The 144,179-nt window shown below is 39.4% G+C and overlaps 3 protein-coding genes across 4 annotated transcripts; 2 read left to right on the top strand and 1 right to left on the bottom strand.

Annotated features, from left to right (window-relative positions):
- The first annotated feature begins 12,271 nt into the window (after positions 1-12,271).
- Positions 12,272-17,594, top strand: cnr1 (cannabinoid receptor 1). Its single transcript, XM_036582369.1, has 2 exons — positions 12,272-12,542; positions 13,737-17,594. Exon 2 carries the CDS (start codon positions 13,787-13,789, stop codon positions 15,200-15,202), a length of 1,416 nt encoding a protein of 471 aa, XP_036438262.1. The 5' UTR covers positions 12,272-12,542; positions 13,737-13,786; the 3' UTR covers positions 15,203-17,594.
- Positions 17,595-25,235: 7,641 nt separating this feature from the next.
- On the top strand, positions 25,236-78,913 carry snx14 (sorting nexin 14). 2 transcript variants are annotated; one of them, XM_036582367.1, is made up of 30 exons: positions 25,236-25,403; positions 26,157-26,300; positions 27,383-27,503; positions 27,590-27,666; positions 27,823-27,901; positions 27,987-28,030; positions 29,095-29,182; positions 29,981-30,065; positions 30,194-30,350; positions 34,446-34,521; positions 36,821-36,865; positions 37,073-37,153; positions 39,786-39,900; positions 41,580-41,735; positions 44,391-44,515; positions 45,559-45,617; positions 46,484-46,507; positions 52,214-52,346; positions 58,142-58,334; positions 59,143-59,226; positions 61,389-61,489; positions 63,325-63,436; positions 64,414-64,454; positions 68,154-68,270; positions 68,847-68,970; positions 72,886-73,050; positions 76,056-76,151; positions 77,725-77,816; positions 77,916-77,978; positions 78,770-78,913. In XM_036582367.1, the coding sequence occupies exons 2-30, from the start codon at positions 26,164-26,166 to the stop codon at positions 78,797-78,799; spliced, it is 2,820 nt and encodes a 939-aa protein (XP_036438260.1). In that variant the 5' UTR covers positions 25,236-25,403; positions 26,157-26,163; the 3' UTR covers positions 78,800-78,913. The 2 variants fall into 2 exon arrangements, with proteins under 2 accessions (XP_036438260.1, XP_036438261.1); XM_036582368.1 differs by lacking the exon at positions 46,484-46,507.
- Positions 78,914-82,064: 3,151 nt separating this feature from the next.
- nt5e (5'-nucleotidase, ecto (CD73)) lies at positions 82,065-125,671 on the bottom strand. The gene is made up of 9 exons (XM_036582366.1): positions 125,340-125,671; positions 110,602-110,824; positions 110,088-110,276; positions 97,852-98,049; positions 94,134-94,288; positions 92,117-92,225; positions 89,194-89,343; positions 87,399-87,599; positions 82,065-85,663 (listed from the first exon to the last, which is right to left on the bottom strand). The coding sequence occupies exons 1-9, from the start codon at positions 125,664-125,666 to the stop codon at positions 85,497-85,499; spliced, it is 1,719 nt and encodes a 572-aa protein (XP_036438259.1). The 5' UTR covers positions 125,667-125,671; the 3' UTR covers positions 82,065-85,496.
- Between the last annotated feature and the right edge of the window lie 18,508 nt (positions 125,672-144,179).

Here is a 144,179-nt window from a genome sequence, read left to right as displayed (position 1 = left end):
CAGCTTTCTTGAAATCAACAATTGTGTACAACTGCTGTACTAAAAATAAAATTGAAATACAATAAAAGCACTTTTAGAAATGTTCTTGCTCACCAACAAAGACGAAAATCCAGTTAGCTTCTGGTTTTATAAGTCATACATTTCCATCAAAATATGTTCCATCAATATTATTGAAGAAAAAACATGCATACATCAACTGAAGGACCCGGAGGTGGGAAAAAGTCACTAAGTTGCAAGTAACAAGCAAGTCTCAAGTCAAGATAGTCGAGTCTCAATTCAAGTCCCGAGTCAGTACAGGCGAGTCAAGTCCCAAGTCAAGAAAGTCGAGTCTCGATTCAAGTCCCGAGTCAGTACAGGCAAGTCCCAATAGTCCTAATCTTTGAATCCTAAACATCGCTTGTTTTCAGCTTATGGAGGTGAACTTGAGCTCTAACGCTTCTCTTGTCTTCTGAAATAAAATAAACCAAGCACAAACACAGTAACAGATGTTTGATGATGTAAACTGTTTATATGGCAGGAAACAAATCCATTCACATGAAAAATAATCAACTGTATAGAGTTCTGTCTGCAGTCAGACGCCTCTTGAGTCTTTCCGAGTCAGAGTCCGAGTCATTGGTGGCAGCAGGCCAGGGCTAGCATGGTCTTTGCAAACACTGCATTTGTGACTGGAGTCTGACTCAAGTCCAAGTCGTATGACTCGAGTCCACACCTGGAAGGACCTCCAAAACATTGCACTTTATTGCTACTGCATTTCAAGCATTTATATTTAAACCTTTCTATCAAAACGTCTTTAAGATTATTCAATAGAATATGTCTGAATGTTTGACTGCTACTGTAATAGTGGCGCTGCGAGAGCGGCTTACTCACCCAATGTGAAAAATTAGCACTCTGGGGCTGAGGCATTCAAGCCAACACGCTGTGTGATGGCTCATCACGCTCTGTTATGATTGTGCTAATCTATAACTATTCAAAACAAAGCTCTGTTCTTTTTACTTCCCTTCAAAAGAGAAATATTCTCACAAATAGCACCATGAAGAAGCCCAGTGTTTTAAGTTTGTTTACATTTGGTCTGTGATTTTTCTTCTTTTTCCAAAGACTGAAGAAAAAAGTCTTTTTGCCTTCAAGGTTTGGTCAGGGTGTTTTATCTGTGGAGAGAAACGCTCTCAGATCTCAGCCCCTAGAATGGTGTATGAAGAGGAGAAATGCGGTTAAGGAATATTAGCAGTGTTCCAGGCCTGAAATCAGACACCTGTGGGGGGGCCTGAGGATTGATAGGCTGCTTAGTGCTTCATTACAGACCGTGCACGGTGGAGGCCGAGCAGAGAACGATGAGGAGGGAGGCCTTCGCTACTAAGCGGCTCAATAGAATTTCATCTCAGTGCCTCGGAACATGATAGCATTTGTCTGAGTCTACTGTCTGGGTTCTACAATAAGGGATCAGCGATAAGAGCCGGACGCGTCTCCCTTTCAGTTAACCCTGGTCAAAAGAGTTCTCCGAGTGCGTGGGAGATTAATCCATAGCCCTGCTGTGGTTTCGCTGTTTGTCCAGACTGTTTCACCTTTTATTAGTTGCCTACCAGGACCTGGAGAGTCTCACACTGGACCGCTGCCGGAGGTTAGCTTCCAACCTGCACTGCCCATGGTGCGGCCCACGCAGTCTGGACATTTGCTGTGAGATTTCAGGAGTTTAACAATGTTTCTATTCAGGAGTTAACACTGAAAGGCCAGTGAGGACACATTGCTGTGGACTAGCATGGCCTGGACTGTATTAACCCTTTTTTCACAGTAGCCAGTTTCTGCCTACAGTAACATTGTTTAAATATACCATCAACGGAAGCGTATGATCCACAAAATGAGAGGTAAACTGGACTTTTGTCGTCATACGTGAACAAACAAGAATTTTTAATTTTTCAAAAATTAGGCTCCTTTAGCTCCACCCAGTGCTTCTAATGCCATTTGCAAGAATCCACCACAACTGAATCAAAACAACCAATCAGAGCCAGGAGAAGTGTCTGACAGGGTGTCAATCACTGCTCGTGCACACGCTGCGGGCAGCCCCTTCCCCACCGTCTCTACCTGCGCATGCTCTCACTCGGTCAAGCTCAAAATTACGTGAATGTGCTAGTATGTTACCCATGTAAATAAGCTTACGGTCCTCTCAGGACGTTTTATCACAAAGTTAGACTATTTAATGCTAAATAAACAGGTAACAAATTGAGGATCAAGGCCCAATCCCATTTCACCCCTTGTCTCTACCACTTAGCCCTACACCTTAGTTTTGCATGTTCACGCCTAGGGGTGGGGGGATTTTTGTTGAGATAGAGGAGTAGGGCGAAGTGTTAGGTCTACATAGATGCATTCAGAGATGCATGAGTGTTATGAGAAACAAAGAAAAACCAGCAAGATGGCTGCGCGAGCGACCAAAGAGACCCACAAATGTGAGAATTTCTCTGTTAAAGTTATGATAACTAGTGTATTATCTTAGTTTAATGTCGGTTTAATGGATTGTGATCATTTTCTTCATAACAAGCATAAAAATCGCTAATAGTATGCTAATGTCTCAGTAGCTAGCTAGCTAACTTTCCCATTCCACCTTAAATAGTCCAGCAGTACTGACGCCTAAAGTGCCAGAATGTAATTGTTGCTCTATTTAAGGTGGAACGGGAAAATTTGAAGGAGAAGCTGGTGAATAGCTGACTTCAGCTTCATATCATTGAAGAATTAGGAGTGGGCAATAATAAATAATTGCCCCCCCCCTTAAAAGGCATATGAATGCCCTGAATTTAACGAAAGCCCAACAGCGAGGTTGCTGAACTTTACCCTCCTCTGCTGTCACTGCAGACTGGCAGGGTCACCTACAGAGCAGCACTAGTAGCCTGTTAATGATGTTCTTTTTTATTTGAGGGTCCCATTTTATAGGGGAAGATTTCAACCACTACCCCTGTAACTCAGCTGTAACTCAGGGCCAAGGTAACACTCGAGAACAAGGGGTCAGAGTAAAAATAAGAAATGGGATTGGGTCCAAGTTTCTAGCTAAACTATAGCTGGAAGTCCACTCTCTTCTCAACCCTGCCTACTGCGGCTTTAAAGTGAGTGTTTTTTAATTGAGGCACTTTTTCAAAACTTCTGTATTATTAAATGGTTAAGATGTAAACAAAATCATGAAATGCTCCATCAGAATAGTTTACAGTGGTGGTGATGGGAGTTTAATGAGTCTAAAAACTCGCTCACAGAAAGCTATTGTATGAAACGGTTCTGAATATGAGACAATGTTTTACTTTAGTTTTGAGGAGGTTTTGGCCTAAAATGTACTTTTTTAAAAATCCATTCATAGCAGAAAAGTACACACAGGGTGTTCTGAGGTAAAATAGTCCCCAGACAAAGTGTATTTTTCTAGATTTACCACTATTTTACAATCATTAACATTACATACACAAACTCAGAAGAAACATGTAATCACTTTGTATAGTAAGTTACTAACATGAAAGCAGAAAAGATGTTGTGGTGAAGTTCTGAAGATTAGCACTTTAAAGGAGCCCAATGTTTCAAGTTAATTTGGATTTTGTGAATGATTTTCTGTTCTCTTTTCAAGAACTGAAGAAAAATCAGTACATCGTTTTAACATAATGCTTCTAGAAGGTCAGAACTAGTACAGTGTACAGTGGACAGACACTGGACAAACCTTATTTGAAAGAATGAGTTGCTGTACAACAGAAACCAGGTTTACCGGAAGCTCCTAAGATGAGACAGACAGAAAATGTTCAAACTGTTCAAAATGTTCAAACTCGAGCATAGTGTGGTTTTGTAATCTGTGAAAATACTGATATCCTAACTAATAGCACCATTAAGGAGCCCAGAGTTTCAAGTTTGTGTGGATTTTATGACTGACTTTTGTCATAAAAAGCAAAGCAACCGAAAAGCGTTCAAACTCAGACGTTTTATATCCAGTGAAAAATAGTAATATTCTCTGATTTTTTGTTCTTTTTTTCCAAAGATTGAAGTAAAGAACAGCATGTCTTTGTAGCTTGTATGGTTTGATCAGGGCCTTTTATCTTCTTCTAGTGAAAGATGGCCTCAGACTTTAGTAGTGTAGTGAATCCTAGACTGTGTATGAAAGGGAAAATTGTGAGTAACTAGAGTTATAGGACTGAAATCAGCCACTGGTTGGTTCCTGAGGACTGATTGCACCCAGAGAAAACCCATGCAGACACGGGGAGAACCCTGGTCGCCCGGCTGGGGAATCAAACCCAGGCCAACAGTATTTCAGTAAAGTTTAATTTTGTAAGTTACCTGTATTTTGTTGAGTTATTTTTACTTCATCAACCCAACAACCCAACTGCAGTATGATTGATTTTACCCAGAATGCACAATTAAAAAACAAGATTTCTGTTTTTGCAAATGAACTCATATAGAAACATTGAGTTTGATGCACTGGTGCATTCGTGGACTCCAGAGGGTTAAATATTATTGTTTTATTGAAAGCTCATGTTGCTGTACAATCATGAACTGTGTTCTATATGGAAGGTATTTCATAAAGCACTATTTCTTTAGTTAGCTAGGTTACTCAAGCCAAAAGTGAGGCCTTCCCCAAGATTAGAGAGGAGTCAATCCTAACTTTAGGCTCAAGTTATCCAGTTTACTGAGAATGCCTGCTTTGTCAAATATCCTTCTGGCTAGTTGGAAGTTCCTGGTTGGAGATTTAGCGAAGCAGCTGAAAAACAACTCCAGGCTGGAGTAGTTATGGAACTTTGAGCTGACGACACTCGGTTCCAGAGCTGTTCCCTTTCCACATGTTCTTCAGTCTGGTTGTGGGGGACGGCGGACGAGGCCAGACGGCTGCTGAGCAGCTCCTTCTCCTGCTCCTAGCCCACGAGTCGTGCTCGGAGCGCTTGGATCCTCCGCAGAACAAGCTGTACCACCAGAGAGGCCCAGATGGCAGGGTGCTGGACGTGCGTCACACTGCGCCATCTGATTGGCAAAGCCAGCGCACAGTCACAGAAAACAATCGCACTTGCGCGCGATCGCATCTCATGGAGCTCGTGTCGGACTCTCTCTCTCCGAGTCCGAATGGCAGGCCTCAGCAGCTGGGTTAAATATCACGCATGGGTGGAGCTCCCTCACCGGAGGATGAGCAGGATGTCGACTGTTATTCCGCGAGACTGAAATAGCCCGGGCGCAGCTCTTTGTTTACTGCGGGCCTGTTGATTAGCGTTGGCTATTTTGCTCCCCTTTTTTGAACAGTGGGCTGTCTATATTAATCAATACTTCCCTGCTGTCACTCCTGAAGGCAGACAAGCGGATTGCGACTTTTGGTGTTATTCTAATCCGACCCGCAGGGCGACAAAAGTCGTATGGTGTGACTCGTTGACATTCATATCTTCGCAGCAGGAAGAGAGAGAGAGAGAGAGAGAGAGAGAGAGAGAGAGAGAGAGAGAGAGAGAGAAATACAGATAGAGAGATAGAAGAGAAAAGAGATAGAGAATGAGAGCGACAGAAAAAAGAGTGAGAAAGGTAGAGACACAGAAAGAAGAGAAAGAAGAGAGAGAGGGAGAAAAAAATAAGGTGAAGTAGAAGAAAACGAAAAGAAAAAGAGTGAGAAGTGAGAAGAAGAGAGAGATAGACAGAGAGAGAGAAGAGACAGACACAGATAGAAAGATAGAAGAAAAAGAGATAATGAGAAAGAAAAAAGAATGAGAAAGACAGAAAAAAGAGTGAGAAAGAAGAGAGAGAGGGAGAAAAAAGTAAGGTGAAGTAGAAGAAAATGAAAAGAAAAAGAGTGAGAAAGAAGAGAGAGAGAGAGAAAGAGAGAGAAGAGAGACACACAGATAGAAAGATAGAAAGAAAACAAGAATGAGAGAGAAAGAAAAAGGAGATTGAGAAAGAAGACAGAGAAAGAAAGAGAATAGAGACAGAGATAAAGATAGAAGAAAAAAGAATGAGAGAGAAACAAAAAGAGTAAGAAAGAAGAGCGAGATAGAGAGACAGAAAGAAGAGAGAGAGGGAGAAGTAAGAAGTAGAAGAAAAGAAAGCAAGAGAAGAAAAGAGAGACAGAGACAAAGAAAAGAGACAGATACAGAGAGAAAAAAGAGAATGATCGAAAAAGAGAAGAGAGTAAGAAAGAAGAGAAAGAGGGGAGAAAAGGAAGAAGAAATAGCAGAGAGGGATGAAGTGCAAATAGAGACAGGTGGAGAGAGAAAAAAGAGAATCAGACAGAAAGAGAAGAGTCATACAGAGACAAAAAGAGTGAGGAAGGAGAGAGGGAGACAGGGAGGGGGAAGAAAAGTAAGAAGAAGAAGAAAAGAGAGAAAATGAGAGAAAGAGAAGAGAGTCATGTACAGACAAAAAGAGAGTGAGTAAGAGTGACAGAGGAGGAAGAAAAGGAAGAAGAAGAGAAATTCAGAGAAGGAGAAGATGAAGAAGAAGAAGACAGTAAGAGATGGGTGGAAAAAAGGATGAAAGAGAAAGAGAAGAGTCATACAGAAACAAAAAGACTGAGAAGGAAGAGAGAAGATAAGAGACAGAAAAAGTGAGGCATAAAGAGAGAGAGAAAAAAGAGAGAAAAAGAAAGGGAGAGACATACAAAGGGGGAGAATTAGATGCAGTGGAAGGGAGAGAGACAGACAGAAATAAAGAGAGAAAGAGGAAGATGTTAGGGAGACACAGTCAGAATGAGAAGAGAGAGCGAGACAGAAAGAAAGAAAGAAGAAGAGAGACATGGAGACAGATAGAGAAAGAGAGAAAATCAAATAGAGATAGTGAGGCAGTGAAAGAGAAAGAGAGACATACAGAGACAAAAAGAAAGCGAAAGAGAAGGAGGGAGAGAGAAAACGAAGAAGAAAAAGAAAGAGAGAAAGACAAAAAGAGTGAGAAGAGGAAGACAGAGAAGGAGCAGAGCGATACAGAACGAGATAAAGAAAGAAAAGAAGGCAAAATAGATGCAGTGATAGAGAGAGAAAGAGTGAAAGATACAGATAACGAAAGACAGGGAGAAAGGGAAGACCAGAGAGAAGGTGAGAGGTACAGAGACAGAAAGAGAAAAAAGAGAAATAGAAGTGGAGAGAGAGAGAGAGAGAGAGACAGTGAGAGAGAGACATCCATGCCTAATGTGGGTAAGCGAGCAGCCGCCTACGGCCTGTTAAAACGTCATTTAGAGCAGCAGAGTGATGAGAAGGAGCTGGAACTGTAGGCTGGAGGCAGCGGCCAGCTCACAACTGAGCCCTCCCTGTCCAGTAACAGGGTCATATTCAAGCTACTGTCCAACTATTGCCTTTGTCCAGATGCCCAGTTTTTTGTTTTGTTTCCTCTTGAAGAAATAAACACAATAGTGGTGACATCAGTCTTACACCAATCGGCCACTTTATTAAGTACACCTCCTTGTTTCTGCACTTATTGTCCATTTTATCAGCTACACTTGCCAAATACGTGCACGTTATAGTGTTTATGGATGTTGGATCATTCTCAGCACTGCAGTGACACTGACATGGTGGTGGTGGTGTGTTAGTCTGTTGTGCTGGTAAGAGTGGATCAGATACAGCAGTGCTGGAGTTTTTAAACACTGTGTCCACTCACTGTCCACTCTATTTGACCCACCTACTTGTAGATGTAAAGTCAGAGACAGTAGCTCATCTGCTGCTGCACAGTTTGTGTTGGTCATCCTCTAGTCCTTCATCAGTGGTCACAGAATGCTGCCCACAGGGTTCTGTTGGCTGGATATTTTTGGTTGGTGGACTATTCTCAGTCCAGCAGTGACACTGAGGTGTTTAAAAACTCCAGCAGCACTGCTGTGTCTGATCCACTCAGACCAGCGCAACACACACTAACACACCACCACCATATCAGTCTTACTGCAGTGCTGAGAATGATCCACCACCTAAATAATACAGCACACAGCTGTCCTCTACATTTTCTTATTAATTGAATAAAAAATAAAATACACTCTTAAAAAAGATGGTTCTTCAAAGGTTCTTAAGTAAAGACAGTGGTTCTATATACAACCATAAACACTTAGAGAACACAAATGGTTCTTTGCATGGTGAAACTGTTCTTCAGATTGATGGAGAATGTGTTGTATATGGAACCTTTTTGAAAATGGTTCTATAAAACACGAAAAAGCGTTCTTGTATTGTTGAACAGAACCCTTTTTGGTGCTATATAGAACCATTTACTACACACTCTCAATCAATCTGAGGAACCATTTCACCGTGCAAAGAACCATTTAAGCATGCAAAGGGTCCTTTGAGTGTTCATGGTTCTACAAGAACCATTGTCTTTACTAAAGAACCTTTGAAGAACCATCTTTTTAATGAGTGTAATACAAAATAAACACTGAGAAACAGTTTTGACACATAGTCGGTTATGATAAAGAGAAAAGAAAATCAATCAAATCAAGAACTTCAAATCTCCCCCAACAAAGCCATATGTGCATGTACGTCTAGCCATGGGGGCTGGAGCAGGTGGGGAGCGAGCAGAGGGCAGGCATATATGTCAGCTACACACCATCAGTCATCTGACCCAACCTGAATAAACTCATATTACTAACAGCAGAGCAAACAGAAAACTATCAACAACAAACCTGCAACAAAACATCAAAACGGCCATTCAAATTGTTAATTTTCCAGACATTTCTGAGGAGATGAGATATGTGATAATCTACTTGCACAAGGAAGGAGAAAGTCAAAAGAAAATAAGTGGAAAAACAGGAGTTTTTAAGTTCAAAACATGTTTAAAAGAAAATAGAAAAGAAAACGGAACTCTTAGCAACCACCTGGAATACCTGATAGACCACCAAAACTGTCCCCCTCAGATAAACAGCACTTAAAGCTTTAACCTTTGAGAGAAAATCAAGCTCCACTTTTGCTTCAGATCTGAAAACATCTACAAGTGTTTCTCCATCCTTCCACTGAGAGAAGACACTCAATGCTAAGAGTCTGAAAGGATGCATAGACGTCAAGAAGACATTACTGTGAAAAAACCTTATAAATCAAACAAAGAAGCTGTTTGCATTCTCAGAACAATGGACTGACCATCCCTGAGTCCAGACCTCAACCTCACTTCAACCTCAAGTGTTTGGGATTATTTGGATCGTGAGAAGCACAAAATGCAACCAACTTCTAAGACTGAACTTTGGAGGTGTGGAAAAATAGCCCTGCAGATTTCTCTGAAAAACTGAAAGCGAGTCTCCTGAAAAGAACAGAAGCTGTAATATATGAAAAATACTCTTCTGCAGCTGCATTTCTTTAGATAAAATCTGCCTTTGTTTACTGCTAGCAGTGATTCTGTGCACTAATCTGAATACTGTCCTGCAGACAGTGTGATAGTATCTGTGAGAAAATAGCCAGAACGGCACTAATCGCCAGCACAATATGGAGCAGAGCATTGGTCGCAATGCTGTTGAATATAAGGGAGCTTCTTTTGTGAGCACTGTGCAGCTGGCTCTTTTGTGCTTCATCTCAGCGTTGGCTTAGGGGGGGTGGAGGTGACGGGGGGGCTTCGGTCCAGATTTTCATTTGTTTAACCCTTTGCTATGGAGTCTGCCTGCTCCTGTTCACTCCATCCCGAGTTCAGTAGTTCTTGTACTGTTAGGAGCAGCTCTTCAGAGAGACGTTATGAACTTGAACTAGTTTCTAATCTCTGTACTTTTATAATAACCAGCACACTTATCTAATAGAAGTGGCTGGAGTGACCTAAGACCTGTGTTTAAGTAAAGGACTTGTTATTTTAATACAGTAGAGACTTAAGTAGAAGTAAAAGTATTTGCGATATTAATTAGAATTTCAATGCACTTTTTTTTTTTTTCCCCAGTTTTTCAATATTGTACTGTCTGCTATTGCTGGTGTATTCCAACCCATTAGTGCTCCAGTATCAACAAACCTTTTGTCATTCCCAGCGTCATATTTCGACACTACAATAAATAGATTCACACATTTAGAAAGCAGCAAAATTGTGGTAGCGATAATGCACACCTGCAGTTCAATTAAACATTGCCTTACCAATGTTTGTTCAGAAACATATTTACAGTTTTTTAATGAGTGTTGAATTCCATTGTGGTGAAAAAAAAAGCTGTACTAAGCTATATCTCCTGTGTAATGTCTACATTTTACATCTTGTTTATGACAGCTAGTTATCAGCTAACTGGCTCACCAGCCCCATTAGCTCTCTACTGCACAATGTTGCCTCAGGGCAACAAACGCATTTTCCTCACATGTATCAGGATGTGATACATATTTATTCACAATGAAAGGATTAACAGTGAAGGGAGGAGTTTGACTCAACAAATGAGAAGCATTTTCTTGGTCACACTGTGTTCTGGTGAGCATTTAAATCCTTTCTAAACTACACAGTTTCTCTCAGAAAATACATTTTTCACAATTTTTCTTCCATCCAAACATATGATTCACACTTTTTAGTGTTAGTTTATTTTTTAAATGTTTAGAATTATAGAAGTATACATTTATATAGAAGTATACATTTTTGTTATTACTAGAAATTGCTTAAATATGTTTGTTGCCTAGAAGCAACGTTGTGAGACAGCAGGATTGATGCAGCAATTAGCAAGTGAAGTCACTCATTTAACCACTCAAAAGAACTGCAAATGTCCTTCATTTTTCATTCAAATGTAGTTTTTATTTCAAATTATTCTTGTGTTTTTATTTTCTTATCTTATGTGTTAAGTATTTAATAAATATAAGTGTTAGTGGACAGATGCCCATTCCAGGCAATTCCGTCATGTAGCAGTCACTAGCATCATCACTTCTATTTTAAAAAAAGAAATTTAATTCTGATAACTTGTTTGATTCTTTGTAAACTATTAATTGTGGCTAATAAGTGACTGGTTTGCAAGAAATCGAAACATTACATGGTTACATTTTTCATTCCAAATAATTAGATTGAATTCTGTCTACCAGATGACATCATTTATTTCCACTGTTGCACAATGTTGCCTCAGGGCAGCGTACTCCACACAGATTACTTCAAAAAATGATTTCAATCATTAGATCCATTTTATGCAAGAAAACTGGTTCATACATTACTCTTACAAAGTGTGCAATACAACATTGAAACAATAATGATGTTAAAGTGCATTCCAGCACTCACTGAGCATTTATCGGATTCACCAGCCTTGTTTCTACACTCACCGTTTTATCAGCTCCATTTACCATTTAAGTGCACTTTGTAGTTCTACAGTTACAGACTGTAGTCCATCTGTTTCTCTGCATACTTTTTTTCACCCTGTTCTTCAATGGTCAGGACACCCACAGGACCACCACAGAGCAGGTACTATTTGGGTGGTGGATCATTCTCAGCACTGCAGTAACACTGACGTGGTGGTGGTGTGTTAGTGTGTGTTGCGCTGGTCTGAGTGGATCAGACACAGCGGTGCTGCTGGAGTTTTTAAACGCTGTGTCCACTCACGGTCCACTCTATTAGACACTCCTACCTTGTCGGTTCACCATGTAGATGTAAAGTCAGAGACGATAGCTCATCTGCTGCTGCACAGTTTGTGTTGGTCATCCTCTAGTCCTTCATCAGTGTTCACAGGACGCTGCCCACAGGACACTGTTGGCTGGATATTTTTGGTTGGTGGACTGTTCTCAGTCCAGCAGTGACACTGAGGTGTTTAAAAACTCCAGCAGCACTGCTGTGTCTGATCCACTCAGACCAGCGCAACACACACTAACACACCACCACCACGTCAGTGTTACTGCAGTGCTGAGAATGATCCACCACCCAAATAGTACCTGCTCTGTGAGGGTCCATGGGGGTCCTTAACCACTGAAGAACAGGGTAAAAGGGGGCTAACAAAGTATGCAGAGAAACAGATGGACTACAGTCTGTAACTGTAGAACTACAAAGTGCACCTATATAGTAAGTGGAGCTGATAATGACAATGAGTGTAGAATCAAGGAGGTTGACTGGTGTGTATAATAGCTTGTTTTTGGGTCTGAAATGAACATTAATTAGTAACTAAACGTTTCTGAATGAAATCTTTCTTAATAAAGAGTAAAATCCCTTCCTCACAAATAAAAGTGAACAGAACGTTAGCACGTCGTTTAGAACGCATCAGTGCGCTCGGTTTTATTTCTATGCACTTGTTTTTTTCCGCTCGTACTCTGAGAAGCCCCGCCTCCTGTCCGTGGGATTGGCTGGGAGTGCCTCGGCGGACCGCTTCTGAGTCTGAAACACTAGCCAATCGTGGCGCAGGAGGGCGGGGCTTTGCGAGAGAGCGAGAGGAAAAAAAGCAGCGCAGCCCATTCCCACACACGGAGCGCGTACCTGAGTGTCATTCCGAGCAAGAAAGCAGAGCCTAGCAGAGTCCCCCATCACTCTGTACAGACCACCCTGCGCTCACACCTAACACAGTGATAAGAAGAAGCCGGAGTAATTAGTACAATGTAAACGCGTTGCTTTGCTTGTGTTCATCGATCCGTTTTTGGCCCCCTTACCCCCCCCCCCAAAAAAAAGACAAAAAGAAAAAATATTACTTTTGCTGGATTCGTGCACGCGCCTGGAGAGCTCTCAACACCTGCGAGAACTATGTGAAGGTAACTGAAAGACTTCAGCCTTTGTGCTTCTCTAAATGTACTGTGTGCGTGTCTTGCGTTTGGTGATGACTGTTGTTTATTTATTTATTTATTTATTTACTGATGCATTCTGCTTCGGCTAAGTGGATATAAACATTTTGTGGAACTTTTAAATGGACATTTGACTTCCATACATTCAGTTTCCGTGATTTGCTTGCTTTATTTATTATTTGTTTGTTTATTTCTTTATTTATTTTTCCATCAGCCGCCTCTGTGTCCAGCGTATTCTTGTTTTTCTTCTGATCCTACTTGTTTTCGTCCTTTTCTTCATCATATTCTTGCATCTTGTTGTTGTTGGTATTATTATTATTAGTAGTATTGTTGTGAATCATTTTCCTGAGGTTATTGATTTGTTTATGCATTTATATTTACATTTGTCTGGATCAAAAAATGAATGCAAACCCTAAAATCTACAGGGAAAAATGTTGTTTTTGATTTTTTTAAGGTCTTGGTTTGCCTGAAACAACATATTCAGACAGGTTGTAAAATTCAGCTCTTTTAGCGAAGGGGTTGGGGAGGTTTGTATGAGATCCATTTGTGTGACATCCGTGGCCCTAATCAACAGTTAATATGATCAAATTAACGACAGGTAATTGTCTAAAGTAATTCACTGTTAACGTGTAAAATGTCACTTAAAGCCACTGAAACCCGCTTGGCCTGATAAACCAACGCTGGTGACTCAAGGCGTATGTCTGCTGTCTCATTACTCAACAAGCTGCATCTCATTTTCCTGGCTAACAGCTGGTTAACAGAGTCCCAAGTGTGTGGACCCCTCCTCTGATGGCCCCCCGCTAAAGAGGTTGCCCTTGATTGTTTCATTTTATGCTTAATTTGACATTTAATCATCTTCAATGTATCAGCGGGCCACATACCAAGCACCATTTCCTTCAAAGTTAATCTTGTCTAGTACTGCAAGAGTACTGGAAAGCGTGGGGTATAAATGTTTCTTGCATGTCTTGGTTCCTAATCATGAAAACAGCATGCATTCAAGGTTCAGTTGGTTCCATTGTTCACTCCGTGATGCGTTTTTCTTTCTTAATTTTTTTTATCAAACCCTCCTGAGGCTTTGTAATTATGCTCACAGTTTGATTAGGAGATCCCATTATACCACCCTAATTCATTGTCTAAAACATTCTCTCCATCTCATCCCAATAGATTTTGTGTGACACACCATCGGCCACAGCGTTCCCCTCTCAGAGGCAGACATGAAGTCTGTTCTGGATGGCGTGGCGGACACCACCTTCAGGACCATCACCTCGGGGCTCCAATACCTTGGGTCTAACGATGCCAGCTACGATGACCCCACTATCGATGCTGACTTTGTTAAGGGCGGATACTCGTTTCAGAAGCCTCCGTCTGCCTTTCGCAGCAACTCTTTCCCAGATAAAGTCGGTCCGAATGAGGAACTCATCCTCAAATCGATTCCGTTCTACCCCACCAATGGCACGGATCTGTTTGGGAACCGGACCCTGGTGGAGGAGGGGGACAACGTGCAGTGCGGTGAGAACTTCATGGACATGGAATGCTTCATGATACTGACCCCGAGCCAGCAGCTGGCCGTGGCGGTCATGTCTCTGACACTAGGCACCTTCACGGTGCTGGAAAACCTGGTGGTGCTATGTGTGATCCTGCAGTCCCGTACCCTGCGCTGCAGACCCTCCTACCACTTCATCGGCAGCCTGGCCGTGGCCGATCTGCTGGGCAGTGTGATCTTTGTCTACAGCTTCTTGGACTTTCACATCTTCCATCGCAAAGACAGTCCCAATATATTTCTCTTTAAGCTTGGAGGCGTCACAGCGTCCTTTACCGCTTCCGTTGGGAGTCTCTTCCTCACGGCCATCGATCGATATATCTCGATTCATCGGCCGCTGGCCTACAGGCGCATTGTGACGCGTACCAAGGCAGTGATTGCCTTCTGCATGATGTGGGCCATCTCCATCATCATCGCAGTGATCCCCCTGCTTGGCTGGAACTGCAGGCGCCTAAACACGGTGTGCTCAGATATCTTTCCACTAATTGACGAGAACTACCTGATGTTCTGGATCGGCGTGACCAGCATCCTTTTGATCTTTATCATCTACGCCTACATGTACATCCTGTGGAAGGCCCACCACCATGCTGTGCGGATGCTCAGTCGAACCTCGCAGAAAAGCCTGGTGGTCTACTCCGCGGACGGCACCAAGGTCCAGACCACCCGGCCCGAGCAAGCCCGAATGGATATCCGCCTCGCCAAGACGCTGGTCCTTATCCTGGTGGTCCTGGTGATCTGTTGGGGTCCTGTGCTGGCCATCATGGTCTATGACCTCTTCTGGAAGATGGATGATGATATCAAGACGGTGTTCGCCTTCTGCAGCATGCTCTGCTTGTTCAACTCCACGGTGAACCCCATCATCTACGCGCTGCGGAGTAAGGACCTGCGCCGGGCCTTCCTGGCCGCCTGCCAGGGCTGCAGGAGCAGCAGCAACACGCAGCAGCTGGACAACAGCTTGGAGTCGGACTGCCAGAACCGCAACCTGCAGATCCATGCCAACCGGGCGGCCGAGAGCTGCGTCAAGACCACTGTGAAAATAGCCAAAGTGACCATGTCCGTCTCCACCGACACCTCTGCCGAAGCCGTCTGACGGACCCAGGCAGCCTGGCTGCCCCGGTCATGGAACAAAAGGGGAAGGAATGATGAAGCCATGTGCTAAGCTTGCCGTGAGAGTGCGTCCAGTCATTTTTCAAATTCAACTGTGACTCAACTGTGTCCAAAAAGGGAATCGGATGTTTGAATGCTATGATGGACGAGAGGGTCCAGACCTGTCAGATGATGGGTACTAAAGTGCCAAAACGGTTCTCTGAAGTGAGGGCATCTTTCTCATCCATGGCATCAGTACTTGTGCTGGGATTCTTACTGTGTTCTTTGTGCCATTCTTATCAGTCATATCAACTGAAAATGTGTGGATGTTGTGAATGCTCTCATGAACGCTTATTCTATTTTTATACTTTGAAATCAGGTTTTTGAACAATTATACCTTCTCTCATGGGGAAAAGGGGCTATTGATCTTTTTAGTATGAAAAGTATGTATGTCGATTTGTAAATACGTGGTATTACACTGTACCATATACTATTCCATGCGGTCGTGCTCAAAGACAAGTGACTGTCTGGATCTTCTGTGCAAATGTTAGTAATGGTAGTGAATAATCAAGCACTGAACAATAGGGAACATTAATGTTATCCTCCAGAAAAACAACATGAAAAGTGTGAGTATTGACTTTGATATTGTTAATAATTGTGTTAAGTCTCAATTTCTGTGGTGTTGTTCTGAGCTCTTCTTCGAAGACTAGAGATATCCTAGCATTTGGCTTTGGGTCTCCTCACTCCTTTCTGACTGTTTTGGAGATTTTGCAAATGTACGGACTGTTCAGTAAGTTCAATAATTGTTTGGTTACTCTGCACAAACAATGCGATGGATGTGCCAGGCCATTGGACACAGGTCAAGCATAGTCCTGGATGAAGATAACGGCAATCTGCTGTTGAAAATACCCCAGAACTAGGCTTGATCTGTGTCTGGTAAACCGGTCACATAGATTACGTTGCACATCGAAAGAAGCACATGGCCTGCAGGACGGAAACGTCCTCTAGTTTTGAAACAGCCGAAGTGTAAATATTGCTATTCAGTAATCACAATCTTAAACTGTGATGTGATGTTCTTCTCCATCTTGTACTGGTGTGGTCAGTTCCTACTGTTACTGTCCTGAATGATTAGCATTTCTTATAATGCTGAAGGTTTGCATTCGGACTAGTCTGACCGGTCCATGAAAAGATAAAACACGCAATGTCTAGTGGGAGCTTGAGCTGCTTCTTTGGGTGAGGAAACTCAAAAGAATATGAAATCGCCTACTGACTAAGAATAAAATGTAATGCAATTGTACAATGTTTTGTGTATTGCGGTACAAATAGTGATGAAACTGATCCAAAACTGTTACGAATACGTTTTTTACCTCTGTTTCAGCAATGGCTAACAGCAAAACTTTGTTCATGTTGTGCTAAAATCAAAAAACTGTGGTGTGCTGGCTACACCTTTCTGAGATAAACGTATTAAAGTCAGTTCAACACTTCGGGCTGGTTTCTTATACCAATATTAAGCCGAGTCCTGGGGAAAAAAAAGGAATTTTCAGCCTAGAACGCACACAGTCATTACAATTTTGTGCAGACGAGGCTTAATACGTCTATGAGACCAGCCTGTTGCAAAACTGCATAAAAGAACTTCTTGAATATGTGTGGAATTGTGTTCGTGGTTCGTAGAATAACATATTGTATGTTTGCTTTTCTTAAGAAATGGACGACTCCCCAAAGCAGGGCTATCTGGGGTCAAATGGAATGGGTGTGGTTCACCTGTAAGGACTGCAGTCCTGTAGTTGCAGGTTAAGCCTAGTTATGGACTCTCCTAACGATGATACATTGAATAGCTTCTTTTTCCAAGCTTAACCCACAAAACAGTCTGCTAAGCTTTGTCTTTTCCTCTCTCTAAACGCTTTTGATTGGGTCGTGTGAACGAGTTGCACTGTGCATATCTACATTGTGGGCTGGTTTTGTAGACACATACGTAAGCCTAGTCTCAGTCAACAGGTGGATTCTCTCTTGAAAAACCTTAGACTAGGACTAGGCTTCTGTGGATGGAAAGCAGCCCTCTATTTTCTGTAAATCTGGATTTCAATGTGTTTAGTTCAGATTCTGAAGGAGTTCGACGCAGGAGATCTTTTTCAATAGTTAGTATTAGCTGAAGTTTGCCGTGATCTTAAACCTCGCTGTTTCCTCTCTGCCAGCAGTTGTAGCTGCTCATTCTGCTGTTGTTGTGCGTGGAGTGAAGACTAAAACACCACAAAACTGTCAAGTGGCTTCTGTCCCAAGGTGGCACATGACTCGATCGTCTGAAAATATTAAAGCTGAAATCAGTGGCGGCTTGTACTTTCTGTATCGCAGTGTAGTCTGTTCTAAGCTTTTGAATAAAGTCACAACTGACTATCAGACTTTACGTGGATTCCTTTATGCTGCATGATTATGTAGTCCAAGGTACAGTGTGATGCATAAATTAGCAAAACCTTCACTTCAAGTTGGTGGAGATGGGAGATACTATAAACGAGGGGTGCCCAATCCGGGTCCAGAAGATCTACCACTGCAGAATTTAGCTCCAAACCCAAATCAAAAATGCCTGATTCAGGAAGTGAAGGCCTTCAGAGGCATTTGAATATTAGTGCCAGGTGTGTTGGATCTGAAATCTCCAGGGTGGTAGATCTCCAGGACCAGGATTGAGCACCCCTGTTATAAACTGTTGATTTGTCCCCATCCTGGGACTGCCTTCCACAGTCTTCTGTTCTCCCCGTGAACCCACCACCACAAAGGGCTTGAAAAAGAACCAGATCTGGGTCTGAACAGTCGAATTGAACTTCCTTTCCTATCCACTCCTAGCTTTCCTTGATTTTGCCTGACCCTTAGCCCACGGCCTCTCTAAATGTTCAAGCAGCACTGACTAGTGTGTGGATCCACATGGTTAACAGATCAGGCAAAATCAAAGAAACACGATTTAAAAGGAAGTTTCATTCGTTTTTGGACACAGTCCCCGCTGTTAGGAGTCAAGTCTGCACGGAAGCACTCCTTCCCAACAAGTCTAGGCTCTTGTCTCCATCTTGTGGCCATTAATTGCATAAACATTAAACACAGGGCAAAGCTTACAATGGAGTGAAACAACTATTTAGACAATTTCTGGTAAATAATATACTTCCAGTACATATTTACTTCATTTACATATATAATGCCTTTTGACTTTGTCCTATAATTTTGAACAAAGCGTATGTTAAAAACTAAATTGATAGTGTTCAGACATTATAATAAAAACATATACATGTAAAGGATACACAACACTGAATCAAGTTCTAGATGTTAATGCTGCATAAAATGGCTTCTGGTGTCATTATAACAAAAAATATATTGCCATTGGTTGGCAACAAGTACTGAAGGAAGTGGAGGTGGAGGAGGAGGTTCCTAAAGTTCTCAGGAACAATATTAATAAACAACATATGTATGGAAAAAGATACAGAGCCACAGCAAAGACCTTAGATATGCCTGTCAGTAAAATTGGCTCAATTAATATGCAAGTGGAAAGTTCATGGAACCATCATTAGTCATCCCTGGACAGGTGTGCCTTAAAAGATTTCATCATGCACTCTCAGATTAATGATAAGGAAGGTAAGAGAAGCCAGCAGTCACTTGAAAAAGAGTTGCAGGATGAACTAAATGCAGCAGAACAACAGGTACACAAAACAAAAAGCAATGAACTGCACCCCAAAACTGCAATCACAATCCTGCACCCAATGCAGAACTCCTCTGCTATAAAAAGGAGCATATAAGTGTTTAGACAAATCAGACCTCTTTTGGAACAACTGACTGAGACAACAAAAATAGAATACTTTGGCAATAATTGAGCTCATGTCAAAAAAGGTTGCATGCAAAATCCCAAGCACACACTCATACACCACAGTGAAGTATGAGGGTGGGAGCATCGTGACATGGGCGCTGCTTCTCTGCAAATGGTAGAAGAGGCATTACATGTCATTAAAGGTAACATGAATGGAGTGATGTACTGGAACATATTTAAGGAGAATTTAATCTCATCGGCCAAGAAAAATAATCAGTGGACGACAAGACAAGTTCAAACATACAGCCAAAATATCTCAAAATCTTGGTTTCCTAAAACAAAAGGTGTTTGTGTGGTCTAGCCAATCTCTTGACTTGAATCCCACTGATAATTTACAGAAAATTTCCATCAGACTATCAGAGGGACCGTCGTAACCTTTCGGAATTGAAGACGGTCTGCCAAGATGAATGGAGCAACATTGAACCACAATGCTGCAAAAAGGTAATTTCTTGTTACTGTAAATGTCTCGAAGGAGTAACAAAGACGTCACAACAGAACAGAAAATACTAAGATAAATAAATACATCGTATTTACACAACAACCATAGTATATGTTTGATGAATGCAGGCACACTTCCAAAGAATTTTCACTTTATATGGGGGTATGGAGTTAAAGCCACCAAGAGGGTGATTGAAATAATATTAGGTATTAATTCTGTGACTCATAAGCCCAACTGAATTACTTTATGCTTCAGAAAAAGCCTTTGAGAACTATCTGTTCAGTTACTGTCAATTTACAGATGACGCTATAGCAGTTAAAATAAAGGGCTTGATAGTAGCTGAGTTGAATTGGTGTTTCCAAGGCGATCCCATGAGATTAAAGCCCAGTCGCAAAAGGTACTCCAAGTCCAGACTTTGGTGATGTCAACAATGTGCACACCCATAGGGCAAGAAACCTCGAAGGCTCTAGGTTGAAATGTGTGTATTTGCGGCAGACTTGTGCAACAGCTTGTATCATACCGGGCATATCAGTCATATTTGTTTTTTTTATTACTTAATTTACAGTCTAAATTCAGATTACAAGCATAATGCAGCATAATGACAAGTTAAATAAACAAACAACTCCACTCATATCTGAAAACCCTCCTCTTGGCCATGCTGGTCAGATAGCTGTAAACAAATCCTTCCACTTTGATTGGTCCTCACCTGCATTATAAGGAATTTTGGGCCACTGCTGAGTCCGCATCCATGTGGTCCTAGCTGAAGGTCACAGTCAAGGAGCATAGAGGGTGCTCCAAAACACCCCTGTGATCACTAAAATGAGGCATGGGACACCCTACAGCAGTGGCCATCAACCATCCTCCTGGGGATCCACCTTCCTGAAGGTTTCAATTCCAGCCCAAATCTATCACACCTCGTTCAGTCAATCAAGGACTTCTGAAGGCAACAATGAGATGCATCAAGTGGGGTCAATTAGAGTTGCAGCTAAAGTCAGGAGGAAGGAAGATGTCCATGAGCAGGTTTGGAGACCACTGCCCTGCGGTCTCGTGGTCCTCATATGCACTTGCAACTGTGGATCGCAGGACCACAAGTGCAACATTTGGTACTGGGCTTGATTGATGGCTCTATGGCCTCAAGAAGAGGGACTCCTTCAGTAACTACGCTACAGCTGAGCATGGTGAAAGAGACATTAAGAAAGGCTGAATGTGTCCTTCCATGCAAAATATTATTCAATTCATACCCAGGCACACAAATTCAACCTCAGCAATGTATAAACCCTTTATTCTGAGTGTGTACAAGCTAACAGACAAATACTATGGTCCTTCTCATGTGGCTAAATCAGACAGTATAACTCTAGTGGACAAAATTTAAACAATTAAAATGAAAATGTTGAGTTCCAAGCGTAAAAAATGTTGGCAAAGACATTTTGCTTATCAGAAGTCAGATGCGAGATCAGGTTTGAGATACGTTCATCATGAAAGCAACTATGCTGAACACAGGGTGAAATGTATCACTTACCTTCAAGATCTTCACAGTTTTGGAAGATGACATACTCTGTGGAAAAGCAAGAACAAGAGGTAATTTATCACTCTTAAGAAACGAAATCTAAGCTAGCAGACTTCTACAGCATAAATTGAGCTTGTGAGCTGCCCCCAAGGAAATTTAGCTGCACTTTTTTCCACATTTCTCTGCTTTCCCTCATCTAGCACACCTTATTCAACCCATTAAAGGGGACCGATTTTTCAGTATTTCTGCATAATTCAACCATTAAGATGTAAACAAAGTCATTCAGAGTGGTTTGTTGTGAAATGGTGCAATGCAGAAAAACTTTCTTACAAAGTTTTCTTACAATAGTGGTGTTAGGAACCTAAGGTCATGATGTCTGCAACACAAATATATTCATTTTATTCACTATTCATAACCACTAGTGAACCTATATGTATATTCTGAATCTATATATGTAATGTTGATGATGGTAAAAGTGGTAAATCTGAAAAAAAAAGCTTTCTTAGAGGACTATTATGGCTTAGAATGGCCTGCATGTACCTTTCTGCCGTGAATGGTTTTAGGCCAAAAGCTTATCACAATTCCATCATAAAACAATGTCTCAGATATTAAGCAGCAACCATCTCAAGCAATAACTTGTGTGAGGTAGATTTAATAGGCATTAAAGGCCTCAGGCGTCTGGTTCCTATCGCCACTGTGAACAATTCTGAGTTGGCAAGTTGCTCTAGAATGGAACATTTCCCATCAAACCACTCTGAATGACTGTTTACATCTCAATTATGAAAACGGTGAATGTGCAGAGCATGCGGATGAAGAACCAACCCCTGTGTTAACTTAAAAAGTGGCCTGATATTGGTATCCAGGAGGTCTATAAGAACAGTAAAGTGCTAAAATGTAGAGAACAACGATAATACAGGAGCAGGACTGGGCACCACAGGGCTTTACGGTACTTTTCCCCTTTTTTCCCCATTACCCCAGTCCTGTCCTGCCGTCCACCTGCACCACATAGTTTTGTTTTTGTACTCTAACAGACCTGTTTCAGCTCCAGACGGACTTAATCATCAGCTAATGATGCAACCTAGCTGCAAAAAACAGGTGGATTATAAACTTGAGCTGAGAAACACTAAACTAAAAGAACAAAGGTAACAGCCGAGCCTCACTAACCACGTGACCACGTGCTACAGCTAAACTAGTTTAAGAACTACAACCAGCTTAAGGCATTAAAATGATGTTTAACAACTCATCCAGCATATCTGTACTTACTTGTAAATACATTTCAGTTACAGAAGGGTCAAATATAACAAACACGTCCACGCTAAATGCTAAGAAACTAGAGACAAACAGGACTGGACACTGAAGATGGCCGGATCGATACAGATCAGTAAGTCAGGTCCTGATGTTTGCTTTTGAGAATCAATACTCACATTAAATGCCAACACTGAGAGTTTCCCTGTAGACAAGCAGCAAAGGAAACTGCTCAGCCTTGTGCTACCCTATATGAACCACAGGAGGGGGTAACACAGGAGGACATACGAGAAGGGTAGACAAACACACACAGGCCCACCCTCCTCGGACACAACTCAATAAACAACAACTACACTAATAACAACTACACTATAATAGCTACTCTAATAACAACAACAACAACAGCCATAACAAAATGTCCTTTTTTAGTCTGTCAGTAAATTCTCTGAGAGCCCCTTTTCAGGGATACACCCCCTAAGCTCTGAACACAGCACAGAGCCTGTGGCAGATGCCACACAGCACCCTCCCAAGGCGACCCACAAAGTCTGAACAAAGTTTCCACTGTCCCGGCCAGCACAAGTGACGCAGGGTGTCCGCCCCCAGCAGCAGGTGTTCCTATTTTTCTTTCGGAGCACAGCAAATCTTCAGTGCACCCTGCTTGGTCCCCCTCTGACCCTGGTGAGCAGCTGAACACCAACTCCGTGGGCATCCTCTCCTTCAGGGTGCTGGAGTGGAAGGACTAAGTGGGGCATGCAACTGCTGAGGCCTTTTCTTTGCCATGCACTTGTCACAGCAATGCACGTACAGCTGCACTTTTGTGAAAAAGCCTGGCCAGCAGATCCTCTGCTGCAGCCACTTCAGCATTTTACCCAAACGAATGTACCCCACACCAGTCACTGCATGCACCACACCCAGCGCCATCTTCCTCGGGCTGCACAGCACCAGCAGCTACCACACACAGTTCTCAGGTACTAACTCTTCGCACAAGGCATAGCATCTCTTTGTGCTCCAGCCAGAATGAAGCACCTTAGCGGTGGGCCCATGTGGTGTCCTGTCTGCCCAATCTGGTGTCTGTATCACCTGGAGCCATTTGTGTGCGGCAGAACTCTTCACAGCTCACAGCTTTAAGTCCGGTGCACCTGGGGGTGACAACAGCAGCAGCGGCGCTGCTCTCAGCCACCTTCTGTTTTCACGCTGTCCACTGGATCAACAGTGCCAGCAGGGGTGCTGCTTCTGTGCGCCGACCATGCCCCTAAGGGCTCTACCAACCAGCACTGCTGCTACATGTTCCACTCCTCCTACATTGGTGGCTTTACCTGCAAAAAGCTGCAGTGTCCTTGACCTTACAGCGCGCCCCGCCCCTGGAGATTCACCAACCGGCTCTGACATGTTCAATTCTTCGCAAGCCAATGGCTTCCCCAACAGGGAACAAAGGTCATATTACCAGAGAGCACCGACTCTCTGCTTTGGCTCCATAGCCACCGCAGCCAGCTTCACTTGTCCCATCTCCAAGCCCAGCATTTCCTTCCTGAGGTCGAGCACGACCCCAGCTGCCATGCCATGCATCCTGTATAGGCATGAGCCAGAACTTGCGCACTCAGTTCAGGCACCCCACCACAACCAGAAGCCGCTTCCTCTGTCTCATGTCAACTCGGCTGCCTGTGATGAACTTGACTTGGGTGGTCGTTGCTTCCCAGTTGGCAGGTGTGCTGCTTTTGGTGCACGGAAGCACACCTGGTCTTAGCAATAACACCAATGAGCCCATGTCAATAAGGCTAGTGAATTTGTTCTCTTCTATGCTGGCCTTGATCCAAAGTCTGCAGCAGCAGCTGATTTCCCCCCTCTTGTGCCCCCTCTTTCTAAACCTCCAGCACACTCGTTGCTCCTCCGTCTCTCACTCAGGGGCCACTTGGCACAACATCTCCTCCTCAAGCCTTTCTGCCACATAGCATTGTGTTGCTTGCTGCAGCCTCACTATGCCTAGGATGAGTTCTGCCCGCTGCCTTCTCTGCCTCAGCGACAGCTGCTTGAAGGCTGGCTGGTGGGAAAAGCTGCATGTGCCATCTCAGTTCCTCTGGCACCAGCGTGTTTAGGAAGAGTTCCAGCACCAACTCTTCCTGTGCAGCTCTCTCAAACCACTCTCCCTTAAGCCTCGGCCTCTCCGGAAGCAGCCGCCTGACTGATCAGCACCTGACCAAAGCATCACTGGAGGGCCGTACTCAATGACACTAGGTAGTCACGCTGTTCCAGCGCCAGATCCACAAGCACCTGTAGAGCTTTCCCCTCCAGTGCCAGACAGCTGCGACGCAGTGATGGCTGCAGTCCAGCTGTGATGTCGGGTGACAACGTGCAGCAGTGTGCAAGTTCAAACTGGGTATGCATGCAAGCGTGGGCCAGGGGTCCTCATCATTGAAGCGTGTATGCATCGCATCTTGCTCCACATACATAAAGCGTTGTGTATACATTCCAAAAAAAAACAGAGAAATCATTTGGTTTTAGTTTTCAGTGTGAGCATGTTCATCAGAATAATCTCTTGGTGTCAGGCTGCTTGATATGGGATCAGAAACTGTTGAAAACTGCTTAAGTACGTCCTTCAGTGCAGCTCAGGAGAATCTCTGGCTTATGCCTCCCCCTGCTGTCTGAAAGCGGCATTGCAGCCACAATATCTCACACGTGCGGATGTACGTTCTGTATTTTTTTCTTTTTTTAAATGTGTATATTGTTAATGATAACTCACCGATAACGTGTACACCATTATTACAAATTCATTTGAATTTTTATAGAGCTTTGAAATGCGCCATGAGAAGGACTATCACTCTTCAAAATAAGAGTCTGTATGAGTGAATATCATTATGAATAGTGATTTTCAGTGCTAAATACGTTCTTACATCGCTAGAAAATTTATTTAAAAATGTAGCATTTTGATCGTTTTATATTTTTGTGGTACCAAAAGGAGAAAGACTCTTATGAGATATTTTAGAATAGTGACTTTTACTTTAAAATTTCGTCTTGCGTTTTTAATCCGCTAGGGAAATAAATAGTTTGACACCTGTCTGAACTGAACTGTTGACATGTTCAGCAGAGTCTCAGCGACGATGTAGAAATGAAGCACTTTGCCGTCGGTTTTTGCTGATTTACTCTAAACTGCTGTTGCAGCCGCGGCTCCTGTTGAGGTAAAGTAACTTCGGCTAAAGACGAATTATGTGGATAAATGAGTAGCAAGCTAAGGCTAACTAATTAGCTAAGTTAGTCTAATTACCAGCTAGACAGGGAGGACATGAACTACAACGAGCTGTTTTTGTAGCCTGTAAGTTATTTGTGCCTTAACCAGTTAGTTACATGTTTATTAACACTCAGAGGGATTATGTGTTTGTAGTTGGGTAGTTGTTAGCTTAGCATGCTAGCTAGTAGTTTGCCAACAAGCTGGAGAGAACGTCAGCTGACTGACATTTCTCCACACGGCTTGTCTGTGTTTGTACAGCACTTCCAAAAACTGAAAATGATTCAACTTTTATAAAACACACATTTCCTATCCTTTAAAATCCTAAAAACGTACGTTTTAGCATTTTTAAGCGTTAGACTGTTGACGAAGCTAAAGTCCGCTTCTTATTCGCCAGTTTCTTGTTCTAATTTTCCCGTTCCACCTTAAATGGCCCAGCAGAGACGTTCCGCCGAGGCGCCGGGATGTCGGTGTTGGACCATTTAAGGTGGAACGGGAAAATTCGAACAAGAAGCTAGCATGCCGACTTTAGCCTCGTAGACTTTTATACATATGTGTTTGTTTGTTGGAAGAAGGATGAAGGTTACACGTTACTAACAAGCCTGAAAAGGCTAACCCAGTGATACAGTAACTGGACTGTACTAGAATTCTTTAGTTCTGTAATCAGTTAATGTTCCTGATGAAAACTTATTTGTTTCTTTGGCAGATCCCAGATGGCAGATGTTAGAACATTATTGGAGTCCCTCAGGAGAGGGTTTAAGATTGACATGCTTAGGGAAGTTGTCCGGCAGTATCCTGTCATATGCTTTTTGCTGATGTCCATGCTGTCTTCGACCATCATTCTCAACAGGTGAGTAGCGTCCTCTAACATCAGACAGACAAAATGAAAGACTGCATTTGAAAAGGCTGCACGCTCAAAAGGCCAAAGGCGTTCCATGTTAGAACAGACGCTCCTTAAGATCTCACTATTTTTCTTCAATGCTTACATGTTTCTGAAATTTTTAATTAAATAAATGATACTTCGCCCAATTTATGTGATCAGGAGCCTTTATCGTTGGACCTAGGGCTGCAACTATTGAATATTTTCGTTTTCAAATATTCTATTGAATATTATCTAAGAGAAATATTATTCTGAAAGAAAAAGGAAACCTAAAAACATCTGTTTTGCTTTAATGATAACATGATTTTTTTTATCTTACCTTTACGTATTTGTATTGTTATTATTACGTTATTATAGGTTTATCATCAATTAATCAAACTTAAAAATACTATTATTTAATGAAAAACATAACTTATAAACAAATATGGTCATAGCAACTAGCATAAAACCTATTCTGAGAGATTCTGCCCAATCTGGCAAAAGCTGATTTAGGGAGGTGTATCCCTGTTAGTGACAGATGAGACCAAACGTACCAAATAGGACCCAGATGTGGCCCTGAGAGAGGAGTGACTCACTGGCTAAACACTATTAGCTTCATGAACATTTTTTTTCATAAACAGAGTTTTTTTTCACTCTGCCTGCTCCTGAGTAAACACGCTCTTTTTGTTGTGTTGGGTTTGGTAGTGTCTTAAGTACTTGGCTGCATTGGGTTATAGATTATTAAGGCTGTAAGTGTAAAGAGACCTCAGTGGTGGTCTCTATGTATTTCTCTGTGTATTTCTCATCTGTGTATTTCTCAGTCTCTGGTGGGGGAATTTGAACCATTCTTGCATGATTTGTTTTCAGATAGCCTAAATATTTGAACTGAATATGTCAGAACACCAGTGAATCATCAGGTTTTGTTTTAGACAATGGCTGGAGCCAAACTCTACAGAGTGAACAGATCTGTTTAGGATATAAGATATTAGGATCAAACTGTATATGGACTGAAAAATGTAAAGCTCAGTTGCTAAGTATTGAAGTGTGCATGTTTCTCTATGTCACTCTTTTAGGTATCTGCATGTTCTGATGATATTTTGGTCCTTCCTGGCTGGAGCAATCACCTTCTACTGTTCGCTTAGTCCAGACCAACTGGTGCCCAGTGTCCTCTTTTCTATAAAGACCAGGAACAAAGTAAGATCATGAATTTATCAGTTCTTCTACACTATGGCGAAATGATGAAGATACTGACTTGTTTTCTTGTTTGTGTGTATGTGCAGCGGCAGGAGCAGCAGGAGCTCTTTCCACAGGGCCACAACTGTGCAGTCTGTGGGAAAAACAAGTGCACTCGACACAGGTAGAGTACTGTATGATTTTCCGACCGCAGGACTAAGGTGACCTTTAGACCTTTGTGACTTTTTGTATTAGGTTTTAAGACTGTTGTTGTGTTTTTGAAGAACCAGAAGATTCTACCAAAAGATATAAGGTGGTTTGCTCTCTCTGTATTTCATAGATCAACTCTTCTTCTGGAAAACTACCAGCCATGGTTAGGTTTGAAAGTGCATTCAAAGGTGGACACATCCATTGGAGAGGTAGAGTGTATTTATAGATGTTTCCTAATTCGATTGAATGACCAATTCTAAAGTTGCTAACAATCCTGTTTTCATTTGTCTTCAGGTGCTGGAGTTAGTGCTGGAGAACTTTGTGTATCCTTGGTACAGGTATGGCTGATACTGCTGAATGCTGAATACCTTGTTTTTGGAACTGTTGTTCAAAAGCTCAGCCAACGTCAAGGGGAATTCCACCGAAGTTTCAAAATTTCTGCATAATTTGACAGACAGACTTGGCAGCAAACTCTGTGCAAAGCCAGAATTGTTCACAGTGGTGGTGACAGGAAGCATTTAATATGTGTAGAAGCTACGTCACAGGCAGATTCAAAAATATTTTTATTTTTATTCAAAAATAGCCAAGGGTAGTTGGTTGTTTTCGGTTTGAAAGAGAAACAGTGACTACCTAAAATTACAGCTAACTGGTACAACACTGGATGCTCGTCGTCTTGAACAAGATATTTTCTACACAGTGGACAAAGTGCTAAAATGTTCATTTGTCGGAGAAATTATATTCCCCTGTTTCTAGAACCAGCTAAAATCAGCTAGTAGTTAGCCTAGTTAGTGATAAAGCCATGCTACATCTGCCTTCTTAATCACGTCCTTAACAAAACATGCTTGGCCACGTGCTCACAGTCACGTTCAGTGGTACAATGTAATGAACATTTCTCTGTAATGAACGTTTCTCTGTAACCTATTCACACCTTTCTGAATGACTTTGTTTACGTCTTAATGATTGAATCTTGACATTTAAAAAAATGCTGAAAATCCATTTTGATACCAGGCAAATAATTAATAGCTAGTTTTATATTCACTAAATTGCATTTATGTTCAATTTGTATTCTTTGTGGACAGATTTGAGCCTGACAATCATGTCAAAAATGTAAAAAAATTTTCTGACTCTGTGCACAACAGTAACTTTCCATCAAATTCAAATCACAAGAAAACATCTCCTCTTCTACATACAAACATAAATGTGGGTTTAAAGTTTAGAATCTATACGTACTTCCGAACGAATATCTCCACTTGTTTCTGTAAATAATTAAACAAAATATAAAAAGAGGCATTTCAGTGTGGGGTGTAGGAAGGTTAAGTGGCTGCAAAGACCTCTGTGAAACTTTGATGGCTTATGTTGTAAAGACCTTGTATTTAGGTTTTTTATCTGTATTTTTGTTCAGGGATATTACAGATGACGAGGCCTGTGTGGATGAAGTGAGGCAGACGTTCCGTTTTTTTGCTTCGGTTCTAGTTCGCCGAGCCCAAAAGGTAAGCAGCAACATATGAGGTCATGGGAAATGTTGGGTTTGATATCATACACCTTGATGCATTGAGTGCAGGGATTGACGTTTGAGCTTTTTTTTCTCGTGACTTGTCCTGTGGACAAGAAAACCCGTGTTTTACTTGTTTGAAGTGTCACAACAGCACTTGCAGATGACCAACACAAACTGTGCAGCAACAGTTGAGCTATTGACTCTGATTTTACATCTACAAGGTGGCCCAACAACTATTAGACACACCTTGTATTAGGCCCTACAAGGTGTGCCTAATAGAGTGGACAATGAGTGGACACAGTGTTTAAAAACTCAGACAGCACTGCTGTGTCTGATCCACTTATACTAGCGCAATGCACACTAACACACCACCACCACGTCAGTGTCACTGCTTGGCTCAGACTGATCCACCACCCAAACAATACCTGCTCTGTGGTGGTCCTGTGGGGGTCCTGACCATTGGATAACAGGGTGAAAGAGGGCTAACAAAGTATGCAGAGAAACAGATGATCTACAGCCTGTAATTCTAGAGCTACAAAGTGCTCCTATATGTAAGAGGAGCTGATAAAATGGACTGTCAGGTGTACTTAATGATTTGGCTGGTAGGTGTGTGTATGTGTATAAATATATATATATATATATATATATATATATATATATATATATATATGGTTAAGTTTAACACAGTTAAAAAAAACAAAGTCTGGGTGTGTTCTAGGTACAAGCAAACAGGTGTTCATGTGGGCTCTGCGATGTGTCTGAGGCTTCTGAACATCATGCTTTCTCATTTTAGGTGGACGTGCCATCAGTCGCCACCGGCAAAATGATGAAGGCAGCCATGAAGCACATAGAGATTGTTGCTAAAGCTCAGCAGAAAGGTTTGCCATTTGTAAATGTAAATCAAAACATATGATTCATTTTGGAAGGTGGTGTTGATATAAGGGGCAGATGGTTTTGGTCTGGCAGCAAGAATGTTACTAATTTATTTTGTGTTGTGTGTGCACAGTGAGAAACCCTGAAGGGCTGCAGCAGGCTGCGCTGGAGGAGTACGGTGCAGATCTACACGTGGCTTTGCGCAGTCGCAGAGATGAGCTCAACTACTTGAGGAAACTGACTGAGATGCTCTTCCCTTACGTCATGCCTCCGAAAGCTACCGACTGCAGGTGCAGAGAACACACACACATACACACACACACATACTAGGGAACAGTTGAATTTTCGAATAGCCACAAAGGTGTGATATAAATGAGCTTCTTTCAAGCCTTGCATTCTTTTATTGAAGAAACATGAAGAAGACAGTGGGTAGTGCAAATGTTTGGGTGCCCTGATTACAGTCCATATTTTGTTGATTGATTACAGTCCAATTTGTTAAGTGAAACATAAGTACACCTAAGTAAAACACACCAGATACTTCCTGTGCAAATGTTATGGCTCATTTTGTATCTTATATTTTTTACCAAGATGTTAAACTCAGCAAAAAATAGAAATAGTGCATTAAAATTTGCATGGTATATTATATAAAAGAGGCATATTATATGGGACGTGTTTGTTCTCTGTAGAGGATGTCTATCTTATTCTCACATAGAAGATCAGCAAACCGCATAATTTGAACAGGAGTGTTCAAACTTTAACAAAAGCCTGTAGATACACACAACACTCCAGTAACTTCAGAAAATCAGATTTTGGCAATAATTTATTCAACACATTTACAAGCACTTCAGTTATCTGTTAATGAGAAAACCCCAGGTCACACAGTAGTCAGATTTCTTTCTGAATACATAACGTGGACCTCTATTTTTACTTTACACTTTACTAATAAACTCAAAGTGCAGCATTTGATGTCAAATTTTAAAATATTTAAACTTCTTGGCAAAGTTTTCTTTTTACATGGAGTCCCTTTATTTTTAAATAATTATTTGAGAATTTTATATGGTTTGAAATTCCACACAATGCAGTTTGTCATTTGTTGACATTTTGTGGTTGTAGCATTAAAATTAGTGTTTACCGTTTACTGTTCCTTAAGCCTTATTCAGTCTCCTCAGTGATAAAACTCTCGCATTCAAACAGCATTAAAATGAAAGCAGTATGAGTGAGATTCTATAGTACACTGTGTTTCATTTTATATAAGAATTTAATGTTACATATGTGAGGAACTGACAGTGATACAACTAGTCATTATTATTAGAGGACATTCTAAAAAAATCCTAAAACGTTTATGATATTGTGCATATATGAATATAAAGTAGTGTTTATATCTGTGGCTGCCATTATAATCGCCACTTTAATGAGCCTGTCTTGCTTTTCTGACCTGGATGACAATAAAATCAGCAAGGAGCCTCAATAAAAGAGGACTCCATGTAAATTTAACTGTTTCCCAATAAGGCTTCAATGTTTTTTAGTGTTTACTCTTCTCTGTTTCTGTTTCTGCACATGCACAGTAGAAGAACTGAATAAATCAGATAAATGACATACATGTGCTGAAAAACCTGATTACAAAGCTGAAATCCAGGTCTCTTTTAGATGTATTTGAACGAGATAACTGCATTAATATGATAGTTTCATGATTACTTGAATGTTTGATTAACTTTAAAAATCAGATAATGGTTATATCATTGATGTGAATGCAAAAAGACAACTAGAACAACCTCTGCAATGGTCAAAAGGCTCCCGCACACCAGACGAGAAGTGCAGTGCGGGCGTATGTAGCAGACAGTACAGGGTGCAACTATACCAGAAAGGAAATGTTGCAAGAAAACACTGATAAACATCAAGCTCAAGCTCATTTTACACTTTACTCCTTCAGCATGGTTTAGTGAATTTGTCACATTTTGTATAAGTCACGTAACTCTTCACAAATGTTATGTCTTTTTAATAATGACTTATAAGATCAAATATCAAATATTGGCTCAAATGTCCACCCCCAACAATCACACCCATACATTCATAAGCACCCTACATCAAAGGCTGCTGAATGTACACAACCATTCAAAGAATTCTATAATAATGGGCTCATTATTAATTGTTATTCAATAATAACTTATAGAGTGCAGGTTGAAATGTTATAAACTGGACACCAAAATGTGAACTGATGGTTTATTTAAAGTATTTTGAGAACAATAAGATACTATGACATGGTAAAAAAATAGCAAAGGTTAAACAATAATAAACTGTAACTGTCTTTTTAAAGTAACTTCTAAGATATAAATTAATATATGTCCTTACTTGATCAGTGGGGTTTGATCAGTGCTTTTAATTCATTCTCAAGTCCATTCTCAGATTTCTTCTGATCATGATCCAAAGATTGGACCACATATAATCTCAACACACTTACTGAATGGATATTCTGATGACCACATTCCTGAAATGTATTCCCCTGAAAACTTTTTGTTGATCTAATTTTTTTTGTCATTGCAAGATAGTGATCTGTGCATTTATGACAGAATGACATTCACTCCTGATCTATTCAGCTATGTCAAAAATCATTTACTCTTAAAATGAAATGTTAAACATGAAAGCATACACACAGTGTTATATACTGTTGTCTTGTTTAAATTGTTGTTGTTAATGTAAATGTTGTAAATAAAAATAATAAGTAAAATAACTTGCATGTTGTCATTATATAGTTAATATGTTAACAAACTTTTAAATGTTTCAATTTGGACAGGCTTTAATTTTGTTTTAAAATAGAATATTTTTAATGCCATGCTTAGATTAATAACAGCACTTTTTAAAAATGTGCTGTTATCCAAAATGTAAATTATACATTCTGTAAAATGTAGATGACAAACAGGTGATTCGCCAGTGGGGCTTCTTACCCCTGCTGGGGGGGCAACTTGTTGTTAAATGATTAAGTGTAATTAAATGATGTTCCAGTTTCTCTTCAGTAGTAAGGCACTCATACAACTATTTATAATTTCAGAAGTTACATTAGGTGGCACTGTGTTTCTTCTAAGATCAGCTGAACTTGCATATGAAGCGTAAATATGAGAAACCTGCACTGAAACAACCACAGATTGTTTGTGACATCGAGTTGGTGGCAGTCTTGCAATGTCAAGTGTTAGCTTTTGCAGCAGACAGCAGCTTCACTTTTTGTAACTGGACATAATTATTAGAAAAGAGGTTTTGCACTTTCCTGATAATCAAGTATTGCATATGAGAAAACCAGAGAAGAGTTAAACTTTTTGTTTTTTATATCATTTTTGTTTGAAAGCATATGCTATGTCTTACAAAGGTCAGTGACCACCTTTCATTTATTTCATTTCCAGGCCAAAAGGCCACAAAGTGCACATTTTCAACATCATAAAAAAGCAGAAAACGTGTAAAAGAAAATCACACAGAGGCCTGAAAAACTTAATATAACGTCATGTTTCAGTTTTTATTTTGTCCACCCTTTATAACCACTTCTGTTCTTTTCTAGTCTCGCTTTCAGTTTTTCAGAGAAATCTGCAGAGATATTTTTTTTCACACATCTCCAAAGATCAGTCTTAGAATTCGGTTGCATTTCCTGGTTCTCACGATCCAAGTAATCACAAACACATTCAGTCATATTGATGTCTGGGGTGGTTAGTCCGTTTTTCGGATAACACTAGTAGCTTTTTTGGTTGGTTTAAAAAATGTCCTTACTTTCTCCAATATCTAAAAGATGAAAGGGCTGTTTATCTGATGGTGACAGTTTTTGGTGGTCTACCAGGTCTTGCGTGGTTCTAAGTGATCTTATTTTCTCTACAATTTTTAAATCATTTTTAGAACTTCAGTTTTGAAAACTCCTCTTTTTTACACTTATTTTCTTTTAAATTCCCCTTCCTTATGCAAGTGGATTAGTTATTCTCCTCAGATTAGTGAATATCTAATCTCCACAATAATAACTCTGGAAAAATGAATGACTTGCACTTAATGGCTGTTTTTATTGGAAATTAAATGGCTTTTGTACAGTGCTGTATACTTTCTACTAAAGTGTATCTCTGTGCTTTTAGTTTTTTAAGTCTTTTAACTGCTGTTTGTGGGTGCCTACTTTTAACACATTTTGAAGCTGCATGTTTTAAACACTTCAACAGTTATTCTCACACCCACAGTTCCTAGCTAACTGAGTGTCTGTTATCAAGTTTCTTACTGTCATCAGCTGTCTAATGAGAACAGTACAAAATAGTGTTGCAATGAAAGTTCAGGCACATGTTTGTTCACAGTTGATTTGTGTTTGAGAAGAGCATCTGTTTTCACGAGTTGACATCTACTGGTGTTCATTTACATGTTTTCATCAGGTCCCTGGCCCTGCTGATTCGAGAGGTCATGACTGGCTCAGTGTTTCTCCCAACCATGGACTTCATGGCTGACCCTGTATGTAAACAACACCTCTGCTAGACTGCAAGTCTCACTTAGTCAGCACACAAAGCCATTGAGAATGACTCAGAGGCAGTCCTTCCACCTGACAGTGGTGATATAACAACAGCTCTGTTTGTAACCTTTTCTGTTTATGCCAATATTGAGGTAAATTACCTGTAAAAAAACTAATAGGAAAGTCAGACTTGTTAGTGTAATCCAAATATACCATACCATGTACAACTGCCTTGCTTTTACGGAAATTGTCCATTTTATCAGGTCTACTTACACAATTACAATTACAGATTGTGGTCCAGAAATGCACAAAAATATACAAAGCAGAGGTGGCATTTCACTGCAGCACGACAATAACGCACAAACAAAACTAAAGCAACCCAGTTTCAACACATTTTCTGCTCTCGCTGATAGAAGGCAAATGCTTATAACTAGCCAACCTAATGTCAGCCCAGTAAAGGTAATGTTAGGCTACGTGTTAGAAAACAGAACATCTCATAGTAAAGAAGAAAGTGTCAGTGATGTTAAGTACAGTCTAATAAAATGTATGCTATATTGAGATAGCTGTTCAGGCTCAAGAATAATGCTGTTCAGTTAAAAATAATACATGGGACAAAGTTATATCTATTTTAGAATGCGCTTTTCATTGGCAAAGTTGCATGTATAACTCTGAAAATCTGTAAAACACACAGTCTAGACTTTGGGCAGAGACTTTTGAAATGGTATAGAAAACAAACAAATGGATCCTCGACCAAATTAAGCCTCTCCTCTCGCTTGGCCCACGTGACCAAACTGCTTTGGGGACATTCTCAGAATCGATTAATTGAAAATGACCACAATGCTTGGTACAGTTGAGGGTAAAAGGATGGATGAAAGTAGTTGGATGATCAGCAAAAAGAGCAATAGATACAATCAGAGCAATCATAAACAAGCCATTCAGAAGCCTAAAGACCTAAACAGAAGACAGGATATTCTGGAGAAACATTGACCATATGATCGCCAGGACTCAGAATCAATTCAGAATCAGAGTCCGATGGCACTTATAATCATAATAATACATAATAATATTAAAAATGTACAATTTAGCTTGGCAAACCTTACATAGATTCTGAAGAACAGTGTATGCTGTGATATTAGATAACTCTAAATGACTTAAGCCAGTCAATAGGGTTATTGTCTTCCGCACAGTAAGATGGTCATCTGCTTTATTTGAAGTAATGATTCAGAGAAAAATCTAATTTGCACAATTTTCCACTTACTCCAGATGTAGTTGATCAGCCAAGACATAGTTGGTGTCCAGATTTTTCTTCTTCAATTTTGTGCTGGACCTCTGAGGCTAATGTTGTTAACAAACAATAAAAGCCAGTAGTCACCCAGTCACCCATTACATACCCAAAAGTCTCTCAACCCACTCAAACCAAAAAGTCTTTGTCATGGTCAGACAGACTTCTTGATGTGGCTTAGGACACAGTATGACTCACTGTGAACTATAAAAACAAATAAAACTTCACCTTTTAGCTGAACAAAGTGGGCAGCCATTTTAGACAACAAGGGTGCTGAATTCCAACTCTCCTTCGCATGCATGCATGTCATGCTGGCATATGGATGCTAGATTGGATTTGGGTTTTCTGTTGTTTCTGTTTTTGAACAAATATTTCCAGTTTAAAATTTATTTATGTGCAGAAATAACTGCAATTATAAATGTAATCTGTAGTCCTTGTGCCTATGTGACGTCATGCACACAAAGGGGAGCCAGAATTCGGCAATAAAATCTAAAATGGCTAACCATGATGTTCAGCTACACAGTGCATTGTGAAGTTTTGAAGTTTTGTAGTTTTATATATATTTTATAGTTGTACTGTACGTTAAATCACACCAACAAGCCTGTGCAACCTTAATGAAGAGCTGCATGCGCTTGAGAAAGAGAAGTTTTGGGCAAGTGTTTTACAAAAAGATTTGGGTGACTATTGACTTCTAGTGTTTTTTAGCAATGTTAGCCTCATGGCTTCAGTTTGTAACCTGAAGAGTAAAATTTGGACTGCAATATGTCTCAGCTGATCGACTAGATCTGGGGTAAGTGGAAACCTGTTGGTATTTGTAATGTGAATAAAAGTAGATTAGATTTTTTCCTCCAGTCATTTAAGGCAAATGGACACTGTATGTGTTTTGCTAGTAAATCTTTTATTTTGTTAGTTTGGTGTATTTTATGTCACACTTTACAGTCACGTGTAGAAATTTTGAAAATCAGGATGATTTTGGATGCAGCTGTCTGATTGATTCTGTTTCCCCACTTCCTTCTCAGGACACTGTCAACCACATGGTGCTCATATTCATCGATGACACTCCTGTAAGTGATTCCACTGGACACTAATACTTGCTGATTTAACTGATTTAAAAACTTGGTTTTAAAGAAAATATGTGGAAGTAAGTAAAAGAAGTAGTTTTCCTGCTTGCATTTACTGCTCTGTCCATTGTAAGGATCAGTCAGTCAGTTGGTACTTAAACAGTGAGTAATCTGAGCTTTTTTTGCTGTCTGTTGTTACTTCTTCATTAGCCTGAGCCAGCGACTGAGCCTCCGTCTGCGTTGGTGCCCTTCCTGCAGAAATATGCTGACTCTCGCAACAAGAAGCCTTCTGTAAGATCAGCTGCAAAGCTGGCAAAAAAAAATTAACAAAAATATATTTATGCACTAATTTTGTCCATAAAGAAATGGCTTGAAAAATCAAATGTACACAAGTTTGGTATTTGAGGTTTGCTTCTTTAGTGTTACATTTAAGGCTAACATGGCTAACAAGTAAGGGAGATGTACACCCCTTCAGAAGACTTATGTTTTTTTCTGACACTGTATAATGTGCTATTATCTATAAAAGTACACAAATGCAAAAAAAACACATTCTGTTTACACTCATGTTAGATGTGGTCAAGATCCGTGTTTGACCACTGCTGAATGCAGTTTGAGCGATCTGTTCATAATTTGCTCACAGTGTGTCTTGAAGGTGTTTACACCTGGCTTTTCATGAGGTCAGTCACCAAAACACGTTAATGCAAGGTATAAACAGGCCCACAGTGTCAGAAACCACATAAGCAAGTCTGTTTGAAATTATTTGTGTAGTTGATGTTGGCAAATATGCTCGTTCACACAAAGGATGCAGAGATTTTCTAACAAACTGACAGTGGCTTGTTTTGTGTAACACAGTAATGCAATTCGAGTTTGCAATTTGAGGTCTCGCACAGTTTCAAAGTCTGATTTCTTGAAAAAATGGGTTTTCTTCCTTTTTTGCACTTTGTTCTTTGTAATTAAATCCAAGTTAAAGTACACAGTCATCAGTACACGGTATAAAAAAGTAGCCATATTTAGCATTTTTCCTCAAACTGGGCCTCTTTCAATGTTAAGGTATAAGTTATTTTTCCCATCTGGAGTATCTCCTACATAATACACCGATCAGGCATAACATTATGACCATCTCCTTGTTTCTACTCTCATTGTCCGTTTTATCAGCTCCACTTACTATATAGGTGCACTTTGTAGTTCTACAGTTACAGACTGTAGTCCATCTGTTTCTCTGCATACTTTGTTAGCCCCCTTTCACCCTGTTCTTCAGTGGTCAGGACCCCCACTGACCCTCACAGAGCACGTTCTATTTGGCTAGTGGATCATTCTCAGCACTGCAGTAACACTGACGTGGCGGTGGTGTGTTAGTGTGTATTGCACTGGTCTGAGTGGATCAGACACAGCAGTGCTGCTGGAGTTTTTAAACACCTCAGTGTCACTGCTGGACTGAGAATAGTCCACCAACCAAAAATATCCAGCCAACAGCGTCCTGTGGTTAGCATCCTGTGACCACTGATGAAGGACTAGAGGATGACCAACACAAACTGTGCAGCAGACTTTACATCTACAAGGTGGACTGACAAGGTAGGAGTGTCTAATAGAGTGGACCATGAGTGGACACAGTGTTTAAAAGCTCCAGCAGCACTGCTGTGTCTGATCCACTCAGACCAGCACAACACACACTAACACACCACCACGTCAGTGTTACTGCAGTGCTGAGAATGATCCACCACCCAAATAGTACCTGCTCTGTGAGGGTCCATGGGGGTCCTGACCACTGAAGAACAGGGTGAAAGGGGGCTAACAAAGTATGCAGAGAAACAGATGGACTACAGTCTGTAACTGTAGAACTACAAAGTGCACCTATATAGTAAGTGGAGCTGATAAAATGGACAATGAGCGTAGAAACAAGGAGGTGCTCCTAATGTTATGCCTGATGAGTGTATAAAGCCACTGACTTTTTTTAGGTGGGTTGGGGGTGGTGGGGTTCAGTCTTGAGGCAGTTTCTTCTTACTGGCTGTGAGAAATATCCTTGCCAAGTATGTGCCCTTAGATACAACACCTAAAATTTTGCCCAGAGACATTACAGTACTCCTTATTGAAACTGTGCACTCCAGCACCTCATTCACAGTGAAATAGACCTCTTTCCCCAAAATGGATCTTATTTGGGCAACTCCACAAAATATGTCCATGATTTGCATCAAAGATTCCACATTGTTGCCAGCACGGTTGTTGTACCGACAAATATTTACTTCTGATTTTAGGAGTAAATAAATAGCACAATTAAGTTTTTCCACCCAAATTCTAACTCCATTTGAATGATAGTTTGGCTCACATCTTAAAATCATTGAGAGATTTTTTAGTATTTGTAACTGAGTGCCTTACATTCTGGTGTAACGAAGAAGTGAAGCTACATTCAGTTCACACGTTATCAACCTCTAAAATGCAAAAACAGCACAGTTATCAGTCAGATTTCAGATATCTGCATGCTTAATACGTTAAAACATCTACAGGCAAATTGTGCAAATTGAGGAGGTGATATCAGCATTTTCAGAAAGTGTGTTTTTCCCCTCCATATAAAATGTTGAAAACTAGTTCTTTGCTGATTTTTCAAAGATCTCCTTTTTTAGTGACTAAAATCACTGTTTTCATATGAACAGGAGGCCAGAGATAAAACAATGTTTCAGAAATATCCAAATATGTCTGGGAACACTAATTGGTCGAACTCAAGCTTTCAGTACTTGTTAGCTACGTTAGCCTTGTAGATCTAGTGCAAAACTGAATAGTCAAACAGGTCTCATCACTGCTGATTGACTATATTCAGCATAGGGGGCAAATTTGCTAATTTGATTGTGTAGCATACTGAAATGAGGTTGCATTGTGAAATGCAGCATGTGTCTTATTGCGTGTGCATGTGCATCTATGTGCGTGTTAGGTGCTGAAGCTGGACCTGAAGGAGATCCGGGATCAGCAGGATTTATTGTTCCGCTTTATGAGTTTCCTGAAACAGGAGGGAGCCGTGCATGTGCTGCAGTTCTGCCTCACTGTGGGTGAGGGTCTCTCTGTCTGTATATGTAGGGGGTTTATTAATGTGTGTGTGTGCATCTTAAACATTAATGCAGTAGTTTGCATGATACTATGTTGTATCTTGGTCAGGAACTTGCCTAACATCCTGTGTGCAGTCCTGTTTATCTCTGTCTGTGCATGATTGAGCATGTTATTGCTTGTATCTGACTCAGGATGAATTTGATGATAAGATGGTGGGAGTGTGTTAATAAGGCAAAAATGTTCTGACCTTGTAATTAAAAAAAAATTAGATTTTTCATTTTTTAAAACTGAAAGAGCTAAAACAAATCTTTGTGGTTACTGAGGTTAATCCTTAAAAATCCTTATTACAGAAAGGTACTTACATATCAAAGATACTATTATGTATACAACGGTATCCAAAAGTTTGAACACCTCTGGTCAAATGGCATGTTTTGTGACCACATCCTTTACAGAGAACAAACTTAAATATGGCATTTTCTGAAAAGGTTAGTTCTCCATTTCTGTTTAGTTACTGAGTTTAACTTTACATATAACACACACACAAATTAAACTGTCATAACTTTTGTACTGGCCAAATTTTAATTTTTCATTTTTCCACCAGTGTGTTAAGTTCATCAAATAAACAGTAATCGTGCATTGCAATGCGTAGAAGTGTGTTCTCTGTAGAGGATGTGTTCACTTATTATGACTTAGAAAATCAACAAAACATGTCTTTTGATTGGAGCACCCAAACCTTTGCATACGACTGTAAGTACTTACAATATGTATATACGTATGTAAGTAGGTATATATGCAGTGCTGTGCAAAAGTTGGAGACCACCCTTTCATTTATTTCCTCTCCAAACAGGACAGCCATTAAGTTTCATTTTTAAAGGGGGAAAAAGCTGAAAATTTAAAGTATATCTGAAACTGACACAAAAACTTCAACAACTAAATCAAATCAAATCTAATCCACTTTTTCTAGTCCACTTTTTGCGTTTATCACAGCTTCTATTCTTTTTAGGAGACTTGCTTTCAGGTTTTCAAAGAAATCTGCAGGGATATTTTTCCACATCCTCCAAAGTTCAGCAAGTTGGTTGCATTTTCTGCTTCTCACGATCCAAGTAATCCCAAACACATTGTTTTGAGAACACCAGTATCTTTTTCTCAGTAATTCTTCATTATTTATTTTTTCATTAATGGCTTCTTTACAGCTACACATCCTTTTAAAGTCATAGTGCTGAGTTGTTTTCTTACAAGGGAAGGATGGACAGAAACACCTGTGAATGTTTTCAGATCTGAAGCCAGAGTGGTGCTCGATTTTCTCCTCTCTCTCAAAGATGAAAGTGCTGTTTATCTGATGGGGACAGTTTTGGTGGTCTACCACGTCTTACATGGTAGTTAGGAGCCCCATTTTCTTGCCATCTTTTAATCATTTTTGAAACTTCAGCTTTGGGAACTCCTGTTTTTTAACTTTGTTTCTTTTGAATTTCTCCTTCCTAATCCTAGTGGATTATCTTAGATCTAATCTACAAAAATAAATAAGTTGTTCTTAATGGCCGCTTTGGAAATTAATTAAATGAAGGGTGTCTCTGACTTCTGGCCATCAGCTATGGAACCTGTCATTAATATTATTATTATTATTATTATTATTATTGTTATTGTTATTGTTATTGTGTTACCCCTGTGTGTGTTTGTGTAGAGGAGTTCAATGATAAAATCCTGTGTCCTGAGCTAAGCGACTCTGAGATGGAGCGACTGCATGGTGAGGTGCAGAACATCTATGAGACATATTGTCTGGAGGAAAGCATTGACAAGATCAGCTTTGATCCCTTTATCATCGAGGAAATCTGCAGTAGTGAGTATTGTTTAATTTCCATGCCACTTTGCTTTGTGCACCTCCAATGATTTGGTTGTAACTGCAAAATCTGTAGACCACATATGGTGTGATCTTCCAGAGTTTGTTTTACCTGGTTGTTGTGAAGCTTGTATTTACTGTCATCAGCCAAGACCTAGGGCTGATTCAGACATACTTCCACTTTGTGACATGAGCAATGTGGAACGTATTGATTTTCATTTCAGTGCTAATGTTAACGGGTCAGCTGTTTCACACAGGCTGTGCGAGCAGAGCGGCAGAACGTCCCATTGAAGTGGGGCATTATTTAGAGAATAGATGGGAGCTGATTTTTTTTTTTTTCCTCATGCTGTGCACAATGCAACAAAACAGATAAGCCACAAAAATCAATGAAAATCAAAGAGAAAACTGAATAAAAAAACTAAATTCTTTAAAATTTTAATTAATTCATGAACATAATCCCTAACTAGGTAGATTTCCCAGTTGGTCTAGCAGGCATGAAAGCATCACCTGGTCAACAATCAGAATACTGTTCTTATTGTTGACCAGGTGATGCTTTCGTGCTAAACAAATGTGTCATGCTCTTTTACAATTTGTTTTTAAGCAGAGTGTCCTCAAAACAAATGAGAGGTGCTTGCACTTGATAACATCTGTGGTCATGAGTTTGCGATAAGAAAAAACCATGCCACATTACCATGGAGGAAACCACCGCTATTTAAAACAAACAACCAAAAAAACACTCACTATCTCAAGTTTGCTTTACTGCAGCAGTGTTCTATGGACATGGCATTATTGTTGGAGAAAACAACACACTGCCTACGAACAGTAAAATCACATTCCAGCTGTGAAGCATTGTGGGATTGCTTTGTGTTGCCTCAGGGCTGATTCAGTATGTCTTGCAATCATTGTGGGTCCAAAGAATGCTAAGCTGTAGATTGGCTTCAACATGTGACTGAAGGCCAGGGCGTCTACCAAAAACTCAAATAAGACTCGGGCTGTTCAAAAAAGGAATCCCACAAAAGGAATGGTCCAAAATACTTCCTGACTGCTGCGCAGGACTGAATAGCAGCTTCAGAAATTGTTCATTGCTAAGTACAATGACACATGCTTTTTACATAGTCACTTTACATAGTGACCTTAAATGTGTAACTCTGTCACACCTAACATATATTGAGAGATGTAGGCAGTGTCCCATTTAACTGTTTAAAATCGGCCCAGAGAGTAGTTGGTGTGCATGCATGTGATTGCTGGTCATAGTAAAATGTGTCAGTATGTGGATTTTCAGCTTTCCAAGTGCTACCATGTTATCTATCACTATATAAAAGAAGTTCCATGCATATTGTTAGATGCGCTTTGATTGTTTCTCAGTGAGCGTGCGCACATTTCAGACCTCAATTCTGATTGCTAAGGCCTAATTATTGATTTGTTTTATCAGAGTGACAATAAAAGGCGAATAAAGTGTGAAGTATGTAGAAATATATCTACATCTATGCCTTTTAGCTTTGGTGGTTCTTTACAAATCGATAGTTACATATTTAAATGCTTACCTTTGTGTTACATTGCCTTTTCTTTCAACAACATTTAATAATCTTCAGCTAACTGTACTGATCTTCGCTGTTGTATTTTGAGGTTCATACTGTGCCACACATTTTCATGGGAAGACAGGTGTGTACTGCAGGCAGGTCAGTCTAGCACTTGCACTTGTGTATTATGCAGGCATGCTGCTGTAATGCAGAAGCTGGAATGAGTATGGATGTCTCAGAAAATAAAAACTGTGAAAAAGCAACAGTTCTGTGTACAAAATTTGTCTAGACTTTTCAGTGGTGATGGTTACTTAACAGATGTAGTTACCAATGCCATGGGTATGAATACACTCCATACCATGGCAGACCCTGGCATTTGAACTTTACTCTGGTAACAATCTGGATGGTCCTTTTCTTCTTTGGCCCAGAAAACATTTCCATAAACAGTCTGAAAGGTTGACTCATCAGACCACAATGCACATTTCAAGCCCAGCGAAGGTGGTGGACGTTGTTGATATATGGCTTGTCAGAGTTTGTCAAAGTTTTGCTGAGATTATGTGATGATATCCATCACAGGAGCATATCGATTTCTAATGCAGTGGTGCCTGAGTGATCTAGGGTCACACATTCAGTTGTAGTTTTCAGTTGTGGAGTTTTCTGGGTTCACTGAAATATGCACTGTAAAGAGTAAAATACCTAAAATTCTTGCCATTGCTTGTTGAGTAACGCTGTTCTTAAACTGATGGCTGCTATGTTTGGCAAAGTGGCGAGCATCAACTCTTATGCTTATGAAGGTCTCGCCTGGATGATCTTTCTGTACCCTATCATGATGAACATTTCACAATGTTCCTAGTCTCAAAATGCTCCTGTCCCAACTTTTTTGGAATGTGTTGAAGGCATGAAATTTAGAACAAGTATACATTTGTAAAAAACAATGAAGTTAAAGTTAGAACGTTTAAGATCTTGTATCATGACATTGTACTTTAAATACAGGTCAAAGTGTTTTTTTGCTTTCTGATATTATTTGCGTTTAACATACTGTCACACCTTTTTGGAACTTGGCAAAGAAGATTTTTATATATGTAGGTTTTTTAAACTTAAGTGTATGTTGAGTCTTTATATTCCTTTCCTTTAGTCGCAGAGGGCCCATACACAGGTGTGGTGAAGCTGCAGAAGATGCGTTGTCTCTTTGAGGCCTATGAACATGTCCTGTCACTGCTGGAGAATGTCTTCACCCCATTGTTTTGCCACAGTGATGAGGTAGTGCACTACATGTATACTCACATCCCAGACTTACTCAAATGTCTATTTTAGGACGTTTTACTCATATAACACTGAGGGGAAACCCCGGTCCTGTTTGCTTCAATAACAGTGACGAGGCCAACCAAGACTGGCTTAACTGTCCTCAGCGCTGTTCGCTTTAATAACAGTGGTGAGGTCATCCACAAGACTCAAGTAACTCTAGAAACACAAGTGCTATAAAACGTACAATAAAGTGAGAGTCAAAGACCACCCTCCGTTTATTTAATTTCTAGTAAAATGGCAGTTTAGTAACAGAAAATCCTCAACTATTAAATGTAAAATCAACTTCCATTATTATGTGTCTGTTCTTTGCTTTTTTTTTATGCCTTCCATTCTTTTCTTCCATTCTGGGCTGGTCAGTCTATTTTTCTGAGAACACCAGAAGCTTCTTTGTATAATTTTGCAAATCATCTTTTTTCCTCAGTGAGGGCTTCTCAGCAGCTACACTTTCTTTCAGACTCATTGTGTTGAGTTGTCTTCTCACAACTAAAGGATGGACAAAAACACCTGTGAAATGTTTTCAGGTTTGAAGCAAGAGCAGAGTTTTTTCTGCTATCTCTCAAAGATGAAAGCTTTGAGAATTTTTATGTAATGCTTAAAGTTTTGGTGGTCTATCAGGTCTAGCATTGTTGTTAGGAGTCTGATTTTCTCAAATTCTTTGTCTTTTATTATTTTTATAGATTATTAATATATGAGGTTCAAAATCTCCTGCTTTTGCAATTATTTTTCTTTGACTTTCCGCTTTCTTATGCAAGTGGATTATCTTATGTCTGATCTCCTCAGAAATTTCTCCTGAAACTGAAAAACTTGGTGGTTTTAACTGTAAAAGAAATAAATGAAGGGTGGTCTCAGACTTTTGCGTAGTATATGTAAACTAGCAGTAAGAATACTTCCTACAATGTTATAATGTTAAATAATTTTATTAATGTTATTAATGCTTTTGAGAACAAACACCTTCTATGCAGCTCCTGTTTTTTACACATCCCACTCTTTCTGTACAGTATTTCAGATACCTGCTGTGTGGGGCTGAATCTCCTGCTAGGAATGCCAAACTAAACCGGTAGGTTTCCACTGCACTGCACTGTGTGTGAGTTTGCGTCCATTCACACTGTAATAACACTGCTTACTCATATTTATACTCACACATTTAGACAGGGAAAGCTACTGCAAATTTCAGTCCCACTCAGTTTAGTCTAATTACTTGGAATATAAGACACATACTTTAACTTTCTTGCTATTAATTAGTTGACCCACCCATACTTGGTGTTATGTCATCACAAATGTGTTCATTCATAGCATCGGTTACAGAATGTGGGTAAAAATCCAATACAGGGGGCTCCAACTGTTTAAACATTGGCTCTATCAACGGAGTTCCTCTCTGTCCCCTATTAGCCACTGCAAGTTCGCTGACGTAACAGACTTGACATAGTGTTTTCCTCCAAGTTGAGCTGTCCAATGATGTTGCATTGGCCACAATTAACTTGCAGAGAAAAGTGGATAAATGTTACCATTAGCGCTAACATTAGCATGGTGGAAAATTTGTCATTGTTGTTTCTGACCTCCTTTGTTTTTATTAGCTACAATAACACAGTCCAGTTTGGCGGCATAGCATTTTAAACTGGAAACTTAAGGTTTTGTAGCAGACCTAAACAAAGTACACCACAATTTCTCATTCAATTTTTTTAGTAACGTTCTGTAAAGCTTGTATAACAGCAATTTCTGTGAAAGAACACGTGTGGATAGGTCAACTGACAGTCAGCCTTTAAAGTCTGGATTAATATCACTGATGTATTGAAAAGCCAACACAGCATGAGGTTCGTTTGTGTGGCTGTTTCCAGTGAACTCCTGGGAGTGAGAGAGAAAAACAAAGAGAGAAAGAATGTTTGTCTGTGTCAGAGAGTAACTCCATTGTGCCTGTTATTCCAGGAATTTGAGTTTGGATGATTTAAGGTAAGTTCATCAGCATGCTTACAGGCCAGCGTGACGTGTGAGCCTTTTCACCCACTGCATGCAAGCCGCACTAGCCTGAATGCAGTTTAAGTGCCTATATGCCACATATGAGCACAGTTAAAGAAAAAAGTCATTTATTTTCATTAACGAACTGGAAAATTTTAGGGGTACCCCCTTACTCCCTCTGCCAAAAGAGGCTCGAGTGAGGATTAATGTAAACCAAATTCAGATGTGGTAGGATGTTTCGTGTGGAGTTTACTAACTTTACCCATTTAACACATGTAGGAATGCATGGTAGTGTATGAGAGTCTGAACTTACAACTTGTTTAGAACTTGTTTGTCCTGTTCTGTGTTGTAATGTGTTGTACAGCTCAGGGTGTAGTTTTTATGCATTTATTTATTCATGTATTTCTTTGGAATTAGCTTTGGTCTCAACTGAAGGAGTGTCCTTTGCTAGCCACCTGCTAGGCATCTAGCCACCTGCTCATTTACAGCTGCAGTCAAGTTTTTGTACATACAGAGCCCCCAAAGCAGTATTTGGACATTTGTGCCACACTTAAAAATGGTTTTAATTGATTGTGTTACGTAGGAGGGTAACAATATGCAAATTTCATGATACAATGCATTTTTGATACAGAATTAGAAAAGAAATATAACATAACTTATGCATTTATTTAACTATACTTGGTAATTCCAAAAATGTCCTCTTTCCAAATAGACACCAGTGCTTGCTGAACAGATAACTGGCATGTATTTAAATACAAAGTAACAAAAACAGTATGTTTACCAGACACATAAAAAGTGAAAAAAGTGGATTATGAGCTTTACAAGTTTATTTAAAATCTGATCTTTTGTTTCCATATAAAGTGTAATTCTTAACTATTGGCTGAAATGAGAGCGAGAGTGGATTTTCTAATGTGGCTCACTCCCTGCAAACTGCGGATTTCATGACTCTCTACTAGTGGTGCAAGTTGGAAGCTATAAACATTTGTGTGGATTTATTTGTTCAGGATTGGCAATTGGTGGCTGCTTGTATCCTGTGTAGAGAAGTAGCTGCGACTTGTGTTTTTCCCTCTCTCTGAAAACAGACTTTTGGGTGATGTTGTCATATAATATGGGTGAGCATATCTGAGGTATCAGCACAGCTGTTTGATGCTCGCACTATGGCACTCTGTCACCATTCAGTCTACCACTCAGTCATTATTGTGCTTGACTGCAAATCCAAAGTTTACCCATACAGCAGATGAATGTGTGGGGGGTAATTTACCACATCATGACGAGTGACTTCAGTGGCTCTCTCCACTCGCCGTTTCAAACAGCTTTGCCAAATAGCCATCCAAGGTAGACAAAGCTGAAGTTAGCTTCATATCTGCCAGCTTCTTGTTGTAATTTTTTTCAGGTGCCAGGATGTAACCACTGCAGCATTTAAGGTGAAATGGAAAATTAGAATAAGGAGCTGGCGAATAGCATACTTAGTCCAAGATAGGAAAAACGTTTTGTTGACCTTTGTGATTATTATTTTCAAGGAATTGTTGTGACTCGATTGTTCGATTCACATTCAGTTTGACCCAGTTCTGGGGCTGGATCCTTCAAAGGCTGCCTAGAACCGCAAAGGCTGAACCGAAAGGAAATGATCTGCCCTATGGCAGATTTTCTGTTCTTTTCAAGTTATTTAAAGATGGAGCCAGAAACTTTTATTTTAGTTGTTTATTTTTTCATTTATTAGAGCATGAGATGCTTTACCGCCGGCTACTGATGATTGTTTTGTTTTTTTTGTTTTTTTTACATTTGTATCATTAGCCATTCGCCTCAGTTTAAACCCGATACTTATATATTTATGTATTTATATATATTTATGCTGCCATGTTCTTGAATCCTCGCTGGCACACAATGAGCCCCGGGATATGTTGGCTGGCGAAGGAAGCACCCGTTGGATCCTTTATTGCCACTGAAAAGAAGGACACATTCCTCGGCTGCATATGAAAGACCCTTCAAAATGGGGCAGTCTAGTTGTGCCGCTGTGACGCAATTGGCCTTCAAATGCAGCCTCCAAAGGACGCAGCCCCTGAGTTGAGACACACAGACTGTCTTGCAGCCCCCATGTTGAACACAATGAATGATAACATGTCCTGTGATAGGAAACAAAGACTGCTTTTCTGCTGTAGGGCTGAACGGTTCTGAACACGGAGGGTAACTGCTCCAGTGGCATTTCCAGACTGACACGGTCCAATACATAAGTCTTACACAACGTTATACTGTTGGTTACACGTGGTCAAGGCCACAGAATCATTCGCTTGGATGACTTAATGATGTAGCCAGAACAATTTTGATTCTGGCTAACAGAAGCTGGGATGACTTAATGATGTCACAGTACAGGTTTGATTCTGGCTAATTAACACTAGTTTAGTTTATAGTGACTCAAATCTGAGGGAATGAAATCGAGCAGCTGGTGTTGGAGGGATAAAAAGCCAAAATTAAATCTGTTAGTTAAGATAATGCTAGCTGTCTTCTTTCTCCTGGTTAGCAGCACTCCTAGCTTAGCTAGTGGGCTTTAGATCCACACAGTGCCACAAACTGCAGTACAGGTTTGATTCTGATACAGCCATAGACAGTAAAAGCTAATGTCTGAGAGTAAAAGTCAAGTGACTGTCACTCATGTTAGAGTGACAGAAATCTAACCTGTTCTGTGATGTTTGAAGCTGTACCCTGCTGGACTAAACTAACACTAGCTTAATAAACAGCCACAAGTGTGCAAAAATAAGACAGTTAGAGGATAAAGACTCCTATCTGAGAGCACAAAGTCATATGGCTGCTGTTGGAGTGACAGTCGAAATTCAGCATGCTCTGTGGTGTGTGTGTAGCTGTTAGTCACTGTCCTATGTAGTTTTTCTTCAGTATTTCCTGGTCCTGATTTAGCAGCACAGCAAATGGAAAAAGAAACCATAACCATTCTCATGAGTCCCCACCAGCGTGGAATGGCATGATACGGCCATCGGAGCCATTTGGCTTTCCAGTGGAAAAGTGGCCAAAATGTCAAATGTCATTTAGTTTGAATTGACCATTCCAAGACTCATTTTTTTCCTTTATTTGGCAAAGGATCATTATCATTTGAGCAGTTTTTTTGCAGGCTTTTTTAGGTTTGCATCCAAAATGTCTTTGTACACTTCTGAGTTCATGAGCCCATCAATAGACACAAGCCCACTGAAAAACAGCCCTAGACTTTGACTTTTTGCCACTGTGTTTTTGTTTGTTTTACATCAGACAGTCAAGATTGCGATATATTTGTTGTGCACCGTCCAATGCGCTCCCATGAAATTAAAGCCAAGTGTTGATTTTACACACTGTTGTTTAATTTGATTGCATAGAAAATTTAAAACTAGGTGAAAATGCATTAAGTAGAATTTGTAGATGCTGTGAAGATCATGGCGTCAGGGCTGGTTTATAGGTAATTGTATTATTATAAAACACTATTTCAATAAAAGTGAAGGTATCAAGACATTACAGTAAGAAATAGATATCTTGCTGGCCAGACTTACATACTGCTGGTACAAAGTCACACTTCCGTTTCCATAGAAGACAGGATCATAGATGAAATGAAAGAAAGTGCAAGAAAAGAACATACAAAATAATGACTGTGATAGTTCCTAATGTTACTCAGGTAATCCTTAAAGGTTTGGACTATGTAGGAAAAATGTGATTGGTGGAATTAAACATCCTATCAGAGGAATGTTTTGTTCTCCAGTTTATTTCAAAGCCGGAGCACCAGTGTTCCCTGACAAAAGGTTTACCCTGTAAAGCAAACCAATCTGGTTGTTCATTTAGAATCTGCAGAACACTTTTGTTCTTTAATTATGGTGCCTTTCTATAGCTAATAAGGTCTCCAGAGCCCAGATGCCTGATTTTTAAATTAGGGTTCATTTAGTGGGCAATTATTCTAAAAAACAGATGTTGGAGATGACCTAGGGTTGACTAGGGTCAGCCTGAAATAAAGTCTGAAGCAGCTGTTCAACAGTCTAAACCAGCATTCACATCAATGAGATATAATAGCCAATAAATCTTACAGTGAAGTGTGAGAGAAACATGTGGTTTTCCTTCTAGTCTGACTTGTCTTTCTCATCATCCACTGCTGCCCATGTGTCCTGGACTTACATTAAACGTCCACACCTCCATGTAGTTCAGACTCCAGTCCTCCAGGATGGGCTGATATTATTATTGGTCGCAGGCCTATATCCATCAACATGAAACCCCCACCCCCATCAGGTTCCCCATCTATCAAATCCATTCTAACCCTGCGGCCCAGAATTCTAAAGTCCCTCTTCACCCCGACAAAGTGAGTCAGGCTGCCTGTGTGTGCAGTGGCTCTTGAAAAGCCTTCCAGCACTGATCTGAGACCAGCTTACCCTCCTGCTTTAGAGTCTTTACCCAAAAATGCAAGCTAACAGTGAATGGAAGCATATGGAGCATGTGGACTTAGTTGGATGCTAGTTTCCATCTGTTATAAGCAGGATTGGCATTGGCATTTTTGGTTGAAGTATTTCTTTGAAGTAGACAAAGCTGAAGCTTTTTGAGAAAGGAAAGCTGTTCTGAGGTCAGTGTGTAGGGCAAGCGTGTTCCTGGAAAGACGTATGCTCAGCATGCTTCTTTTTGGATGCCTTCCTTGCTTTGCATTTTGCGTGTATCTTTGTTTTCTCTGCACATTTGTGTGCAAGTTCTTTTTGTGTGCTGTTGTTCCCATCACTTTATTTAAAGGCTGCCTACCTAAGGACTTTCTGATGCATGCATAAACACTGAATAATGCATTTAAAAAGCAATACTGTATTCATAAACAAGATAGTATGATTTTAAAGCAAATGACATTGTATTGATGTAAGTGTCCTTAAACTAAAGTGTGAGACATTTGTTTTTGTAACATTCTCAACACATGACTTAAAGCTGAGGTCCGAGTCAGGAATAACAGCCAAGTCTCACAAATTTCTCCCTGTTAATACTAGATCTAATGAGAATAATTTTTGTTTTCTCCTCGTTTGATTTCAGAAAATTGCTGTTCATTTTATTTATGATACCATATAAGCATTTAATCAGTTGATAAAGAGAACAGTTTCATGTGCATCAGAAATGTTGAGTTGTATATTGTCAGCATAGCTATATATGTTTATTCCATACTCGCAAAAATAATGTGACGAAGTGGTTACATACATAAGAAAATAAAATAAGCCGAAGTGTAGATCCCTGAGGAACACCCCACTGAATGAGCCTGTTTTGGAAAGATGCTTGAAAAGTCTTATAAATGAAACATCTGTATATAGAATGTCATTTATTTCATAAAACATCTCCTGTCATCTTGTGAATAATGATGTAAGATGTTCTTACATATTCAAATATTACTTCTTAAATACATTCTTCAGTGTTTGTGCATGTATTATGAAGTCCCTATGTAGGTATTCTTCAAATAAAGTCTTACCAAAAATCCTGATCAAACAAAATCTTACAACTGTATTTGAATGCATTTTTATGCATCACAAATATACTTACAACTTACTAGTAATTTATTGTATACATTTAATCTTTTTTCATTTCATATTCTTGTCATTTGAGCTTCTTCTTGATGGTTTGCAGTGTTAATGCTTGTGCAAAGAGTGATAGTTCTCACTCTTTGACTGGTTTAATTCCTGAATTCATTTTTGTAAAATGTGTGTGCATGTGCAGGAACACGTCTAAGCGAGGAGAGTCGTTTGGGATCAGCCGCATCGGCAGTAAGCTGAAGGGTGTGTTTAGAAGCACCACTATGGAAGGAGCCATGCTGCCCGCCTATACAATGGTTGACGGTGAAGAGGATATGGTGAGACTCTCAAACATATATATATAATACAACGTATAATAATTATAATATATTTGAAATGTACTGTAGTACCATGCAAAGATCTTAGACAGCCAGGCCTCGGCTGTCTCTTACTGCCTATAAAAACAGTATATAACATTAGAATGAACATAAATAAACATAAATACTGTAAAATTTAACAAGAATTTCTTGTTTCCAATGAAACTATTAATTGGTTTGTTAGAAGAATACAGATATAAGAATGTGGTTCGTTCTTAACTTCTCGCTACACACCAGCCATCACCTGAATTTTCCATCAGCAGCACAACTGATTTAATTTAAGGAAGGACTGATTAACCAAACTACGCTCTTTAAAATAAAGATGGTTCTTGGTGAGATTACTTAAAGGAACTACTTTTGGTTCCTTAAAGAACATTTCAGTGGATGGTTCTTTGGAGAACCATATTTATAAATGAGATGTAAGTGCAAAGAATATTTTGTAGAAGTTTGTATAATGTGAAAATCATAGGGAAAAACATCTAAATTACAAAGTACCCTTTATGTGAAGGTCACTTTAAGCCTTTTAAAAGGTTCTTCACACTGATGCTTCTGTTTTTCAAACGTGGTTCTTCGGGTTTTTTAAAGAGTTGTATTAGATGGTAATTCTAAGTGTTGAGCTTCCTCAAGGAGAGGTCTCAATGCTGAAACACTTCTTACACATAAAATAGCAATGTATTGTTTAATTCTTTGTTTATATTTATATATATTTATATAAATGTTAGAATGAAAGTATATAGTGTTATATAGTGTTAGAACGAAATATGCTTGCTGCATTTTTGTCAGATGCCCAAGACTTTTGCACAATACTGTAAACGAGCAAAGACTGTGTACAGAAACATCTGCAATGATTTTGGGTTGCTTGCACACTCTGTTCAAATCGGATAATTCACAAATCCGTGAATGTGCTGTGGGACTGTCTGACAGATAAAAAAGCAAATCAACCAGAAAATCAAATAGACGTAGATAAAGACCTGGTCCCATTTCACCACTCTGTTTTGTGCGTTCATGCCTAGAGGTAGGGTGTCCTGATTTTTGTTGAGATACAGGGTAGGGTGAAGTGTTAGGGCTACATGGCCTTCCAAATGGAGGTTTTTCATAGGCATACAGAGTGTTATGAGAAAAAAAGAAAAACTGGCAAGATGGCGGCACAAGAGACCAAAGAAACCCACAAGTATTTTCTCTGTTAAGCCATTGTATTATCTTACTTTTATATCATTTCAATGCATTGTGGTCCTTTTCTTCATAACAAACATAAAAAATCGCTGGTGGTGTGCTGATGTCTCTGTGGCTAGCTAGCTAAGTTTCCCATTCCACCTTAAATGGAAAAGGCACCAGAATGTAACTGCTGCACCATTTAATGTAAAACGAGAAAATTTCAACAAGAAGCTAGCGAATAGCTGACTTCAGCTTCATACAAAAATTAGGGGTAGGTGATAATAAATAATTGCGAACCAACGCCCCCACCCCTTTGAAGGTATATTATGCCCTAAACGTAACTAAAGCCCAGCAGTGAGGTTGCTGAACTTTACCCTCCTCTGCTGTCACTGCAGACTGGCAGGGTCGCCTACAGAGCACCACTAGTAGCTGTTAATGAAGTGATGTTCTATTTTATTTGAGGGTCCCATTTCGTAGGGAAAGATTTCAACCACTACCTCTTGTAACTCAGTTCTAATGGGCAAGGTCACACTCAAAAACAAGGGGTAGGGGTAAAAATAAGAAACAGAATTGGGCCAAAGAGTGGAAAACAGAAGTGGTAGCAATCTCAGGTGACAGCAACATCAAATAGAAGGAATACAAGAACTGTGGAGAGATATGAGGAATTGAAAGAGAGACTACAGAGAAGATGAAAGTCATGAAATTAATAATTGGAGTACCCTAAGAGTGCCTCCAGATTTCAGTTATAGAAACATCCACTTCAGTCCAGAAGCATGCAGTCCCAGAAACTGCTTCACTTCGAAGCTCTGAGCATTAAAATAAGAAAACAAATGAAATGGGGGGATTTTGTCCCAGTCGTTTTTCACAATTTGTTATTGTTCCAGATAGGGTTGCAGTAATATGCCGGTTTTATGGTATACCATGCTATTAATATTGATGGTTATCATACCATGTGCATTTGCTGTTATCGATATTGAAAAAAAAAACAACAACCAAACGAAGAATCTCACCTGCATGTGCGCATCTCCTTTCTTTCCCGATGGCCTGTCGGACTCTGCAACTGGTACCACACACACACAAGCGACAGAGAAAATGGCAGAGAGAACTGAGACTGATCTCACTGAGAACATTTCAGTGGATGGTTCTTTGGAGAAAAAGGAATTAAAATCAGCAGTGTGGGATTACTTTGGATATCACAAAAACAAATGTGGGATTGTCCTCGAGGACTGATAGCCAGCATCTAAAAAAATTGCCTCCAAGGGAGGAAACACATCAAACATGTTCACTCATCTTTGGGAGCACCATCCCTCCTTGCAGATCACAGTGCGTTTCCCTTTAATAATGAAAAAACGTGTGATTGTTTAAACTTCAATCATAAAATGTGCAATCTAAATAATTTCCTACATCCCAGCTCCCGGTTACATCTACATTGTCTGTACATTTATTACCCTCTGCCTTACAGACACACACTGACCGTGATCTGACCACATAAAGAAACACACACACACAAACTTTCCCAGCTTAGAGGGATGGCATAAATGAGTGTGTTTTTGTGTGTGTGTGTGTGTGTGTGTGTGTTTGTCAGTGAGTGTTTGTGAGTGTGTGTGTGTGTGTGTGTGTGTGTGTGTGTGTTACAAACCAATCAGCCATAACATTAAAACAGCCCTCTTCCTCCTAGACAGTTCCCATTTGTTTTACAGATCCTTATCTTTAGGGCCAACTGCCCACCCTAGTATTTGCAGTATTCACTGTAATTTTCTGCCACAGCTCCAGTGGTTGCTGAAGTAGCGATAGTGTAAGTGTGAGCAACTGCATTTACTAAGGTACGTGGTGAAGCTCTCACCAGATAAACAGAGCTTAAAGTTTTCACTTGTGAGAGAGGAGAAAATCAAGCTTCACTCTTGCTTCAGATCTGAAAACATCTACAGGTGTTTCTTTCCGTTCTTCTACTATTCCACTGTGGTTATTGTTGTTAAGTTGGCCTCTTCCTTGTAAATGTTTACAAAAATATCAGATGCATGCATGACCTGACATCAGAGTGTCTAGTGTGTTCATAACCCATACATGGCTGCCTTTCCTGGCAAACTCTTCTCATGTTTACCAGCAGTAAACAGCTATAAGTAAACATTTGTACAGTACTGTGCTATAGTCAAGCGGCATAATGGCGCAGTGGGTAGCACTGTTGCCTGGGTTAAATTTTTCAGGGTCATTTCTGTGTGGAGTTTGCATTAGTTCTCCCAAAAGGAAAGATAAGTGGCTTAGATGGTGTGTGTGTGTGTGTGTGTGTGTGTGTGTGCTATAGTCAGAGACCACCATTCATTTAATTAATTTAAAAGCTGGTACTGAGCAAAGGCAATAGACAAAAAAAAGAAAATTTGCAAATCAAAGAAGCTGCTGCTGTTCTCAGGACAATTAACTGCTCCAGACCTCAGAATTATTCAAAGTGTTTGGGATTTCTTGGATTGTGTGAAGCAGAAAATGCAACCAACTTCTAAGACTGAACTTTGGAGGTGTGGAAAAATATCCTTGCAGATTTCTCTGAAAAACTAAAAGCAAGTCTCCTGAAAAGAATGGAAGCTGTAATAAAAGGGTGGATATATTAAATGAAAAAAACGTGTTACGTTTAGTTGTCAACGCTTGTAGAACTCAACAATGTAATAATTGTACGTGTATAATGTAATAGAGGTCTTAATTAGTGTTGTAATAATATTTTTACTGATAATATAATAGTTAATTACGTTACTGAGAATTTAGTACAGTTTCAAGTTAACTATAATCAATACTTTTATTACATCATTGGGTTTAATTATATTTTAGAATTAAGTTCAAAATTATTATCTTTAACCAGGAAGAGTCTTGCTGAAATTACTTCTGCAGGGGTGTTTTACATTTTGGGGTTTTATACAATATTGGCAAATTATTACATTGTTGGGTTCCACAAGGTTTCGATGTCATTTTTTGTTTTCATTTTGTACGTTTTTTGCTAATGCTGGAAAATGAATAACTTAAATGGCCGTTTTGATATTTGAAATTGATTAAATGAAGGGGGTCTGCCTTAATTTTTTTCTTATAAATGAGTTCCCTGGATTTTTTTAACCACTGAGATCTCTGTAAGTGAGGGAGAAATCTGATTGAGGAACTCCACACCACAGGTCTTTTAAAAAATCACTACAGAGACATCTACAGAACACCACATATGGCCCCCATTTCTTTTGCCTCATTCACTTTGAACTTTGCCTGACACAACCATGGTAATGTTCAAAATAAGTTAACCAAAGAAAATTTAAGATAAAGATTTGTGTGGCGTAAATATAGTTTATTGCTCGAAAAGTCAAGGAAAAGTCACAGGGAAGTCAGTACACCAGGTATTTGCAGTCGTGCCCTACTCTAAGAAGAGCTTACTACGAACTGCCACCATTCCATTTAAGTCTGGGCATCCAAGCTTTATCTGGGGTTAAGATGTGTCCATGGATTTGCAGAAGTGAAAACTCATCATGAGAGCTGTCAGAACATCTTTGGTTGTGATTATCCATTTAGAACAATACTTTTGCAGAAGTAGATTAAAATCGGGCATGAGAGCCTGAAGTCAACAACAGCTCAAGCATGTGATCAAATCTCCCACGGGGGTGGTTCCTGTGGTGATTTTGGAATGTATTTAGGGACTGTTGATGTGATAAGGGTTGGGCTTGACATTGTGTTAATCCGGGCTTTTACGTGCGCAATGTGGGCGAGGTTTTCTGTGAGAATGGAAAGAAAAAGAGAACATTTCCTCATACTTACTTGGTGTTTTCTTGGTGTCTTCTGTTGCAGGTTTAGAAATATTTTACAGAGGACTTTGTCATTGAATGTCTAAGAAGTACAAGTTATTTATTTTTCTGTGTCAGCAGAAAACATATTACACAGAAACTTACACAGGAGCCTTAGCTTAATATTTTGTTCAGTATTTAGTGTGTCGACTCTTTGCCTTTATTACAGCTTCCCATTTTTTTCAGGAGTCTTGCTTTCAGTTTTTTAAAGACATGTGCAGGGGGATTTTTCCACACTCCAAAGTTCAGTCTTAGAAGTTGGTTGCAGTTTCTGTTTCTCACAATCCGAGTAATTTTGAACGCCACCAGTGATGTTGAGGTTTGGACTCTGGGGTGGAATTTCAGACCCATAGCATTAAAGTGTCCTCTTATAGGAGAAGGATGGACAGAAACACGTGCAGAATTGATCAGATCAGAAGCAAAGATGAAAGCTTTAAGTGCTGTTTATCTAATGGTGACGTGATTTGGTGGTCTACCAGGTCTTCCACAGTTCTTAAAAGTTACCGTTTGAGCTCCAGTTTTGGAAACTCCTGTTTGTTTTACTTGTTTTCTCTTTCCTTATGCAAAGAACATATGATTACATCACCAATTAAGAATTGTATTACATTATTGGGCAAGTTATTACATTATCTGGTTTTATTACATTTTTTAAACAAGTGCTAAATTGTATTACATTTCTGGGTGTTACTACATTTCTGGGTATATACATTATAATAGCCGTTTTAACTGTATTTTAATTAAAAGACAGTTGGTCTCTGACCACAGCAGATGTGTTTGTTTCTTTGTGTGGATCAGGTGGAGGAGGCTACTGTGGTAGTGGAGGATGAATCTCCTGTACCGGAGAACATGGTCAGCCCTCCAGGAACGCACAGGAACCTTTCAGCATGGACCATCGCCATTCCCTTTGTGGACTTCTATGAGGATGAAGCCAAAAAAGAACGCATTCCTGTCTTCTGCATTGACGTGGAGCGCCATGACCTCCAGCATGGTGAGGGGGGCTGTCCTTTCAAGCAGTATTTCTGTGAAAATTTTCAAATTATCCCCTAACCTCAAATGTAGTCAATCAGCCAGGACATGTTTGGTGTCTACAGTTTGCTTTTTTAAGAGCTGCGAGGTTAATGTAGCAACAGACAATGGAAGCTTATGCCCTACCAATTAGCAGTGTGCAAACTACATGACACAATTGTCATACTAACAAACCATGTTATCTCAAATATGTGGTTTCTTTACACAATGGACAAAAGTACATCAAATACCCAAGAACTTCAAAAATAGAATTTTCTTTCTCAAAGTCTCTTCAGTCAAGTTACTTTTTACAAAAATGACACCTTTATTCCATTTGAGATCTGCCACATCAGTTCAAGTTCATCAGTTGATGTACTAATCAATTAGTTGATTAAATCAACTACTCATTGAGGTATTGTTGCTTTACCCTTTAAAATTCCAGGTTTATTACATACTAAGGCTTATTATTCAGTAACTACAGAGACTTCAATGCAAACTAGCTGAGCTGTTCTTAGATTCTTATAGAAGTATGTAATAAAACTTTGAGCCCACCGGTGGGCCGTGTCCATTTAAGAGGATCAGGCAGGGTCACTGGTTTTTGTCTGGTTTCTTTTTGTCTGGTTTCTTTCTTTGTCAACAGAGTAGCTGAGTTTTGTCAGGAGTCTAGGAGTTTTCAACTAAAAACAAAACGTTTGTTGGAACATATTTGAAATGATCCAGAATGCTTACTCTCTCTCTCTCTCTCTCTCTCTCTCTCTCTCTCTCTCTCTCTCTCTCTCTCTCGTTTTCAGTTGGTCATGAGATGGAAACATGGTCAATCTTCAGGAGGTACCTTGAGTTCTATGTCCTGGAGTCCAAACTCACAGAATTCCATGGTACAGATGATTTTCTCTCTCTCTTTTTCTATCTGTGTCCTCTTCTCTAGTGACACAGCTTTTTTGGTACTGAATTTTCATCTAAAGTTTTTCATTTCTAACTGCAGTGATTTCCACACATAGATTATACTTTGGTGGTGCGCCCAGGTATATTGAATTGAACTTTTGTAGCATTTATCTACCTATTATTTATTTTTTGTTTATTAGCGAAACAGAAACATAATATCAAGATATTTTTTATTTATTTTATTGCTTATTACATACTGAGGCTTATTGTTCAGTAACTACAAGGACTTCAATGCAAACTAGCTGAACCACATTTTCATGTCACTATCAAAACACAAAGAGTTTTAGTCCATAGGCGGAGTCTTATTTTAGCCATGCTCCTGCATTTTAGAGCAGGAAGCGAGACTGCATCCCTGTGCCCCCATGGCCACATCGTGAGCAGTTAGATCCCACTGTTTTGAAGTAATGTGTTACAAAGTCTGAAGACATTGAAGACAGGAATTGTCACTACTGAAACACATACACCGACCAGCCTCTTCATGAAGTACTCCTCCTTGTTTCTACACTCATTGTCCATTTTATCAGCTCCACTTACTATATATTTGCACTTTGTAGTTCTACAGTTACAGACTGTAGTCCATCTGTTTCTCTGCATATTTGTTAGCTCCCTTTCATCCTGTTCTTCAATGGTCAGGAACCCCACAGGACCACCACAGAGCATGCGTTATTTGGGTGGTGGATCATTCTCAGCACTGAAGTGACATTGACTCAATGGTGGCATGTTAGTGTGTGTTGCTCTGGTCTGAGTGGATCAGACACAGCAGTGCTGTGTCCACACAGTATCCAGTCTATTAGACACTTCAACCTTGTTGGACCTCCTTGTAGATCTAAAGTCAGAAACAGTAGCTCATCTGTTGCTACACAGTTTTTGTTGGTCATCCTGTAGTCCTTCATCAGTGGTCACAGGATGCTGCTGTCTGATCCACTCATACCAGCGCAATACACACTAACATACCACCGCCACCTCAGTGTCACTGCAGTGCTGAGAATGATCCACCACTCAAATAATACCTGCTCTGTGGTGGTCCTGATTATTGAAGAACAGAGTGAAAGGGGACAAACAAAGTATACAGAGAAACAGATGGACTACAGTCTGTAATTGTAGAACTACAAACTGCATCTGTATGATAAGTGGAGCTGATAAAATGGACAATGACTGTAGATACAAGGAAATGTACAATGTAAGTGGCCAGTCAGTATATTTTCTGCAAGTTAAAAAACTATTTTTTTGTGTTTTAACAGAAATATTAGGATTATATGTGTGTACAGCTGTTCAAAGCATTTTTGAGTTATGCCTAAAATTAGCTAAAACTGTTACTACCGAAACTATCACTAGTGAAACATTTGGTAATATTTTGGTAGTGTTATGATTGTTTTCATAGTGTCAAAATGGAATGTTCATTCGTTTGTTTTAATAAAATAAACATAATGAAGATATAGAATCACAAAGAGCTAAAGGATGTTAGTTAATTTACTTAATGGTCTGAAATGTGTTGTTTAAACTCTGACTTCCCAATTCAGTAGAAAAATCTATATAATGGCAGTTTGTTGATGGAAATTAACGCTGCACTCAACCAGCTGAGATTCGATTGTTAGTCTCAAATACTTACACAGAAAAGAAATGGATCACACACTGAAAGCTCAGTGCTATATTTGTAAAAAACAGTGTCATAAAAACACATGTAAATAAAAAAGTTCTGTTACAAATAGTTTTATGTTGTGTTATGTTTTAGGGTCTGTATTCTCCCAGTGTCTTCCCACCACACACCAAAAAGTTTGAACACCCCTAGTAAAATGATGTTTTGTTGATTTTGTAAGTGAAAATAAGTTAACACATCCCCTACAAAATATAAAATTTGATCAGTTTTGCACTGACCACATTTTATGTTTTATTTTTTTTCCAATGTGTTAAATTCAGCCAATAAGTGTGTTTAATAATTGTGTATTTTAATGTGCAGAAATGTGTTTTCTTTAGAAGATGTGTAAAATTATTTTTACTTAGATAAATCAACCAAACCTGTCATTTGACCTGGGGCGCCCAAACTTTTACAGACTGCTGTGGGAAACACTGAAGTGTGCTATTTTCTCTTTGACAGGTTCATTCCAAGATGCACAACTCCCCTCCAAAAGAATCATAGGGCCAAAGAATTATGAGTTCCTAAACTCAAAGCGTGGTGAATTTGAGGAGTACCTACAGGTAGCCCACCCTGTTTTAGTTTGCAAACTTGTTTTGTCTGTCATGGTGACCCCTGAATATAATATTAACATGAAGTTATGTCTCAGTGTCAGTGGATGCATCACAGATGTTTAGATGACTTTGACTGCATTGACTACTTATAAGGTGTGTTTATACTTGTATTTAGGTTGCCTTGGTCCAGACCAAAGCAGAAAGTGATACGTTGTTGCATTGTAGTTCTGTTTTACTTATCATTCACACTGACATATTTAACATCAAACTGAAGATGTAAACAAAAGTAATAGGTCACAACTGACTGGGCAGGTTTTATGACGCACAATAACTGACAATGTCCAGCCACCTTTCTGAATCTTGCTGTTCTCTGTTTTGTCTGGGATCGTAGGTTTGATTTATGCCTTGTTTGCCTCTGTCTTGTGACATTAGTGCAACAAGTCCTGAGACTTACTGCGTTCCTTTGGTTTTGCATGATGCAAAGCAGGGCGAAATCCATTTAACAGCCTCAAGTGGCTTACTGCTTTTACACAACAGAGAAACATTGATGCCTTCCAATACATAATGTCATTTATGTGTGCAGTAAAATGGGTTTGTCGGGCATTTTGTAATGACTTCAAATGTGCCTCAGTCTCATTTAAAAAACTATCAGTCTTTGATTACTGATTTAGAGCACATTTTAAAGATGATTACATGAACATGAACGTATCAAATCAGAAACTCGTCTTTTCTACATAACAGAGACGTTCTGCAGAGAGGAGACAATGGTTCATTCTGTCTCATCTTTGATCTGTTTTGCATTCAAACTGCCTTTAAATGAACCACACCAGAGTTTGTTTTGAAGTGAAATCAAGAGCGACCTGAACGCACCCTTAGATTATAGTTTAGACCAGGGGTCGGCAACACACGGCTCCGCAGCCACACGCGGCTCTTTTACTGCCCTGTTGTGGCTCCACAGCAGAATTGGATTTTTAGGTAAAAATAAAATGGCAGTAAAATAAAGCTCTGCTGATCATTTTAACACAGTTTAACAATAAATGATCTTAAACTCTGGACTTAATAAAGCCTATATCTGCTAATTTACCAAACTTTAACCATGAAGGTTGACGTACAGACTGCTGGTCACCATAACAACACAAACAACTATCTCGCCTAGCTTGTAGCTAACGAAAAGGCAAAGAGAAAGATTTAAGACGAACATCTATAATTTGGAGACGGTTTGACTTATTTGCATTTATATTCACTCTAGCTTGTTTCCTGATACGTTTAATCTGCAACAAGAAACTGCCAAACACTGAAAAGTCACGAAGCTCATTCGGCAGCTTCTTGCTTGAATTTTCTCGTTCCTTCTTCAGCCTCGTAAAAAGACTAAAAAGAAAAAATGTTGAGAAACATTTTACAAGAAACTGTTCTACTTTTGTGGAAGAGTTTCCTGCCAGAGATGCAAGAAAAGCTATAGCTGAGCTGAAGCTTAAAGCAGAGCAAAGAGTCTGCGTTTTTGTTTATAATTTTTAGTCTATACTAGGACATGAGCACATGCTGAGATATATTTACAGCCAAGATGGTAAAATGGACATAAAATGTTGTGGCTCCCAAGGTGGTTTTATTTTTTTGAAAGGACAAAATGGCTCTTCTTAACATTTGGGTTGCAATCCCTGGCTTAGACAAACTGTACTAACGGTAGTGCAGTGTAGATTACATTGCAAAGCCACAAATGCATTGTTTCCTTCTTGTTCCGTTATTCTGATGATGTGTAGCCATATGTTTGGCAGTCTAGGTTAAATGTCCGTCTTGGTGAGGAAAGATTGCACGTGTCATTTTTTTCTTACATGTTTGTTTTGCAGAACCTGCTGCGACATCCTGAGCTGAGCAACAGTCAACTTCTGGCAGACTTCCTCTCTCCGAACAGCATGGAGACACAGTTCCTCGACAAGATGCTGCCTGACGTCAATCTGGGTGCGAGAAACTCCTCCATCACCCACAAACACATGGTGTATGCAAAGGTTTTGGCACCCCTGGCCAATATGTTTTGTTGATTTTTGAAGTGGAAAAAAGAAAAGAAAGAAAACACAAATTCTTTCACACAGCTGTAGACACACTACGGTTCAAGTGTTTGGAAACACTGCATTTACTGACACAAAACTAATTTTGTTGCTGATACATGTATAAACTGATTCTCATATGATATAAATTGACAGTCCAAAAAATGAGTATCTAGATTTTTTGCGATTTTTAGATTTGAGCTCAACAGCTACCCTTTTTATTCTGTTTGAATAGCTGTTTGTAGTAATGTAATTTTGGGAAATTACTATAATTACATAATTACTCTAAATAAATATAAATAAATACAGTATTATTTAATAGCATTTACTGTTTCTTGTCATGTTATAACTTTTCGGCGTTCTCAGAACAGTCGGTTTATGTTTTGGTTTCCAGTGTATGAGTTATTATTTAATTACACTGTGATTCCACACATTTTAACTGTACTGAGGAGCACATTTACATATTATGACAAATGCCAGCCAAAATGCTGCACAACAAAATCAAGTAATTTCGAACAAAAATACAATAAAATAATAATAGGACACACCTACAATAACAGAGTGCTACATCTAGTTCAAACACTAGTGACTCAGTGTGGGTGTGAAAATCCTCTCTGTCTAGTTTTACCACTACCTAAACTCCTTACAACTACCTAACTCCTAACTGAAACTGCAAAGCCTGTAATTACAGCTATAAATGTATGTCTTAATAGCTTAGCTTTTTGTACACATTAAGCCTGTTGAGGTTTTAAACACTGTCAGTTGGGGCTTTGCTCTATAAGTGCTTTTTTATTCTGTGCCCAAAGAACCAGCTCCCTAACCTCATGATGACACATGCTTATGTAGCTTATATGTAAACATTTCTTGTTTCTTGTATGTTTTTGGTTGCAGGAAGGATTTTTAAATCAGTACCAGGGAAACTTATCAAGGAGGTGAGTGTTAAGATGTGTAAATATCTATTATAATTATTGTTGTTGTTGTTATAGTAGATTAACACAAGTACCCCCCCTCATCATTGCCATAATTTAACTTTTAATTTAATCTTCAAAAACAGCGAATAAAATGCCTCTTAATTCTCTGAGTGTAAAGATACAAAAAAATTCTGAATTTGATTAAATACAGCTGGTATTTAATACAGTGGTGTGTTGGTTAGGGCTGCGACAAGCATTTAATAATAATAGATAAGTTGGTAACACTTTATTTGGGTGGTCCACTATAGATATTTTGTAGATGTTCAGTATATCTTTATCTAATATTCAACTAAATATCTATTAAATGCAACTGAACTTGTAGTTGTGTGTGAAAGACTCTGTCCCCAGCACTGAACCTACCCCTAACGCTAACCTCAAGGAAAAACCTACACCTGCTAATAGACCTAACACTAACCTTAATGTTGTTGATAATCAACTGAGTATCACCAGAAAGTTTGTTAGTAACATATGTATCTGTAGATCATCTATAGGGGACCATCCAAATAATGTGTGACCAATAAATTTGATCATTAAAATATTCAAAATGGAGAAGCCATTCCAGTAACAGCCATGGTTTATCACTTTTATGAACTTTGTGATTTGGCACAGCTTGTGAGACTCTTGCAATTCTAGGCAACCTTATCAGTTTTAACTCCAGGTGCAGTCCAAGCAAGTTTCCTACTCCACCGCTGTTAAAGCCAACATGGCTGAATTTGTTGTTTGCTCCGGTATAACGCTGCTTGGAATCTCTTAAAAACCCTCATCACTCCCCGCTCACTGACAAGAGTTCACCAAAAAGTTGTTTGCATTTTTAACACAATGGTTGTGGTCTCCACCAGTGCTCACTGCTGTTCAGAGCCAGATCAGGGTTGCCAGATTGAGCAGGATCCACATTATAATACAGCTTCTTATGAAATATGATGTGAAGTGATGTTTTTTCTTCATTACCTTATAATAGTTCAATTACATTTTTGAAAAAGCACAATAATTTAATAGGATTTATACAATAGCACAAAAAGGCAATGTTTTTCTATACAGTTAATAAAATGAAAAGTTTTGCTTGTAATTATTAAAGAATATTTGAATATTTGAGATAATATTCAATGGAATATTCTAAAATGAACACATTTGATAGTTGCTGTTTTCACAGCACAGCATGCAGGCATGCATATTAGGAGCATAACAATGCACACATTTTCAGGCCTGGTACAATTTTTAATTCCAAGGTCAAATTTCAGTTTGGTTTTCGATATTTTGTATTAGCAGTGGGCAGCATACCGGATCATCCAGTATACCAGTTGAAATTCTTCTTCATGAGTTTTGTCATAACTGTTGCGCTTGTTTCCTCTCTTACTGACTCACTCAGTCAACTACATCGGGCAACACCTTGATGTTGCGTCAAGAGAAATGGCTTGAGAAATTCATGATTAAGCTGAGTTGGCTTCTCATTCACCAGCTTCTTACTCAGATTTCTCGTTCCAACCTAAATGGTACAGCAGTTACTGCTGCTACATTTAAGGTGGTATGGACAATTTGAACATGAAGCCGGCAGATGAAAAGCCAGCTTTAGGCTCTTAGAAATTTGGATGTTAAACAACATTTAGCAGCATTTTTGCAACGTCCAGAGAAGCAGCTGCGTGCTTAGTGTTAGAAAGCAGTATTGACGCACTCTGACAGGCCACTTTATTAAGTACATCTCCTTGTTTCTGCACTCATTGTTCATCAGCTCCAATTACCATATAGGAACACTTTGTAGTTCTACAATTACAGACTGTAGTTCATCTGTTTCTCTGCATACTTTGTTAGCCCCCTTTCACGCTGTTCTTCGGTGATTAGGACCCCCACAGGACACATTTCCTTTTAAACACCACAGTGTCACTGCTGGACTGAGAATAGTCCACCAACCAAAATATCCAACCAACAGCGTCCTGTGACCACTGATGGAGAACTAACTAGAAGAAGGAGAGCTATTGTCTTTGACTTTGATCTGTAAGCTAGACCAACAAGGTAGGAGTGTCTAATAGAGTGGACAGTGAGTGGAGTCTTTCACCGCTGTCTGATCCACTTGCATGCAGAGAAACAAGTGGACAACAGTCTGTAACTGTAGAACTAGTGAACCTATTTCACATTTACTTTAGTTGTTAAAAACAGTTAAATATCCAGACCTTAGATATTTACATGGATTTTGTTATGATCTATTTAAACCCATGGCTTTAATTAAGATAGTAATAAGCTAAATCTATACAAAATACAGTTTTTTGAAAGATTTTTAAAATTTATTTTAAAGTGAAGTTGAAAGATTCAGATTTATCAGGAGTTAAATTATTAAATTAAAAAACTTAATTCAAAAAATGCTGTCCAATATTTTCACATCACCAACAAAGCACAAAGAGTGGACACTAAAGTTCATAGGCAGGGACTTATTTTAGCCACGTGCTTTTAGAGCAGGAAGTGACACTGCATTTCTGTCCCTCTTGGCCACATGGCGAGCAGTGAGATCTCATTGGGCCTTCATCAGCATTTCTTAAGAACAAATTTCTTTTTAAAACCCACACAGTTTTAAAAGCCAAATTTCTTCTTAAAACCCACACAGTTGTCTAGAGGATTTTCACATTCAGTGTTTTCTTATTTGGAGTTAGTTCCTAGGTAAAAACAGAATCTACACACACTCAAGACCACAAAAGTGTGAACAGTTCTGCAGTTTAAGAACACGTCATGAATCGGATGTAGACTTTTTCTTCGGAACTTTCTCAAGAACAAATTTAAGAAAAAACTTAGAGGAAGATATAGGAATGAGGCCCAGTGTTCTGAAGTGTCTCAAAGTCTGACGATCAGTGTGTCACATTAAGAATTGTCATTACTAAAGCACATATTTCTGTTTATATTTTTTATCGTAATGAAAGATTTTATGATGTTGTCTGTTCAAAGCTGTGTTTGCTAGTCATGTGCTGGTTAGGGTTTTTGAGTTAAGTCTCTGTAGTGTCATGTTATGTGTTTTGTTAAGGACAGAAAGCAACATTCAGTCATTTTCATTGTTTTAATGAAATAAACATAATTAAGGTATAGGGTTGCTTAAGTAAAAGGATTTTAGTCTAAAGTCCTCGTCAGTTAAAAGTTCTTTGAACCAATCTGGAAGAATGATCCATTAAAAAGTGAAGAATGCAGAATGATAAGCCACTGTTAACCTACAAAAATGGGTTTACTTAAGCACCTTAAACAGTTTTATATATACACCAGAAACTTTTATCATGCCACGATACACATTTTCGGCCATACTGCCCAGTGCTATTTTGTAAGTTTAAAAAAAACAGAACTTCAATTATATTTTACACAGATTAGTTTGCTCAGATACATAAAAGCTCCCCAAGTGAACTTTCTCGGTTCCTGACATGCTGCCCTCTAGCAAAATAAACCCTTTGAAGAACAGTGGTTCCCACAAATGATGGTAAATGAGACACCCTTGTAAGAAACTAAGGGGCGTAATGATACAGCAATGTACAATTTTACATCACGATACACTGTTTCAAATTTGATTTTCTGATACATGTTGAGATCGTGTATGTATGATTATCTGAAAAGATCAGTGGTGTCTGACTGTAACTGTAACTAAGCAATAAGCTGTTCTCTTGAGTTGTGCGTCTGTGTTTTGTGACCATGAAGAAAGGGCAGAACCTGGAGCCGTTCCTCCAGTCCTTCTTCGGCTCATGTGAGTCTCCTAAACCCAAACCCAGCCGTCCCGAGCTCACCGTCCTCAGCCCCACCACCGGAAACAAGAAGGTACAACACACTTTTTTCACCCATTACATTGTTGATTTTCCAGACAAACCAGGTTTTTTGAGGCACTCCCATAAAATTTAACCTAACCACGGATAGTATGTTTTGAAAAACGGTCTCTAAATTGGGATGAGTCAGTGGATTGTTTTTTTCTGCACCCATTTTTTCAAAACACTGGTGAATGATATCAAGGAAGAAACACTCAAAAGACAAAAAGCAGCCAATTTCTATGGGTACATACAGTCGTATGCAAAAGGTTGGGCACCCCTGGTTAATTAACATCTTTTGTTGATTTTCAGAGTGAAAATAAGTTTTTGGAGAATACACTTCTGCACTTTTTGTGCCATTGTGCAAATGGTTGATTTGCTGAATTAAAAAAATAAATAAAAAATGTGGCCTTTGCACAATGTTACGTTTTATGTTTTTTTTTCAGGGTGTTAAACTCTCTGTACTCTGTAGAGGATGTGTTAACTTTTTTTCATTTCAACAAAACATCATTTGAGCAGGGATGTCTAAACTTTTATGTATGACTGTACATATCTTTATCTGTAGAAGTGACACTTTCTGTATTTGCCTCAGCTTTTCAACGAGCTTTACAAAAACAACGCCGACCAGCCGGACAGCATGGACAGAAGACAAAACCAGAACTACTTTCTGGAGGTAATGGATCTGGAGGGCGTTTATGACTACATGATGTATGTAGGTAAGTTCCAGCACCAGTGGGTCCAGTACTAAGCAGGTATTCACATGAAGCCTATATAGACTCTCTAAAGCCTACACACTTAAAAGTGATGGTTCTTAAAGGGTTCTTTAGTAAATAAAAAAATGGTTCTGTATAGAACCATGAACACTCAAAGAACCTTTTGCTTCAAAATGGTTCTATATAGAACCATTTTGAAAAGGGTTCCATATAGCACAAAAAAGGGTTCTTCTATTGTAACAAGCTTGACACCATAGAAGAACGCTTTTTGGTGCTATATAGAACCCATTTTGAAAAGGTTCTATATAGCCCATTCTCCATTAATCTGAAGAACCCTTTCATGATGCAAAGAACCATTTAATCATGCAAAGGGTTCTTTGAGCTTTCGTTCTACATTCTATATAGAACCATTTTCTTTACTAAAGAACGTTTGAAGAACCATCATTTTTAAGTATGTACTTCTTCTCACTGGTTTCTGTGGAACATTGCACGCTTCTACACCACCAGACACACTTCACAATTTTAAAAACATGAACTTTGATGCTGAGCACCAATAAAAGTGCCATAAATCTTCCACAACGGACCAGTTAATGTTGAGGATGCCTTCTCTTTAGTCTCTCATCCAGCATGGACAGAAGGCTGGTTGTGGCCTGAAGACCTGGAAATGTTTAACACTCTATACAGTGTTGTTGAGTATTATTTATATTTAATGTTATATGTACCAGTTTCAAAATATTTATTGGTTGTCTCTGTTTTTCGCAGTTCTCCTTATTCCACTGTTTTTTCAAAATTTCTGCATAATTAAATTCTTGAGTTGTAAACACAGTCATTTAGAGGAGTTTGATGTGAAATGCCATGTTGTAGAGAAAAACTTAATGACTGATTTTTTTACAATCATGGTGATGGGAAACAGGGGTTAAGGTGGCTACAGTGCAAATATAACCATTTTATTCCATATTCAAAATGACCAGTGAACCTGCATATGTAATGTTGATTATTGTAAATAAGGCTAAAAAGGATAATGTTTTGCCTTACAACAACCTGCATGCAAGTCTCCGCCCAAAATGGATGTTAACACGTTTATCTCAAAACCAGAGGCAATGAATTTGTAATTATTCCATTTTCCTTTTTTGTGAGGTCGCTTTCAGAGGCATTGAACTCTTCAGCAACTGGTTACCTTTCACCACAAAAGTGAACAATTCTGACATGTCAGTTTTTTCTAGAATAGAGAGTTTCACACCAAACTCTGTTTTAAGTATGAGATGTATGCATCACACGTTTAAAAAGGCATCATTTTAACACCATAACGTTTTTTTTTAAACAGTCTACACAAAGCTGCCTTGAGAGAATTGTAATCCTTTCCAGTTTCACCCTGACATACCTACACCTGATGGTTTATAATCTGAGATCAGCGGTGTCCTCACTGTAATCCCATTCAGAACAATATGCTATTTCTGTCCTTTCTGTAATCCCATCCTGAACAGTGAGCTGTTCCTGAAGAACATGGCTGATGCATTATATGTTGAAAAAGAGATTCCAGACAAATTCTACTAATTAGTGGATGCAGCTAGTTTAAGGTACACGCCAATAAATGTGCGCACATAACCCTGTAATTTCCATAGAAAAGCATTGCGGATAGAATGGGACAATCTGGAACAGCCTCAAATATGCCTGCGGTCTCCAAATTATGCTAGCATTGGGCTGTGGAGCAAAGGAACTAATCCAACATTAGGATCTGGTCTCGCTAATGCTCTTGTGGCTGATGCAGTCAAATCCCAGCAGTATCATTCCGACATCTAGTAGAATGCCTTTCCAAAAGAGGCTGTTTTTAGATGAAAGAGATAACTAACTAATTATTAATACCTTTAATTTCTTAATAAATGTAAGCAAACAGGGTTTATGGATACTGTTAGACATATACAGCCAGTTTCCTGCACATGGATTAAGTCTAGCGTCAAACTAAATTGCAATGCCAGTAATGAGACACTATTAAAAAAAACTTTTTAGTTCTGATTTGAGTCTGGGAAATTTAGTAGGGTTGCACCAATACTGATACTGAATCGGTAAATGCAGTACCGATACCGCAGAGCAATTTCTAAGGGCATGTGTGCTGCTGACTGAGGCATATATGCTCCCCAGCAGGCTCCAAAAGCCAACTCGTGCATAAACTCAGCAATATTTCTGATGATATCAGTTTTTTAGCCTTAGCCACACTTGGGTAGAACACTATCGTAAAATGCAGAAAAAAAGCTTAAAAAGCTAAAAAGCTTCATGAGTTTTCAGTAAACCTAGACTTTCAAGGCATGATCTTGATATAGGCCGAGAAATACAGCTGAATGCCTGTGACCTTGAAACTTTGACATTATACACTTTGGCAAACCTACATTGAGTTTTATAATGTAGACCATGTATGGCATCTTTTATTCCCATATATGTATATGAACTGAGCATGATGTACATTCCAGCCTCAATTTGTGAAATTTAAGTTGCTATTATATCAAGGCTTTTGAGGTTTTTAACACAACCAAACTGTGCCTGCCGTCCAGAGACACAAACCTCAAATCCAAAAAAGGTTGTGACAGTGTGTGAAACACAAAAGTAAACAAAAAGCAGTGATCTGTAAATCCAATCTGACCAGTAAACAAAAACAGTACAAAGGCAAGCTATTTAATGTTTTACCTTATTAACTTAATAGTTTTTTTGTATACAGACTCATTTTGAAATTGATGCCTGCAACTTGTACCAAAAAGGTTAGAACAGAGGCCATTAAAGAATAAGAATTTTCAAGAAATAACTTAAACATATGATGCTATCATACTTGAGTATAAAAGGAGCATCCAGGAAAGGCCTATTCTTGATGAGCAAGGATGGGTCAAGGCTCACCACTCTGCCCAAAAATGTGTTAATTGATAATTCAACAGGTTAAGAACATTGGGCCTAATTCACCAATATCTTCCTCAGCATTTCTGAAATTTGTTCTTAAGAAAGGTCCTGGGAAAAAGTCTATGTCAGATTACTGACGTGTTATTACACCACAGAACTGTTCACACCTTTGTGCTCTTGAGTGTGTGTAGATTCAAATCCCAAATAAGAAAAATGTAGGTGAAGGCCCAGTGTACTTTAGCGAGTGATTTTATGTTTCACCCTCTGAGGTATATAATATCATCAAGAGGTTAAGAGGATCCAGAGAAACATACCTGTATGTAAAGGACAAGGCTGAGAAATACAGCTGAATACCTGTGACTTTGAATCCCTCAGATGCTGTTGCCTTAAAAACTGGCATGCCTGAGGAATACTTTGACGAACCTTCATCAATAAACCCAGTTTATTGTTTACTTGTTCGTCCACAAATGCAAGTTAAGCCATATGTCAACAACATCCAGAAATGCTACCAACTTCACATGGCTCGAGCTCATATTTAATGGTCTGATGTTTAATGGAGATGCTGAGAGAGTCATCCTTTCAGATTAATGAAACAAGGTTAATGGAAAAAGAGGCAAAGTACCATCCAGAGTGTTTCCAGCATAAAGTTAAAAATCCAGTGTCATGGTATGGGGGTACATTTGTTCTCATGGCATGTATAACTCACATCTGTAAAGGCACTAATTAATTATTAATACTGAAGAATAATACACATTTTGGAGCAACATATGCTTTTACAGGGACACCACCCCACATTCTGTAATAATCAGAGTGAGGGTGCTAGACTGGCTTGCGTGCAATACAGAACTGTGCTCCTCCTCAACATGTTTCTGTTTTATTATCACTTCATACACTTTTCCCTTTTTGCAATTGAGGTTTATAGGTTTTATTTTTAAACTGGTTTTGCGCAGTGGCAGTGGTGGGGTGGGGCTCGGGCGTATCCACCCACCCCGCCAGCACGCTCCTGATGTAGGTATATATGTTTGTTTGTGTCAGGTCGCGTGGTGTTTCGCATGCCCGACTGGCTGCACCATGTGCTGTGTGGAGGTCGGATACTGTTTAAGAGAACGCTGGAGGCTTACATGGACCACTACCTTCAGTCCAAACTGGACAAGATCCTCAAGGAGCACCGCCTCGTCTCTCTAATCACTCTCCTTAGAGGTCTGTAGTTGTGTTTACTTGAATACCTACGATTGTATATGGTCGGATCTGCAAACAGTCATGTATCTTTATCTCTCTCACTCTTTTTTCCATTGCCTCCTCTTCCTCCCTCAGTCTTTCTCGTGAATATTGACTTAGAGTATTTGAATACTAAACAAGATCTGCAAGATAGCAGACCTTTTACAGCTTGAAGGCACAATGCTTTTTCATCCTGACATGCAGGGGAGGATGTGGTGGTTCTGCTCTGGCACAATGAAGCTTTGATAACATCCTTATCTAACTAACCTCGATAAAATGATTAGTCTGTAAGTGGAGACAGTGGTCATGCACATCATGCTGTCTCATTCACTGTAGACATTACAGACACAAAGGTCAGCTGTCATTTCTGAGCTTTTCTGAGAACTGAAACTGCAACCCTACAGTTTCTCTCTGCCTGTCTCTCTGTCCAAATGATTCTGCAGCGGTCAGTAGTATTGATGTAACCAAATGCATTATTCTGAATGTACAGAAAATTAGCCGTATCTGCTAAATGTTTGCAGTGGCACTAGTGCATGCTGCTATGCAAAAGCAGCCTCAACTGATCTTTTTAACTGTATACAGGAGCCTCGACTGTTCAGGTGCAAAAATAGAGGATGAACGTTTTACTAAACCTGAAGCTGAGCAAGAGGCAAAAGAGAAAAGAAAAACAACAATGGACACAGCACTGAAGGCACATGACAAGAAAAATGAAAGAGAGAATGTTACATCAGAGAATTGCACTTTTTCAGCTTTGCTATTATAAACAAGCTTCTCCTCATGTCTCTTCTGGTCTTGCCATCTGTTTTTCTAGTTCATCCACATTTCTTCTGGTAGTTTCAGTTAATTTCTTGAAGGAGAAAGTGACGAGTCTAAACTTAAGCAGTTTTGAAGCAGAGCTAGATTATTGTTTACAATACAGAGCCATCAGTAGCAACCGCTGCTAGTCATGTTTTAACACCTGCTAACCAGGCTGAGGATAATTCTGTCCAAAGTGATTTTTGTGTGGAAGTGATATATATGCTGCCATATGTAATTTCTAAAATGAGCCTGTAGTTCTATAGCAACTGCACTCAAAGTTTACGGCCTGCAAAGCAGCAGGCAACACAGGCAGTGATTCACATTGCTTCACATGGTGCGCTCGTCCAGATGTAAACAATCATGACTGCTGAAGAATGCAGATCCGCTCCTGAAGGGTTCAGTTTCATCTTCGCCAGCACCACAGGAGCGATCATGAAGCTTCATTGGTTGACAGCTGGGCTCATCACCCAGAATGTGTTTGAGCTCGCTGTAAAAGTGCATGTTATTCAGGCACGGTCACTTCTTTGGTTTGCTTCTTCGGATTCTTTAAACTTTGCTCTCAAACTTTCCTTGACGCTGCGGCCTCGTTCTCCTACAGCTGCATTCAGTCATTTCTTTCAAAATCTCTCCAAACACAGAGCAGTTAAGATAAGCACCTTCTCATTTTTTGGTACAGAAACATAAAGGATTACGAGCGCGAATGTTGAGTTGGATTGACGTAAAAGTTGCATGAATTCCGATCTGGGCTGTTCAGAGTCGCATTGCAGCATATCGGATACGTTTTGGATTTCAGTACCACATATGAAAGGGCCTCGAATCGGAATTGAAAATGTCAGATTAAGTGTGTTTTTTGCTTTTCACTCTGCCACACACACAACACTTCTGTGCCACATATGAAGAAAAAGATCAGATTTGGGCCACTTTTACCTGCTGTGTGAACAAAGCCAAATACACACCCGATTCGTGGTCATGTCATATCCTACATTTTTCTTGTTTTTTATTTTGTGCCTTAAGATCCACTTATGACAGTGTGCCTCATTCACCAGTCATTCTTACAAAGAAATTACTTCTTAAAACCCACTTAGGTAAGAACAGAATCTACACACACGAAGGTGTGAACAATTCTGTGGTTTAAGACCATGCCAGACTATTTCTTAGGACCTTTTTCAAGAACAAATTTAACAAAGATATTAGTGAATGAGCCCCATTGTCTTTTTAGTGGTTTTATTTGCCAAAAATGGCCATTTTCCAACCTCTCTTTATACCTAAAATGAAACAGGCTGTTTTTGTGACTTGCATATTTTTTATCTAAAAGGCGCAGACAAAAAAATACAAGAACTCTGTTTTATTTGGCTGCCCTGTATTTTGTCTTACTTAAAAGCACTCAGAGCTGAAACACTGCTTACTTGAGTATGAATAGGTGGGGCTAACCTGCTGTAGGCTGAATGTAAATGAGCTGGTTCTCATATCACATCATAGAAACAGTGAATTCAAAACTGGCTGTTTTTGCAGCTTAGTTTCCACATATGGATCATATGGACTGGGTAGTGAGTGGACATTTTGAAACTTTAACAACATTTATATTTCTTTAAATACATACTTCAAAAGCAAGGGAAATTCAGTCCATAAGATGGGCCTTTTAAGAACGCTCAGATCGGAATTCATTTGTTTTTCCTTCTGCACGTCCTGCACTGGCAGCAGGCTAACTTGCAGCTTCTGCCAGTAAATGCTGCAGAACATGAAAGCATCTGGTCTTTTTTCACATTCTCCTGCAATCATGAACAGCTGAGAGCTGTGCAGAGTGAATCCTTGTAATGAACGCTTGTGCATCTAGTCTGTTCATTTGCTGCTGCTGGTGATAACACACATGATGAATGTGATACTATTAATTGGGATATGCATGTGCAACTAGTTTTAGGGCACATTAAAGTCAGGTATGGGTCATATTCCCTCACGAATGTGAACCACCAAGGCAAAAAGATCAGTTCTGAGCAAAAGATCAGATGCACGTTGCCATTGAGCACTAAACAGATACAAACTGTAAACTGTAGTTTATTTGCTCCCAGTCTCCTCATATTTCTTTTGCACCATGCTGGAATGTACTTTCCAGGATTCATTGGCCATCCTAGCCCCTTTGCAAAAGAATAAAGGGTCTCCTTCTCACGTTTCATTGTGTTGAACCTTTTCAGATGCGGTGTTCTGTGAGAACAATGAAGAGCGTTCTCCTGAGGACAAACAGAGAAGAGCCAAGCAAACCTTTGAAGAGATGATGAACTACTTACCAGGTTGGCTCTCATGCAATGGAATACTGACAATGATGGTGAAAATATGGCTGTTTTTGTTGTTGTAGACTCCCCATCAGAAACTCATTTATCCTGCTGTAATTTTATTGTTGTCTGCATCACCAACAGTGGTGGGGGGAAAAATCGAAAAATCGCGATGTGGACGTGAACGATTCTGAATCGATTCACAAATGTCAAAAATCGATTTTCTAAATTTTAATTTGTAACTTAATGTTGACGGAATGCAAAAGGCGGAACTTGGAAGTGCGGAAGTGCAGCACCCGGACAGTCTGTGGCGGCACATAACAAAAACACAACTGGATGAGCGAGAAATCCAATCTGTACCCTCTGCATTAAAAGCCAGGTTAGGTCAGGAGTCGATAACCCAAATGTTAAGAAGAGCCATTTTGTTCTTTAAACAAAAATTAAATGACCTTGGGAGCCACAACATTTTATATCCAGTATGTCTCAGTATGTGCTGATGTCCTAGTATAGGCGAAAAATATGAACAAAAACGCCGACTTAGTTTGCTCTGCTTTAAACTTTATCTGTAGCTGCTTTCCTCCCATCTCCACCAGAAAACTTTTCCTCAAAAGTTGAATAGTTTCTTGTAAAATGTCTCTCAACGTTCGACTGTTTTACGAGGCTGAAGTCGCTTCTTATTCGCCAGCTTCTTGCTCAAATTTTCCTGTTCCACCTTAAATTCTGACTGAGGTGCCAAACGTAAATGCGGCACCATTTAAGGTGGAACGGGAGAATTCAAAAGGGAAGCTGACTTCATCTTCTCAACTTTTTGGTGATTGACAGTCTCGTTGCAGATTTAACGTATCAGGAAACCAACTGCGCTGCTTATACATGTTTGTCTTAAATCTCTCTCTTTGCCTTTTCGTTAGCTACTGGCTAGGTGAGACTGCGTTGCTCTGTGACCTGCAGTCTGCACGCCAGTTCTCAGTCATTGAGAACCAGGGCTTTCGCGGTATCTATGATATTTTACTGACGCAGCGATCCCCCGTCTCTACAACGAGACCAAAACCGAAGTTATGAAATCACTAAAGAAAACGGGGAAGGACGGCTGTAACGTGCTGCGTGGACATCTATTGCCACTGGATCTTATGTCACTGTAACAGCGCATTTTATCACAGATGAGTGGCAGCAGCGTCTCATGTGCTCCAAGAGCAGTGAATGAGAGCCTTCCAGTTCACTTACCACATCACTTCCATTTGTTTTATTAATAAACTATATTGGAAGTAAATTCATTATGGATCATTACAAATACTTTGCTATAAAAGTGCCAAGACATCACACAGTGAGGAAATAGAAATCCTGTATAGAAAAAAAGATGCATCAAGATGCATTGATAATCGTTTTATAATCGGATCACAGCCCTCTGAATCGTAATCGAATCGAATCGTGAGGTGCCTAAAGATTCCCACCCCTAATCACCAAGGAGGCATGTGAATACTTTATTACAGACGTCATAAACATAAATATCTCGATAACATACCCCAGCATGAAATAAATAAGGACAAGAACTCGGCTAGATGACACTGATATGAGCACTCATCTGTCCTTTTAGATATCGTTGGAAAATGTATAGGAGAGGAGAACAAATCGGAGGGTATCCAGTTACTCTTCAACTGCATTCAGCAGCCTCTCCTCAACAAGCAGGTACTGAGAGAGGAGTGTCTGATTGCTTAACGCTACAGAATGCTGTTTGTGATGTGTCATTTGTTTCTTGAACTTTTCTGTTTCTCCATTTGTATTAAGATGACATACGTACTGCTAGACATTGCTGTTCAGGAGCTGTTTCCAGAACTCCATTCCAGCACGGTAAACCTCAGACCAGTACAGTCCTCAATAACATACATGCAGACTTGTCACCTTTCGGTGAAATTCGGCGTTTTGAATGCGCTTTATGCCATTCACATGATTGGTGCAGATTTTAAGAGGTTTTAATTTTAGAAAGGGGGGGGCATAAATACAATATTTTTTTATAGTACAGTCAGATAATGTTAAAGAAATGAGTGAGCGGTTAAGTTGGTTTCATATTTTTTTTATTCAGTAGCTTTCAAATAGTAGATGAAAAAAGGTTAATATGTAAATTATAATTAGCAACCAAGACAGTCAGCTTCCATTTAGTTAGGACTGTAACCAATATAAGAGCTTAACAACTGTCAACAGATTATATAGCAGTGTAGTAAGTGACAGTCATTGGGGTCCAAGCATTCTGTGCATCGTGGAGCTGTACAGGACTTTTAGAAGATAGAACACAAATAATGGGTGAAATTTTTAGAAAGGCCTCAGTTTATAACAGATGTGGGGTCTAAAAAGAAGATTTCTGCCAAATTTTAAACACGCTGACATTTTAAACAAATCAAAACGCCCAGTAGAGAGTACAATTTTTGAGCATGACTTGTATTGGCAGTTGTTCAGCTCAATGACCTAAATAATTCAACAGCAATTACCCCTGGGTTTTAGTCTCACACTTAAAAGTTCTCCTAGCTGGAACCCGCTTTTTCACTGCTCATGTCTGAATAAAATCTTATGCAGAAACAGGGTACAGTCATGATTTGCAATGCATTTTGAGGTTTCCACTATGTTTTTCTTGTCTCTTCATACAGAAAGACGGTCCTTCCACTAGACGGATGTAAATAATATTCAGATGTTTTCCCGGGAATCTGAACTGTCTGGGGACGTATTGACATTCCTGTGTTTATTATTGCACTACTGACATACAAAAATAAATATATTTATTAATCATTTTATCACTGTGAGATTTTATTAACAGATTCATACAGCAAAAACAAACAAAAGGGAAAGAAAAAAGTTTTAAGTATTTAGGACATTTAGGGAGTCATTATGAAAGACTATATTTTTGACCTTACTTACCTTCAAATGCAGTCAACTCTGTTACACTGATCCAATCCAGTGCACCCAAATTGTCATAGCTCAAGTGTTAATGCTTTACCCAAGCCATTACCTTCCCAAGATACTTCCTGCTTCCAGGAATAACAAGTTGAGCCAATCCCTGCTTACTGTCCCAGAAGAACAAGACCGTGAGTGATATAGTCTGTCTTAGGATACAGTGCATCGGACATGCAATGCTACAGATACAAGCCATGCTGCAAATGCAAAGTGGATGATATAATCAGCTATAATGCTACTGAATCAGATATTACATTTGAGGTTTTAACTTTCAGAGTTTGCAAAGGAAAGGCAGTGTTTGGTAAATGCATCCCTATGCATGAAAAATTCAGATGTGAGGGTTTTATTCTAGTTTAGTTCCCCACATTTCTGGACTTTTCAACTGCAAATGCTAAAAAATACTTAAAAAAAATGAAACAATTTTTTTTTAAATAACTTCAGCGTAGTTGAGACTTGTGTGTGCTTGGTTTAGGGTGGAGTTTTTTATTTACATATTTTCAAAATCTGCAGTAGCAAGGCATTTAGGTTTAGCCTTTTCAACTCCTTGGGACCACCGGGTGGTTCCAAAACGCACGTCGTCATATTCTTCATAACTGTCATATTTCATAAGCTACGTTCAAAAGGGGGGGTGTCATATGAGAGCTGTAACTGTCTTCTTTGCCTTACGATGTGGGCATGTAAATTCAGATGGGAAAAAACAAAATATACCCTGGAGAATAAGAGGTTAGGAATCCCATATATTTGTTCAACATTCCTGCATAATTAAATGGTTTAGATGTAAACAGCCATTCAGAGTGGTTTGATGTGAAATGCTTTGTTCTAGAGAAACTTATCAAGGCGGAACTGTTCACAGTGGTGATGACAGGTGGTGATAGCAACATCCAAGCACAAAGTTTTTACGTGAACTGGTTATATATATGTTGCTTGATGTCTATGACATTGTTTTACAGTAGTTTTTACATTAAAACAAACTTATGGAGAAATCTATTTCCAGTTTTTAAGATTTACTACTATTTTACCATCAACAGTGCATAGAAAACACTTGTAGATTGACTGGACAGTAAATAAAATGGCTATGATTGTGTTGTAAACATTGTAACCCCGTGGTTCCTATCACCACCACTGTAAAGACCCTCTCTGAATGACTTTGTTTACATCTGAATTATGCAGAAAAGAGTTGAGTCGTATCCCCCACCAAAACGTATGTATATTTGGTTGTTGCTCATCACAATGACAACATACTGACACGTTCTGTTTGATATAAATTATCCCAAAATGAATGAAAAATGAAGAGCACACCTTTTTGTCACAGTGTATGTCACCCCAAACTTAAAACACCTTCCAGCTGCCCTGGAAACAATGTGATGTTTTGACCACTAGTGTAAATTATATCTACTGCTGGATCTGTGTGGAACATTTTTAACTGTCTCAGTAAAGTGCCTTCCCCGTGCATTTTATAGATAGGGTCCACATCAAAAACATCTGCAGAGCTAAATCAAGATGTAAAGAAGTTGATCTTTTTGGTGATTTGGTGTGAAATGCATAGTTGTAGAGAAACCTAGCGAGTCAGAACTGTTGATAGATGATGATAATAGGAACCAGACGTGCAAACTTGATCACAGAAAGTTACTGAACTGGTTATAAATAATGCCTGATGTCTGAGTCATTGTTTTACAAGGGTGTTGTACAGCAAAACAATTCTTTTGGTCCCTTCATCATGAACTTCACCTATAATGTAAAGGACACCAGGCCTTTTCAAATTGTGAAAAACTGAAATGTGAAAAACTGAAAAATGTCAATATATATATACACTGATCAGGCATAACATTATGACCACCTCCTTGTTTCTATGCTCATTGTCCATTTTATCAGCTCCACTTACTATATAGGTGCACTTTGTAGTTCTACAGTTACAGACTGTAGTCCATCTGTTTCTCTGCATACTTTGTTAGCCCCCTTTTACCCTGTTCTTCAGTGGTCAGGACCCCCATAGACCCTCACAAAGCAGGTACTATTTGGGTGGTGGGTCATTCTCAGCACTGCAGTAACACTGACGTGGTGGTGGTGTGTTAGTGTGTGTTGTGCTGGTCTGAGTGGATCAGACACAGCAGTGCTGCTGGCGTTTTTAAACACTGTGTCCACTCACTGTCCACTCTATTAGACACTCCTACCTTGTCAGTCCACCTTGTAGATGTAAAGTCAGAGATGATAGCTCATCTGCTGCTGCACAGTTTGTGCTGGTCATCCTCTAGTCCTTCATCAGTGGTCACAGGACGCTGTTGGCTGGATATTTTTGGTTGGTAGACTATTCTCAGTCCAGCAGTGACACTGAGGTGTTTAAAAACTCCAGCAGCACTGCTGTGTCTGATCCACTCAGACCAGCGCAACACACACTAACACACCACCACCACGTCAGTGTTACTGCAGTGCTGAGAATGATCCACTAGCCAAATAGAACCTGCTCTGTGAGGGTCCATGGGGGTCCTGACCACTGAAGAACAGGGTAAAAGGGGGCTAACAAAGTATGCAGAGAAACAGATGGACTACAGTCTGTAACTGTAGAACTACAAAGTGCACCTATATAGTAAGTGGATATATATGTATCACTGGTGGTTTTGGATAGTAAATAAAATGGCTATATTTGTGTTGTAGACATTGTGACCATTCCTCTCACCACCACTGTGAACAAATCAGAGTTCTCAATTCACCAGTTCCCATTAAATCACTCTGATTGACTTTACTTTATCCCCTTTAATCAGAACATTCTGCAATGCATACAGCAACTCAAAGGTATCTGCTCTCTCAGGAGCAGTACGATTTCATTCATATATGAATTGTCACTTTGAAAGCTAGCAGCTGCTCCAGTGGCCTGGCTGCCCTCAGGAAGTCGGAACATATTTCCTATTTCAACCCCATTTGCAATGGAAATGCAGAATATTGGACAGCATTGATATTGTCCACATGTAACCAAGGCAGTTAAAAGGGCACACAGCAGGCGTGGTTAACAGTGATGGATTGTCAACATGAGTAAACATGACTGCTGAAAGTCAGCACTTGCTCACTGTTAGTCACTGTGGTTAACTGACTACAACATGTCTAAAAACTTCAATATTTTTACAAAACATAGGTGCCCTCAAGATCACAGTGGATGGTTAAACAATCAGCAGACACTTTTTTTGTACATAGGGGGTTTTATTACTCTTTTTTGGGGGTGCCAATTCTTGGCATCCATTCAAAAGATTAAAATATACCAACAGATACAATCAAGGCACTGGGTTGTTATTGTTTTGCACACTGTTTTCATCTTTTGTACCACATCTTGTGATGTGTAATACACTATCGCTCAAAAGTTTGGAATCATGTATATTAATAGTTATATGAATAATTTGTGTTATTTACAATAATATACAATGTATATATAAATCTTAAAAATCAAGCACTATATTTTACCTCTTTTTAATAATCTTCAGTTCACTACAATTAACCATGATGCCTTAATTATAGTCTAAAAGACTTAACTGAAACTTTGGAAACTGCCTTCTATATTGGAAATATCTGTTTTTAGCAAGTTCTAAGCTACCTCACGATTTGATCACCACTTTTCAAATACAAGGCATTCCTGATGTTGATTTTTTATAACTTCTTTCTCAATGTTTTTTTCATCATAGAATCATCAGCAGCTTTGTTCATCATTCTGGAATCATCTAAAATTTCCTTTTTCTACTCACTAATTAGTTCAAAACTATGAAATTGCACAGGACTAGAAACGTCATTTCATACATTTACTTAACCCCTGTGTGGTGTTGGGGTCTGGGGGACCCATTTTCAGTGTTGAGCAAAAGAAAAGAATGATGTGATTTATTATTATTTCAACCCCAGATTTCTTGGTCTTTGCTCATTTTCTGTTAAGAACATATAAAATAACCCATTTTCAGTGCCTTCACACTGTTCACCCCCCACACATTTATGTTATACGTGTGGTGTTGGGAGAATCCACGGGGGATGAAGGTGTGGAGGTGCTGTGTCCCTTCACTCTGTTCTCCTCCTACATGGCCTGCTGTTAGTGTGTGCGAGTGTGCGTGTGTGTGTGAGGGTGGACAACATGGACAAGCTGCTGACTGGCGACAGCTGCTAAAGCAGCTAAACGCTGGCCACTTGTGATATTTTAAACATCTGGTATTTTTACATAAATTGTTCTGGCTGTATTGATTTAAAACAATAATGTGGTGGGTCCAGCAGACCACTGAGCAACAAACACATCAACACCACACAAGGGTTAAAATCAAATCGGCTTTAGATTATTGGAATTAGGGATTCCAAACTTTTGAACAGCAGTAAATAACAGCAAGTTACAAACACAACTAAACAGTTTACATATATATATATATATATATATATATATCCCACATTTTCACTTCCAATCTTCAACTTTTCCTTTGACATCTGCACTGAAGCTACAGTGACAAAATGGGAACAAAAAGTAGCCAAAGGAGCATTATGCCTGATCCACCATCAACTGATGGTGGCAGTGACAGAGGAACAATCAGAGCACGCTTTGTCCTCAAAGTCTGGGACCCTGTGAGCTGTGTTCGCTCAGCATTACAATGAATTCACTCTTCATTCAGTGTCTGTTCTATCCTGTGTGTTCAGTTCTAAAGGTCCCACTTTTGTTGTTTAACAACGACTACAGGAAGTCCCGAAGGTACAGAGCCAGAGCGCGGAGCAACAGTTCCCCAGCCTAACCTTTTAAAATCCCCCCCATGAGTAAAAAACAATAAAACAGTCTTATTGATTATGTGGAAAGACATTGGCGTATTGCTGTATACAACCACTTATTTAATGCCTCAAAACTGGAATAGAAAATAAATAGCTGCCAGACAACCATACAAGTATTCTAAATTGTTATTTCATTCACCATGTTATTGCAATACCTACATTTAGTTACAATGGTAATCTCTTCTAGGCCAGGATTTCAGACACCAGATCTTTTAAAAAATAATAGTTTTAAAAAATTCCACTTGTTTCTGACCTGCTGAAATGCAAATCCACACTTACATAATTCATGATCACATCATTAAAAAGACCACGTCACCATTTTGGTAGGCAAGCTGAAACTCTGACTGTGCTCTGATCGTTTCTTTACCATTAGTGCAGTTACAACCCTGCAGGTGGATAAAAACCAAGCAAAATAGACCAAAATGACCATTTAAAAGATTTAAAGACATGCAGACGCTTTAGATGCACTCTCCGGAAAACGCTACAAGGAGAAGATTAGCAGAAGATCATAACATTCCAATCCGTGATATTTTGTAAAGAACTAATAAAAGTGGCCACCAAAGCTGCCAAAGCTCTTAAATAATAAATTCATGCATATATATCAAGCTAAAGTCAGCTTTGTATTAGCCAGCTTCTCATGTGAATTTTCCGTTCCACCTTAAATGGTGCTGCAGTTACACTAAGGTGCCTTGAATGTAGAGTGAATTTCGTAAGTTGGTGAATACGAAGCTAACATCAGTTAACCTCGAAAAAGGCATTAGTTTACCTCAATAAATGAGCCCTAATCAAGAAATACCTCAAACGTTTTTGTTTGGAGATGTTTAAGTGGTAATGAGCTGCTAACAAGCAGCACAGTGAAGCTATAATTAGCCAATGGAGCTGCTGAATGCATCTGACTGGCTGATCTAACGCTGCGTCCCAAACCACACACTGTACTTCACCTACTACACTAATGAGTGCACTTCTAATGGTATACGCGCTGTTGTTTACATACTATTTAGTGTGCTAGTATGCAGTTTGGAGCAATAACATATCAGGAAATCTCAGCCGTTTAGATTATAGCTTTTGTTTGTCATCACTACAACCACAAATCAAATAAAATCAAGTCAGTACACTAAAATACGTTGGTTAATGTGTTTTACAAATTTAAAAGGTGTTTAAAAATGCGTTTTACTGCCTTTGCTGGATCAGTTATGGCTTTGATATCTCTCTACAAACAGCCACAGCAATGAACTTGGAGTTGCCAACCAAAAGGGTGGTAGTGCGATTATGATGTCATCGGAATACTATCAATTCAGGTCATTTCTGATTATGCAGTGGTGTCATAATTATGGTGCAGTGGTTACAATCAGTGATTACATGAGGTTTCATAAGGTAACCACTGCACTCCAATTATGTCCTGCAGTAATGTCTATGGTATTCTTGAGGTTAAACTGCTATTTGCCCTCTAGCATTTCTTCTAGCTTTCAGATTGGAGGATCTGCAAGTATTTGCTGATCTAACACAGTGGCTTTGCCTAAACTCCCCATAGCTATAATAATATTCTTGCACCTCTGCTGGGTATCTATGGTCATGAAGTATATACTGTCAAAATCAGTAGTGAACAGACAATCCAGACATAGCCAGAGGATAAAGATAGAGCTAATCTCACTGGCTCATACACAGTGCCCATAGCAGCGCAAACAGCAGGAGAGCCATGGTGGGACTTGGTTGTCCGATGGCAGAGTTGAAGATGAGGATACGGCCCTCCACTGTGGGGTGAACTCTCTTTCTCTCTGAGATGTAGCTGGACACCACAGATATGTCCAGGTCACCTGTGGACAGAACAAATGGAATGATGAGACCTATACATGCTAACTTCAAGATCCTGTTTATTTTGTCTATCACGGTTGTTTACCAATTCTGACTAGAAATCTGTGTTTTTGTGTGAAGTAATACAAAATGTGTATGTTTTTTTTTCAATATTTTCCCTTTGAATGGTGTTCGGTCCATTTCTGCTCAATTAAAATTGATTGTTTTTCATTTTAATTGTTTGTATAAAAGTAGAGCGCTTTTTATAACATACTGCTCCAAAGAAGCGTTCCGTAAATTCAAGTCTAGACTCCAAGAATTATTATGTATTTTTACTACATTTTTACTAAATCATTATTCTAACCTTAAACTAACACTGAACCTTAAAATAGTTGAAATTTAGGGCTGCAACTAATTATATATTTATAATTGATTAACTTAAAGCTGCACTGGGTAAGATTTTTTTGTTAACACTAAAAGTAGTAGTATTATAGAGTCACAAGGAGAAAGAACTAAAATATGGTCAATGTAAGTTTTATGTCCACCACGCAAACAAACAGGATTTTGTTTAAGGAAATACCCCAAAGTCTAAAAATAACTAAAAACAGAGTCAGTCATCCCTATACGTTTACAATGCATGTTATGTAGGGCCTTGCAAATTACACAAGGGTCCCGCCTCCCTCTCATGTCAAGGATAAGAGGATGAAGTGGAACTATCCATCTGGTAACAAACAAACCGAAAAAAAAACACCATGAAAGTGAATTGCGGGAACAGCAATCAAGTAAACTTGTGTTCTCTCCAAGTTTGATGTCAGCAAATGACAAAAAATGAAGTGAAATTCAACTAGTGAAAGTCTACTATTTATGATATTTGATGAACGGCAACGGGCAAAGGAGCAGCAGTAGCCTCTGTGGAGAGCAGTTCAGCCCAGACAATATACTGGCATGATGGCACACTCCTCATAGGTGCACATCATTTTAAAACAAGACAATGATTATCTAGTCCCTCAATCAAGGCTTAGTTACAACTCGGGACTAATGCAAAACAGAAAGCAATAGATTGACTTTGACTACTGATTAAATATTGAATTTAAAATGTTGCTGGGCATACTGGGCAATATGGACACACATCTCTTAGTAAATAATAACCTTCAAGTATTCAGCCAAGCCATAGCATAATCTATACTTTTTCAGGTGCTATGCTTATGTTTGTCAGTAAATACTGATTGATTAATGAATATTGTTTGGACCTCATTCTGTTCTGTAGAGGTCCACTTGTTCATAGACTGACAGATGGAGCAAACTGTTTTAAAGGAGGGAGGATCAGTGGGAGCACTGGGGTGTCAGGTGTGGCTGTGTGGCGACTGCAAATGGTTTTCATGACTCATGGTAAGAGGGCCCCTGTGCAGAATTCTGCACCGATGCTCGCTCGCTGTTGGAAGGTTCTGTAGGTTACTCCTTTTCTCTGATAATTACTTTGGGATAATCGTTAATAAGGCAAACCCTCCACATGAATATGCCTAGGGCATTAAACAATGCCCTGTAAACAATGCAATAATCATGCTTATATGATTTTTTTTTTTTAAATGTCACATATACTGTTTTCTATCGCAAAGGCGATAGAAAAAATAATTCAATGGCGATAATGTTGGTGGGTCGTACAATCACTGAAGCCCTAATTTGACCAATGCTGGAAACAAACAGGCATCAGATAGAAAACGATGCCGTGTTTAGTATACTGCATGCAGGTTCACTTACCGCTGTCATGCTTGAGCATCTCCTGTTTGATAAAGGAGTATCCATCGCCCCCGTCCACCAAATAGGATGGCATTACCACTTTATAGACCTTGTTGGAGTCCAAAGGCTCGTAGCGGGGCACCCGACACTCGGTACACAGAATACTCGCTTTCTTTACTCGCTGACCAGGGGATTTCGACAGGTCATACTCAATCTGAAACCCTGCGGACACACAGCCAGCATGAAGAGCAACAAGATAAACAAAAGTGTTGTCAGTAGATACAGAGGCATGACCTTGTCCTTCACAGGATTAATCTTCCGTTGTTTTTGTCTGTTTGAAGGTCATGTAAAACAGACATCAGAGGCTTTAGGCTGACCAGAAAATTGCCTGAGCAGTCACAAGGTCGAAAACAGCAGCTGATTAAATTTTTTATGGCTAAATATACATTTAGGCCAGGTGCCATTTGTCCTATATATATATTTATAGCTCATAATCTAAGAAGGTTGTGGCTTTCTATCTGTGGTTCTGACTGATACAGTTCTATGTCACTGTTTAGAGACAGCTATTGTTTTCTACAGTTCTAGCTTAGTTCAGCTGAATGCTATTTGTCTAAATGTTGGTAGGAATGTAGACTTATCAGGGTGGGAACAAACTAAGTGTGAAACTTCCAAACCATTTTAATAGCTTGTGAAGGCAGAGCTCAAAACAGAGGTTTATGATGTGCTCATCAACACCATCAGATGGACAACAAAGCCTGTTGTTAGCCCATGGATGTAACCTAAGTTAGCCTGGCCAAAAAATCCCCCCCATTCTAATAAGAATGTGCGTCATGGAGAACATGTTACATTGTTTTGCTTGTGTTATAAACTAGAAGGTAGAGGAATGTGGGGTTGGGGTTTGGAAGGGGGTGTACTCTCATGGCAGACTTTGCTGTTTACCACGCTGTCCTCAGGTATGTATTCTCATTATGAGATCATGTCTGGCCCCTAGGAGGCTAGCCCCAGACAGCATGCAGATGTGGGTCATTCTGTTGAACACATGGCACTGGCAAACGGCATGCGTGCCAAAAGTGGCCCACTTTAAAACAAGCTTATTTGGCCTACGTGTCTTAAAAACAGGCCACTTTGGACAAAGATGTGACAGTATGTTGGCTTATGCATCATTTTTAGTAGTCCAGCACAATGTGCTTCAATACAAGGAACACCACTAAATATTCTAGGTTGCCATTCAAATCATATATCAAATATTTGGTTTATAATGATTTGATTATGTTGTGTATAATACGTTAACATTCCAGGGTGGTAGGTGGGCCAAATGAAAGTAGTAAGTGTGGGCCGGAACTGGGCTATCACTTGTAAAGAGGAACCAAGATTCAAAAGAATAAACTCCCTTAGAGCAGGAGGAAGAAAGACTGAGAGGAACCAAGTGATACAGATTTTGCACTGATCTAAACAGGAACTTGGTCAAAGACAATGGGTTTTCCCTCACAATGCCTTGGTAGACTGTTCTCAGTAGGTGAGATCCACTGAATCTGTAAATCTATGAAGGAATCATTAAAGCCCAAAACTGTGGCTACCAAAGGTCCAGGATTGTAGCTTATGGTCACAAAGCATGATATATCCTTATTGGTGTTCTAGCAACATATAAGCATTATAGCTTTGAGAAATCAAAATGTGTCTTTTTAACCTTGTCAGTTTATGTCCCTGGTCTTATTAAGCATAACTCATAACATCATACCATTTAAAATGCTGGGTTACCATTAAAATCTGTTGGATTTCCCAGTCTAAGTAACTGGCTGATTATTTGTCGAAGTACCTGAGACCTGCAGGAATTCTCCAGTGTTTCCTCCGTATCTGTGCACACTGTGCTCAAAGGCCTTAAACAGAGAGGAGCCCCTCAGCTGAACCAGGTCAAACGTCCCACCGAACGGCAGCACACCGATCACGTCCTCCATGGTGATGGTACCTGAGAAAGCAATTCGGCAGACAAGTCAACACTCAGGCAGGTTTCACATGGACTTATCCGCAATGTGTCTGGATAAGCTGATGCCCAGGCAGAATAATCTATAGTGCATCTGGAGAAGCCAATCACCCAAATAGAGTTCACTCTGAATGCTCTACAGTGCACCCATGTAGGCCAATGTCCAGATGATTATTATAGTCATATTGACTGATCTAGAATTCAACTGAATAACTCAATGCCCAGACAATCTTCAGTGCCACTGTTTTGTTTTACATTTCTGAGTCTGATATAAACAGTAGAACTCTCAGGGCCTTGTAGTTTAAAATCTCTTAAGTATTTAAGTAATATTCTTATTTCATTGTGCAGTTTCAGTTCAGTTTCAAGCACAAGGGTTTAAATGTTCCTTTCTCCCAAAGGAAAATTGTCCAATTAGGATTTTTATGTTTGCCAGTAGAAACTAAGCAGAAACAGCCAAGCAAACTCTCTCATTGGTTAGGACTTCAGGAGCTGAACTGAAGGCCTAACATGCCAGATTTACCATTTACTATTATATATATATATGTGTGTGTGTGTGTGTGTGTGTATATAAAAAATATACATATATATACATATATGCACACACACACAGATCAGACATAACATTATGACCACCTCCTAGTTTCTACGCTGAGTGGATCAGACACAGCAGTGCTGCTGGACTTTTTGAACACCTCAGCATCACTGATGGACTGAGAATAGTCCACCAACTAAAAATATCCAGCCAACAGCGTCCTGTGGGCAGCGTCCTGTGACCACTGATGAAGGACTAGAGGATGACCAACACAAACTGTGCAGCAGCAGATGAGCTATCGTCTCTGACTTTACATCTACAAGGTGGACTGACAAGGTAGGAGTGTCTAATAGAGTGGACAGTGAGTGGACACAGTGTTTAAAAACTCCAGCAGCACTGCTGAGTCTGATCCACTTGTACCAGCACAACAGACACTAACACACCACCACCACAGTGTTACTGCAGTGCTGAGAATGATCCATCACCCAAATAAAAGTATGCAGAGAAACAGATGGACTACAGTCTGTAATTGTAGAACTACAAAGTGCACCTATAGAGTAAGTGGAGCTGATAAAATGGACAATGAGCGTAGAAACAAGGAGGTGGTCATAATGTTATGCCTGATCGGTGTATATATATATATATATATATATATATATATATATATATATATACACCGATCAGGCATATATATTTATAGGAAGTGATAGTGTAATCAACCAATCATGTTTCGATTCACAATGAATGGGACCAAGATGGGAAATACAGGGGGTCCTGAGGGGTCCCCCTAATTAACCTCTTAGTCCTCCTGAAAGTCAAAGTGAAAATTCAGGGAAAGGTCATTGTTTTGCCTACTTCACCCACAATCACTGTGCTTTTGTCTATTCTTGACTAGCTGGAGCGCTGCAGCAAATTGGTTCACCCAGTTGGCACTTCATAGCCTAGCAACTGTAACTATGCACAGGATACCTCTGAAAAACTTTACAGTGTGCTGTAGCATATTTGTAAATATCAAACTTGCCCAAAAAGATCAGTAGGAAGAGTAAATTATTACTCATTTCTTAAACTGAAGAGAAAAGAGTAGATGTGTAAGATCTCAGCTGAAGTGTGGAAACCAAACCAAACTAGATAAAAGCATTTTCAAAACCAAACATTTTACTGCTCAGAGAACCGATGTTTGATGCTAGCATCTGCTGCTATGGTAAGAGAGTTATCGGCTAGCCAATGCTGGAATCAACCAACATGGGACACCCTGAATATCAGGAGGTATTTCACACACTGTGTGAGACCAATGCTATAGAGGTCACTCTAGGCCTTCTTGAAATCTTAGGCACACCATTACCTATGAGTATAAGTACTAGACTGGCCAACTTGTATCAGTCAGTTGTTAGAAATGGAAAACAGTAACAGCTTTATGCCAGGACTCTTTACTGAAGGAGTCACTGTAAAAGTGCTACACGATAAAATATATGTTAACATGTCTGTTACAAGCTTTAAATAAAACTTTTAAAGCTTTTACAAGCTCTGTGTCTGTGTTTAATCTAGAACAGCCAAAAATGTTCATGTGAATCGCCATTAGCTTAGCGCTAACATACTAGTAGAATCTTGTAGGGATGCTAGAAGAAATTAGCATTACTGTAGAGGTGTTTTGTCCTCGTTTCTGATCGGGTTTTAACATTTATGGTCCAAACTGAAGGCCTAGCACTAATAGTCATGGTTCGCCACTGTATTATCACTATAAATTTCAGCCTTTATGTCACATAGCCCACAATGGAAATAAGCTCTAGGGTTTACTGTGTTTTAATCTGTGATGATTTTAATGTTTGTAACTGCTTTAATGAGGTGTTATTTGTATTTTTACCATCAAATAAATTCAAATCAATTAAATGGTCACCCCAAACCTGTTAGCTGTTTAACAGTATCAGCAGTTTGTCTGTTAATTAAACAGCTGGGTGTGGAACTGCAGTACACCTGAGAGCAGTTCATCTTCAGAAGGGAACTAAAAGAAGGTCCCGGATGACCAAACAAGGCTACAGTTCTCATGCAATACACAGCTGAGGTGCTCTTGCAAAATGACTTGCCAGTAGTGCCGTCCTGAAGTTACCACACAATGTACCCATGAAGGCTATTTCTCAACTGCTGCACACTCAGAAATGTCACATCACATCCTTTACGTAAAAACACAGATACTGTAAATAAATATATAGCACTTCATATGATTTATACCATTTCTATTACGCTCATCAATGGGGCTTCGAATCCCTCCTCCATTCAAAATACAGGCGCTCACATGGTTCCACTGGACTTCATCTGGATATTTGATGTTGTGATGAACCTGCATCAAGGGAAAAGTAGTTATGTGTTATAACTTCAATCCAAGAAAAAGTCTTTGGTTTAGGAAAAATATATGTAATTTGGGCAAAAAGGTAAAAACAACAAACAAAAATTAAATATGGACAATATTGTATGAATTAAGCTGACTTTTGTTTTGTATGTTAAAAAAAAACATTTGAAACCTAACAAAAAATGCAAAAAGGACTGACAATAATAATAATAATAATAATAATAATAAGATTTGACATTAGGAATATATTTACTGCTAAAAAAAATATTTCATTAAAAAGCCATATATACATATAAGAGTATAGATTTCATTTAGAATGAGTAACTAAAAAGGCTTAGAAGTTTGACTCTCTTTAGTTCTTGGTCTAAAAGGTTAACTAACACAGAGAAGATACACACATCTATAGCTGTATGAAGGGGATTTAAATCAGAGCTTTATGCAGGGTAAAATATTAAAGACCCCCAGCTACCATTACCTGTGCCAAGGTATCTAATGCATACTTGTGTGTGTGTGTGTGTGTATTTTCTGGCCTACTGTGAAAGAGTTAGCAGTGGTTTTCTGCATACATCCTACTCAGAATTTGCCAGATTTAACCACCTGTCTCAGTCATCCCACAAACAGCCTGTGCAGTTTTACACAGTGTGGGTGAAACTAGGTTGAACAGTGGCTGAACAGTGGAAAGATCTTTTTTTAAAAATAACATTGATGGTGGATCTGTGAGGGACACAGATTCACTCCCTGAAATTAATGTACACAATGTAAAACAAGCTTTTTCAGAGCATTTAAAATGACTCTACTTATATCTCTTTCTCAAATTTTCTCCAACTTTCTAATTTTCTGTTACACTTTAATTTCCCAGAGGAGATTTTTTCATGTGATTCAGTCATGTGAACAACCGCCTGCATTTTCAGAGGATACTTAGTACTACTGAACATTACAGGCTCTCTGGAGAACCTTCATCTGCTGCCATTTACACATGCTGCTTCTCTCTGTCATTTCAATAGAGGAATACATACAACAGTTTTATATTAAATAGTGCTGCTTTAAAATACTTTTTATTATAATTATAACTTATTTTTCCAGTTCTGTGAGTTGAGAATCGTGTACTCAAGAGAGTAGAGAGTATCTGGATACAACGTGTATAGAGTTTTTTAATCTATAATATTTGTTAGTGTTTTTTAGTGTTTATTATTTGTTATTATGTGTATTATTTGCATGCAAAAGCAAACAGTCACAGTAGATGGGTGTTTGGTTGCTTCTGATTGGTGGAACTCTTCTATAGGCAGTTCCACAAGCTCTGCTTAACCACTTAAAACTTGGTAAGAGGACACTGTAGTTCAGGGGTTCTCAACCTTTTCCACCTCAAGACCCACCTGTTTGTCACTAGTGAGCATGAAGGCCCACAAGGAAACAAAACTCAGCTGTTTTACTTAACTTCATTTTTGGTAAATTTTTAGCGTGTGCGTCAGTGAACATTAAAATATCAACAGAACGATAGCAAATTCAGTGGAATGTTCCAACAACAGTTTCATTTTGTAGTGTTCCAGGTGGACAGCTGAAACATCGGGGGGGAGAAAATTCAGTTTTTAGAGTAAAAAAAAATGTTTTTGCAGGTGTTTGGAAGGCTGTTTGGAGACATTTTATACTTTTTATTGTTATGTCAATTCTTATTTTATGGCAAACTGCCATCGTAGGCCCAATAAGGACCACTGGAACCCCCTCAGTATTGGCCTGAGGACCACCAAAGGGTGTTTCTAAAAAAAAAGTGTGGACAAAGCCCCATCAGGGGCTATAATCTAGGGGTTAAATGCCCTATCATCTTATCAAACAAGCAACATCTCATGCCATAAAAAATACATGTTTTTCACAGGTTCAGGCTGGTTGTTCAGTCAGACTGACCATGGCATCACAGACCAGGTTCCCCAGATTACATTCACGGAAGCGGCACTCCTCAAAGGTTCCATTGAGATAAACCAGTGTCCTCCCCACGTACTGAGATGAGTAATTAGCCAAGTTCGCCTTCCAGGACTCCACATCCGCCTTGATGACTGGATCTAGAGGAGTGAAAACACATTTTCTACTGAAGTTCCACAGACGGAAGTTTTTGTTTAGCAGTATATTTGCACAGTGATTTATCATCACAAGTTACAATCGATCATCCATGACCGAGTCAATCATTGTCTAAGCAGATTATGTTCAACAGCTAAAACTCTGAAGCAACAAGCATGACTGCTTTTCTGTTTCCTCCTTTAAATCGTAAATAATTCTGCATAATTCAATCATAAATAAGGAGTTAGAGTGAGTGTTCACTGTAGAGAAACTTAGACTGATTTCTTTACAGTGGCAGTGATAGGAACCAGGGGTCATAATGTCTACAACACAAATACAGTCATTTTATTTACTATCCAAAACCACCAGTGAACCCACACGAGTTTTATATGTAATGTTGATGGTAAAATAGTCATAAATCTGAAAAATTAAGTTTTCTTAAGGGACCATTTTGCCCTATAATGCCCTGCAGGTACCTCTCCATGAATATATTTTTAACAAAATGAGACTAAAACTTTCTCAGTGCTAAGAAAATATAAATGTCTCAGACATCAGGCAGCATATTAGTAACCATTTCACATGATAATGTTCTTAGAAGGAGCTTTTAGAGGCATTTAAATCTTCAGACATATGGTTCCTATCACCACCACTGCATACATTTCTGATTTGGGTGGAGTTTCAAATATCTTAACCATGTAATCATGCAGATATTAAGAAACAGCCCTTCCTTTTTAAGTCCCAGGTCTCAGAAGCCAAACCTCTGCCTGTCGACAGGGAGTCAATAGACAACTGCCTACTTTCACAGGAAAGGGACATCTGACTACCATGCAAATCATCCATCCATGGAAAGCTAACGTGTTACAGTATAAACATGCTTGTGAAATGAAAGTGGAATGCAAGGCAATCATGTGACAGTATCTCACTTACTAGCTTCCAAATGCTTTAAAGAAAACTTGAACAATAGATGAGATGCTGCAAACGTCGCTTTTTCATTCCAGCAAATATATTTTACTTCAAGAGGCTCACTTTGTTTACAGCACACGAGCAAAAGTGTCCTTCCTGTGAACTGATAAAAACTGGTGCATGGAAACGTGTGACTAAAGACGTGCAGATAGCCAATCAGAGCGGAACTGAACAAATACTGATAGTTGCGGTCAGTGTAACGTTCTCATAGATATCAGATGACTCTACAATGTTCAGCCTCATTCACACTGTTCTAGAATGTTCTCCCCATTTACACTGTTCTTAAATATTTTCCCCATTTGCAATGTTCTTGAATGTTCTCCCCAATCACACTTCTGTACAATGTTCTCCCCTTTACAGTGTTCTAGATGTTCTCTTCCCATTCACATTGTCCTAGAGTGTTCACCCCATTCACGCTAATTGGGAATGTGCTCCCCATTCACATTTTTCCATAACGATCTCCCCATTCACTTTGTTCTTGAATGTTCTCCCCATTTACACTGTCCTAAAATGTTCTCCCCATTTCACACTTTTGTATAATGTTCTCCCCATTCACTCTGTCCTAGAATGTTCTCCCCATTCACACTATTCTAGAATGTTCTCCCCTTTACAGTGTTCTAGATGTTCTCTTCCCATTCACACTATGCATGTTCTCTCCCATTTGCACTGTTCCATGACTCACATTGTTTTAGAATGTTCTCCCCATTCACACTGTTCTTGAATGTTCTCCCCATTTCATACTTTTGTATAATGTTCTCCCCATTTACACTGTTCTTGAATGTTCTCCCCATTTCATACTTTTGTATAATGTTCTCCCCATTTACACTGTTCTTGAATGTTCTTCCCATTCACACTGTTCTTGAATGTTCTTCCCATTTACACTGTCCTAGAATGTTCTCCCCATTTACACTGTCCTAGAATGTTCTCCCCATTCACACTATTCTAGAATGTTCTCCCCTTTACAATGTTCTAGATGTTCTCTTCCCATTCACATTGTTCTAGAATGTTCACCCCATTCACACTATGCATGCTCTCCCCCATTGCACTGTTCCCATGACTTGCACACTATTCTAGAATGTTCTCCCCTTTACAATGTTCTAGATGTTCTCTTCCCATTTACACTGTCCTAGAATGTTCTTCCCATTCGCACCGTTCTAGAATGTTCTCCCCATTCACACTGTCCTAGAATGTTCTCCCCATTCACACTGTCCTAGAATGTTCTCCCCATTCACACTGTCCTAGAATGTTCTCTTCCCACTCACACTGTTCTAGAATGGTCTCCCCTTTCACACTATGCATGCTCTCCCCCATTTGCACTGTTCCATCATTCGCACTGTCCTAGAATTTGCAGTGATTTATCATCACGAGTTACAGTCGATCATCCATGACCGAGTCAATCATTGTCTAAGCAGATTATGTTCAACAGCTAAAACTCTGAAGCAACAAGCATGACTGCTTTTCTGTTTCCTCCTTTAAATCGTAAATAATTCTGCATAATTCAATCATAAATAAGGAGTTAGAGTGAGTGTTCACTGTAGAGAAACTTAGACTGATTTCTTTACAGTGGCAGTGATAGGAACCAGGGGTCATAATGTCTACAACACAAATACAGTCATTTTATTTACTATCCAAAACCACCAGTGAACCCACACGAGTTTTATATGGAATGTTGATGGTAAAATAGTCATAAATCTGAAAAATTAAGTTTTCTTAAGGGACCATTTTGCCTTATAATGCCTTGCAGGTACCTCTCCATGAATATATTTTTAACAAATGAGACTAAAACTTACTCAGTGCTAAGAAAATATAAATGTCTCGAACATCAGGCAGCATATTCTTAGATATGTTCTTAGAAGGAGCTTTTAGAGGCATTTAAATCTTCAGACATCTGGTTCCTATCACCACCACTGTAAACGTGTACACTGCACACTGTCCTAGAATGATCTCCCCATTCACACTGTCCTAGAATGTTCTCTTCCCACTCACACTAATCTAGAATGTTCTCTCCTTTCACACTATGCATGTTCTCCCCCATTTGCACTGTTCCATCATTCACATTGTTCTAGAATGTTCACCCCGTTCACATTGTTCTAGAAAGATCTTCCCATTCCAACTGTGCTTGAATGTTCTCTTCCCATTCTCAGTGTTCTAGACAGAAAACTCTCAACAAAGAATATTCTACCAGTCAAACTATTCTAGAATGTTCTACCCTTTCACACATTTAGCACTCCTATTCTGCTGTTGTAGAATGTTCTCCATCATTCACACTATGCTGTTTTTCTCCCTTCAGTGTTCTAGAATTGCCCTGCGATGGACTGGCGACCTGTCCAGGGTATATCCTGCCTACTGCCCAATGACTGCCGGGGTAGGCTCCAGCATCCCCCCCTGTTTTAAAATGTCTCTATAATCTAGACTGATCTAGAATATTCTTATTCTGAAACAGTTTGAAGATGCAGTTGATACTTGTTTGCTGGTAGGTCAGTGAGCACTACTCTTTACTGTGCATTACTCTTTTTCTACGTCTTCCTTTTTTTCTGATGTAAAGCATGCTTGAGTTCATGAAAGGCCACACAAGTCTGATAAGAGTTCTTCCTGCAGCACTTACCCTCTATTACTGAGCTATCAAGAAGAATTGGATTTCCTGCAGCCTTTATCAGGTTTCCAGACGAATCGAAGGTCACTTTGAGGTAGCCGAGGTATTTCCCAAAGGCATAGGCCTGCACCACTGGGACCTGACGTCCATCCTCTGATTTTACCATAAACGGATAGGGTCCAGCTGGCACCTCTGTGGATGGAGGTGTCCCTGTAGACACACAAATATAAGATAACACATAAAGCAGACAATAAATATATGGAAAATATCCAAACTTTACCCCTAAAACACTAATGTTGAATTATAAATGAACTTGCTTCAGTGCAGTGTTGGTAAGCCAGAACTGCTGCTGGTTTAGCCTTATCACTAAGCTAACACTAGCCTCTGGTGCTAACAAGGACGTAAATTAAAAGTAGCTTAAGCTAACAGCATCACAACACAAAAACACAGGTTTACCAGCTCAAATTCGAATTTTTAGAGGCCAAACCTGCGTCAGTGAGGCTTCAGTGAGCCGGAATCAACCTGTGCTATGGCAACACTGTTGCAGGCTAAGCTACTGGAGTAGCATGCCACCTGCTATCAGAGCAGTGCCCGACGCTGGTGAGGAGTGGCATGAGGCCAGTGTCTGAGCCCCATGGGCCACTGACAGCCGGTATGATTCCCACAATCAACCCCTCTGACACGACCGCCCGGACAGGCCTCACGTCTAGCAGCGCAGCCCCTGGACCATGTTTGACCCCAGTGGTGTTGCTGTGGAATGTGAAGCCGGAGGCAACTGGGGTCAACAAATTCTCTCTTTCCCTCTCAGCTCAGATGCTCATGCTGCCCTTAAGGAGGGCCAGCTGATGCTTGTTAGACATCAGCACCCTTTGGCTCCAGTCACATCCTTTCATTAGCATGTTTTAGTATATTGGACCCTGATAGGTTCAAGCTTTCATGACAATACAAAACTAAGCTGCCACGTACTACCCAACTTGAGACGATGCTGCATATATCGATTCAGTTCTGCATTAATTGTAAGTTCATCACATTTATGACTTAGGGATGCACTATGATATAGGTTTGTGTGCGCAAGCTACCATCATCTGATTGCGCCCCCTAGCTGTCGCTAATTCATAAAATTATCGTATTATCAGCACACATAGGAGACAATGGCCTCAAATACTGCCTGGGAGACTTTGAGAGATTTTAAAAAGGAAGATCAGCCAAAAAATCACCCTTGTAAAGAAATCAGAATTGGCCATAAAAGAATTATATTTTATTATTGTTTTCATTATTTTTCTGGTTTATCACGACTCATTAGATGTCCAAACATTATACAGACACCTGCTTATTCGGCATTTCTTCTGAATTTAAGGGTATTAATAAGGAGTTTGCCCTCTCTTTGCTGCAGTAACAGCTCCTACTCTTCCTAAAAGGCTTTACACTAGATGTTGAAACATTACTGTGAAGATTTGATTGCATTCAGCCACTATTGCCATTAGTTATACAGGTACTGATGTTAGATGATTAGCTCTGGACTGCTCCAACTCATCTCAAAAGTATTGGATGGAGCTCCACTGCTCAACAGCCCAATGCTAAGGGACTTTATTCCCCCTAGCTGATGTCTGGCACTGTGTATAGTGACCTTAGATTCATGTGCCACTAATCCAGAGCTTCCCATTCTGTTGGAAATGCTGTTATATGGAGATTATAGGGGTGCATCTCTATATATTTACCAATTAGAAAGGGGTGTCTGGATACTTTTGGACATATACTGCATACACTTAGGCCCAATCCCGTTTCTTTTTTTTACCCCTACCCTGTGTCACCTTGCCCCTTAGAACTGAGTTACAAGGGGTAGTGGTTGAAATTTTCCCATATGAAATGGGACCCTCAAATAAAAAAGAACAGTACTTCATTAACAGCTACTAGCGCTGCTCTGTAGGCGACCCTGCCAGTCTGCAGTGACACCAGAGGAGGGTAAAGTTCAGCTCCTCACTGCTGGGCTTTAGTTACATTTAGGGAATCATATGCCTTCAAAGACAGGGGGACAATTATTTATTGCCCACCCCTAATTCCTCTGTGATTTGAAGCTGAAGTCAGATATTCACCATTTGCCTTCTTGTTTGAATTTTGCCTGAGGCGCCAGAATGTAATTGCTGCACCATTTAAGGTGGAACGGGAAATTAGCTAGATAGCTAGTGAGATATCAGCATACTACTAGCGATTTTTTATGCTTGTTATGAAGAAAAGGACCATAAATCCATTGAAACAACATTAAACTAAGATAATACAATGGATTCTTTAAGAGAGAAAATCTTTAAATTTCTTGTTTTTTTTGGTCACTTGTGTAGCCATCTTGTCGTTTTTTTCTCATAACACTCCACATGGAGTGAGCCTCTGAAAAGCCTTAGTTTAGAGGGCCATATAGCCCTAACACTTCACCCTATCTCAACAAAAATCAGTGAATGCGCAAACCAGAAGGCTAAGGGCTAAGTGGTAGGGGCAAGGGGTGAAATGGGATTGGGCCTTACAGTGTGTAGTGGAAAATATATCACCCCTGGCTCTGAAGGACTCTGGGAACACAAATCATGCCAAGGGATCATAATCAACAATAACTTTTATGGCCTTGCCTGGGAGCCAGCAGTCTGTGTTTATGCCGCTGCTGACCTCTTAGAAGCAGATTACCGTTTAAATCATGGCTTTCAGAGAATTCTGTAATGCAAAATCCAGAAACGCAAACGGCACAACCCCACAGTGGGTTCCTCCCATCCTTTCTGCCAGGAACATCTGCTAAGACACTGATTAATAGGATACTATGTATTTCCTACTGTACTGAACTGAATGTACTGGAGTAGATAATATTTCCCCTGAACTAAATTAGTTCAGCTCAGGAAAGACTTGGTAAAGAGCTTTAATGATCATCTTCCCAGCTGAATTAGGTGTATTAGTTTAAGACGTAAACCAGAAAAAAATATGGGAGAAAATTTTACTAGCATAAAATTGCTGTTTGATAACGATCCATGTATATTTATCAACACTCGGCTTCATGTTCATCGAGTGTCTATCTTGGTATGAAGAGCAGATCTTTTCTAAATAATAACTTGATAGTTTACTCTAATTTATACATAGTGAGAGAACACTCAGAGGTACATTGTGGCCACTGAGTACAAGTTAGCTACAGGGATATTTCCTCTACATGTCCAAAGTCTTAGAAGTTGGTTGCACTTACTGATTTTTACAATCCAGGTAAACCCAATTACAAATGCAGATACATCAGTCCCTAAAACTTTACTCCAAGTGGCATTTATCTGAAAACAGACAATTTCAACACTGTTATCTTCTTTTTGGCAGTATAAGTATTATTCCAAAAGACAGCTGTTGGGTTTCACATTCTTATCGTTTGAGCAGCTTCTTCAGATTTGCAGATCCAAAACACCTTTATACACTTCATGATTCCATCAATGAACACAAGCTCACTGACTGGTTCAGTCTGGTTAGAGTTCTTCTCCAGAACTTCCTCACACAGACAGTCTGGCATCGGTTTGATTGTGTTTTTCTCTGACGCAAACATCATGTTGTTAAACTTCATCAAAGTTTACCAATGGTTAAAATGACCAAATACTTTTTGGAGCCACTCTAGATAACTATGTTTGTAGTTCCTATGGAGCATGCTCCTGAAATGAACCAGGGTACTGACAGTGGTGCAATACTGTTTTCTTTTCAGTAAAGCAGCTCCTGCTCGAAGGCCTCTGCTGAAGAAGCTTTTCTCAAGACAGGTGGAAAAATACAGACCCACTGCATGGCAGGGAGAGGGGAAGTGGCCCACCTTAAAGAAAACAGCTCAGGTTCCTGTCAGAGCTCTTTAGAGGTTTATGCTGTTGTGAAATCTACATATTTTTACTGCAGTATTTTTTTGGGTGGGGTGATGGACTGGGTCTCCTCATTTTAAAGCCTGAAACCTGTTTTTTGACAGGTCAGTTAAAGTCCAATACTAAAAATAATGTTAAATATCAAGGTGAGGTCCACAGCAAGTATCTTGAAATACAGACGTGCAAAAGTATGGACAACCCTGGTCAAATGAAATACTTTATTGATTTTCTAAGAAAACATTTTGAGATCCACTTATTATGTATCTGGTTTTATGTTCCAATTAATTTTATATGACTATGTTCCAACATCTCTTTATTCCTGTAGAATTAAACAGGCTGTTTTGTTACTGTGCCCTTAAGAATGATACACTATATGGACAAAAGCATTGGGACACTTTTGGCACAACTGGGGTTCAAGTGTTTCAGCCACACTCATTGCTAACAGGTATATAAAATTAAGCACATAGCTTTGCAGTCTTGATAGACAAACACTGGCACTAGAATGGGTCAAACTGATGAGGCACTGTCATAGGATGACCCCTCTGCCACAAGTCAGCTTGTGAAATTTCTGTCCTGCTAGATCTGCCCCTGTCAACTGTAAGTGCTATTATTGAGAAATGGAAGCAGCTAGAAGCAACAACAACACAAAGCGGCACACAAACTTGCAAACTCCGAAATCCTAATGCTTCAGCAGACCAAGACATTTTGGACAATTGTATGCTTCCAACTTTGTGGGAACAGTTTGGGGAAGACCCTTTTCTGAAGTGCTATAGCTCGATATACATAAATGAGTTGTTTTTTCAAAGAAACAGTGAATTTAAACAGTGAGTTTTCCACAGTAGGGGCCCTTTAAATGTGCCATTTTCTACAAATTTCAGAGCACAATTTCTATTGAATCATGTGCAAAAGTTTGGGCGCCCAATGTTTTGTTGATTTGCTAAGTGCACGTATGCACATTTCAATGCACAATTACTGTTTATTTGCTGAATTTAACAAGGAGAAATATGGCCTGTGCAAAGATTATGGCACATTTTATATGTTATGCTTTGTTTGTTTACAATACATTAATCTCAAAAAATAAACAGAAATTGTGCACTGTGTTGTGTTGTGTTGTTCAAACTTTTGCATACATACATACATCATCTAAACCGCTTATCCTTCTCGGTCGCGGTGGGATGCTGGAGCCTATCCCAGCTGTCATTGGGCGGAAGGCAGGATACACCCTGGACAGGTCGCCAGTCCTTCACAGGGCAGACAGACAGACATACACATTCACACACTCACTCACACCTAGGGGCAATTTAGCACGTCCAATTGGCCTGACTGCATGTTTTTGGACTGTGGGAGGAAACCGGAGTACCCGGAGGAAACCCACACAGACACGGGGAGAACAGGCAAACTCCCTTTTGCATACAACTATATTAAATTTAACATAAATTTGGCGCGTCAGTTTGCAAAAAGCTTTCGACACTGCAGACCATCATCTGCTTGTCAAATGGCTGGACTGGTGTGGGGTGTAGCACGTAGCTGGTTTGTGTCTTAATTAAACAGAACTTTTCCAGTGAATTTTGAGGATCTGTTCTCCTCATCTCTCCAGTCAGTTGCGGGGTTCCTCAGGTGTCCATTTTAGGCCCAGTCTTATTCTCCATATACATCTTAACTCTTAACATATTGGAAAAAACAAAACTATAATAATAAAATATAAAATGTGTTTACTTATTTTTAATCAACAAAACATTTGAAAAGTCCCAAGCTTTTGCATATGACTGTAACCACGTGACTTCCTTCAGTAACGGTCATGTGTTCCAGGCATAATCATATGGTGTCATAAGCTTGTGGTTTTGTTATCAGAGGCCGGCATCTGAACTAAGGAATTCTACATTCTAAGAACATCACAGGATCTGCAGTGCATTGCTAGAATGTGCCACTGCTTCTCTGCTCTGAGAAATGAAAACAAAAGTGGACATTAGGGTGGAATGGACGATGAGTCCTGTTGGAGCAACAGAGAAATCTACACAGCAAATATTACAGTGTTAAAAAGTGACTTTTCACATTTGTACTGATAAGTAGTTTTGATTCTGGATGTGTCTTTTTCAGAGGACTGTAAGCACTAGGGGTGGGAATCTTTAGGCACCTCACGATTTGATTTTTTGAGGGCTGCGATGCGATTATAAAACGATTATCGATGCATCTCGATGCATCTTATTTTTCTATACAGCATTTCTATTTTCTTACTGTCTGAGGACTTGGTAATGTTAAAGCAAAGTATTTGTAATGATCCATAATGAATTTACTTCCAATGTCTTTTATTAATAAATCAAATGGAAGTGGTGTGGCAAGTGAACTAGAAGGCTCTCATTCACTGCTCTTGATTGGAGTTCATGAGACGCTGCTGCCACTCATCTGCGATAAAATGCGCAGTTACGGTGAAATAAGATCCAGTGACAGTGAATGACCACGCAGCGCGTTACAGCCGTCCGTTTTCTTTAGTGATTTTATCACTTCGGTTTTGGTCTCGTTGTAAAGATGGGAGGGGGGGTCGCTGTGTCAGTAAAATATCTTCGAGACGGGTCGTGTGCAACATAGCGAGAAAGCCCTGTTTCACAACGACGCCGCAGACTGCAGGTCGCATAGCAACGACGCGTTATTCGCATTTATAAGCAGCGCAGTTGGTTTCCTGGTATGTTAAATCTGCATCGAGAGACTGTCAAACACTAAAAAGTTGCGAAGATGTAGTCAGTTTCTCTTTTGAATTGTCCCGTTCCACCTTAAATGGTGCCGCATTTACATTGTGGCGCATGACTTCAGCCTCGTAAAACAGTCGAACGTTGAGACATATTACAATAAACTGCTCTACTCTCTACTTTTGAAGAAAGCTTTCCTGAGAGAGATGGGAGGAAAGCGGCTAAAGCTAAAGCTTAAAGCAGAGCGAAGTAAATCTGCGCTCTCGTTTATATTGTTTAGTCTATACTAGGACATTATCACATACTAAGACATACTGGACATCAAATGCTGTGGCTCCCGAGGTGGTTTGATTTTTGTTGAAAGGTCAAAATGGCTCTTCTTCGATTATGATTCAGAGGGCTGCGATGCAATTATAAAACGTGTGTGTTGTGACTCCTGACCTAACATGGCTTTAATGCAGAGGGAGCCGGTCGGATTTCTCGCTCATCCAGTAGTGTTTTTGTTATGTGCCGCCACAGACTGTCCAGGTGCTGCACTTACCCACTTCCAAGTTCTGCCTTTTGCATTCCGTCAACATTAAGTTATAAATGAAATATTTTGAAAATCGATTTTTGACATTTGTGAATCGATTCAGAATCGTTCACGTCCGCATCGCGATGCATCTAAGAATCGATTTTTTCCCACACCCCTAGTAAGCACCATGCTTTTGTAAGGACTTCAAATTCTGCTCTTTATTTATGGTGCTTGGGGGGAAGATTCTTACCATTCCTTGCAAGTTTTTTTAGTATCTGTTAATTAGCTTTTATTCTTCTTCTGAAAGGTTTTATGAGACTGTTTTATGAGCAATTATGTCTGCGTTTTTATTATTTATGCCCTAAAGCAATGTGTGGCATCACCACAATAACCAGCATTACAACACAAACAGTCAGGGCAGCATCTGCAGTCGAGACACAATCAACCATCTTCCCTCAAGAAACTTCCATTATCACCAGGAATATTTGGGTCTTTTCAGCTTCTGGCTGTCATAACTTACCTATAAAGCTGGCATGAATAATTTGAGCATTGAGTATTTGTTTGAAAGCTTCGTTGGTAAAACTTCCAATGAATGCTTATTCATAATTCATTATAAATGCATTTATAAGGTGTTATAAGGCATGCATGTTGCTTCACGTCTGAATAATAACAATGTGTAAAACAGACTCTTTGATGGACTTGTAGAGTGACTTTCCTACACACATGCATTTTGCATATGATTATCTCACTTCTTTTAAAGCCTGTAAAGAGCACTTATAATGTTCTATAAGGTTCTATGCACTGAAGTGAACATTCAAAAGACAGCTTAAATCTCTAAGTAGTGGCATAAAGTGCATTACAACATGAGTGTCTACAATGTTCTTATGAAAGATATTATGCATATAATGCATTTTGGAACCTGACTCTGTAAAGGCTTATACTCTTGCTTTATAAAGTGTTATGCATGTAATGGTAACTATTTAAGAGTCATTATGTAAGCCTGGTATTACAAGGCATTGTGTGTAACACCTTACACGCAAGATGAATACAGAATAGGAAGTGTTGCTGCTTAGTCTTTTCCAGGCTTGCCACATGGCCATTTACAGTTTTTCTCAATTGCTAACAAGCCTTTTCAGTGCCGAGCTCTTTATTCCAAAACACAGCACAACACACTGTTAAGACCAGTGTTTGGCGCATCAATTTGCAAAAAGCTTTCGACACTGCAGACCACCATCTGCTTGTCAAATGGCTGGACTGGTGTGGGGTGTAGCACGTAGCTGGTTTGTGTCTTATATTAAACATAGAACTTTTCCAGTGAATACTGAAGACCTGTTCTCCCCCACCTCTCCAGTCACTTGTGGGGTTCCGCAGGGGTCTGTTTTAAGTTCATTCTTATTCTCTATACACATGTTAACTCTTGACCATATTGTTGTATGTATGAAGTGTGGCTTGGCAATAAAGACATTACATGATTGCCTCCTTGATATCAAAGACTAGAGGGTTAAACGTTTTTACAGCTTAATGAGAGTGAGTCAGGGCACATCCTGTTTGGTTCCTCTGATCTGATCAGTGACTACCTTGGAAAACTGGTTAACCTAGTGTCATATAAAACCTTAGATAAAAAACCTTGGAACCACCTTTGACCTAGTCATGAGTTTTTCATTCACTGTAAAAAATGTTTTTTCAGTTCAGCCCCAAAGTACTTCAAATAAATACTTCCAATGAAACACAAAGCAAAATTTTAGTTCAGATGACCAAAATCAGTATCTGCAATCAATTGAAACCTCTAAAACAAATCAACTTCCGCCCTGTTCCACTTCACAGCATTGATTATATAATCATCCAAAGAATAATAAACTAACTGCAAAACTACAGAGTAAATAACTCTTTATTAAGTCATAGATTTATCAAATAGTGAACCTATCTTGGTGCCAACTGTTGTTAGTGACTGTGCTGTGAGCGAAACAGTATACTGACTGTAAGAACACTAGTGGTGATGTTTTGATGGAGGGAATTTATTTGGAGATGCCTCTGCAGTGTTTTTATAGCTGTGACCAATTAGGTTATAAATAAACAGCTGGGCTGAGCTTCATGTTTCTGCAGAGAAGAGTGTGAAGAATTTCGTAAATGTAAACTTGGCATTAAAAAATGTTTCAAAGTGATCGTAAAAACGTAAGCTCGAAGAGCACAGAATGCTAAGAACTCATAAGAGCACTTAAAAAGAGAACGCCACTGATTTTTCAACATTTCAGCACAATTCTCTGGTCGTAAACAAAGACATTCAGAGCGACTGGATGTGAAGTGCTTCATCAGAGTTGTTCACAGTGGTGGTCATGGGGACTAGATGTCTGAAGTGTTTAATGCCTCTGAAAGCCTCACAGAAAGTTATTATATCGCTGTTCTCGGAACAAAACCTCGTATCTCCAAAATGGTAACTTTACAGGAGAAGGAAAAAACATACTGTACTTTAAATGTAAGTCAATGGAACCAGACTTTTTCCAAGTTCTTTTGGGTTGTTTCTTTTAGTCCATTCATCATGAAGTTTACATACAATGTAAAGGGCAACAGGTATTTTCAAATTATGTCAAAAACTGAAAAATGTCAAAAATAGAGATACAAGGTTTTCTTCCGACAGCAGCGATATGGTTACAAATATCTTACCTGAGAAACGATACATTGTTTACAACAGTTTTAAAATAAGATTTTGGGGTAAAACTTTTGGTAACAGTTTCTATGAAGCATAAGTAGTTATAAATGTGCTTGTAACTCTTTGTAACTTGGTAACAATGCTTTGTAAGCATACCTACAGACCAGGGGTCACTAACAGGCAGACCACGGTCTGAATCACACAGGGGAGGGATGAGGTGAGAAACAGCAGTTGGAGAAGAAAATGAGGCAGATTATTCTACATGGTGTGCTCTTAAAATTGAAAACTGACCATAAATGTTGTTGAAATATGACTGAATTGTACTTGTATTTGATTTGACATGCAGTTGTTGACTACATTAGATGTTGATATACCTACTTGGCTACTTCAGTGCACAGTTTATGGCTCAAAAGGCTCAAATCAAATTTCTAAAGGGTTTAGGACTCATTTTAGAAAGATGGACTGGTAGTAGAAAGTAGAGTTACTTATATGAAGATGCTGCTTACTTATATTAAACAATGATTGTTAAATACTAATTGTTAAAAACACTGTTTGAAAGTACCTAGCCAATTATTTTGAGAGATATTCAAACTCATTAAGCAAGAGGTAGTTTCACAAATTTTACTACAATTAGGTTTACACTGGGTTCAGAAAGATGATTTGCCAACATGACAGCAAGCAGACAGTAGTTTTTATTTGCACTCTCTGAGAGCACTTAACAGAAATGAACTAACAAAAAACCCAGCCTGCCGTCTGCCTGATGTGAAGTGTTTTTGTGCTGTCTACTCTGTGTTTTATGTGGTGAGGACTATAATGGAAAGAAGCTTGAGGGCTTTATTGCATTTTAATCATCGATGATATAACATGTAACAGCTGCTCTGCGATAACATATGTATTTTTATCCCTAACACTGCTGTTATGTAGTGGTCTGCACAGACTTGTATATTAATACCTGCATCTGCCCGATTCAACCACTAATCATGTCCACCATGCCTGTGGAATGTAGTGTGATTCTTGCCCACTCCCACCTGCAAAACCTAGCACCATTTCTGCAATCAGCTGGTACAACCACACACCATAACCACCCACACCTGTCTACTTTGGGCTGTGCTTGTGGTCGTTGTCAACTCCCACCTGTGTTTGCTGTAATCATATGTGGGACATGTCTGCATAAACCCCACCTTCAGACCCATCACACCTCCGCACGCCCAGCAGCACCAATAAACGCTTCAATGTTGCAAAAGAAAAGTAAATATTTTGTGTATTTTCGGCTCATCAATGCCACGTTAACTTGTGGACCTCTACTGTTATGTTTGGACCTCTACTGTTATGTTCAACTGTAAGCAATAATGTTCCTGGATCAAGTTGACCCGATAAATGTTTAACCATCTGAAAGTAGTTAACCCCTTAAATGGCCAGGGCCCGCCGGTGGGTCCAGACTTTCATTACACACTTCTATTACCGAAAAATAGCTTGACCAATATGCACTGAAGTCCCTGTAGTTACTGACTAATAATGTAACATTTGAGGCGATGAGGCTTTTATTTAAATCTGAATTTAGAGTCCAGAAACTGAGTAGCAGAGATGCGTAGAGCAGATAAGTCCGTGAGGAAACAAAACAGAGGGAAAGCAAACAGAGCACAACAAAACTAAACACAAAGGAAAACAAACTCAACAGCTCAAAGCCTGAAACAAGACTGAAGAAAACTCAAAACAGGGAAGAACAAACTAAGAGGTCACACTGACAATGCAAGACAAAGGGACTGAGCAAACACAAGGGTAGAAATACACTGAGGGGTAACAAGAAACACCTGGGACTAATGAGAGGGCTGGCCTACAGACAGGTAGCAGGACCAGGGAGGAGACACAGACCAAAACGACAACAAAAGCACATGGCCTACGTAAACAAAAGCACATGGAACACGAGGGACGATAAACAAAGGCAGACACAGACATAAACAAAGAAAGACAAAGACTTCATGTTACAAATAAGCCTAAGAGTGTAATAAGCCTTGGATTTTAAGGGGTTAATAAATATAATTTTTTCCAAACTTTCTTTTAACTAAATTAACATTAATTTAATCAATATTTAGTGTATTCAAGTTTTTCACCCATTACAGATCATAGTTTACTTAAAACAATTTACTCATTTTTTATTGAAATAATTTTCAAATTATTTCATATTATCTATTTAAAAGGCATTGTAATGAACAGTGACACTACTAGTGTTACTACATGTTTATAGTTCATCATTAGAGCCTTACAACACATATTTATCAGCACATTTACAATAGATAATGAATATGGGCTTCATAGAAAGTGTTAACAACCTTCTTTTCATGGAGAAAACGCACATTTTTTGGATTTGGATCTACATTACATATAAAAAACCCAGAAGAGACATGTAGGTTGGCTGGTGGCTGTAAAATATATCTGTGTTGTAGACATTGTGACCCCTGGCTCCCATCACCACCATTGTAAAGAGTCGGTAAAGTTCTCTACAACAAACCTTTTCAAAGCTCCATTGTTTTTGCTGAAACTGAATGTACCTGTGTACAAGAACGTGTTGGTGTGTCCTCCGATGACCACGTCCACCCCCCGCACCTTCTTGGCGATCTCCTTGTCCACAGTGAATCCAGAGTGGCCCAGAGCGATGATCTTGTTAACACCTTGAGTGGTCAGTTTGTCCACCTCACGCTGCAAGGCCGTGATCTCGTCTTCAAAAAGCAGGTGTGGTCCTAAGGCCACAAGGAGCTCAGAATGAAATGATTTTCGAAACTTAGGGTAGAAGTTTCTAATAGTTTTATGGCAAAAGGCTGAAAGGTGACTTTGATAAGGTGTTACAGTGCGAACTTGGCAAACTCCAGGACTTATAAATCAGTACCATAAAAAAAGCACTATGAATGTGATCTTGATATCCCAAAGGAGAATTTATAGGAATATTTGGCTGCCCTGCCAACAATTTGAAGTGAGAATTAAAAAAAAAAACAGATAAACACTGAGTTGCCTACCAATAGATGACATATTAATCATCAGATTAATGCTCAGTGAAGATAAGCTTACCTGGGAGAGACAGGGCGGGCGTCTCCTTCGAGGTGTATCCCACTATGCCCACCTTCTCAGAGTTGACAGTCAAGATTTTGTAGGCCAAGTAATATCCACTTATCGTTGGTGCGAGAGTGTTATCAGGCTTTATGTTAGCGCTGAGCACTGTGCAGTTCACCTCCTGAAGGAAGGGCTTAATCAGACCCTCCACTCCATTATCAAACTCATGGTTCCCCAGAGCCTAAAAGCGCAAACAGAAATAAGAAATGTCATGAAATACACAGTACTGTGTCAGAGTTTTTCACAACATTCCTACTGAGGTGCAGCTCTCCTGCTAACCATCATGCCAGTTAGCCAGCTAACGCTATCAGTCACTTCACGCCATGCTAATATGTCAAGGTCACCTACAGGTACAAAAACCATGAACTGTTGATTTGAATATTAATGGAATACATCTTTATATACTGCTTCACAATAAATCACTGCCATCGTTTATTTAATCTACCTTTTGTACCCGTTAACATGACAACAGACCTAGCAAGGATGCTAGCTAGCTAGTTTGCTGGTGTTGTCTACAGTATCTCTCAAAATAAGTAAAATGAAACATTAATATATGGTCAAAAACATTAAACACACAAATTAAGTTAATGTGCGTCACTGTTTCATTGCAGTTGCACTGTATAGCAAAGGATGGCAGCAGATTGTAAAAACAAAAAGATTTCATGTCCTCCATGCCAGCTGAAGCACTTTCCTGCTCGATGATGTGTTTCCTGTTACTATTGCACAAGCTCTCCGCCTCCTAATAAGATTTAGTGGAAAAATCTAAAAGGTCTTATGCAATTCCATTAAATCAGTTTTGGATTTATCCATATTGGGTTGCTTCTAATGAATATAAATAAGGAAAGTATATTTTTATGTTTTATGTAAAATATTTGCTTAATGTTTATGATGGCCATAAATCATTTTTTGAGTGGAGATAGATTCATATATATCATTTAATAGATTAATATTAGCAATATAGGGGGTTTTTGGCTGCCTCTATATGCTTCACCTTGATTTAATGTGAACCTTCATGCATTGCAATGACCCCAAACACACAAAAAAAACCCACAGTGGCTCTTGTTCGTCTGCCCAGTGTTGGCTGGGTCTTCCTTACTCACTGACATCCTTATGTTTTCTTATTGTTCTTGCTGTTTGAAGAAAATTTACACTGAATTTTCTATTTTTTTAATTAAACAGTAAAGATGCAAACAACATCATTCGGAGTGGTTTGGTGTGAAATGCTCTGTTCTAGAGAAACTTACAGAGTCAGAATTGTTCACAGTGGTGGTGATAGGAACCAGACGTCTGAAGAGTGTAATGGCGCTTAAAGCTCCCTCACAGAAAGTGAGTACATGAAATGAATACTCTGCCTGATTTGGCCGTTTTTTAAGCAATTCATGGTGGAGGGGTACATTAGTATAAGAAAAAACAGTCCCGAAGGAAGATTCGTCTGATTTGCAACTCTTTTACCATCATCAATGTTACATAAAAACTCAGAAGACGTGTGTAGGTTCACTGGTGTTTTTAGATCATTAATAAAATGGCATATTTGTCTTGTAGTCATGGCGACCCCTGGTTCCTATCACCACCACTGCAAAGAGACCTGAATCCGTACAGTCAACCATTTCACACCAAATGAAATAGAAATGTAAAAATATCATCTTATCAAAATCTGAAGTGTTCCATTACTTAACAGTCTTGTTCTAAGAAAAGTAAAAGTAAAACCGTTTATTTTTTACATTTGTCTGGTTTTGCTCACTGTTTGATCCAAAAAGATGGAAAAAGCTCAGAAGTGCAAACAAACTTGAGCCTTCAAAACTGTTCAAAAGAAGTCAGTGTTTTAAATAAAATCCTATTTCGTTGGAGATAAATATATAGAGTGACTCTATTATGTTAGTCCTGAGTAACTTCACGTCTCAAATAATTAATCTACAACCCCAGTTCCAAAAGAGTTGGGACGCTGTGCAAAATGTAAATAAAAACAAAATGCAATGATGTGCAAATCATTTAAACACTATATTTCATATTTGGAGGGTTATGAAATGAAAAATACGATAAAAGAAGACCTCGAACTGTTGAACAGCTGAAATCCTGCAGCAAACAAGAATGTTAAAACATTTCACTTTCAAAACTACAGCAGTGTCTCCTCAGTTCCCAAACGCTCACATTCTTGTTAAAAGAAGAGGTGATGAAACACAGTAAACAGGCCCCCGTCCCAACTTTTTTGGTGTTGTTGGCATCAAATTCAAATTCAAATTCTAGCATAAGATTATATTTTTTAGATTCTTTTCCAGTGTGTTTTTACAACCCTGATTTTTATATGAATTTGTTACTAATAAAACTGTAAAATTATGGAATGTTCCTTATATATATGAACAAATTATTCTATTGTATTTGTAGAATATGTCCAGAATATGTACTGTAATTTAACAGAATTTTCCATTAAATGAGTCATGGAATTGTCTGTTAATTTTACAGAAAATATACCAGAATTTTTACCAGCACATTTCCTGTTTCTTTCATGGACTTCTTTTCAGTGTTCTAAGCTGTAGAAGCTTCTTAAACGACTGAAAAAGCTGTTTGGCAATAAAAAATTAAGCAGTGATAAAATTAATATCGGGAATGACTCCTTTCAACTGTGGTGATCAAAATTTAGGCTAAAACCTGACACAACATTTCTCTAACCAGATTTTTACCGATATTGTTTATCACATTTAAATGATATCAGTTTCTTGCTTCTTTGAAAATATTTGAAATATTGAATAACGCATCTACAAATACCCTTTGGCGTGTTATTTATAATATCTAAATCCCTACTGCATAAGTTATTATTGAATATACAGTAAGAAAAATGAAATATGAAATGTGAATCAAGTCACTGCGTAACTGTAACACTGCATCATTAGTTACGTAACTGCATTTAAATAATAATGTACAGCAAAACAGCATCACTGTAGGTTATCACTTCTGAAGGTTAATACTTCAAAGCATTGCCCTTCAAAGTTTAACAAAAGGGCTTTCAAAGCTTCAAACCTCACTATTCTCTTTGATAAGCAGAACCAAAACAATGCTTACAGTCCAGCTGATCTAAGCACGTGTGCCAAAACACACGTGTGCTCTGGGAGATTTACTGTCCTGCTGAGTTTACCAGTCAAAATCTAGCACATCTGCTACAGTACCAGCATGGGCGTTGTTGTTCAGTGTGACTTCAGAGTGACTTATTACACACTAACGTTTATTATTCGGTGACTACAGGGACATCAGTGTAAACTGGCTGAGCTATTCTTAGGTTATACAAGTGTGTAATAAAACTTTGGGTGGCCCCTGGCCATTTAAGGGGCTAACTCTTTAAACTGTTAATCTAACAGAGCACATATGGGCAACAAGAAACACCTGTCGTTCACATGTTCTGATATTTGTTCTCACTTGAAAAATGGCTGGGTTCACATACAAGGTGTCATGGACAGTGAGTGGACACAGCGTTTAAAGGTGCTTAAACACTCCAGCAGCACTGCTGTGTCGAAAACAGCAAGGTGGTCTATTTTCCTGCAGGGGGGGGTTCAAACGTGCAGGGCCGAAACACACCGATTGCTGGCATCACTCACCACTGCCACTGGAGCTGGACTGTTTATGTTGCCTGGGAGATGCCGCTGTCAATCATTTTACATATATTAAAGCATTAATTCTTTCCTGAAATATTGTGTATTTTATCAAGGAACAATGAACAAATGATAACACAGCACTGATTAAAACCTTTGCTTTACTTTTTGGTCACTAAATTACCACCGAGCCTTATTTAGCACCAGTCCAGTGGTGCCCCTGTTCTCACACTGGGGCTGACTCTCAAATGGCTCCCTGTTCCCTACATAGTGCACTACGAAAGAAATTTAAAGCCCAACAGTGCAAAATATAGCTAAGAAATAGTCATTTGGGATCTATCCATACTCGATAAATGATGCACTATTTGGCTGTAGAGACTAGAATTTCTAATCTTTCATAACTAGCACACTATTTAGGGAGTACAGAGCCGATTGGGATTCAGCCTGGGTTTGACGCTACTTCTGACTAAAACACAGACATCTGAAGCGCGTAATCCATTCAAGTGACATTTTTTAGACTATTATTTTGTCAGTTTGCAGTAAATCATACCGTAAGTACTGTAATTCAAGCCTGTGATATTAATGATGGAGTTGTTTAGGCTGTTGGCTAGCTAACCAGCCCAGTTTTTAAACAAAAACGGACAGCACAAGGGTTTTTTGTGATGTGGTGCAGTTATACACATTTCAGTAGCTGTTGGAGGCCATAGCTGTGCATATATTGGGGATTTTACAACAGCTCCAAACGCGGCTCAGCCAGTCAGATTTTAGGACCGGAACAAATACATATATTAAAGAAAAATCAAATATATATATAGATAATCTCCTCCACACAAAACCTCTTCCACAATAAATAATCCCCACAGGCCCCCTATAGAAGAGGTCTGGGCTTAGCCCTTTGTCTTTAGATCCTAGCCACGCCCTGGGAACAGCTAAACACGGACTGCAGATGTCCAGGAAAAGTGTTGGGCAATTCTAGGAAGCCTTTAGGAAACTCTGAGCAGCATATGGGCAACACCTTCACTGTTTATGTGCCACATGTGTCCCAGAACACCAGGCTAGACTGCGCTGGCTGCTGTAATGATGACCCAAGTGGTTCACTAGAAACCAGGTGTTCGTGCCAACAACTGCTTCAGAGAACCACAGCAATTCCTCAGATGAATAACATGAGGTTGGCAGAGGCCATATGATGACTCAATGTATCCGTATTGTTTGCCTCAGTCTCTACAAAAACAAAACTCCTACAATCATGAATTGCATAAGTTAACCAGTGTCTCATAGGGTGGCTTCTGGTGTTGTGTGGAAAAAGTCTGCAAGTCCCTTTAGTCTCCTTACTTCTGCACTTTATTCTTGGGGATCTGTCTTTTTTAGGCACATTCCTGCTGTGTTAGAAAGGAACTTCTATGTTTTAGCCTCAATTATTTTTTTCCAGCTTGACACAATTAAAGGGAAGTGATAACACAAAACTATTTTACTTGTCCTCACTGACATGTTTAGGGACTCTTACTTCAAGTTGGTTTTAAGTGATGTTTTTACTTAACTGTTTTGAAATTTACCCACTTCCAATGTAAGTGTAAGGAGGTAGAGAGTGTACACTCTCAGAAAGGGTGAATTTTAGTCCTCTTAGGTACAAACAATGTACCCTTTAAGAACAAGATGATTCTTAAGGCCCATTTCACGGAAAACTGAGTTTTGTAAAGTCTGTCAAAGTGCCCTTCACTCCAAAATCCCTACAGTCCATTTATGGAAAATGAGCTGTAAAACTTTGTTTTGGATTTGTTTTTGTGATATCACAAAAAACCACACATTTACATACATCCACACTGAATGTGGACACACTGAAGTTATAAGGTGTGTTTCAGCCTGGATTGCCCAATGGAGAACATGTTTCCATTTGTCTGCCACCACTTGACATGAAAACAAATACAAAAGACTCCAAAGTGAAAACAGTCAACTGAGAATATAACTCATCAAGCCACTAGAATACAATCATTTAAGCCACTTATTCTCCTGGATCACGGGGGTGCTGGAGGCTATCCCAGCGCTAAATGGGCGGAAGGCAGGTCACCAATCCATCACAGTAGAATATAAAGTTCAAAAGTTTGGAATCAGTGCTCCATATTCATGCTGATTTAGTACCAGATCCATGTCTTATTTATGATGATCTTACTGACAAGAGCAGTTACTAGATCAGCACTCCTAATCTGAAATGCTGTGTGAATACGGGCCAATGTTTCCAACATAATGTGTATAAAATGTGTCTAATATGCTTGTTCACAGGTTTCAATAATTCATAGGATGTGGAGAATCTAAAAAATACTGGGCATGTAGCCCAGAGAGGATCAATCGCATATGTCAGTCTTAAAGGCACAATAACTAAAAAAGCCTATTTAATTGTAAGGGATAAACAGAGGCTTGAAAATGGTCATGTTGAGATGAATTGTAACTGTTTTTTGCACATAAAAGCACATACATGTTTCATCTCAGGTGAAAGAAAATTAAAGACATTTTAAACAAGAACGTACGTACACTACATTTACTTGCACATGGCATAACTGTACCGTTTTATAACGTTTTTAAGTTAAAAAGTGTCAAGCCCCTGAAACATAAGACAGGACAGGTAAACTAAATGAAGACATTCCTCTGAGGATACCACCACAATGACAGCGTTTGTACTGTTTCTTCTGAGTGTTTACGCATGTGCGATTGTAGTTTATGAGTCCCGAAAACACTTCTGGGAACATGGGTCGGCAGAAACATGACAAACAGGCCCATCCACAAAGCCAAACTAAAGAGACGGCCAGACCAAAAACACACAAGAAACAAAACAAACACAAGAAAAGCAACAGACTAAGGATGCTTTCAGGTGCTAAGAAGAAAACTGCTTTGTGCTGTCGACGACATCATATGTGGAGAGCATCGTGCACCACCAGAAACTGTTGCTAGGCAAATTTAAGTGTGTATGTTTATATTTTGGTCAAGAGATGTGTGTGGGAGTTTTAAAAGAACCCCCCACACAATAACAGAGGACATGTTCTCTACCAGTCTTAAAAGCCGCAAAAATCTTTAAAAATGTCAGCTTTGGGTTTGTCAGTGTGGTTTCCAAACACACCTGTTTTCCACCATTTGTGATTTCTTTTTCATTACACGCACAGTTGGTAATATGAGCTAGTTTGACAGATTCCACATGGGAGCCTGAAACGCTGATGCTGTATGGATTGTTTGGCTGAGACCAACTTTACTAAGTTACTGTTTTAACCACATTATATATGCAGTAAGTTCACTTTTAAATAGATCCAAATCTATAGCAAACCCACCTCAAGACCAGCAGAGAGAGCTGGTGTGGCTTCAGTGTGACACTGAGTGCAGCAGCATTTGGACAAATTTCTTTCATTTTGCTATTTTAATGTAAAGAAAGGCTGAATCCAGAGCTATTAAAATATCCAGGTCAGTGGTTACATCATCCTGAAATAACCAAGTTACATTTAGGGATGCAGTATATCACAGATAGATCTGGCTGCACACTGGAATATTTGGCCAAAGTAGTACGTCATTGGGGATCTTTGGCGTACTTGGGAAATTCACATTGGTCACATACTGCATACTACCTGCTACTTTTGGGCACAATCAGTACGTGAGCAGTATGTAGTAGGCTATTTCAAATTCAGCCATTTTTTACTGGGAGTAGCTACCAACTAGACACAGGTGAGAGAGATAACAAGTGGGTGGAGACAAAGCAACAGTTGTGTTGCAAAGTGATGGCTGCAGCTCAGGTACACACTTAAAAAGATGGTTCTTCAAGGGTTCTTTACAAAACCATGAACACTCAAAGAACCCTTCGCATGATTAAAGGGTTGTCTGCATCATAAAAGGGTCGATGGAGAATGTGCTGTAACCTTTTTGAAGAGGTTCTTCTATTGTTACATGCCTGAAATCATAACAATAGAAGAATGCTTTTTGGTGCGACATAGAACCCTTTTCAAAAAGGTTCTATCTAGAACCATATACAACACTCTGGAATCTGCAATCTGAAGAACACTTCTACCATGCAAAGAACCCTTTACTCATGCAAAAAGAGTTCTAAATAGTACCAAAAAGGGTTCTTTGGCATGTAACAATAGTGGAACCCTTTATGGTGCTAAATAAAACTTTTTGTTAAAAAGGGTTCAATATGGAACCATCTTCAGCAAATTCTCCGATCTGAAGAACCCTTTCACCATGCAAAGAACCCTTTAATCATATTCTTTGAGTGTTCATGGCTCTATATAGAACCATTTTCTTTACTAAAGAAGAGTGTAAGAGAGGCCTTGCTAGGACTGGTATGGGGCTTCAGAATGTAATGTTATGACAGTGTCTTATGGGGGATCGGCCATTTGGCAGGGTTAGACAGTCAGTCCAGGCTAATTCTGAATAGCTCAATGAATCTTCCTTGAATTTGTCTATGTGTAGCCTACAGACTCTCTAAACAGAACTGACTAGCATGTGGCTATTGGGTCAAAGATCAGAGCAAAATCAAAAAAAGCAGATGAGAAAGAAGCATTCATTCAGATGCAGCTCTGGTTAAGTAGCACATAGGGAGCATTGCAGTGACAGTGCTGATAAACATCAAACTCAAGCTCATACCGTGCAGCATTAGCAGAATAAAACTTTCAAGATATTTTAATAAGTTTATCACATTTAATATCAGCTAATGAACTCTTCACAAACTCGCTGTTTTCCAGCTAAAATGTACAAAGTGAAGTAAGCAAGGTGTCAGACTATTAGCATTTAAAAACCTTGGTTCTATATAGACCCATGAACACCTAAAGAACCACTGTCATGATTAAATGTCCCTCTGCATGGTGAAATGTTCAAATCAGTTCTTCAGATTGATGTAGAATGTACTGTATATGGTTCTATATAGAACCTTTTCGAAAATAGCCCCAAAAAGGGTTCTGCTACTGTTGCAATGTCAAGCTTGGAAAAATAAACAGTATTTGCAGCACGTAAACAAAGAACAAACCCTGCCAATATGGCGTAACGATCCTAGGGTGCAGTGCGTGACGTCAACCCGAAGCCCTTTTGTCTGAAACCTGACGCTCATTACCATAACATTGGAAGCGGCCCCTACAAGCATGTTTAACCAGTGCAGCACAACAGCATCATCTGTATAACAATGTCATCTTTGCTAGGTACAATTAATATGGTATTAATGTAGGATTATGCACCACCTAACATGTTAAAAGTTCAGTTATGTTTAGGTGTGAGTATTCTAGAGCCTTCCTATGTTTTGCATGAACAAACTGATACATGGATGACTCTTTCTAAACCATCAGTAAATACGTTTTTTTACCATCACTGGGGGCTGTTACCTTGGTAATTTGGTCAGCCATCACCAGGCATGTGCCTATAAAAGCTTCTCTTCAGTACTGATTTTAGATGGCCTTTGTACGCTACACAAGCAATTTGACACATTTTAATCCGACATTTTAAAACATTCAAACGTACATTTCACAACACCTAATTACAAACTCTGGTGCTGGAGCATCCCAGCCACTCTCAGTTGTTGGTGTCAAGGTAGAGACACCTTCAAATTGTCAGAATTGTCAGCTGTGTTTATCAGCTGCACTGGCAGATCCCACAAAACGGGACAGTCTTCAGTGATGCAACAGCCAAGGCTACCTCAGCTGAATCCTTGACTTTGAGACAGTCTTTAAGACCATGACAGCAAGTCATTTTCTCCCAGAGCACCGCCCGCTTAATGACAGGGTTTCTGATCTCACACGCCAGCAAACAACCACGAAAACTGGAGTTAGAGCTTTGAAAGAATTCCCTTGATGTTTGTGAGAAGTTAAACACAAGTTCTACAAAAAAAAAGGATGAACATATGAAGACGGTTCCCAACCCCGCCCCCCACACTGTATGTTCTAGACCTCCACCTGTGATTGGTCCTAATCACCATGTCATTCGTTCTGAGACCTCCTCCTGACTGTGATTGGTCCTAATCACCACGTCATTCGTTCTCAGACCTCCTTCTGACTGTGATTGGTTCTGATCACCAAGTCATTTGTTCTGAGACCTCCTCCTGACTGTGATTGGTCCTAATCACTAATTCATTCGTTCTGAGACCTCCTCCTGACTGTGATTGGTCCTCATCACTAATTCATTCGTTCTGAGATCTCATCCTGACTGTGATTGGTCCTAATCACAGAGTCACTCATTCTGATCTCCTCCTGACCGTGATTGGTCCTAATCACAGAGTCATTCGTTCTGAGACCTCCTCCTGACTGTGATTGGTCCTAATCACAGAGTCATTCGTTCTGAGACCTCCTCCTGACTGTGATTGGTCCCAATCGCCAAGTCATTCGTTCTGAGACCGCCTCCTGACTGTGATTGGTCCTAATCACCAAGTTGTTCATTCCGAGACCTCCTCCTGACTGTGATTGGTCCCAATCGCCAAGTCATTCGTTCTGAGACTGCCTCCTGACTGTGACTGGTCCTAATGACCATGTCATTCATTCTGAGACCTCCTCCTGACTGTGATTGGTCCTGATCACCAAGTCATTTGTTCTGAGACCTCCTCCTGACTGTGATTGGTCCTAATCACCACATCATTCATTCTGACACCTCCTCCTGACTGTGATTGGTCTTAATCACCAAGTCATTTACTTTGAGACCTCCTCCTGACTGTGACTGGTCCTAATCGCCAAGTCCTTCATTCTGAGACCTCCCCCTGACTGTGATTGGTCTTAATCACCAAGTTATTTGTTCTGAGACCTCCTCCTGACTGTGATTGGTCCTAATCAGTAATTAATTTGTTCTGAGACCTCCTCCTGACTGTGATTGGTCCTAATCACCACGTCATTTGTTCTGAGATCTCCTCCTGACTGTGATTGGTCCTAATCACAGAGTCACTCATTCTGACCTCCTCCTGACCTTCTGAGATCTCCACCTGACCGTGATTGGTCCTAATCACCACATCATTCATTCTGAGACCTCCTCCTGACTGTGATTGGTCCTAATCACCACATCATTCATTCTGAGACCTCCTCCTGACCGTGATTGGTCCCAATCGCCAAGTCATTGGTTCTGAGACCTCCTCCTGACTGTGATTGGTCCTCATCACCAGGTTATTCATTCTGAGACCTCCCCCTGACTGTGATTGGTCTTAATCACCAAGTCATTTGTTCTGAGACCTCATCCTGCCTTTGACTGGTTCTAATCACCATGTCTTTCACCATGTGATTGGTCCCATAGAAAGCGATCTTCTAGTGGTGCTGAAACATACACTAAGCTCTTTTTAAGCATATTAACTACAGTGTGTTTCACAGTGGGTCACTTTCATTTAGTTCTTCCATCATTTAAAGTACACTGCCAGCTGTGGTTTGTTTTAATTTTTTTGTTTTAAAGTTTTTAATCTTTTTTTCTTCTTTACACCAAAGGAAACCTTACCCAGTACTGTAAACGGAGGGAATAAAAGTGTTGGAGTTACAAAAACTAATTTTATTAATACTGCTAAAACTGAAACCCATATTTTTATGTCACCTACACTGTTACAGATGAATACAGAGCAGCACTAGGGCGGGGCACTGCAGGAGCAGAACTGGAAACCTTTAAAGGGCTCTACAAATGGCCCAATTATTCAGAGCCACTTAGCTTAACTTCATCACATTGCACAATAATGTAACATTTCATGAAGAAAAACTGAAACTGTGTGCTGTACTTGTAGCCACTGTCAGCTAAAAATAATCACAGGGCCTGCCGAACCACAGCTAATATTGGACTGTTTTCCATCCACAGTTGTTTCAAATGTACAAGCTGCTGAAGGAAGAGGGAGGGATTATACAGTACTGAGCACAAGTCAGTCTGAGAACGAAATGATATGTAAAGCTATTTATCTGGTCAGGAAGAATGAATTGCTTCCAAACAACACTAACATTTAAATAAATATAAAAAATAAACTACACATTGTGATTTGATGACTGTTAGCTTGACTACTTCTATAGAAAGTCCAGTATTTACAGTTACTATCCAATGCTGGCTTCAGCTAATCAATCCTTCATTAAATTAAATCAGGTACTTCTGATGGAATTCAAATCCATGCAATGACTGCAGTGAGAAGTCTGGAGCCAAACCTTATAACATACCAATAACTTTACTGAAAATAAGAAATCCATGTTCTGTAACTGTATCTATTAATGTATTTACAACTATTATAATAATGTTATAACGGTATGGGTGTGAACTGTGACAATGGAAATTCTATTAATTATGATTAAGTTTGCAAATGGTTAGCATCAATCAACAACTCAGTCCAGCACTCCTCTTGCCTCCCACCTAAGCACCGAACTATTCTATCATTCATTTGGGCAACTGTGTTTTTTTCTTGTGGAAACAACACAAAACAGAAAATCTTCAGACATTAACACAAAAACAGAACAGTGATATATTGTAAAGTGTGCAGAGGTTTGGTTCTGGTCTTCTCCTCGACGCCCCCAGCCACCACATGGAGTCAAACTGCACCACCAGCACACCTGATTTAATTTAATGACGCATGTATTAGCCAGACCAGCAATTAGACGATAACTATGAATAATACTGGGCTGCCATGAGGGGAGGTTTGAAAATGATCAAACAAACTCACCGACAGACATAAAATCACCACTTAGGGGCATTAATAAATTTTCTGAGCAAATAAACATTTATTAACCTGATAAACAACTATATATATATATATATATATATATATATATATATATATATATATAACTATATAGGCCTACAGTATTGCACTCTAAAATAACTAAACATCTATAAGAACACTGTTGAAGGGCAATTCCATCTATGTTTAGATATTTTCCAACATAATTAAATGGTTAAGATGTGAACAAAGTCATTCAGAGTGGTTTGGTGTGAAACGCACCGTTCTAGAGAAACTAGAGAGTCAGAATTGTTTACAGTGCAGCACCACTAGGAACCAGACATCTTTAGTTTAATGCCTCTAAAAGCTCCCTCACTGAAAGTTATTACACAAAAAGGTTATAAAGTATGCGGCCTAATGCTGAGACACTGATTTATGACAGTTCTGAAATAAGGTTTTGTTTTACATCATACAGGGGAGCGCGGGGGAACACCCTAACACGGGTCACAATTTAACACAGACTTTTTCCGTTGTTAAACAAAGTGGAGCAGCGTGAGCTTCTGGCCACGTTACCACATTTCCATGACACAGTCTCCAGTCAAAATTCAGAGCCATTCGTCAACGTTTTAAAAAGTGTTTTTTTAAAGATCTACACTAAAGAATGTTTTCAGGGCATTTAAGTAATTTTTTTTTTCAGTACAGTTTTTTTCAGTTACTGAGCTGTTTGTGTGAATCACAAAACCCAACCTCATATTACTTTAACCACCAGTGTGTTGCCTACAATGTAGCACCTTGACGAGCTCACAGCAAGTGCCAGCTAGGCTTAAGTACAGCGAGGTTAGCTGTTACACAGCTTTAGTAAACAAAGACAAATACAGTAAATTTTGTCTTTTTGTTCCAAATGTTTACACAGATTTTAAAATGAGAAAGAGAAACATCTGAACACAGGGATTTTCTTCTACTTTATTAGTGTCTTTCAGATGTCAGTATTTTGGTTTTGAAGATGTATATTAACAAAATTGACATTAAATGCTGGTAAAGCTGCAGTTATTCAGAAACAATGTTCCACATTTTACTGATGTGTGATATTTTTTATTTGCTGTCCTTCACTGGACAAAAATACATCTGTCATTGTTTGACACACAGTTTCATATCAGTTTTAATATATAATTTAATGTCGTGTGTATCTATCAGTTGAGCTGTCTGTCTGTCTTATAGATATATAGATAATATATAATTCAGTATGGCTGGAAAAAATATTTGTTTTTCACAACATAGAACTATACTGAACTCACTTTGTTTGCACTAATTCACCTGACTTTTCTAAGAAGTGTTACCACAAACCATCTGTCTGTTACAGTGAACCCACCCATGTGGTAAACAGTAACACTTCGCTACCTGTCATTTTCGGTGGAATTGGACCTGAACGGTAGGTGCTAGAAACTTCACGTGTTCATTTGTAGCATTTTTCAGATCTACCACTATTTTACAAGCATCAATACTACATATAGACTGTTAGAAATAAAGGTTCTGTTCAGGTACATTTTTCATTCATCAAGGTACAAACAATGTAAAAGTGCCCTGAAAGGTACAACAGTGGTTTTAAGGTCCAATTTTGTACCTTAAATAAGTTTTTCCAGGTGAAAAGTACACATTTGTACCTTTTTATAACCAAATCTTTTAAAACAGAACAATAAAATAAAAGCCTGAAGACGAGACGGGGTGTGTGGAGTCAATACAACTTAAAAAATACAATTTCAGTGGAACGGTTATGTTCCCTGAATAAAGGTACTGAGATGTACCCTTGAGGGTCCCACCCCATTTTCGAGAGGAACTGCCCCAGTGACAGTTTCGTATCTTTTTTTATGAACTCAGAAAGCAAGTGTAGGTTCACTGGTGGTTCTAGATAGTAAAATAAATGTTGTAAACATACAGAGCCCTGCTGGTGACGTCCTGTATAAATAAAAATAACGTGTAGCCACAACTTAGTGCAGTGTGGGAATGAGATCATGCCTTATTAAGCAGTGGTTAAGGCTTAATTATCTAATTCCCATGCCTTTCTAAGTTGTGGCCATGCATCAGGATCTCGTTCCCACACCTTACTAAGTCATGGCCACACGTTAGCTTTATTTATACTGGATGTCAGCAGCAGGGCTTTCAGAGTTGCTGAAATCCACCGCAAGGCGCCATCTCACATCAAACCACTCTTCACCTTGTTTACATCTCCAGCACTGATCTCTGCAGACATTTTGAAAAATCGGTGGATTTGCCCTTTAAACTCCACCTGTACACAACGCTGTTCAGAGCCTCAGGGTTTCTATCCGTTTAAAGTCATTCAGGTTCCCCTCACAAACTTCTGCACGCGGAGGTTCCCCTCACAAACTTCTGCACGCGCACGTGAGCCCCTGGCGGCGTCCAGTGCTGGACACTCAAAACATAAAAGCGAGTGATGCCCCCACAGTGTGGACAGAGCGTGAATGTGCGCGCGGGCTCCTCACCATGGCGTCGTAGCCGAGCTTATTCATGAAGTGCGCCGCCTCGGCGCCTTTGTAGTAGTTGAACCACACGGTGCCCTGAAACTGATCCCCCGCGTCCAGCAGCAGCACGTTCTTCTCCGCGCTCCGCAGCTCTTTGACCTTCGTGAACCTCCTCGCGACGCCGGCGAAGCAGGGGGGCTTCGAGCACTTGCCCGAGTCCTTGTTGGTCTCCTCGACGCGCGCGTGCACATCGTTCGTGTGCAGCAACACGAGCTCCCAGTCCGCCGCGCACACTAGCACGCACAGCAATAACAGCAGCGCGAGCAACGCGCGCGGCCACCGTTGCATGTCGCCGCGTGCCAGAGCGCTAAGTGACAGCGAGCTGCTGAGCAGGGGAGTGAAAACTGCAGCGCGCGGAGGGGCGTGTCCTCAGTCTCGCTGGCCAATAGGAACCGACATGGACCGTTTTACTAAAGTAGTGATTTAAAAACTCATTAAAAACCAGTTTTCAGACTTCAGATATTTACAGTGATTATTTTATGAGCTGTTTAAACACAAAATTAATAGAGATAGTAATAAAATATACATACAAACAAAATCATCATTTATAGGGTACTTTCTAGGTGTCTGATTCAAACTCTAACTCTAAATTTACACTAGTGAGAATAATAGTAAATATTTTAATATTTTTAAAAAAGATATTGTTTTTTATCATGAGATTAATTTTTAAAGAAAAAAACGCGGTCCCATGTTTTCACGTGATGATATGAACGCCTGCGTTTCTGGGGAGAATTGGTTTTACCTGGTGTTTACATATTTCCGTTTCTTGTGAAGAGAAGCTAAAATTGTCAGTACCGAAACAGTCACTACTGAAACGTAAGTTTTGATTGTTTTGTTGGTGACAAAAATGGAGTTAAGGTATAGGGTCATTCAAAGCAAGAGGATTTTAATGTAAAGTCCAAGTCATTTAAAAATGTGTTTTGAAGTTTGACTTTGAACCAGTTCAGTAGAACACTCCATACTGTCACTGTCAAAATAAATAAATTAATAAATAAAAAATGTACATATAAAACAAGTACCTACATTTTTTTGCGATTTTTAGTCTTCTGCGAAGTGTGAGTGTGGCAGCTGTTCTTCACATTGTGCACAAATTTCTTGATGATTGAACCAATAAAAAAGGTCCAAAACTGCTTGTAATAAAATCTATTTACATTGACTTACATTGAAAGTATAGAACGTCTTTGGCTTCTCCTGTAAACTTACCATTTCGGAGGTACTTGTTTTTCTTTGGACAGTGATGATATACAGCGGTCAGTACATGACACATAAAACTCACTCTTACACCAACAGCACTTAAAAGGACTCCTGAGAATACTCTACATTTACTGAGCCATATTTGTTAAACCATTATCCACGCATTTAAAAAGGATGGTTCTCCAAGGGTCCTTTAGTAATGAAAATGGTTCTATATAGAACCATGAACACTCAAAGAACCCTTGCATCGTTAAAGCGTTCTTCAGATTGATGGGGAGTGTGCTGTTTATGGTTCTATATAGAACCTTTTTGGAAAAGGGTTCTGTATAGCACTAAAAAAGGTTCTTCTATTATTATGATGTCAAGCGTGTAACAGTAGCAGAACCCTTTTTGGTGCTATATATATATATATACCATATTGAACCATCTGCAACACATTTCCCATCAATCTGAAGAACCCTTTAATGATGCAAAGAACCCTTCAATCATGCAAAGTGTTCTAAGTGTTCTTGGTTCTATATAGAACCGTTTTGTTTACTAAAGAACCCCTGGAGAACCATCTTTTTGAGAGCATAGTAATACTCACTACTATTACTGTGCAGTAACAAAAAATGTTGTTTTACCTTAAAAAAGTAAGTAGCCTTAAAATTTGCTATCTACTAGTTAATTTACTATCTAGTAGTAAATTAACAGAACCGTAATCTGTTTTACATTCTGTTTACTTATCAGTTGAAGTTTAATGAGCTCAAACACAAAAAGGTTACTTGCTTTTTTTTTAAGTTAAAACAACACTGTGCACTGAAAACACTGATAGTTTCAGTTTACGCAGAACATTTGAGGATGTTTTTTGCGTTGAATGAATTACACTTTAAGTTTGGTGTTTTCAATTACAGTTGTGTGCAAAAGTTTGAACACCCCAGTCAAATTACACCTTTTGGTGTTTTTCTAAGCAAAAATAAGTTAAGACTTCCTACAGGGAACAAGCTTAAATTTGGTGATTTGAGAGCACGATTGCTACCATACTGGAAAAAAATAAAACATATACAGCCGGTGAAATATGCATTGGACATGTCACCGATTTTCGAAGTAAATATATTTCTGAAGGTGCTATTGACATGGAATTCTCACCAGATGTCGGTAACAACCCATCCAATCCACACATGCAAAGAAATCAAACCATAGATGTCCATAAATTAAGTTATGTGTAATAATGAGAAATGACACAGGGAAAAAGTATTGAACACATGAAGAAAGAGAGGTGCAAAAAGCCATTAAAAGTCATGACACTAGCTCAAATCTATCAGTAATTAGAAAGCAATCCTGCCACTTAGTGCAAATTAATATCAGATGGTTCAACTGATGGCCTATAAAAAGGTGTCTCATTACCAAGGTGCCACACAAGAAACATCTCATGATGGGTAAAACCAGTGAGCTCTCTCAAGACCTTCGCAACCTTATTGTTGCAAAACATACTGATGGCATTGGTTACAGAAGAATTTCTAAACTACTGAAGGTTCCAGTGAGCTCTGTTGGGGCCATAATCCAGAAGTGGAAAGAACATTATTTCACCATAAACCGGCCACAACCAGGTGCTCCCCGCAAGATTTCAGACAGAGGAGTGAAAAGAATTATCAGAAGAGTTGTCCAAGAGCCAAGGACCAGTAGGGGAGAGCTACAGAAAGACCTGGAATCAGCAGGTACAATTGTTTCAAAGAAAACAATAAGTAATGCACTAAACCACCATGGCCTGTATGCACGCTCACCACGCAAGACTCCATTGCTGAAGAAAAAGCATGTTGAAGCGCGTTTAAAGTTTGCTCAACAACATTTAGACAAGCCTGTGAAATACTGGGAGAATATAGTCTGGGCAGATGAGACCAAAATTGAACTCTGGAGGTCAAAAGGCACTGCATATCACCCCAAAAACACCATACCAACAGTGAAGTTTGGAGGTAAGAACATCATAGTGTGGGGCTGCTTTTCAGCATACAGCACTGGCACGCTTCATATGAGTGAAGGAAAGATGAACGGCCAAATGTTCCGGGACATTCTTGATAAAAATCTGCTGCCGTCTACCAGGATGATGAAGATGAAACGAGGGTGGACATTTCAGCAAGACAATGATCCCAAACACACAGCCAAGGAAACTCTCAATTGGTTTCAGAGAAAGAAAATAAAGCTGCTAGAATGGCCCAGCCAATCACCTGACCTGAATCCAATTGAAAATCTGTGGAAGGAACTAAAGCTCAGAGGTCATAGAAGAAGCCCACAGAACCTTGCGGATTTGAAGAGTGTTTGTGTGGAAGAAGGGGCCAAAATCACACCTGAGCAATGCATGCGACTAGTTTCTCCATACAGGAGGCGTCTTGAAGCTTCATCACCAACAAAGGCTTTTGTATGAAGTATTAAATACATTTCAGTAAGCGTGTTCAATACTTTTTCCCTGTGTCATTTCTCATTATTACACATAACTTAATTTATGGACATCTATGGTTTGATTTCTTTGCATGTGTGGATTGGATGGGTTGTTAACGACATCTGGTGAGAATTTCATGTCAATAGCGCCTTTAGAAATATATTTACTTCGAAAATTGGTGACGTGTCCAATACTTATTTCACCCGCTGTATGTGGCCTTTTGCACAGACCACATTTCCCCAAATATGTCAAACTCAGAAAATAAACAGGGATTGTTCATTAAAATGTGCAGAAGCGTGTTCTCTGTAGTGGATGTGTGCACTTATTTTCACTTACACTCTTACAAAGATGGTTCTTCTATGGTTCTTCAGTGAAGAAAATGGTTTTATATAGAACCATGAACACTCAAAGAACACTTTGTATGATTAAACGGTTCTTTATATTGTGAAAGTTTCTTCAGACTGATGGAGAATGTGTTGTAGATGGTTCTGTATAGAACACTTTTTAAAAAGTGTTCTATATTGCACCAAAAAGGGTTCCACCATTGTTACATGCCAAAGAACGCTTTTTTGGTGCTATATAGAACCCTTTTTGCTAAGAGCGTAGAAAACATGTGTTGAACACATGCGAGTCGTTAAGGTTAAAAGACAAAGTCTAGGAAGTTATCAGTCAAAATAATGGTGTTAACTTGAGCTGTTTAAGTTAAAGTGGAGACAGCATCAAACTTTCTTCCTGACATAGGATAAACTATCTGTTCCATAAGAGCTTTCAGAGTTATGTACTCTTACATCAGACAAAGAGCAGAGAGCTAATAAACAGAAACCGACCAAGCCGCCAAGAACTCTGGGAAAACACATTCCATTGTCTCTTATAACTTATAATCTAGTTGAGTTTGTTCTTCTCACAAAAATAAATCAGCGTGAATGGAATGACAATGATGTAGATTAGCGGTCTCAGTCTTGTCTCACTTCTGTTTTGCCTTAGCATCGTTTGGACTCGGCCTTGTGTCGGTCTCAGAGTAAGGTGGATTCAGAGATTGTCCTTGAGATCAGGTGAGTGCTTCTTTCTCTGATGGCTTAACTGGGTATTATTTATTCATTCGTCCCGAAACTCATCCCCAAAAAAACATCTCCTGAAGGCAGTTGTTATTTTGTTATTATGTTATTATGCACATTACTATATTATGTTATTATGTATCATTACTATATTACTGTGTTTTAGTATATTACTATGTTTTCATTTAACAATACAGATGGATGTATGTTGTTCAGTTTACATTCAGTTGACTTTAGGTGGTGATTCTAAATAAGGATTAGAGAGGAAGGTACAGAAAAGTATATTATATATACACTATACAGACAAAAGCATTGGAACTCCCCTCCTAATTATTGAGTTCAGGTGTTTCAGCCACACCCATTGCTAACAGGTCAATCAAATTAAGCACATAGCCTTGCAGCCTTGATAGACAAACACTGGTAACAGAAAGGGTCGTACTGAAGAGCTCAGTGACTTTAAACATAGCACTGTCGTAGGTGCCCCCTCTGCCACAAATCAGTTTGTGACATTTCTGTCCTGCTAGATCTGCCCTGTCAACTGTAGGTGCTATAATTGTGAAATGGGAGCAGCAACAGCTCAGCCACAAAGTGCTAGACCGCACAAACTGGAGTGGAGCTGCTGAGTGCTGAAGCGCACAGTGCCTATCCTCTGCTGACTCACTCGCTAAAGAGTTCCAAACTGCCTCTGGAAGCAACATCAGCAACAGAACTGCATCAGGATCTTCACGAAATGGGTTTCCATGGCTGAGCAGCTGCACACAAGCCAATGTGCAAAAATTTCCACAGACTCTCCAAAATTTTGTAGAAAGCTTCCCAGAACAGTGGAAGCTGTTACAGCTGCAAAGGGGGACCAACTCAATATTAATGCCGAAGGATTTATAATGAGATGTCATAAAAGCTCCTGTGTGTAATGTGCAGGTGTCTCAATACCTTTGTCGATATAGTGTGTGGACTGGTGCCTGGAAAGCTGTGTGGGGCCTGATGGGGATTTCTCCACCCAGGACCCAAGGTCCGATCGATTGTTACACTAATATAATTTGTAATGAAAAAGTTACATTTGAAAAGAATGCAAAATACAAGCATTTTAACTAGTGGTCTCAAACTTTTGGACCCCACTGTATATCTATCTGTCTTGGTCTTGGTGCTGTTGACTACTATACTGGCTACTAGTGTTGTTTATTTAGTAGCGATGATGTGTAGATGTTGTGAAGAACAACTCCTGTGACACTGTGTTGCTAGTAAAATATTTATTACAAAGTAAAACAGCATCATATCAAGCACTATAAAGTACCTGAGAGAGGATCCGTGCCAATTCTAAATGTCCCCTCCCGAACAGAACGACCAACAGCATATATATATGGTTCTTGTTGTTGAAACAGGAGACAGAACATATGGTTCTTTTTAAAATGATCTCATCTATTTGGAACTAAGAGAAGAAGGGAGAAAGTGAGAGGCCCCTTTCCTATGGACCTTTAAATTGAGGGGCCCCCCATTTCACATTCCTATCCCCTGCACACAGAGAACTCCAGGCCCCAAATTCATGCTGAAAGAGTGTTTTTACCTTCTTCTATAAAAATGCTCCCTTAAATATACTTCACTAGCACTATTACTTGTGAACTCTCACTACTACTAACAGTGCCTCTATTACTATTACTCATATTACTACAAACTGTGACTACATAAAATACATAGTGGATTTCTTTTTAATAAATGGGAGGCGAGGTGCAACCGTCTAATTGTCAACCCTAACATCAGGAGACTGTGAGTTTGCCACTGATGCCACAGCCATCCGTAATCAAGAGTCCAAAAGAAGCAAAGCTGGCTTTGCTGTAAGACGTTCCCCCTCTCTTGGCACCACATTGCGATGCTGGCCAACACGTGCGCCAGAATCCTGGCCTCCTCCCAGGATGTTAAGCTGTCTAATGATGTTAGCAGCAGTGTGAAAAGATGTGGTGGAGCTTCACTTGTGTTGGAGGAAGCACCTGCTAGCCTTCGCCCTGCCATCTCGTTAGCATTAGCAGACAGGGAGACCCAGCTAGAGATAAACTGGAGGGAAAAAATGGATTTAAACAATGAACAAAAATCCAACTAAGACCTATTAATTATAGGTATAAGATTGTGAGTTCCTGCTGTTTATTTCAGTCGATAAATCTGTTTCAGAATGACTGACAGATCCTTTTGGAAAGAAAAAAGTATTTGAATGTATGTGATTCACGCACTGCACACTGAAAGGCACATAAACAGGAATCCTTTATTTGGGCAGAAGACCTTTCAGCCTGCAGACTCATCCAAATTCAATCATATAACCTCGTATGTAAATGTTTACATTATTTCCCCCTTACAGAACGTTCTGTCCCACAACAGGACGTTAGTTTGTAAAGACAAAAAGACGAATACAAACACTACAAGTTATACAAACACATTAGTCCACCCATCAAGTTTAACTCCCCTGCAAGCTACAGGACACAGATTTACTTAAATGTGCTTAAAACGGACGTTGAAATAACACAAATGATCTTCAACTCAACAGTAGATTACACGACGTATGCCCTGCACGTAATACTCAATACTAAGTAAAGCCTAATGGTTTGATTACAGAACATTGCACTACACACTGCACTCTTAGCAAAAATGGTTCTATCTAGTACTGAAAAGGGGTTCTTAGTCTTTCACTTTGAGTGACCCCATACCTCAGTTATGTTTATTTTATTAAAAGAAATGATTGAACATTCCATTTTTTAGCAATCAGAACACTACCGAAACTTTCGAAATGTTCCAGTAGTGACAATTTTAGCAAAATTTGAACAGAACTCAAAAACGCCACCCAGTACATGACTAGTAAACACAGCTTTGAACAGCTGCACACACAAAGTTTTTTTTTTTTAATGCAAAACACTGACTTTGTAGCAGAAAATATGTGTTTCGGTACTGACAATTCTTTTTTCTTTCAGATTTTGGCACACATTTACTTCATAACAATGCGGACTGCTCACCATGTGGCCATGATGGACAGAAATTCAGCTTCAGTCAAACTCATGATTTGAGTGACCCTATAGCTTACTTGCATTTTTTTTTATTAAAACAAATGATTGAATATTCCATTTTGTCTCTACCAAAACAAAATTTTACCAAATGTTTAGCAAAACTCAAAAACGCCGCCTAATACTTGACTGGTAAACACAGCTTTGAACAGTACACACATAAAAACATAATATATTTTCTTTAAAATGCAAAAAAGTTCACTTTGTAGCAGGAAGTATTAGTTTCGGTGCTGACGATTCTTTTTTTGGGACACACACACATATGTATGTATATATATATATATATATATTATAGATATTTATATGTTATTGTAGATTATCAGCTTCATTGGTTTTTGCAGATATTTACTAATTCCACAAATTGATGCCTGCAACACATTCAAAAAATCTGGGACAGGGGGTATTTAATACTACGAATGTTGTGAAATGTTCAAAAGTGGGTGTTATATGGGTGTTACAATCCTGATTGAGTATGAAAGTAGCACACAAGTAACATCCAGACAGTGTGAGTAAAGCACAAGGCCGAAAACCACAAATGAATGCCTGTGACCTTCAATCCCTCAGACGGCACTGCGTTAAAAACTGGCATACTTCTGTGATGGATATCAACACACGGGCTCAGGAGTACTTCAACAAACTGCTGTCAGTAAACTCAGTTTGTCACTGCACCCACGAATGTACCATGCACATGTGTCATATGTCAACAAGGGTTACTGCAGGCTTTTCTGGGCTTGAGTTAATCTGGAATGGACTGATGCACAGTGGAAACATGTATTGTGGTCTGATGAGTCAACTTTTCAGATTGTTTATGGAAATAATGGATGTCATGTTTTGTCTACCAAAGAAGAAAAGGAGTATCCAGATCATTATCAGTATAAAGTTCAAAAGCCAGTGTCTGTCATGGTTTGGGGGGGTGTTTGTGCACATCTGTGAAGGTATCATTAAGACTATGAGATATATATATATATTTTGGAGCAATGTATGTTACCTTCTACACAACTTGATTTTTTAGGAATGTCTATACTTATTTAAAAATGTCAACATCAAGAAACATTCTTCACAGATTGATGTGAAATCAGAGAGTCACCTGACTTGCCTACAGTCCACAATTCATACAAGTACAATTCAATACAAGTCTAACAGAAAAGCCATTTTCAAAACTGGATAAATTGGTGTCGTCAGTCCCCAAAGTTTATTAAGTTTTCTTTATATATATATATCTGTCTATTTATCTGTTAATTAAAGGATTTCCTATTTCCCACCATAGTTATGGCATCAAATACAATTAAAAATTCACAAGCATATTAAAACCATTCTAGCACAAGGTAAAAAACCCACTGGCGCGAAGACAACTACTCGCAAAAGGAAAACCACCCTTGCACACATGCAGTTTCTCACGTGTAAGGAAAATTAGCCTGGCTGAGAGTGATTAATCATGATTACTGAACATTTACAAAGTAATTACAGTGTCTCGGCTAACACTATTTTACAGGTTTACTCTGAAGTTCTTCTTTTGGAGTGAAAGTCCTGACCCTGTTTTTCATATGCAGTAAAAGCTCTGACAGCCACTGACAGCCAGCCAGTTCCAGAAATCAGTAGTAACCAATCATTTGTCGGGACCTGCCCACAATTGTCAGCTTCAACTCATCATTAACAATCCCTGATTAAGTTTAAGCTTTGATTTTGGTGGGGGCAAACAGTGGCTGTTTCCACCTTTCAATCTACCCTTCATTTATAATAAAATGATTTCTAATGTTGTGTTGTGATTGCATTTTGTCATGTAAAGAACAAACTACCATTCAGGGCCGACTCTACCTAATAAGCGAAATAAGCAGCTGCTTAGGGCCTCTGCAGCCACCAAGAGGCCCCTAACAACTACTAGGTTAGTACTGTACCATTATGTTGTCTGTACTGTTCAAGTGAAGGGGAAAAACAACTGGTTAGATTGAACTAAGTAAGCTGGGTAAGCAGGATATACTGCATCATGATACAGACCCCTGAATCGAGAACGCTGATAAGGTTTTCTGAAATGTAAACTGCAAATTAGTAGAACCCCAAATAAGCATCCAGTCATCAACAGTAAGCAAATTAGCCAGCAATCCTAGCAAGATGGGGGTCCCTAGAAAAGCCTGCTTAGGCACAAGGCTACAGCCAGCCCTGCTACCATTTTAAGCATACAAATATACAAACTTAAAAACAGGAATATGTTTCACCCCTCAGCCACCTTTTACTGTTACTCTGGTTAAACAAATCTGTGATAGGCAATTTAGTGATGTGAAATTTGCTCTGTGTAAGTGCACACCCACTCAGAAACTGCTGCTGAAGCAGACTTTGGAATGTGAAGCAACTGCTATGAACTGTTTTTACAGCACTGAAACCGTTGGTATGTGACCAAATGGTCCCACCGTCATGTGTGAGGAGCACAGATGGGCATAGTTGGGGGTGCTACACAGACCATTCCCCACAGCAGCGAATTAAAACTCCAAAATAAAAACTCCAAAGTTAAAGGTACTCCAGATCATAAAAGTAGTGACTGGACTGTATAGGGAGAGGATCTAGAGTGGAACCAGAAGATCTTACCAGTCTATCACAGCGCAGACACACAGACATATACATTCACACACATATTCACACTTATTTAGCATGTCCAACAATTGGGCTGACTGAATGTCTTTGGATTGTGGAAGGAAACTGGAGCTCCAGTAAACAATTCTGGCTAATTCAGTGAAGCTAAGCTCATCAAAACAACAAAACAACTACTGCCAGCATTGAGAGGAAGAGAAAAGGGAAGAGAAAGAATTTCCTTTAAATACTACCTAATGACTTCAGCCTTTGCTTGAGGCCTACTGGGGGCATCAACAAATGCCAGAAGAGACCAGACTGAGTTCATTAGGTCCAATCTTACTGTTGACTATGGAAAACACATGGTCTCAGTTTTCCCAGGTAGCACAGACTAATATATAGACCTTATTTCACTTAATACCAAAGTATATATTTACTGATGTTCTCTAAGTGTGTTTTTAACTGCACATTCAAAAACAAGAACTCACCAGAACAGGAACTGACAGTTCTGGTTGTTGTCCATTTTCCACCTGCTTGAGATAGCTGGAACCATCACAATAACCATGATTATCAATTAAATTGTCTTTTTTTGGTCATTACATTCCACTCGGTCACACCGAACAAGAGTGAAATCTACCTTGCGAAAAAGCCAATTCACTTGAATGAGAAATGTGGAAAAGGAATTTGTTTCTGGTAGTTATTAATTTCACTCTATGACAAATTTATCGCAAACTCATAAACCTCAGAAGCATAAGAGGATAGAAAACAAGAGCGAGCTGTGGTTTCTTCGCTCTTAAAGTGGAGGAACTGCTTTTCAGTTAACATAACGTTGCTTATCACTTACAGTTGCAAATAACTAACTAGTGAACTATCTAACGTTAGCTGTTTACCGAACTATACATTCCCACCAAACCAAATCACATCAGTTTCGCCCATACTTGCCTGATTTTCGCTCCACCATGGTGAAGAAAATACCGAGGTGCAAGTTCAGTTAGTTAGCTACCTCAATTGCTAGTTATGATGTGCTGCACTGGTGCTTGGTGACTTTATCCTCACCTGGGAGAATAAAGACTTTGCTGTTGTCGACTGCAGCGGCAGAGAAGGCCCTTAAGTATCTTTAGGTCCCGTGGGTAGCAATCTAGAGCAGGTAGCAAAAGCAATTAATCTGGAACCTTCTGTACTGGACCAGTGGTCAACGGAAAAAAGCAAAGAAGCAAATGTTCCAGTAATGCAGTGGTTCAGTAACTGATTCTAAGGACCACCTAGACAGTACACATTTAACTCTGTCCTGATGTGTTGGGAGCTAGGATAGAATAATATCAACTGTTTGGGGAGACTGAGGACTCAAAAACCACTGCTTTAGGGAACCAGAAGTGTTTCTTTTATGACGTTGCTTACAAGAACCGTTTTTGTGGCACCTTTATTTGTAAGATAGCCTTCTGCTAATGAACAATGAACAATAAATAGTGATCAACAATGTGAATTTCTCAATAGCAAACATGTCAAAACTGTCATACAAAAATGGTAAAGCTTGACTCCTCAAGTGAAAGAACATCAACAGGAACAGACAAGGCCATACAGTGAGTAGGTGAGGGACAATTAACGCTGACACCTTTGGCGTTATGGAAAGTAGCGTTTTGCCCTAGAGGATGCACTAATAAAACCATCTGGGCCTACCAAGCTGTGGTCAGAAACAGCAAGTCATAGCACTTCAGTATTAACATCAGCAAAATTACTTACAATAAAAAAATTTAAGGTGTAGACATGCTTATATGCGAGACTGCTACCATGTACAGTGTCAGTGAGCTTCAGAAAACCAACAGTGAGGACCAACACTTATGTTTTGCCGCTGTCCCTCTTCAACTTGCTTTTGTCAAACTTTGTTTTTCATTTGTACCAAATATTGTAAGACACAGGGGAGGCTGTGTTTCCACCATTTCCACCATTGTTGCTCTTCATTAAATGCCAGGGCAGAGAGGCACACACAAAGCACTAAACTCACAGGGAAGGTCACCAATAGCCATACACTTCACCCTCACAGTGACCACCAACCCACACTAACTAAGCCCTCTCCCTAAAAGAGAACAACACAATAAGCACAAACATAGGCCTTTAACTGATGAACAACAACATGAACAATATTAATAGTCCCTGTTGGGGAGGGTGCACACCTCTCATGAGCCTCCAAGCATGGCCATCAGCATGATCGTCAGCAAGGCCGTGTCCCACGAGCATCTAGAGGCCAGTGCCAGCCAATGGCAGGTTGTTACAATGTAATAATAATATTGTATAGTTATTTTAAATGTTATATATTTATATATTATAATATATAGTAAATATAACAATAATAATAATAAGAAGAAGAATAAGAATAATGATCCTTGCACTCTGGTTGCCCTGTTTGGTTTACCCCCAAGACGAACCTCAATATTCACTTCATCTGATATTCTTGTATTGAGTACCATTTTCACTCCTTCTTCTTAGATGGAAGCACCATCCTCCTCCTGTGTGTGAACACTGACTCTTATCCATAGCTTTGTTGTCCACTCAGAAAGAATGTCCTAGTTAGTACAAATAGGTTGTAGTCCAAACGACTCTTGAGCTCAGACACTGCCAAAAACAAAAGCCTGTGCTGATACCTAGAAAAAAGATACAGAATTAAGACATAGGATTAGTGCAAAAGCTTAGTGTTCACTTACATGCTTCACAAACAGATGGGTCTTCAGTCGCCGCTTGAAGGAACACGACAGCAAGGAATTTGTTCCACCACCTTGGTGCCTGGACAAAGAAGAGTCTTGATGCTTGTCTTCCATGCGTCCTGAAGGATGGTGGGTCAAGCCGAGCTGGACTTTTAGTTATGTTATGGACTTTATTCATCCTACAGTTTGTCATTTTTTGTTGCTAACTAAATTTGCCATTTTGCTGCCTTACTATGCCCAGTCTGGGAGCAGCACAGCATCACCAGCAGAACGACAGCACCTGGGGCTGTGGGGGGTAAAGTGCCCTGCCTAAAGGCCACTGCACACCAGACACACCGCGTCATGGTGAAGTCTTAAGGAAATTAAGGTTCTTATTCTCTTTAATGCTAAAGAATGCTAACAGAGTGCTGGCACGGCCAAGTGGCCAAAGAAAGTCATGATCAAATGTCAGAAAGACACAGCTAACTTGATAGGTCAGTTATGATTGCTAGGTTAGCTTTCGCTTGGTTGTTAGCTTTCCTTTGGTACGACTTTCAGATTTGAGACAGAAAGACTGTTGAGGAACACAGTTTTGTTAAAGCTGGGTGGGCGGGACAAACCACATCAGGCTTGGGTGAGGTGGTGAGGGTACTATTCACATATGTGCTACCCAAGGTTGGGTCAAGTTTGGTGAAATACATTGCTCATTTATCGGGAACTGGAATGTTATTCACAGGACATACTTTGTACCTGTATATTAGGTTCCCAAAAGAACAGGATTAACCTAAATACAAATAATACTCTGAAGAAGGATCCCTCAAGATTTAACATCTAGGAATTTCGACAAAAAGTGTGATGAATTTCCAAAAAAAAGGCACTAAAGTAAGAAGTTTAGCTGCTTGTGCTGAAGCATTTTGCCGATGTTAGTCGCTAATGCAAGTTGGAATTTGGCCAAAACATCATGCAAACATTGGGCCTTTTTCACCAATATCTTCCTGTTTTTTTCTTAAAAGGCCCTAAGAAAAAGTCCACAGAATGTTCACACTTTTGTGGTCTTGAGTGTGCATCAGTATCTTTGTGAAAACTGCGTACGTTTTTTAAGAAGAAATGTCGGTAACACTTTCTATGAACGTCACCTTTGTAAGCATCTATAAACACATTTATAACATGTTATAATGCATTCATAAGGCATTATAAACATGGTTATAAACATTTATAAAAATGAATTACACTGGATTACACTTTACAGCCATGTTTATTATACATTATGAATTGTTAATATAATGCATTATAAATAGTGTTAATAACATGTTATACTGTCAGTGCCAAAGAAGTCAGTCCCAGCTTGGAGAGCGTAAAGTAAAGACAGATACCAAGCTAACGGTGGTGTACATTGACTTTCCCACACTGGGTAAAACACTGATGGCAGCTCTAGTTTAAACTCTGACATTTGAAGCCTGTAATGTGCTTTATTATGTATGTTTTAGTGCTTCAGGAAATCCTTCAGTAAATACTTCAACTTGAAGCCTCACTCTGAACACTGGAGGAGGCTTTAGTACAGTACGCTTCACTTTACTTAGAGTGGACAAATATGACTTACGATTTGTTAGGATCAGTACTTATAATGTATTATGTTAACAATTCATAACACTTTCTATGAATGTCACCTTTGTAAGCATCTATAAACACATTCATAACATGTTATAATGCATTCATAAGGCAGTGCTGCTGGAGTTTTTAAACATCTCAGTGTTACTGCTGGACTGAGAATAGTCCACCAACTAAAAATATCCAGCCAACAGCGTCCTGTGGGCAGCGTCCTGTGACCACTGATGAATGACTAGAGGATGACCAACACAAACTGTGCAGCAGCATCATCTCTGACTACATCTACAAGGTGGACTGACAAGGTAGGAGTGTCTAATAGAGTGGACAGTGAGTGGACACAGTGTTTAAAAGCTCCAGCAGCACTGCTGTGTCTGATCCACTCAGACCAGCACAACACACACTAACACGCCACCACCATGTCTTACTGCAGTGCTGAGAATGATCCACCACCCAAATAGTACCTGCTCTGTGAGGGTCCATGGGGGTCCTGACCACTGAAGAACAGGGTAAAAGGGGGCTAACAAAGTATGCAGAGAAACAGATGGACTACAGTCTGTAACTGTAGAACTACAGAGTCCTATATAGTAAGTGGAGCTGATAAAATGGACAATGAGCACAGAAACAAGGAGGTGGTCAGAATGTTATTACTGATCGGTGTAGATATAGAGAACCTCTTCTTCTTTTTGACAACAAAAGATCATGTAAGCCTAAGAAGTAGTGGTCAAAGCCACCGTCACCATCATGCTCTGTTTTGACATTTGGGCTGTCACTATTGTGCAAACAGTTAGGCAGCCCAAACAGTGGCAACCAATGTTCTAGAAGCTCAAAAAGATGATGACTACTTTACGTTGGCTGTGAAGCTAAAGGAAAGAAGGAAGAAGATTCATAAACACAGGAATCAACAATCAGTAAGCAGAGGAAATACGTCTGAAAGCACCGTTTACCTTGTTCATGCTGTCCCTGCATGTAAACAGAAAACCTAAAAGCACTGATATCAGCTCTTTTAGTGCTACATGTTTATATACAAAACGCGATGGTAACCAAAATGGATTTGTGATTTGGAAAAAGGTTATGAACATCTGGACATCTGAACAAGCAGTGCACTGACTGTAAGTAGAAGGCCATGCATTGAGGCTTAAATGTAGATACATTTGGGCAGCCAATGGTCTGCACTATTGGGATCCCGGCTGGAGATTCAGCTCAGGTACTCAGGTATGATGCAGTTCACTTGGCAGTGGAAAAGACAGCCACACTGCCTGGTAGAAAATCACATTAGTCACACTATAAGTATTAATAAAATAATAATAATAAAAAAAAGTTATTTGTACAAATATGATCTTTTTCTCTTTCACTACAAAAACAGAATTTGTGAAGCGATAACTCAGACTGCGTGAGCATACTGCGGCCGTATGATGGCTTATTTTTAGTGTCTTCTCACCACATATATCTGGGGCTGTTTAACAAATGTTGCCATGTGCAAATAGACATTTGTGAGACATCATTTTCTTCTGCAGTCAAGAAATCTCAATCACAAGCTGCTTCATCCTTCTGTTCCCAGTCAAAACAACATGTTTGTGACCTGTGTGAGAAAATCTTGGCAAATAACTTGACGCTGACAGTTTAAATAATGTTTTCATGTTAAATACTGCCTCAAACTTTAGCATGTACGCAACTTTAGCACGTACATTTTGTGCAGTCATCACTCAAATGCATGTGCACAAAGTAAAGATGCGCATTCTACTTTTTTCTATGCCAGAAATTGTGCATTTCAGCTTGTGCGGCTAGGTTTGTACATAACATGTGCAGAACGCGTCCGAACTGGCGCACAAGGCACTGTACATCGGGCCTTCATTGTGCGCACAGGTGCAGGCTGACTCGACTCTCAGTTCCCAAACGCCTGTAATTGGAAAATTGACTCTTTTTGGGGTCGACTTCCAGCCGTAACATTCTGTTTGGGTGAATCCATTACTGTAATGGTTCATTAAGTGCGTTTACATGAACACCAATAATACGAACATTATCTGATTTCAGCAGTTATCTGATCATCCAAGTGGTCATGTAAACAGCATCGTCTGATTTCTTACATCCAATTTCTTTCAAGTAATCTGATAAAGAGTGCTAGAAGGTCAGTAATTAGGTTTTTAAGCACAGGTGTACCCTTACTCTGATTTCTTTCGTTGTTCTTAGTGTGCACATGTGCACAAACTGAGAGTAGAGCTGTGCCAAAAACAGTAATCAGCATTCAACACAAGATGGCAAAATGGCAACAAAACACTTTTGGAGTAATGCTGAAACCAAGTACATGCTTGAGGAAATAAGACTAATAAGAAGAATATTCTTCTTCTGGATCAGAGATATCAAACTCAGCCACTAAAAGGGCCATATTCAAAAATGTCAACAAATCTTTGGCGTCCAGAGAATGTCTGTTTTGATTTCATTATTAATTTGCATTTTGTACTGACCTAATGAGCCCATTCTTTTTTAAAATGTGCCAAAACTGCAAAATTGGAATGGAAAATGTATTTTTTCCATTTACTTCCTATAAATATTAAGAATGTTTTTTCTCGCTCTGTAAGGTTACCTTTTTGGAGATATGAGGTTTTGTTCTGACAGCAGTGATCTTTATACATATACATTATATTATATATATATATATATATGAATGTATATGTAATTTAAACCTCCCCAGGGAGGTAAGCTTTTTAAACCTGCCTATTTGCTTGAACTAGACACCTGCCATCTTTTCTTTTAGTGGTGTAACTGCTGTCCTATATATCGTTGTTGGGGAGGGGGTGATGGCGCACATCATGTTGCCTTGCATGCTGGGGATTGTAGTGCTGCGCATGGTGAAACAGGCTAATATTAACTTTGTGGGCTGGATTATGCCATTGATCTGACTTCACCAGCAGGCCTTGTGTGTGACACATGGGTTCTCTAAGATATAGATTCATTTTTGTGGGTAGAGTGACTCAGAGTTTAAAAAAGCAGTGGCAGGAAGTATGAATTTTAAATCACATGCTTTGTCTTCTGTGGGTTTCTTGCTAGGTCACAGGTGGAAATGCCATTACTGCCTGACTCATGCAGGCCTGGAGTTTTCCCGTTATGTGATCACCCAAGTGCAACACATTCAGTGAGTTCTCATCTGATCTTCTGAAGTTATCGGATTATTAAGTGCATGTAAATACACTCAGCGTCTTCCCATTAGTTAGAAAATCTACCTCAGGTCCAGTCAGGTAGCATAAAGTAAGTCAAGCCCACTTGAAGCTCTGAAGAACAGCAGGAAATGGATAACAGTAATGGTAACACTTCTAAATTACATGTATGCTCTACGTGTAATGAACTGGAATTATCCCCCTCCACAAAGCCTCGGTTATTCTGAGAAAAGCACAAGCCTGATCTCAGATCAGTATCCACTACAGCACCACCAGCTGAATGAACAGGAAGCTGTGTTTCCTCTGGTAGTCTGTTTGAGGCGTTGGCAGACAGGGAAGGAAGACACTATAGATCTAAGGGAAATGAGAGGTTGCCAGAAGTGAACACTACAGAGTCAGTACTGGTTCTTTAGAGGGACTCAGTGCTAGAAGTAAACATATAAGAAACTAACGTAAAAATAAAATTCTAGGTTGTTGTCAGAACAAAAAGGCCTCAGGTGTGCTTCAAACTAACTGGAAGTGAACTGAAAAACACACATATCAAAAACTAAAAAGAAAACTGTAATCACTGCTATTAAACATGATAAACGGGTGAAACATATCTGTGGTTTACATAGTGAAGCAGCACTAATTCATCACTAATCCATGGCTGTAATACAGATAGATGGAGTGTCCTACAATGACTATTAAAACTGTGACAGCTTTTAAAAGAATAAAATAAAAATGTATCACCTCAAGCTGAACATTCTTTCTTGGAAAAAAATGAATCTCATGTCAAAATGGAAATACTATAGCTAAAAAAACACTTTGCAAAGCTATTACAACCTTGCACTGCACATCCAAGGTCATTTCCAACTCTGGCTCTGCCGAGGAAGCAGTATCTTCTCTTTTTCTGGGGCCTATGCACACAGCACATGTTATCAGGAAATGAATCACATGTCGATGTTTTCTGATAGTACAGCAATTCTTAGTTGTGATCCTGGGAGATGTTTACCCTGAACATTGTGCTGATCGTGACACTAAACATGCGAAATGAGTAAATCCTATTTACAGCAATGTGTCAACAGATTTTACTCATATTTTCTGAACCCCTGG

Source organism: Colossoma macropomum, unplaced genomic scaffold (genome assembly GCF_904425465.1).
Source record: "Colossoma macropomum unplaced genomic scaffold, Colossoma_macropomum, whole genome shotgun sequence".
NCBI lineage: Eukaryota > Metazoa > Chordata > Actinopteri > Characiformes > Serrasalmidae > Colossoma > Colossoma macropomum.
Note: the sequence above shows the minus strand (reverse complement) of the source record. Positions and strands in the feature narration are given on the sequence as shown.

Coding starts and splice junctions, on each gene's coding strand:
- cnr1 (XM_036582369.1), top strand. CDS start 13,787: ATGAAGTCTGTTCTGGATGGCGTGGCGGACACCACCTTCAGGACCATC.
- nt5e (XM_036582366.1), bottom strand. CDS start 125,666: ATGCAACGGTGGCCGCGCGCGTTGCTCGCGCTGCTGTTATTGCTGTGC. Junction 110,825..125,339: donor AGCTCGGCTACGACGCCATG/GTGAGGAGCCCG, acceptor TTGCGCTTTTAG/GCTCTGGGGAACCATGAGTT. Junction 94,289..97,851: donor TGATAGCTCAGTAATAGAGG/GTAAGTGCTGCA, acceptor TCACTCCTCTAG/ATCCAGTCATCAAGGCGGAT.
- snx14 (XM_036582367.1), top strand. CDS start 26,164: ATGGCAGATGTTAGAACATTATTGGAGTCCCTCAGGAGAGGGTTTAAG. Junction 27,504..27,589: donor CTATAAAGACCAGGAACAAA/GTAAGATCATGA, acceptor GTGTATGTGCAG/CGGCAGGAGCAGCAGGAGCT. Junction 46,508..52,213: donor TTGAGTTTGGATGATTTAAG/GTAAGTTCATCA, acceptor GTGCATGTGCAG/GAACACGTCTAAGCGAGGAG.